Below are 144179 nucleotides of genomic sequence, written 5' to 3' on the forward strand. Positions count from 1 at the left end.
GTTGCCGGCGTAAGCCGAACCCTGTCGTAGTCGGGATGTTGATGTGCTATTTTAATAAATTTATATTTCACTCTGTGATTTTTGGGTGGCAGGGGCAAACAAAAATGTCAGATGGGATCAGTGATCATTTTACTTTACAATGGGATTTTATTTTAGTGAGATGGGTTTAAAGAAAACCTATTTTTTTAAAGAGTTATTTAGCTTTAGTATGACATTATCTTACATAATATCTGCTTTTCTTTTGTTTTCTTCTTTGTTCAACCTCTGGAATGTATCTTTTCAGATTCTAGCAATAATCGACAAGAATATTCCAATTTACCTGGAAGTCATCATACATAGGTCTTGGTGACACTTTCACGATGACCATCAAGATTAGGTGGTAAAAAGTCGAAATATGAATACAATATATACATTTTTAGTTGAGTATTACATCTCATTTTTTTATAGTTTTCAAGAAGTTTTCATCTATTGTACATACGAGTAGTTTTCGGCCTTCTGTTTGCCTAAAAATAATTTAACAATATTTTACAGGTGATACCTATGTTGCTTTCTCATATTTATTCGAAACGCTCTCAAAGTCCTAATCCTTCATTAGCTTACGTATCTGTGGTCCAAAGAATATTCCTTTTTTGAGTTTTTCTTCCCTGATCGTGGGAAACTTTCTCTTAACATATAAGGCCATTATGATTCAATGTTTGACAAAATATTTCATCAAACCAAGTTTTGTATCTAATGATAGAAGGTAGACAATTTTCAAATTCACAAGAGCTTGAAAAGTAAATTTTCGTACCCAGGTATAGGTGCTTCTCTTCAGCCACTTTTTTTTAATAAAGTGGTTTTCCTATTTCTACTACCCCACTCACATAAAAAACAACAGTACTTGGTAAAACTGAGTTGCATTTTGTAGGACTGTGATGCTGTCCTAGTAAATCCAATAAACAGTTTACATCATTGCAGTATACTATATTATATTGTAAGAACAGGTACTGAAATTCTTGCTGCCAAACATATTTTGATGCCTATTTCAAGGAGGTTTCAGCCTTTTAACCTTAAAGCGAGTAACTCTGATTACATTTTAAACAAATTAGATCAAAAAAAAAGATCATTAAGATCTGCTAGAGTAGTTTTGTGAGGTTCAGTGTTCTCACCTTGGAAATCTGGGTCCTCTTCTTTATTACTTTTCTAAATCATCATAGCCTCCTTTATCATCAACATTTTCTTCTGAATTCAATTTTTCTGGTGGAACTGGAACAGCTAAGTCTTTATTGTGTTGAATAGGTCTTATGGCTCAATAAAGACTAGAATATACAACAGATTTCTTAAATCTACTTATGATGCCTTTGATTTTTGTGATACAAACATAGTAGTCTGTTGAATGGTTTTAAGGCTCTTTCTATACCATAGGAACAGCAAAAGTCATTTGTCATGGCTTCCTGCTGAGCCAGCTACTTAGTAAAGTTATATAAGAACTACAATAGATATGAGAGGTCCAAGACTTGACCTGGTCTTGTCTATCCAAAATAGAGTTCATATAGGTTTTAAATCAAGCATCTTCACAAATTGGCCGATTTAGAATTCAAGAGTTTCAGTGTTAGTACTAGTAAAGGCAGTTACTTTTGTACGGATTTGAATACTAGATCATGGACATTAACTACATCATGGTGTTCTTTGGTGGTTGGGTTTCAATTAACCACACATCTCAGGAATGGTCGAACTGAGACTGTACAAGACTACACTTCATTTACACTCATATATATCATCCTCTGAAGTAATACGTGAACGGTAATTTCCAGAGGCTAAAAAGGAAAAAAGAAAGTATATCACGTATTCCTCGCTAGTCAACTCTACTTTTTAACTGGAGTGTTAAACATATCACAAAGTGAAGAAGAAAAACATTTTTCACAATTTTCAATTATCGGTCGATACCAATAATGTGGCTGGTGGTAGGGCAAATTTAGTAAATGTTTTAAGAAATCATAAAGTTGTTTTGAATAAGTTTTTGGTCTTTAAATTTATATACGCTAAAGAAAAAACACGGGCAAGCATTTTGACAGAATTTAAACAGAACACGGGAAAGAAAATGCCACTGACAAAAATAAATGAAATGCTTAACAATATGAAGCATGGGATTAAAAAGAAAACAAGGCGATAAAATTATTAAATTGGGAGAAGAATTTATTAAGCCTCCTAAAAGAGTATGAAAATCTCAATTTCAAACAACTTCCAGGGGCAGCAAATGCTGGAATCGAGGATGGGAAAGGTAAACATACTCCAGAATAATGTGAAACACCGGTACTTTCTGTAACTGATGCGAATAATCGTAATGCCAAGTCGAATTTGAAACTAAAAACATGTGACACTGATGAAAGAGCTCCCTTGTCAAATAGCGAATTACAGAGAATTGTTCTCAATGAACAAATGAAACGAGAAGAAGTGAAAATGAAAAGAAAAAAAAATTGCAAAGATTTAGTGAAGTTCAAAAAATTGTAAAAAGATAAGAACACGGCAAGGAAACTAACACCACTTCGTTTGCATCTTCCAATGAACAAATTAATGACCAATTCGACGTATTTTATTTCAATTTGTGGTATATTCCCAAACGTGTTTTGTAATAAGTTCGTTTTCTTTTATCCTATCCTATCCTAATGAAAAAAAATACAAATACAAAAAATATCATGCACGTTTAGTGGTATTCATTCGTATAAGGCATATACTAGACTTACATATGTATGTATGAATACGTAGGTATACATATGTAAGTGCGTGTATATATATACGAGGTGCGACAATAAAGTAATGAGACTGATGAAAAAAAATGTTGGTTACCGTTTTAGTCATGTTTAGTGTTGCCTCCTTCAAAGTAGTTCCCCTCTGATTGCACACACTTATTCCAGCGCTTCTGCCATTGATGGTAACATTTCTGGAACTCATCTTCTGTAATATCCTCCAAGACCCTCGTCACAGCTTTTTGGACATCTTGTGTTGTTTGAAAATGGTGTCCCTTGACCGCCACTTTGACTCTTGGAAATAGAAAAAAGTCGCACGGAGCGATATCTGGTGAATAAGGTGGCTATGGTAGTACTGAAATTTGTTTTGAGGTTAAAAATGTCTGTACTGACAGAGCAATCCAATTATCAGCAATGTTGGCACGGACACGAAGAACTCGTTTACGAAGTCTTTCTAAAATTTCTTTGTAGAAATATTGGTTAACTGTTTGTCCAGGAGGCACCCACCTTTATGAACAATTCCCTTGGAATCGAAGAAGCACACAAGCGTGCATTTCACTTTTGACTTTGACATGCGAGCTTTTTTTGGTCTGGGTGATCCCTTTGAGCACCATTCCGAACTTTGGCGTTTTTCTTCTCTGGATCGTATTGAAAAACCAACCTTCATCACCATTGATAACACGGCTCAACAAATCTGGATTGATTTCCGTTTGCTCTAACAGATCAGCTACCACAGTTTAACGTGTTTCTCGCTGTTGTGTGAGATTTTTGGGGACCATTTTTGCACAAATCTTTCTCGTACCAAGATCTTCAGTTAATATTAGACGAACCGTTTCTCGATTGATGTTGAGTTCTTCTGCAATCATTTTCACGGATAATCTTCGATCAGATCGTACGATTTCACGCACCCTGGTCAAGTTGACATCTGTCCGTGAGGTTGATGGTCGTCCACTGCGGTCTTCATCTTTAACATTCGTTCTGCCGTCACTAAAAATTTTATGCCACCGAAAAACTTGAGCTCTTGACATAACCTCCTCTCCAAAAGTCTTCTGAAGCTTACCATAAGTTGTCATCGCGTTTTCACCCGATTTAATGCAAAAAGAAATGGCATACCGTCGCGCAATATTTTGCGGTTTCATTTCTGTGACGAGAGACACAAACACGTGTTCACTTATTACAGCACAACTCATGACTGAGCAGTTGCATCAACGTGCCGCTTGGACTTATAGCTTATAGACCAAGGTCAAAGATGGTGTGCCTACGCAAGCTGCAGGGTTGCCACATCTTGCAAAGAAAAATCAGTCTCATTACTTTATTGTCGCACCTCGTAAGTATATATATATATATGTCGCAGGGAGATGATAAAAACGGAGATTTGATCAAATCCCTAAGGTAGATGATCAATTCACGGAAGATGTTAAAATTACAACTCTGTGAAAGAAAGTAAGTAATTTGATCAAATCCCTTAACTGTTTTAGTGAAAAGATGAAATAAACAAGTCGATTTTTAATCTTAACTTAAACTTTTAAACCGCTAAAACCTCTTGTTTTACCGAAACAGTTCCACGGACTAACTTAAGTCTGTGTGACATTGCAGGAAATTATCCTTATTTGGAGGTCAAGTATTTAAGAAGGGGTTCCTGTGAACAATCCAAAATGCAATGTAAAACAAAAAGATGTTCCTGTAAAAAAAGTAACGTACTTTGTAACTCAAGATGCCACAAATCAATAACGTGTTTTAATAAAAATGAATGAACATTATTATTTATTAATTACATTCACTAAAAATATCCTTTTTGTTTTTAAAAATATCAGCTTAAGTACCTATTTTTGTTTGTTAATTAGTCTCGAATAAATAATTTGTTTCAATGACTATTGTTGTATTACCTACTCTAGATTTAATAATGCATGATTTACTAAATAAATACTTTTAATATCTAAACAATATTATTTCATCTTTTCACTAAAACGGTTAAGGGGGGAAAAAAAAATGCACCTTCTCATGTGCATCACAAGTTACCTCCACATTAATACTCATATAACTCTTGCGATTGATATAACAATCACCAAACTGCAAGGGCTTGTTTTTTTTTATTTCGGCAATCTACGACACCTAGCACACACGGCATTTTAAACCTCGAATTCCATATAAATTTGCCTTCATTAACCTCCTGCGTATTTTGCGGGAAATAAATCCAACCATACGCTTTTGATGTTATTTTGTCCAAAACATAATCGATTACTATCGTCTGGTGAACACCAAAATTTTTTCCTACTCCAGTCTGAAAGCCTGGTTTTGCAAGATATTTTTTGCTTTGATGATATGATAATGCTCCTCCCTTTTACTCGTTTACTTCGTCCGGTAGGAAAATGCCACATATACGATTAACTGATACTTCTTCAAATCGAAGTAGCTGTTTGCAACGACTTGGACTGATATACCGTCTCTTTTTGTAATTTTTTCTACCATGAAAATTCATAAATACAGCCATAACTGATTATAAGGTTGGTCTGGAGACCTTAAAAATCAATAAGTAATTTCTTATAAGAATAAGTAATTTTTTCCTTTTATTCACACCCTTTTAAGAAATTACTTATGCAGGATCAATATTTGTGTGTAGTTATCAGCAGTTAATTATAAGGAAAAGAAATACCTGATACGATAAAAGTCTACCAATTTCTGATATTTTATTCTTACATTCATAAGCAATTTCTTTAAAAAAACAGAAAAGTAATTACTTTCAAGAAAATTAATTACTGATTTTTATTAACATCACCATATATTTTTTTCAAATTAATAGTAGGAGTGGTGGTATCATAGCGGACGAGGTAGCGCGAAATGACGTCAGAAAATAAATACATTTCGTTGCTGGAATTAGTAATAGTTAGTTAAAATATTCACTCGAGCGAAAATGTAAAGTAGTAGTTGAGATTCACTCATCATTCATATTCATATTAGTGGTTAGTATTCGGCCTATTCATCTTCCAAATCCGAGTCAGAGACTTATTAAAAGTAATAGTAAAATTCACTAATCATTCATAACATAATTTTATTCGCCTACATTAGCAGCAGTTTGCAAACAAGAACATCATTCGAATGATGCAGTTAGTAATTCGAGATATGTCGAAATATTTCGATAATCGAATTGTTACTACTTTTTCATTCGAGAGATCCCATATCTAGATTGTATCCAACTTTTAATTTGAATGATAACGAGCGGATGTAACTGCGGGTTACAGCGTCCTTAAATGGTAAGAATTTTTTTATGTATTTCTCAGTTGCATATCCTTTTAATGGTTTTTAATTTTATGAACATTATAATATTAGAAAAAAGAATTGTTAAGTTTTCTGCCAGGATTTAAAAATGATTGTACTCCTACCACATTTTTTGAGGTTACACTGGAATCGTTTATTACCTTATTCTTAAATATATGTATTTATTTATGAAAAATATTTATCCTGAAAAATTAATAAAATAAATATTGTATAGTGTATTGCAATATATCATTTTAAATACATTTTGGTGATGATTTATTATCAGGGCCCCTGGATTAATTTTGTTGCTATTCATAATAGTAATAGATCAGTATTTTGTAGTTTTATTTACTTATAAAGGTTCGAAAATTATTATTTCAGAACTTATCCCATTATTCGTCCGAAGAAACGCCGGTGTCTCTAGGGCTATGTTGCGTAGTTTTCTTCAGTACTGTGTTATTGTAATTGTTAACATCCGATATTATCTTAAAGGTGTAGTTTCGTGTTCGTTATACTTCATTTTAACTGTAAAATTTTCTAAATGCCCTAGGATTTACACTTTTCGAAATGGGACGTATTTGAGTGTATCTCGTGCTTTTCTATATTTTGAATCTGTGCTTTTGCGTCCGGATCGATAAAATTGTATCTATATTTCACGTAAAAAAAAGTAAACTCTTAGTTAAGGAAGTTGTACAACCGCCATCAGTTATTGTGCTTGCATGTATTATAAAAGTTCTGTGTTAAATGAAAGCAGCTTATAAATATTTATTATGTGTCCGTGTATTCCCGTCGAAAGTAAATCATCCTTTGGTGTTCCTCAGAAAGTCAAAACGAATTTAGAAGGTAGTAAATTGGGCAGTCAAGATTGTTTGGCGCCCGTAACTGTTATTTAGAAAATTAAAAATTTTAATGTTTCTTTGTGTTTATATTTATGAATGAGCAATCTTTCCTGAACAGATTAGTCACTTGTTCTTAAAAAATAACAATAGCCACGCCTACAAGTTGGCTTATGAAAAGGACATTATTATGCTCATACTGCTAATTTTTAATTAACTGCTGAGCGTAGAAAAGAAGTTTTCGATCAATTTATTTAATTACAATAAAAGATTTTCTTCTACAGAAACAGAATTTTTTATGTAATGAAATCAAAAAATTTAGAAAAAAACATTATGTATTTCTAAATCTTGTTTAATGTATTTATAATTAAATGCCCAAATAATTGTTAATCCTTTTTAAAATTTGAATTATCTTTTTCATTAGTAACTTTGTATATACCTTAGCATTATTTCCTTATTACCATAGCATTATTTCATGTGTATATTTTAAATAATTAATATGGACTTTTAACCATATCTGTTTAATTCTATATTGATTGTGTATTCTGAAATGCTGCTCTGATCAAGATATTATCACGATTTCCATTGATCCATCCAAGGAGAAGCAGGGGTAATTCTTTTTTTATACATTGAAGAGTAAATGTACAAATTTCTGACATGATCTATATAATATATTATTATATACCAATATGAATTATAGATTTTTTATTAATTCATTTGTTTAGTTTTGGTATATTTTTGAGTTATTATTGTATGAATAGGTACATTTCATATCCCCAACATATTTTTCTATTATTCTACGTACATGTTCTCTTACCAAAAAAAAAAAAAATACCAGCTTTAACATCAACTAAGCCAAAGTAAGAACTGCAACACTAATCACTGAAGGTGGGTACAAGTTGTACTGAAAACATTTTAAATCAAAGTTATTAAAAATACTGTATTAAATTTCCTTCACTTTGTTATTTCACAAATTTATAGTTTTTATATAATCCTATCCTGTAACTCATGGACAAATCATAGCAAATAACAGAAGTAATAGAGTATTCTGATAACGGGTAATCAGTTTTAAATTGAACTTAAAAGGCATTATTGCTTTTTCTTTAATGGAACATTTTACAGTTAGGTGAATTACATGGGTTTGTGATTAAAGCATTGCATGATTATGGATGTAGTTTTAAGGCTGCACAGTTGTTGTTTTAATGTCACTTTAATATCCCTTGGAATATTGTGGTGCTGACAACTCATGTCATTACAGTCAGAATGCAGATTTTTGAAGAAACTGGTTCAGTGTTATATGGGAAACCTTGTAAATAATGTAGTGCAATCAGTGATTGCGGTTAAACAGTTGTTTCCAGACATGACAATATTTCTTGGATCAGAAGATTTCTCTGGATCTAATAGGATTTGACTTTTTTGTTAGCTTTTTTAAGATTAAAATATTCTCAAATATTCTAAAATAGTTACTCTGAATACTACTGTATTACATTCTCAGGTATTCCATAGTAAATCACTCATACAAAATACTTAATTTAGCACCCGCCAAAAATATCAAAATTTAAAGATTTGAAAAAACCATCTTTTTTTACTTTTTTAACATCCATTTTTAAGTCTGTTGTATTGTTGCTTTCTTTTATTTTTTTGTAGATTATTGGATTTTTATTCTAATTTTAAATATGGATAGGCATATGAAAATACTGGTACCCATATGACAAAAATTTGTTTAAAAGAATTACAAGAGTCAAGAAATGTATATTTAAAGTGTGAAAAGAAGTAAAGGAAAATGGCTTATAGAAGCTATTACTGATCTAAGTTAATGCCCTCTATATATGAATGTGTATTCATTTTAAACTATAAACATGTATTATGTAAAATTTAATTCAAATAGATTTTTTAAAAATTTGTTTTAAAAATGTATCAATTACCCTTGAATCTAAATAAGAGATGAACACCTATCTCAGATTAAAAAAAAAAAAAAAATGGCATCTCTCATGCTAGGTGAATTTTTGTGTTAGGTCATTGCAGATAGCATAACAATCATCCCCTCCCAACCAGTTCCATACATTGTTAATAAAATGGTTATGGTGGATATAATACAAATGGAGGAATGTTGTTAGCTCTGCATTAAAAACATTTCATTAGTAAACTGCTAAAAGTGACAGAATCAGTTATATGGTGGGGGGTTCCTTTCACTATCTTTGAATCAAATAGAAAAATTTGTTATATTAAAGTCTTTGATTATAATGATTGTTATTCAAATTATTGTTTAAATTAAAGTTTATAGATTAATCAGTTGTTTATTTAATTAGTTTTTTTAGAAAAATCTAGTTAATAATTTCTTTCACCTTAGTGTTTAATAACAATTTTACAATAATAAACATTTAATTTAGTAGGTAATTTAATACCTATAGATTGTAGTACAGTAATTATTTTTTAATATGTTGTATTAGATATTAATTAAAATAAATTCCTTAAGAACATTTTTATAACAACTCATTATTTTTTTGTGTATATCAAGTCAAAGAAAAAACGTGTATTAGTTATAAAATTCATCTTTTCGTTGTCCTCATTTTATGATACAATTGCATATGAGCCTACTGAAGTGTAGAATATATTCAGCCCTATAAGTAACAACACTGTTCATATGACTGGATATATAAGGACCATTATTACTGTCAGTGAAAGCAACTGAAATTGCTTTATATGCATCACAGCCAAAAGAAAGTTGCTTTACTGTCTAAAGCAACAGATTAACATTCTCCCTTCTTTTACGAAGTGGTATGTTATATACACTGATTCAACTGCCATAGGAGATAGAAATTTAGCTTTTATTACATTATAAAAAAATAAATGTCTTTAGCTTTTTTTACATGTCTTTATAAAGTAAGTATAAAAAATAAATTATAAAATAAAAAATAGAGGTGATTAAAATCCATAAAATTATTTAAATACAAACAATATGAAATAATATTAAGATAAATAAATTAAATATAAGCAATTACTACAAAATAATTCATAATTACAAAGGCACTATTTAAAATTATTTTGAGGACATAAGTATGTATTCATTCATTGGATTGGAGAAAATAAAAACATGGCTTTTTTATTATTTTTTAATTAGTATTATTTAAAAATTCATTAACAGAGTGATAATTTTTACTTAAATGAAAGTCTTTTAGTTGTATTTTAAATAAATCAGTTGGAAGATTCAATTATTTATTAAAAAATTAGTATTGTAATGATAGAAATGCAAATCTTTAATATAATGTATTCTTTTATGTGTTCATGCATTTATATATATACAAGTTGAACTTTTCTACATTAATTAAACTTTATAATTAGTTAAAACTGAATAAAATTAGTGAATATATTTTGAACGTCATGAAGCTAACTTTGAAGGAAAATATGGATTGATGTGGAAAAATGGTTGGATATAATAATTGATGAATTAAATACTAATTCATCATAATTATAATCATAACCATCAAAACCATGAACATAACATGGTTTTGAAACCTTAATGGAAGTTTTATTAAACTTCACTTCCTTCTAAATATTTTAAAAACTGTAGTATATTTAAAAGATTGATGATCATTTGGGAAATGGAAAAGGGGAAAACATTGTATTTTTGGAAAAGTATCGTTAAAAATGTTTAATTTTAGGGAAAGGGAAAAGGAGTTGATGGTGAGCAAAACTTTTTCAAATTTTTTTAAAAATTATTATCAAGAATGTGATATATGAATCAAGATTTTTTTTATTCATGGATCCCAGTGTGACACAAAGTAGTCCTTGTCAAATTTTCACAAAAAACTATCAAAAAATTGAGAAAATTGAAAAAAAATTGCTTCCTCCTTCCTTGCATCCAAGAGAGTGCTGGGTTCCCTATGACTTTTACACCACTCTTTGTGTACATTTAAACTTTACATGATAAAAAAAATTAAAACCCTGATCATTTGGTTTTGTTACCTGATATGATTCGGAAGATTTAAATATTATTTTTTGTGCTAATACTAATAATCTAAAACTTCATTCAGGAACTTTTTGAAAACTAAGTAAAAGTGAAAAATGACATTTTCATTAAATTCACTTAAAATAGTAGTAGTTTGTGTAGAAGGGGAACTACCCCATACTCTTGTCCAGTTTTCCTAAAAAAATTAATAGGATGCCGTTTTTACATAAATTACCTTATCAAATTTCTTGATTACACTTCACCCATCTAATTTGTTTTAAGAAAGTAGAAGTCAACAAACATCTACAAACACAGAATTGTACCCAGTTTTTTCACTTATAGATTCAAGGCACTTGAAATATTGTGAAATGAAAGAAAACCAGGTACCAAAACTTTTTGTCTATTGCAGTACTTTGCCGTGTATTATGTAATAGAATAAACTTAAAAAAATAATTTTAAATTTATAAGTTAAAAATAGGAAAAAACCTTTTTTTCAATTATCTTTAAATTCTGAATTTTAAAACTTGGTTCCGAATTAAAAACCAATCAACTTAATTTGGAGCTTATCTTTGAAAAGTCAGTTTAAAGAAGAATCAAAAAATCATGTTATTGTTATTTTTATGGATATTTCTCTATGATTTGCTTTTTACTAGATACTTTTTTTTTAGTTTTATTTTAATTTTATATGTATTAGATCTACAAAAGTGCTCCATGTTTAAAAATAAATATTTTCAAGAAATTTTAAAGGTGATAAAAATAAGGGAATAATATCTGAATAAAAATAAGAAAAGGAATAAAGAAAACCAACAAAGATACTGCTACTGAATAACAGTTAAGGCTCTAGAATGTGAGAATTTTTTTTAACTATAAGTATGCTAACACTTTCCTTTTAATTTTCGGGTGAAAATATTTCTAATACCAGATTGACAGCAGGCTATATATGGTGTAGCCTGATGTAGTGCTAAGCAATGGTTATGACAAGAAAATGACAAATATGTTCAAATTGTCTTTATTGAGTGTAATTTTTTTTTTAAGTTACATATAAAAGAAATATTCAGTAGAATTACCAGACAAATTCTTTCTACAAAATAAGAGAAAAAATGTAAATATTGGTCCGTTTGGTTAAGGATTGAACATTTGAAAAAATTTGTGTACATAGATAAAAAACTTGTTTCTTTTTTAAAAGCTTTTCACTTTGCAAAAACTATCTTGCTTTCTGTTAACATGTTCATTTTGTAAATTATATTTATTTAGTTTGTTTCATGTAAATATTCTTTTGATTCAAATATTATTTCCTTGGATTAAGTGTGCTTGTAATTTTTTGCACTTAACATTTTTTTACACTTTTTTGTAGGTTATAAGCAAATAATTTTTTCTTTTTCAGATTGCGTATAGAAGCAAACAAACTTGTAACAAATAATTTAAAAGTTTATTTAATAATGAAATCTGGACATATAACTATTTCTGAAAGTCATAACTACAACAGTATTGATAAGCAACTAAATTCTTGCTGTTGTAAACGCAAAATTAAATTTCTAGTAGTTTTGCTTGTATGCTGTATTTTAGAATTATTTTTTTTATTATATTTACATTTTAGTTCAATGCAATTTGAAAAGAATAAAGATTCTGAAAATGAATTTTTGGCTGTAATTGGAGATCACTGTTCTATCAGTACTTCTAAAAGATTTGATTGCTTACCAAGGGGACTTATCACTGAAGATAATTGTATCAGCAAAGGATGTTGTTGGGAGAATAGGGAAGATAAAAATATTCCTGTATGTTTTTATCCTGCACAATATAATACTTACAAGTTTATTAATATATCAGAACACAATAAGGGAATAACTGCTTTTATGGAGTTAGTCCTGTCTTCACCTTATAATGATATAAAATTATTAAAATTTGATGTTCATTATATCAGTGATTCTCAACTTAGAATCAAGGTAAGTTAAAAATAGTTAAGTTGCTAATGTATTCAATTTTGATAATTTAGGTGATCCTTGTAGTTAATTTAGTGCTGTATATATTGTGACTAAATATAAATCATCCCAATTTGACCTTCATCAATTTTAATGTTTATCCTGCACACAAACCAAAGTTTCTAAAGTTGTAGAAACATTTACAAAATAATTACAGCATTCCTTTGAAAACACTTCATGTGTGTGTTTGTATAAATATACAAACATAGAGAAAACAACTTATTGATAGAATTAAGGATATTCATAACTTTACATATATCTCACTCAGTAAAAATAACACACATCATACTACATAACTGAAATCACAATCTGAATACAAGCAATAATGGACAAAAAATTATTTCACTTATTACTCTATAAAAGAATCAAGAAATAAGTCGCATATTCCTCACATCCATAAATTAAACCCCAGTTTACATTTCACTACCAAATATGTCAACTCTCCTTTTGACCTAATCATATAAAAAAATGATAACGAATGCACCTTTCAAATATATTAAAAACTTGTTCCAACTCACACATATTCATAAACACCTTTGTTGGTCAATAACTGTTTGAAAGAACTCCATATAATAATACATTTGGCATATATAAATGGATATCCATCAAGACCTATAGGTAATATGTTGTGTATAAAATACAGTACAAAATTAAAAACCCATGTAATAATGAAAATACATAAAACATACTTAAACCAAAAGGCATATAAAATTTCCAATATTTTCAGGAAAGATGGTTACTGTTGCGCTTCTATGTAAACTTAACAAAATGATTCAGAATACTAACAGAACGTAGCTGTAACCCAAAATTTTACAGATTAAACTGTAGTGGTTACACTACACACTGCATTGAACAATCTGAAGCACTTCCTCATATACAGGGTCATTCACGGGAACCGGATGTTTTTAAAATAATCATAAAAAATTGAATATTTACTTTAAAAAAGTTTTATTGGTACTGAAACACTTGTTAAATCAAAGCATTTGTTACTTACTCATGAACGAAAAATTATGTCCGGCAAGTGATGTCCATTTTGGGCAATACATTGTTGCAGCCTTTCACGGTAACTGGCCTCAGTTCTTTGCAGCATGTCTACATCAATCTGGGTGACGTGATGATGAATTGCGATCTTTAGGTCCTCCAATGTACGCGGTTTATTGCCGTACATACGCGATTTCAGAAACCCCCACAGAAAAAAAATCACAACTATTCAAGTCGGGGGACCGAGGGGGCCAAGGAATGTCGCCGAATCTGGAAACGATCCGTCCCGGAAACAAGTTACGGAGAACAGCCATCGTTGCCCTCGCTGTGTGCGCTGTAGCTCCATCCTGCTGGAATAACACATTTTGAAAATCGATTCCCCGGTTTCGTAACTCAAGGATGAAAAACGTATTCAACATCGCAACGTAACGATCAGCTGTTACAGTTACGGCAGCGTCATTTTCTTCAAAAAAATATGGTCCAATAACACCGACCTTTCCTATTGCACACCAGACAGTCACCTTTGGGCTATGAAGTGGTCTCTCGTGAAGCCGATGTGGGTTTCTTTCTGCCCAATACCGGCAATTCTGCTTGTTGACGAAGCCATTCAGATGAAAATGGGCTTCCACATTAACAATAACAAATTTTCATTTTCTTCAAAAATGGTATACATTTGTCGACAAAATTGTAATCGCTGCGTGAAATCTTGCTCGTTTAACTGCTGCACGACGGCTATCTTGTAAGGATGGAAATGCAGGTCTGTATGCAGAATTCGTCTTACCGTACTTGTGCTCATTTGAATCGCTGCTGAGTGTCTCTGAATAGAGCGGCTTGGGCTTCTGACAATGGCTCCCCTTACTCGTTCGATGTTGTCGGGTGTGCTAGCAGTTCGTCGGGGACCCGGTGGTTTTTTCTTCAATATTGAACCGCTTGTTCGAAGGTTGTTTACCAATCGCAATATTGTATTACGAGAAGGTACACTTGCATTACGATGGATATTAAACTGACGGCGGAAATTTCGCTGAACAGCAGTTACGGATTCGTCATTTCTCACAAAACTGTCATACGCGTACAGGCGTTGGTCTAGCGTCCACGGCTCCATCTCTACTAAAATGTAAATACTATGAACAAAGGAAACGACAGACACCAGCCACGTGCCCCTCCCACCACGAACGCCCTAGTACAACCCACTTCAAAAACATCCGGTTCCCGTGAATGACCCTTTATAAGGAATCATACACAACATAATAAAATTTTATAATATACCTCATAGGAATGACTTCATAAGAGATATTAACCACAATATTCAAGTTTAGCGTATAGTACATGCCTGGATTCAAATCCCAGTTTTGCTTTGTGTTTTTCTCATGCTATAAAATTAGTTTATTATCATAAAAAAAGTGTTGTGTAAATTTAGTTGAGTTTAAACCTATAGTTACTACGGAAAAATGAATAAATAAAAACCAAAAACTAAAATTTCAGCTTGAACAATATGAAATTTAATGATATAAAATATTTAACATAAGCAACATGTTAAACAGTCACACCTCTGATTGAATATTAATTGATTTTACGTAAGGGGTATTTATCATATGATAATCATCATTTATCATATTGCTTTTCACATTTATTGATTTGGTATGATTTTCACAAAAAATTCAAGTTATTTTTCATGGTATTTTTATGATTATTACTTTTAATAAACTTTGGATTGTCAACCTCCATAGCAGAATGTTTGAATTTCTGTGATTTTTTTCTTAAAAAAGGATTCTAGTTTTAAATTTTAATTTATCCTAAAATTAATCTTTTTTTCCACCTCTATGGGTTTGGCAGTAATACTCTCCAGTCTTCTTCTGCCATCTTGACCTACCTTAACATCTTTCAGTAGATTGGTTGCTAAAATGTTTTATATTCTGTCATCCTTTTGATACATTCTGTGATATTACACCTCAAAAAGTGCTCATACTCTCTCATAGCTGTATTTAATGTGGTTTCAATTAACCACACACCTCTGGATTGGTCAACATGAGACTGTACAAGACTACATTTACATTCGTACATATCATCCTTATCCATCCTCTGAAGTAATACCTTGTAATGGTTCCGTAGGCTAAACAGAAAAAGAAAGAAGCTATATATAATGTCAAATTATGTTACTATTGTAATAAATTTTGGCCAACCAAACCATATGTGGGGTAATTTATAACAGCATGTTGTCAGCCCAAAAGTGTTTGAACGCATACAATAGTTTGATTGCAGAAGCAAAATAAATTATTTTATGTTTCCTCTTCTATTTGATAAAGACTGACATTTTTGAAAATCTTCTAATTAATTAATTTTCTCCTGTCATTTCAGTAGATAAATACAGTGCATTCAGAAAGTTGCTGTGCACTGGAATTATGGAAGTGTAATGATGAAACTATTTTAATTATTACTTTATATTTTTATTTCATTATTTTATAGAAACGGATGTTACAGTAACTGAAATAGTTTATAAAAAGTGTTGAAAATGATCTCTTCCAACATTAAACTTATAACTTAGCACTCATTTCAGTTTGTTGTCAAATACATTAACCAGTTGATGTACTGAAATATCTTGTATGTATGCTGTTATTGTGGTATTTAGGTCATCAATCATGCCTGGTCTTTTGTGATACACTGCTTTATTCGCTGTACCTACGTGTAGAAAGTAATTTGGGGGAATCAGATCGGGCGATTGTGCAGGCCACAAACCTCTCAAAATGATTTGTGTCTCTAAAGAAATTATGTAAAAGAATTAATTAACCTGTTGTATGTGCTATGGAGCCATCTTGATGGAACCAACTCTGATAGATTTCCACTTATGTTAACTGACTAATGAACTTTGTTAAAATAGCATAAAAATGATCACTGTCAGCACTGACAAACAGTCACACAATACACAACTGTGGTTGTCGACTGCAGTTGTGTATTTTGTGAATTAATATACCCTACCAGGTGAAAACATGCTTCATCTGTAAAAAAAACAAAAAAACAAAACATAATGTCGAGGATATCTGTGGAATTTTGGTCAATAACATGTTTAAACCAGTCAGTGACAATAATTTAGTTTTTTGGCATGATTTGTAGGTCTCAGTTCTTGAACACACATTATTTCACAGGGAAAAAGTTTCAGTTCATTTCTTACAGCTTTATGTGTGATAGCAAATTTGATATCTTGCTGCTGTGCTAACTTGCGCATTGACTTTGATAGATTATCAGTCTTAGCATCCAAAATATCAAGCAGCTTGTGTTTGTTTATTTTAGGTGATTTTCCACTTCGATCAGTGTCTTCAACCGAGCCTGTTGCTTGAGATTTTTTGATAAGAATTCAAAGTGCATTGTAGTGAGGAATAGAAGTATTTGGAAACTTTTCAGAAAACTTGTGCATCACTAAACCAGTATACTTGTGACCTTCAAGAAAGATGTGTTCAATGAGAAAAATGCATTTCTGTACTGAAAGAACCGTTACGTTTTTCGTAACTATTAATCTCAATAAACAAAACGAAATAAAGCACGTTCAATCACAATTCAACAACTGACGTCTTGATTTATTGCTGAGCAACGCTCAACTAACCCATAGGGCAACTAACATAATCCTGAAAGAACAGAATGCACCAACATAGTTTGTTACATAGTTCATAGTGCAGTTACTTTCCAAACATACTGTACTTATGTAGTACTTTTGAAATATGTAAAGCTATTTTGTTTTAAATGATAATCAGTAATCATTATAATTTGACTGTATCCCTGTTAATGGTCTAAAAGCATAAACTGTAGCCGTGATTCTTTTTGCAGATGGAACTATCTTCACATTCTTTGATGCACTTTCATGAACTCTTAACCATTTGGTCTCTGGGATGTAATAGTGAATCCATGTGCTTTATCTACTGTTGTAAAATGTCAAAGAAATTCAGTGGAATCACGTTTAAATAAGTCTAAACATACTTCATTAGTGTTTAGTCACTCAAAATACTTTTAAGTATTTTTGGTTGACTGTTAACAAACACAGCAACTATCGAGTGGAAAGCTTTTTCATATTCAAAACATCACATAAAATGTAGTAAACATGGTTTACTGAGAAGTTTACAAATGTTAGGAAGCTCATGTACCTTCAGTCGTCAATCATTTAATATGGCATTGCAAATTTTAGTAACAATTTTGGCTTTCATAGCAGTTTTTTGGCATCATGAGCATTCATCATCTTGAATGGATGTATGACCACATTTAAATTCAGCCCACTTTTACCTGACAAAAATGAAGAAGAAATTCCTTTATAACGGGATCTTTTTCTATGTTTGTCAGGACAGACGTAGTACTTTAAATCAAAGTACTTTATAACAGCTCAAATTTTGTTTTATCCTTTTTCTCAGAAAACATCAAAACTTGTTTGGTTTATTCTTATAGCCACAAGCAAGCAAATAAACAGACTTGTCTGAAACTTTGTAGTATGCCTTCGAAGGATCACACTTGACAAATATCGTAGTCATTTGGTCATAATTGTGCCATCTTTGGGTCAGGCCGAGAACTTCCTAAATGACCCTCATAAACCATACAGTCAGGTATATTCTGGGAAATTCAGAAGTCTTCTGCAGTTCATCTATCTCAAAGATAAGCTAGGCCAATATTGGCTTAGGCTGTGAGCCATTTATGTTTTACATTCTGTAACTAAAGCGTTACAGAAAATTGTTCCCAGACAAGCTAGCTTTTTAAATTATTTAAACAATTTTAACTTGAATCTGGTCAGATTTTAAGGAGTCGTAATATCAATATATCATGATTAAAGATTACTGAGATATTTGTGTTGCTGTAGATTAACAAAAATTATCAGTGCTTTTATTCTGGTTCAAGATTTAATCAGTATTTTATATTAATTATAAAAAATATATCCTGTTATATAATTTTTTTATCAACCTGATTGTTTATAATGATCTTCCATTCATGAATGAAAAATGAATCAAACCGCAGAATTAAATATTCTTTGCAACTGAAGACCCAGTTCAGATGATTATCATTATTTGCACAGAGCATTAATAAAACAATGGTGATGAGCTTGATGAATTAGTGGGTTTTAAAATATTAATGTTGACAATTTCAAGAGGAGGAGAAAATGCAAAAACTCATTAAGCTTTTTGAATAGAACTGTATTACTAGGTATTTAATGTGAATAATTACGAGCTACTGAGCATTTTTCCACAGTTGATGATAGCTGGTTCATTCATAAATATATTGTGGTAATAATATTTATTTGGTAATAATGTAATTTAGCAAACACATTTTTAATTTAATTTTTTTGATATTTTAAACTTTTTCATATGAGCATCAGATTAGAATCTGATCCTCCAACTATATACTGTACACAGAAAAAATAAGATTATTGTTAGTAACATGTTTATATCCATCTACATAATTTTTTGTTTAACTGTGTCTTCATTCTGATTTTGGTTACAGATTTGTGATCCAGTAAATAAGAGGTATGAACCACCTTACCCTACTATTAATATAGGAGGTAATAACGCATCATCAAATTTCCAAGTTAAAATAAGTGAAAAGAATTTTGGTTTCCAAGTCATCAGAGCCAGCAACAATAGAGTCATGTAAGATTTAATTTATTTTATTATCATGATTGTGTTAAAAAGTTAATATAAATTTTATATTATTTTCTATGTAACTTATGTAAAAAATAAGAAGTATGAAGTTGTAGTAATGGCTGAATTTTTCAGGTGTGTAAATATAATTAAATTTTATGTGTGTGTGTGTGTGTGTATGTGTGTGTTATAACAAAAGAGGTATTAGCATGGCTGTTCTCAACAAAGAAGCTTCCTATGCAAAATATTCTGTAATATTTAATTACTGAAAAGATTGAGAAATGAAATAATTTCCTGTTATCTTCCTCAATGAACCAAACGTATTGTGCATATTGGTATGCTAAACCCACCAAAATCTAAATGAATTCAGCTTTATAAATGACATTGATACTCATTTTTAATCACTTCTAGGACTGTAGTTGTATGGTGAACGTTATTAAAGTCCAGGTAGAAAACTCTGACCTATGACCCTTTCAGCTAAGGTATTACCTTTCTATGCATAGAAAGATTAAAGATAGTGTAAATAAGTATCAATAAAATAATTAAATCTCTTCTGTGAAGGATTGTTGTATAGTATACATTGTCTCAGCTTAATAGGAGATTATTTGTTACTTGTTAAAAAATTATCTTCTGTATATTGCTTTTATTATTAAACAATTTGGTTGAAGTGACTTTAAATGATGTTTACCTGATCCTCATTTTCACCACCAGATCTTAACAGCTATGTCCTTATAAGATTGTAAATAAATCTGTACAGCTTAATTATAAAATAGTTATTTAATATGAGAAGCTCAGAAATTAACACGTAGAACTTTGGAAATTAAAATATGGATTAAAATAAAATTCAGTTAACAGTGGTGAGCTATATTCATAATCAACCACTTTTTGTAGGTATTTGACTGAAGTTAAATGACTTCTAGGAATAGTCTAAGTAGTGAATCAGATTAACGAAGTTCATGGCTGCTTAAAGAAAAAGTATAACAAATGATTGATTTATTAATTTGTAATGTTAGATTTAGAACATGCAATCAACTGCTTCTCTCATATGCATAGAGAGCATATATATATATATATATATATATACATCTGCTTCCAGGCTGGGATGTATTATTAACCAGAACCTAAGAATTGAATGGTGACCAGGCATTATTAAGAAGCCATTACTATTTAAATATAAATAGTTTGACAAAGCTTTAAACTGTCTACTTAGTGAGCATTAATCTGTGCCAGTTAAGAATACAGTTATAAAAATTATAATAATTAACTGTTGTTACAGTGTTAATAGTTTCAATTTAATAAATAATTCAACATAAATAAACTTAATGTAGGAAGAGTTTTTTGGTTTGTTAATCTTTTAATAGGTTTCAAAAGAACATCCTCAATTTTTCTTGATTGTGATGACTTTCTTTATGATGTTTTTCTTTCTTTGTGATGTTTTCTTCCCTTCTGAATATTGGTAAGCATCCCAAACCTTTTTTTTAATACTTTTTACCCCATCCCATACAATCTTTCATTAAAAACAATTTCTGTGTAATTTATATCTCACCCAAGATTTCCTATTTCTTATATCACAAATTCTGTTCTGTTCTTCTTAATGGTAACTCATTTTTTATTCTGTGTATTCATTTTATATTTTATATCTTCATGGTATTATATTCTATAAAAAGCATATGGCAAGCCAAATCCAATTCAATCCAAAAATTAGCATTATTCTGCTTTTATTAATAATCCTTTCAATGTCCAAAGCTGTTTGCCTTATACTCAATCTGTTTCTTATATATCTTATACATCTTCCACTGCAAGTAAACAGATTTTGTAAATGTTGAATGAACATCTATTCTGTACTGGATTGTATTCAAGTAATTAATACAGTAGGTATAGTTCAGTGCTACAAGAGTGTAAATGCATGATTCTGCTAACTCTTAAGCATTTCCATAATCTTCAACTTTATCATGAATCAGGTACTATACATCTTTAAGAGTCTGCATAAAAAAAAAAGAAATAGTTTCCGTATGTTGGTATAATAAACGTTTATGTGTATAGAATGTAACATGATTTTAAGCACCATATACTTGTCCCTCAAAGTCTTTACATCTATCAGCATTTGCTTTCTGTAAATTTTTAATTTGCTTTATGTTTATATATGCTTTTTACATTATGGTTTACTTTTAGTCATTGTGTTGTTAATTTGTATCATTAATTTTTTTCAGTAAGAAAAAACAAAAAAATTAGCAATTGTTAGAGGTAGAAAGTAATTTTTTAAATTGCATTATGTGTTTTTACTTCCTTATATGGAACAAAGAAGTATTGTAATCATGGAAAATTTTGGTTTTCAGATTTCAATAAAAATATCCATTTTGACCATCCCTAAATCCATTTTGACTCCCCTTTTGATTGCAGTCGACTGGACCAAAAATTTCCAAAAAGCCCAAAATCCAAAAAGTTGGATTTTGGACTTTTTCTTGACTGTAGTAGTAAGCCCTAATTGAGAGCTTTTCTATGATATATTATAAGTTGTACTTATTTTCATTGGTTCCAGAATTATAGCCAAATAAAATTTTAATTAATGAAATGTAAAGTCGGTTAATGACATTTTATTAATGAAATGTAAATGTAAATGTAAATGCTTTTTATTAATGAAATGTAAATGTAAAGTCGGTTCGAATCTGACTTCATATATATATTTTTTTAACTTTTGATTTATTTATTTAAATATATTGATTTATTAGTAATTAACTTCTGATTGTAAAAAAAAAATACAATAAATAATAATTCAATAATAAAAATACAAAAAAATATGAAAAAATCAGATGTTATTAGTGAAATCAACATGTACTTTTCATTTTAATTCAAACATTTGGTAATTGTGAACCTGAACATCCTCAACCTTAATCTTTTTCAAATTGAAGTATGTTGAAAAATATATGTAATTAATAAAAATACAAGTTTCAAAAGTCAGAAGAGTGAAGTTACCTTAGTATTCTTGGCAGTAGTGTTGTTGTCAGCTGTTTTGGGCAACTCCATCATATAGTCAGGATACAATGAAGCTGTCTACTGACCACCTAAATAGGTAAAATGTATATATATATATATAAAAATCACCTATACGTATAATTTATTGTATAAAATTTTATCAGACAAGGCTTGTGAGCAAAGCGAGCATAGGTTATGTTATATTGATATAGTGTGTGATATGTCATTATACGGAATCAACATAATGTAATCAGACATAACCTATGCAGGGACTAAACACCCAAGTACATCATTTATGGTCGAGTCTTGCTTCACTGTATCCTGACTATATGATGGAGTTGCCCAAAACAGCTGATAACAATGCTACTGCCATTGCAGATTCTGAGGAAGAATAATGATGTAATTTCATTCTTCTGATTTTTGTATTTTTATTAATTATGTAACATATTTTTCAACATACTTCAATTTGAAAAAGATTAAAGTTGAGGACGTTCAGGCTCACAATTACCAAAACTTTTTACAGAGGTTAATAATTTTATTAATAAATCAATATATTTAAATTTAAAAATAAAAAATTAAGAAAAATACATGTATTGAAGTCAGATTCGAACCGATGTGTCTATGGTTATGGATCCGACACGTTCTCACTGACACTATGTAACTGCTTGTGTGACATGAAACAAAACTAATATAAAATGTTGATATGGACACCACAAAAAAGTGATGCAATGTGGTGTCCACAACAATGCAATTGTGTAATTGTACACCTTATTAAAGAATTAAGGATCGTATTTCACTTTTAAATGAAGTGCAGCAAAAAAATTTGTATATGCAATTTAATAGGTGTACGGAAGTCATGTGGGGTCCACATTTTTTTAATGTGTTAGGTTAAAATTTATTATGTATGGTTAATGTTTTTATCTATATTACAGTTTCTATGAGCCAATTTACAAAATTGAATTCTGTTATTATATGTAGTGGCTGTATGTGTTGCTTAAATTTATGGGTGAATGTGCATCCACTCTGTCAAATTTATTTAGAAAATCACATTAGTCTAATTTTTATATTGCTGGGTTGATGTATTGTCATTGTATGTTTTTTTAGAATTCTGTTTGATCTTGTTATTTTGAATGTACATAGTAGTAAACCTTTTCTTTCTGAAAATGTTACCAAGTTTGAATAAGTGTATCTTAGAATTATGTGTCTTTTCTCACTAGGTGTGTTTCCAGTTTTATTTTGTAATCATGTTTTCTTCATGGGTGAGTTCACCCATTAACCAGTCCAACAGGATGACAGATTGTTTTTTATATAAAACATTTTGTGTAAATTTCAGGCTTATCATTGTCTTTGTCATCTTGCTGCTGCAATGTAGTCGGACATTAATTATGAGGCAACTATAAAATAACTATTTATGGCCTTATTTAAAAAAAAAAGAGTACATTTCTTTATTGCACATTGGTTTAGAAGTATCTTGCTGATTATTTTTTACTTCATTAATAATGGCAGCTATTCAGTGTGATGGCTCTGTTTTTTCAGGACATTTCCCTCTGTGCAGAGGGAAATGTTCTGAATTTTCTTTACAAACAGGAAAAACAGTGAAAATATTCCATTGATACCATTTATTTTGTAGATGTTAATGATGAATTAAAAATTCATACCTAATGGTAATTTATGAGTCATCATAAATCATCTACACAATTATACTGTTTAAGAAGCTCTTGAACAATATTTTTACACCCTGTTCTGTCACGATCTCTGTTAATTGTTGCATGACCCATATAATGTCAATTTTTCTGTAATTATTGTCTGAATAATATACTGGAACCTTTAAGAAAATCTATTATTTTCTGAAAAATGTGTTAGCCTGCATGCCAAAACAAATGAATTTCTGTCATAAAGAGACACATATGAATTTTATAAACCATTATTAAGTAATGATTCATGACAGGAATGGTTTTTTGAACTGTATATCTAAAACTTTAATTCTGTATAACTTTGAATGTCAGATTTTTACAGAAATTGTAATACTACTTTCTATTATTCCTACATGATAATTTACATTATCTGTAGTATAATAAATATATATGATTGATATATTCATTACATATAAGTGAAGTTTTCATGATATTATTATATTATTGTTTTCTTGTTATGTTTTTGACAGTTTTGATAGTAAGAATGTAGGAGGATTCATTTTTTCTGATAAATTTCTTCAGTTATCTGCAATTCTTCCTTCAAAATATATTTACGGCCTTGGCCATCAAAGGAATAAGTTTTTATTAAATATGGATTGGAATACAGTAACTTTATTCAACCATGATCTTCCACCCACTGATAAAAAATACATCAACACGGATAAGGTATCATAATAATAATAAACTTCTTTTTTTTTTTTAATATTTATTTAATTAATATATAAAGTTGGTGAACTTTTTTTATGTTTGGTATTTTAAATAATATTTTTAATGTAATACAGTTATTGCAAAGTTTTATTTTATTATGTTTTTTATTCAGTTGATAAAAAGTAAATGAAAAGTTATTATTTTCATTTATGTATTTTTTAATCTAATCAGTTAATTGCATTGTCAGTTTTATTCTTCTACACGAAATTTTATTTATTTATTTTTTAATCTAATTGGTTAATTTTTTAGAGCATTGTCAGTTTTATTCTTCTACATGAATATTGTTTAATTCTTAGCCATTATGAGGCAAGAAGCCAATTAATTATCTAGCATGTAATTTTGTAACAGGCATTAATTTCATTTTAAAGTATTATTATTATTATTTTTTTTTTTTGTAATTTATCACCTACTACCTTTCTATCTAGACTTAATCGCTTCAGTTTTTTTAACTGCTTACTGTTAAATTTTTCCAAAGGAAATACAATTGTTTTTTAAGTTTATTTGGAGATTAAAAACTTGGCAAACTACATGTTCATACTGTAAACTTGTTTAGTGAATAAATAAACAATTCAGGTCAAAAAAAGTCATACAATCAGGAAAAATCATTATGTCATTATGACCTAATCATTATGTCAAGTCAGTTGGATCACTATTATGACCCAATGAAGATTCCTTTTTCTCTTTGTCAACAAAAGCCTTGTCTGAACTTAGATATTGTGATTTATGCATTGCGACTAGAAAACAAATTAGAATGAAAATATATAATTTCTTTTTTACCTTTCCAAGTTCATTCTAATTTATGATTTTCAACTCTGTTTAAAGACTGTATTCAGATTGATCTCCACTATTATTAAAACATTCAGATCAGCTTTGTTTTTATGAAATATTAAATTGACTTCCAGTAGCAGGTTTATGACAGCGTATATGAAGTTTATTTTTCCAAATTTTTAAATTTAATCCAAAGATAATTACAAGTACTCCAAGATTCATTTAAAATTTTTTTGTGTGTTCTCGAGAGTCCAAAACATGACATTGCATTAGAGTACTACAGTGATTCGAATAAATGTTATATTTACATACAGGTTGATTCAGGAGGAAAGAGAAGTAATTTGAGAACTGATAATAGAGCTTCAACTAAGTAAAAAGTTCATACAAGCATACATCCAAAAACGCTTTATTATCAATTTATGGCTATAAAAAAATCTCTGGATTTCAGTTTCCCCGATGAAATGAGTTCTTACTAAAATTCTTAAGACATCATATTAGTGGTAAACTTTTATGTCTCTTATGCTTTCTTTCTCACTAGCCATAACTTGATAATAAAGCATTTTTGAAGATATGTTTATATTAACATTTTCACGCTGTAGAATCAGTTCTGAAATTATTTCCCATTCCTCGTGAATCATTCTGTATTTTAATGTAAATCTACTTTTCACATGTTTGGATATTGTATTTATAATATTTTTATAAAACATGATAGTCATGTAGAATATGATAGTAAAGTTATGTAAATGTTGTAAAATCTTTCTTTTTGTTCAGGAAATCATTTTATTACAAATTACTTATCCTATAGCCTATAAGAATCAGGAATGTAGTGATATCCTGCTAATTCTTTAAATGGCTTTAGCATTTTAAAATAGCTAGCACTTAAATGAATGTGTACTTTAGAATATGTTATTATTTCTGCGTATAGACAGAACTTAATTTTTTTAAATTTTATTTAGTACAGCTAAATAAAAGCTGTAAGATTCACAATCTTAGGTAAGATTGCTGGATTTTATAGTTTTTGAGATACGTTAGAAAAGTGTGGAAGAGATGTTAGTTGAAAAACTATCCATTATCTTTGTTATTATTGTTCAAAAACTCAACTGTAGTGTAATAATTTTGTGTTAAACAAGCCAAATGATTCCATATGAGAAGTAGTTATGTAATCTGTTGATAAATTCTAATTTTTATTATCTCATATGGTCTTTAATGGCTCTTGCACCTCCAATCAAATGTCCTTCAGTTGTCATCCTCATTGTATCAGCTTTTCACAGCTTATAACTTAATTTTAATGAAAAACTTTTGAATATAAACTAATTTTATTTATTAATTTTTTTTTATATTTGATTTTGATTATATAATTTGTTTTCAATTGTTGGATAGATATTTTACAGAGTATGTTGTTAACTTGATAGTATTTTCTATTTATACAAATATAAATGAAGGATTCAATATTTTATCTAAAAAATAATTGCATAAAGACAGTGTAGAATATTTTTAATAGGTTGTATACAGTCATCACAAGCACAGCTTAGATTATGCTTGCACTACATTCTAAAAGTGTTAACTACATGCTTAATTGTCACTAACACATAAAAATTTAAGTAAGCACTTCTGAGAAGAAACATAATAAACAAAGTGTATAAAACCATTTATTAGAATTTAACTTATATATCATGTAATTAGAACCTCACAAAAAATATATATCGTTATGTAATATATCTTATATATATCATGTAATTAGAACCTCACAAATCTTAGGAAATAAGATTGTTATTTCCTTGAAATTGAAATAACAATATTTTTCTCTTAAGTATGGTTTCTTGTTCTAAAATTAAGTTAGGGGTATTGTTCAGTTCATTTTATGAATTTTCTGCACCCTATTTTCATTTTATTTGAGCAAAAATAGGTTGGAAATTAATTTTCCCATTAAATTTCCTAATGTTTCTATCTGGTCTAGTGAAGGATGGTATTTTTTAATCATTTTAGTTAAAGTCATAATAAAGGAATCGTGTTTAAAGTTACTGAAATTAAAATCTTTCATTTTAACAAATTAAAGGTAGATCCTTAATTTATTTTATTTTTTTAAAAATTAGTGTTCATTTTATTTCAGCCTAACTTTTATTCAAGCCATCCATTTTATCTTATGATGGAAGATGACGGTCTTAGTCATGGTGTTTTGTTTCTTAACAGTAATGCAATGGGCAAGTATATTATTAATAGTCATATAACAAGTTTTATGAAGTAGATTTTCTATACATTTTGTGTTTAATTAAATTTACGTTTATTAATAATTTTCTAACTTTTTTTTTTGCACTGTATTATTTTTTGTAACTGCTACCATACTGTTAAATTTACTTCGGCAGTTTATTTCAGATTATTCCAATATATATTGTGTAGAAACAGGAGTAGAGAATAAAATTGATGTTTCTTTTATTTACTTATGATTAACTTTGGTTAATTTATAATTTTTAGAGCATCCCTTTTGTAAATTTAGATAGGTAAAAGTTATTAATGATAGTTTTCAGGTTTTATAGAAATAATTCTTCCACAAGATCTTTCTGGATTATATAACAACTTTTACAATGGAGATACCAATGACTTACGGCTTACAAACAACAGTAATGATGCCTATCTTATATTGGTTAGAAATCACATTTAGTTCATAGCTGAATATTCCATTTGATTGATATATTTGTTAGTTTACTGTATTGTTTTTTCAAATTTATTATTTCTGAAGTTTCATATTTTTTAAATGCTTTGTGTTCTTACTTGCACCAAGTAAGATCACAAAAATGCAATGAAAAGCCCTTGGCTTCTTCAACAAAATTTAAAAAATACCAATATTGTCAAATTTTTAGAAAAGAAAAATACTATGTTTTTTCAGAAATGCAGATAAAATACTTAGATCAAACTAACATACATTAACAAACTCATTGCCTAAAAGATATATAAATTAAATTGCAGTGATTGAACTAAAAACAGTAAAAAGACTGAATAAGTAAACAAGCAGTTGAGAATACAAAATATGAGGGTCAGCCAAACATAAACTGAGTTGTTTTAAACATTTATTTGTACAAAATAAAAACACAAAACACTTATTGTTTTTCTTTGTAGTTTCCCTAGAGACCTACAAACATTATTCCAACATGCGGGAAGCTTGTTATTTATAAAATGGTTGAGAAGTCACGAGCCAATATGTGCATAAATTTCTATTTCATTGTCGCTCTGGAATTGATATCTTCCTAGCACCTCCAACAGTAGCCCAAACAAAAAGAAATCGCAGGGGGAGAAATCTTGATTTACAGGGGATGATCAATGATTTCCTAATAAATTTCATCCAATTTATCCCTATTGTTAATGGCTCTGATAACCTGGTGTTGTGAAGGAGAAGCACATCTCTGATTGGTTGATGACACCTTTTGTTCATACAGGTGGCTTTCACATTGCCCAAGAGCAGGCAGCAGTATGCAGCATTCACTGTGTGATATTCATGGAGAAAATCAATGAGCAATATGACTTCATGGTCCCAAAAGACAATTGTCAGCTGACAAATGCAATTTTTGCCTTTACAGGGCAAGGCTCTCTGCTCCTACACCACTCTCTATTTGCCTATTTTGACTCAGAAGAGTAGTGATGAATTATTATCTCATTACTTGTGACTGTGTGATACAAAAAATTATTTCCCTTTCAATGAAATCAATTTCATTGTCAGGAAGAGCCTTCGGCAAACTTCCTGACAAGTCTGTTTCTGATTTCAGGTCAAACGTATTGGAACTACCTAGTACATTGTCTCTTCACTGTTTCTTCTCAAAAGCATTGTTCATCTTTTTTTACAAGCCCTTTACACAGCATTTCTTGGTTCATTATGTTTATTAAACAATTTTTTGCTACTCTTCTATTTTACATTCTCTACTACTCAAATTTCTGTATAGATATATATCCTTGTTCTTCTTTTACTGAAGTATATTTTACATGATCTCTTCTCATTCTACTATGCTTCTTAAAAGCATCAGTTGAAACTTCATCAGTTAATAGTCAGACTAACTAGGTACAAAGATAATTCAATATTTCTATTGAAATAGATAATATACTAATATGTTATTTATTGTATAGTTTTCCCCACAATATTATTGTTATAAATTGTGCATATATTTATTATCAACATAGTCTTTACCTTAATTTATCTCATCCAATTCATTAAAAGTATGTTTGTGAATTCATACTTCAGGTTATAGGTAATAGATTATTATTATTATTATTTCAGTCACATAATTAATTACAAACATATAATTAATTATCTGTGTATGTTGTTATAGATATTATATTGCAACCTTCTCCTGGGATTACTTTTCGAACTATTGGTGGTATAATAGATTTATATTTCTTTATTGGCCCATCCCCATCTGAAGTGATTCAGCAGTATACTGCATTAATTGGTCGTCCTTATTTGCCACCTTATTGGTCTCTTGGATTTCATCTTTCAAGGTTGTTATTACTATTAATATTTAATATGAGTTTATGTAGAGATAGCATACAATTTATTTATTAGGCAAAGTATAATTAACTTGCTTTTAACATTTATTATGTTATTTAACAAATAACTTTTTGATCATGTTAAGGTCATGATGTTTTTAATTAAACGTTCTCATTCTCAATAATATTTTTTTTAGGCTGGGATATGGATCTGTGAATGAAACTAAAGAAGTATTAATTAACAACAGATTGGTCGGCATTCCTGTGGTAAGTCTATGAAATGCCATCCATCTCAAGCTGGTGGAATCACTTTGAAATTTTGTAAATTAAACTGTTGTTGCATTAAGTGCAAATTTAATATAAAATAAAAAATTACAAAATTTTTAAAATTAAAAAAAGTTTCTAAATAAATTAAGTATTTTCTAACTTGATATGAAGTTGGTTGTACTATTTGAAATAATTGCAGTTAGAACATAATTTGAAATCTAACATGTGACAATAGGAGTATTACACGGGGTACTAATTTTTACATGAAATAAACATTTTTACACTCTGTGCCTCTACCACCTAGAGAAATATCATCAAAACTTCTATGAACATTCTGTAGAAACCATTTTAAAATCACTTATTGAATTCATTACCTAAAATCAATTTCCAAAATTGTTTTCTGTTTATGTTTCATAATTGATTTAACCCGTTTTCAGTAAAAATAATAATAGTCATTTATTTTTAAAAACCTATTGGTGTATTTAAAATAAAAATCTGTCTAGGATGTAGCCAGGGAAATGATGCAGCCCTTTGGTAGCTTTTTGATGTTACAGACTAAATGATGTTACAGAACTGTGCATGCGCCAAATTTGTACAACTGACAGCTGTGTAGCGTGAAGCCTTTTCTTTTGATTGTTGCCACTCCAGTTTCTGTAGACATATTAGTCTCGCCATGGCCTTTGTTTGGATAACATCTGTTTTTTTTGTTTTGCCGAAAAAATAAGTGTTTTATTAGAGCAAAGAAGTGTTGTGAAATTTTACATGAAACTTGGAAAAACCGCTATTGAAACTTATCTTTTATTAAAAAAATTATATGGCGATGATTGTTTATTATATGCGTGGATTTTTGAATGATTAAGCATTTCCAAGATGGCTGAAAAGACGTTCAAGATGATGTTCACTCGGGTTGCCCTTCCACGTCAAAAACAGATAAAAATATTGAAAAAATTGATAATCTGATCCAATCTGACCGTCTGTTAACTATTCGTGCGATTGCTGAAACTGTAGGAATTGACGAAGATTGTATAAGGCAAATTTTACATAACAATTTTAACATGCAAAAAGTGTGCGTGAAAGTTGTACCTAAAAAATTCTCACAATCGAACAAAAAGAAGCTCATGAAAATATTTGTTCTGACAATTTGAATGTTATTGAAAATGACCCAAACTTCTTAGAAAGAGTGGTAACTTGTGATGAATCTTGGTTTTTTATTTATGATCCACAAACTAAGCATCAATTATGAATTGGAAAGGCCCAAATTCACTGAGAGCTAAAAAAGCTCGAATGAGTAAATCAAAATTCAAAGCGATGATGATTGTTTTTTCAATACTAATACGATTGTGTACCTTCCCTGAGTTCCTTAAGCTAATACTATTAATCAACATTATTACCTTGAGGTCCTTGCTCAACTCCATGAAAAAATAAGAAAAAAAACAACTCAAATTGTGGAAGAACAAGTCATAAATTCTTCATCAGGACAACGCACTGGCTATCAACACATTTCTAACCGAGTATAACACCCCAGTGTTAGACTAGTCCACTTTATTCGCCTGACCTGGCACGATATGACTTTTTATCTGTTCCCTAAGGCCAAATCTGCATTAAAAGAAACAAGATTTCAGACCATTGAAGCTGTGAAAGAAAAAGCAGCATGTGTCATGAAAGATGACTTTCAGCACTGTTTCGAACAATGGAAAATTCGCATGGAGCATTGTAGGGATAGAGGAGAGTTGAAGGGGATAATTAAATATGTATAAATTTAAAATAAAATATTTTATAGGGTTAATCTTGCTGTTTAATAGCCACCTTGTATGAGGGCTATATTTTAAGTAAGATCTGTTTTTTAATACAAACAAAACTAGTAAAGATATTGTCAAAAATCTTTTTTTATTTCACTGTTTACACTATGCTACTTTGCTACATAGTTACTTTGTTTGTTTAAACATTTATCATAGCATTTTTACTATATTGTTTATGCCCATGTCAGAAATCAGCGGCCTGTGAAGACAGTCAGCCTTCAACTGTTTGTTGTCTTCACTTCTTCATTGGTGTCAGACCGCTGATCACCAAGAAACTCCTTCAGGTAGCAGAACAGCACAAGGTAATCGCTCAGCACAAGGTCTGGGCTGTTTGGTGGATGGCCCATTTGCTTGCATCTAAAAGATCTGATTAACTCTAGAGTTTGACAGCTGAATGAGGTCGTGTAGTGTCTTACAGCAATAAAACTCCAGTTAATAGGCCATGACACTTATTCTGTATAGCAAGCCAGAGCTTTGTCAAGATATCAAAAGTATGCAGCCGAGTTTATTGTTGACCCTTTGGGTATGAAATCTACTAACAGGACACCATGTCTATCTCAAAACACAGATACCATAATCTTGCATGATTACATAGTCTGTTTGGCTTTCACTTTGACTGGAAATGTGTGTCGTGTCGCTATTCCATTGACTGCCGTTTTGATGTGAGAAACCTATGTCTTGTCCCCTGTGCAATGTGGTCCTAAAGTTTATCGCCTTCCTCACTGTATCGGATCAAAAATGTTAAAAGCAGTAGCCATTCTGCTTTTTTGCTGTTCTTCAGAAAGCTGCCTGAGAACCCATAGTGAATACAATTTTTTGAACTCCAAGATTTCAGAAACAGTTGTTAGCACTGACCATGAAACTTGTGGGAATATCAGTGATAAATTGGAAATCTTGAATTGCCAGTCTTCACAAATTTTTGCATCAACTTTGCACACCAAATCTCTGTGATTACAGAAGGTTGACTCGATTGGAGATTGTCATGGACATTGTCCCACCCATCCTTGAGCATTCTTACCCATTTATGCACTTTATTGTTAATCATTGAATTAGGTCCATAAACCTCATTCATTGGCAATAAATATTTGCTGCTGACACATTCCTTGTGGTCAAAAATCGAATCATAGACCGTATTTCACAATCGGCAGGTCGCTCAGTTATTTGAAACATTTCAACTTCACAATATAAATCGTACGCAGTGACATTATGACTGCAAATGGTGTCTGCATTTGTACAAGGCATGTGCATTTTGACAGCTGCGCAAAATTTCCATAGCTATAGCCAATTGTATCTTAATTAAAAAATGGCCTTCGTATATAAATAGACTGTGAAATTCAATTTATCATCTTTTTTTTTAAACGATTGAGCTTAAATTATTTCTGGGTGGTAGCCTACCTTAGAATGAACTTGAGTTAGAATATATGTATACAAGATCTAACTCATAAAAGGGTTAAAGTATGTTATTTTATTCAATATATGCATTTATACTGAGGCTATTCTAAGTAATGAAACAAATGACATAGTCCAATTATGTTTAGGCAAATTCTTGTGCAGGTTAAATTAAGTAGTGCTTAAATAAAGTTTTGTAATGAAATGTGTATGGATTGATTTGCATTTAAAAAGTGGCAGTTTCTTAGAGAAATTGAATTTCAGTAATATTGATATATAAAATAAAACTTTTAATTTTCTCTAAGTGTGATATCTTTCTCTGCATTGTTTTTTATAATTCTGTAAATGTAATCTTTCTATCACCCTCAGTTTAATATAAATGAGGCGTTAAAGGTCTATTTTACAATTTGCTTTTTCAATAACAGTTTTCATAACATCGTATGCTTCTTTCATATTAATTCAATAACAGATTGGTACAGAAGGATTACTATTGTGAAGCAGAATCCGTTTTAAACTACAATTGGAGGAATCAATGAAAAGGCTCTACTTTTCACGTTTATGAACTTGCCCTAATTATAACATAGACTCATCAATATTTGTACAGTAAACTAGATAATTTTCTTCAGCAAAGTATTGAGAAAAATCTCTCTGTCTGCTTTGACAGCCTGAGATTTTTATATTCTTGTAAATTAATTTCTAACCTTGAATTTTTCGTGTCTAAAAGTTCTGCTTGACATTTTGATAAATTTAAATCTCTTACCAAGTTAATAGCTCTCACATTGTGGTATAAGATGTGGCTTACTGGATTTTCAATCATGATTGTCTTCTTCAATAACACTGACTGTTTCATCACTAGTTTCATGAAAAAAGTCTCCAGAAATCTTGACAACTGGAATGGATTCACTGTGAGGTGCAGATAGTTATGAAGGATAGAGTACAGAGTGTTTAGCCTAATTAAAAATTCCAGATACATCAGTTAAAGAGAAATAATAATAGAGTTAAATGATCTTATGGTTCACTTAAAACTATAGGGACACCAAATGGCAAGGCCTTTCGCTTGCTTTTTAGCTACCCTCTTTAAGTTGACCACGCAGACACTACATATTAGTTGAGGGAGAAGCCCATGTCTTGTCCTGATCACTGATTTTACAGTCAAAGTACAATTTATAGCCGTTTAATTGAACGTGTAATGTTTTTCTTAGGTGATTTTTATAGTGAACCACATACATAAAAAAAACTATCTGAATCATTTATACCTGTATGAGGCAATCTGAGACTTTACTATTCACTCAATGCAGTTATCACACAGACTGAAGAAATTGTACTATTAAAATCAGTAGGCTAAGAAAGCTAACAAACTTTATGTTGTTTTTTGTACAGACATAAATCTTTTTATGTATGCTTTAATGGGAGGTATAATGTTATATACATGTGGTGTTCATGTAATGACCTAAGTTTTGTCTCATGGTTAATAACTGATTAATAGAATTAACATATATACTGAGCACATAAATATAAAGTAATCATAATAAAATTAAAAAAAAAAACAACAATTTGTATAATCATGCATCATAATCAACAGTTTTCAAAATTTATGTTTTGGAATTTTTAAAAAATTTACAATGGAAACATTCTGGTGTCAGATTTGTTTTCAACATTAAAAAACAGATTGGTTTCTTGTATCACATATAAATAAATAGAAATTGTGTTTTTCAGTGTAATTTTTTTCCAACTAATTATTTTAAGTGGTCCCATCAAGTAGATGTAAGTTAACGGATTTAGTTTACTTAAATAATTGAAATAAAGTGTATTTTTTATATCATGTTTAGTTTATGGTTAATCTTACTTTAATTTACAAATTTTGAAAATGATTTTGGCATTTTAAAATTAGTAAAATGATTTAAATTTTGTAAAATGTATTACAATTTCATTAGGACAATATTAATTCTTTGTACAGAATTGAAAAATAACATAAAAACATCCTTACATGAATATTAAGATATTTTTTTTGTGTGAATAATAATGCTCTAAAATAAACTGCTAATTTAATATAGAGAATTATGAAAAGTATGAATGAATTTACAAGAATTTAATTTGCAGAATATATGTGATATTCATTCTTATGTCTCTCACCTCATTCCTATTTTAATATTGATTTTAAACAAGTAAACAAATTATATCTTATTTCTAAGAAATTTTGAAGACTTTAACTAATTAACAGTTAGGGAGTAAGAGGAAAATGTGTTTAAATAAAAAAAAAATCTATTTATTTGTTTATTACTGCTCAGTATCTCTGCACTATGAAAAGTAAAATGACAAACTTTAAATCCATTAAGTAAAGTGATGACCTTTAGCTCCTACATTACATAATTTGGACAAAAAGGTAAATTTTAGTCAATTGTGCTTTTGTTAATATCATTCCAACTTCTTTTTGTTACTGGAATAACAGAATTTTTTTAGAGTTGTATTTTATTTTTGAATGTCCTCACAAAGAACTGCTTTATCAAGTAGCAGTGTTTTAAGATTAATGTTGTAACGTAATGTGATCTTATGAATATTCTGGGATTCTCCAGATATCCCATGCAGCTTTTGGAATTTGGGGCCCCATAGGCAGCCATATCCCTTATTCATGATGTGTGAATGAATTACTCACTCAAGACATGTAGTCTTATACAGACTCAGGCTGACCATACTTGAGGTGGTATGTGATAATAATCTTTTTTTCTATTGTTTATCTCGATTGAACTACATGCTGTTAATGGCTTCTTTACTGATCTAAAGTTGTGAATTTTTTATTTAGTAGTCATTCTGCTGTACCATTAATATTTAATTTAATTGCTGATCTTGGTGGCAGAGTGGTAGCATCTCGGCCTTTCATCCAGTGGTCCTGGGTTCGAATCCCGGTCAGGCATGACATTTTTTCATATGCTACAAAATTCCATTTCCATATCCCACGCCCAAGCTTCAAGCTTATGTGGCGATATAAAGCCAAAAAAATTCATCATAATTCAATTAGTGGAATTACATTACACAAGCCTGCAAAATTTGGGTTATGGAATGTTTTTTACTTTTGATAATTGATTCCTATCTATTTTTTAACACTGAATTCAAAAATAACATTCATTTTTTCCATCTTGTCAGGATTTTTTTGCAAATTGCAAATTTCAAAATTTGTGAAAGTTGAAAAATTGCAAAAATATAATAATATAAAATAGACTTAATAAGTTTTTTTTTTTAATAATAAATAATATAATATATTCACTTTTTTGGCTTATACTATGCATTCTTTTAGCTAAATAGTTGAAGATGACAAGACTGTGGGAGAGCTTGGCCGACAGGTTGTAACAAGACTTAAATGATGTAACATGTTTATTGGCAGCTATCCACACCACTCGTGCACCGTGCAACTATTATCAATGTTGTTTCAACCATCGCCGTGAGCAAATTGAGTTTTTTCCGTTTTCCATGATCAGATGCGTTTTTGTTGATGTAAATTATATTTCCAGGTTATAAAGCAAACTTTCTGTTTTCAAAATGGCTTCAAAAGGCTGCAAAAATTCTGCAGATTCTTTTTGTTACGTTTTAGGTGAGTTAATGGTGGAAAGGCAAAAAAGAAATATAACAAGTTTTGTTCAACGTTTGACAAGTGTACCTCACTTATATCAGATTGATAATAGGAGATCAAGACAAAACTTGGGCACCCAACTATGTTTGCTACACATCTGTTGAAGGACTTAGACGTTAGTCAAAGAATGAACATGAAGATTTTAGATTTAGAGTTTCAGTGGTATGGTGAGAGCCATGAAGTCACACCAAGTTCCTCATGGTCCAGACAAACCAGCCAATTTCACCAGAAAATTTACCTGAAATAGTTGGTTTCACAAGTGATTTAAATGAAGATAACATTGATTAGTATGAATCAGAGATAGCTGTGCACCAGAGCTTTATTCACAGTTTGACCTAAATGATTTGGTTCGAGGCATAATGAGAAGAACTTGCTAGCAACTGGCACCTCATTTTCATGGTTCAGGTACAGAAAAAAGGATTTTCTTCCATATTTTTTGGAAGAAGGAGAATTAGTCTTTTGCACTGATGTATGTGGATTTTTGATTAGATTTAACATTCCATACAAAAGTATCGATCAGTGATTGTTGATATGTTCATCCAAAAGAAGCCTCAGAGTTGTCCTTCATCGCAGGCTTGTATTATTGACTAAAAAAAATTTTCTTGCATATTAACTTTACATTTCCAGCTATAATCTATTCCTGGAAGAAAACTGAATGACTGTCCTTTGAATTTAATCGTAAGCATCTGTTAAATACAACATGTTTTTGCATTCAGATTCTTAATGATAATGTGTTCAAGTGAGATTTCAGCACTAAGGATGTTTGTGTATTCAATGGCCTCTATACAATGGACCAACTATTGAATTGGCCTTGGTGAAATGCACACTACTCATTCGAAGATTTTATGTTTTTTACATTTAACTTTTAATATGTTATTTAAGAATGAATTATTATCTCAGTAAATAGACTCTTTCAGACATAATATTATTTTTATTATGAGAGCGAATCAAACTTAAACAGTAATTTTCCTATTCTGCACAGCAGGCTTAATGTTCAATTTGTTAGAGAGGGGGAACCAGCTTGGTTAGCTCTTCTGCTGTGTTTTGTCATCAGTACAGCCATGAACGAGCAAGTAGTTCTGTTGTCTATGCACAACGTATAATCATGAAGTTTTTAACTAATGAAGCCATTAAACCTGGGGAAATTTTAACTAAAGAGATGTTACACTATCCCAGAACCAAGTGTATACGTCGATAAGACAACTTAAGAGTGGATGAGAAAGTGTAGAAAATGAAACTCATGATCAACGCCCAAGGTCAAGTCTCACAGCTGACAACATCTGTGCTGTTTGAGAGCTTATCAAAGGTGATTGCCAGTTCACTGTTGAAGAAATTCTGTCAGAAGTGGGTATTAGCTATGGGAGTGCTCAATCCATTATCACTGATCATCTTGGCTTTAAAAAAATTAGTGCTCAATGGTTTCTGAGGTTGTTTACCAAAAACAGGTCAGATTGGAGATCTGTGAGAGAATTATGAATTGATTTCGGTAAGAAGGGGGTGAGTTTTTCAGGTGCATTGTCACATGTGAAGAGAAATGGGTCCGTATTACACTCTGGAGTTAAAAATGGTGAGTAAGGAGTGGCGAAGGAAAGAGGAGGGCTGCCCAGTGAAGGCCAAAACTAGTCAGCCGAAAAAAAAAATTGTCAGCCGAAAAAGTTCATGCAGTGATTTTTTTTTACTCAAGGGGAGTTTTACTCATTGATTTTATCCGCAATCAACAAACTGCGAATGCGGCTTACAATCAACAAAAGCCGCATATCAAAACAAAAGACAGGGTACGCCCATCAGAGGTGTCATCCTTCTCCATGACAACACCAGGCCGCACACTTTTATGATAAATTGCTACTTAGATTTGATAGAATTTTTGGAAACTTGCACAGTTTATCTTGTCAGAAAAAATCATTAATATCGAAGAATTAATTTTATAAGTATGATTAGTATTACGTAATGAACGAGCTGTTTAGAAGTTTTGTGAAAATTGTGTTTGTTTTTTATGTTTATTGTTTTTCATTGTTTAATATGCTACATATGTATAAATGTAACATAAAATAAAAATAAATAAAACATAAATAAATATAGCCAATGTAGAGAAAATAAATAAAATAATATAATGATAGGTGAAATGATAAAAAAATCTTTGTTGGTAATTATATTCAAGTCCAGCCAATCTAAAAGCTAGTCAGTTGCAAAGAGAAGTTACCTTTTAAATCTATTTATCAAGATTGGGCAATCAACCAGTAACAATGGAATGTTAGATAACTGCAGATTAAGATAATTGGAACTCTCCAGTAACAGAAATTAATTCTACTTATTTAAAACATAGTATAACTGAGTAATACATTTCATTAGATTGTATATTATTTCAAATTAAATTGGAATGAATTTTTTTTTTTTTTTTTTTTTTTTTTTTTTTTAGGATACACAATGGAATGATTTGGACTACATGGATAGAAGGAATGACTTCACTTATGACAAAAATACATTTGATGGAATTAAACAATTTGTAGAATACCTTCATCAAGTAAGCTGATTTTTTTTTTTTTTTTATAAACAGTATCATAATTTATCATTTAACACGTAAAAATATTTATGAGTTTGTCATGATGTCAAGAAGTTACAGGTATAATTTTTGACATTTGAATTTGATTTCAGTAATTTTTCAAAAAATTATGAATAAAATTAGGATAGACAACTTATTCTGTAAGGTGAGGGTATTTGTAAAATTATTAAAAAAAATCAAATTCCTTTGGAAAGAAGGATAAGAAATTTCATTATTCTAAGATAATTACTGTAATATTGTGAAAGATTCAGATTGTAGTATTAAAACACAATATAAAAATTGAATTATCATGTTATTTGCTACTGCTTCTATATTTATTATAATGATGAATTGTTTTTTTTAAAAAAATATGAAAATTCTCTCATATACCAGAGTTTGGTTCTCTCATGAGTATACATAGTTGAGAAGTATTATATTTATTCAGCTAAAACGTAATTGTGTTAATAGGAAACTTTTTATACAAATTTATTTTTATATTGTAATAATTTTCCATTTTTAAATTTCATCTTTGTTTTGATATGAACCCAATGATACAAAAATTTTTAATTAAAAAAAATGTATGTGTGTGTATATGTATGTGTATATATGTATATATATATTGTTTCAAACTTTGAAAGTGATTGTTCAAGCAAAAAAAAAAGTTAAGTTCTTGCAGAAGTACCATTTTACACACTTATCAAAAAAAAAATATAATGGACTTATATTTTCAAATTTAAAAGTAGTGGCCATATCAATTACTTAAGACGTTAATATTTTTCTAAACATTTGTTTTGTCAAATTACATTTTCTTAGCTGATATCTTAAACATAGTTTGTGAAAAATATAACACTAAACTTGTTTAAATAGGTTTCAAATGAATCATATTTTACCAGGCAACAAAAAAAAAAAAATTTGAGCCAGTTTTCATTTCCTGCAATATCAAGAAATACATATTTTTCTTAATGTAGATCACATTATAGTAGAAATAAACACAGATTACATGTAACAAACATATTAACGTTTGAAAATTCACATCGCCACAATTTTGAAATAAGTTCATAATATTTGTTTCATAAAGAATGACATTTTAAATTAGTTTATTAAAATACACTAGCCTGTTTTTAAGATATATTTCTTCTTAATTTCTAATGAACAATCACTTCCTGCATTGTTTGGAAACATCTATATAAAAAGACTATTATTTAATTTAAAATTAAACTTAATTAAAAACATGAAAGTAGGCACATCTGTAATACATATTTTTTAATTTTTTTTTTTTTAATTAACATATTTTGAGACCTCCAAAGTAAGAAAATTTTAAAAATAATTAAATGTAATATTTATATTGTTTTTGCATCTGTATTAAAAATAAATTGTAGAGTAATAAAGAGTTGAAAAAAAGTTTAATCACACTTTAATGCATAAGTAAAATTAGATTTTTTTATATTTCATTAGCCGATCAGGCTTGCTTCGCTTGCCAAACCGTCTAGGCAGGGGGCTCTGCCCCCTGGATTATTGATGCATTTGTATTCTTATGTTTGTGGGAATATCAAGTGTTTTACAGAAATATTAAGGAAAGAAATATTATTGTATAGAGAATATTTTTGAATATTTTGGTGCTTTTATATCTAAATTAGGCGTAAGGAATGATTAGTAGGTGTAGAATTTAATAGAAATATAATATTTAATGCTAGCCATATTGATAACAGAGGGTTGGCTTAAGGTACCCATGTTGTTCGTTTAGTCTTGTGTGTGGTTGTATTAGTTGACAGTCCAGCTGCTGCTATTGGTGCAGAGCAGATCATGTGATTGCTGCAGAATGGACTGCATGATGTGCCAGGTGGCTGCACATAAACAACTCTCTCACGTTAAATAAAGAATCCTTTTTTTTTACTTCTAAATATTAATTAATAATTCCTTTCTTTCATTAATAAAATTAAATAAATAAAATTAATTAATAATAATAAATAAAGATACAAATATAAAATATAAATGAAAATAATCAACACTTTGAAACTGAATTAAACAGTCTGTAAATTAATTGACAACAGACTGCTTCTAGAGGGAGAGAGTCGTGGAGGGAACCGTATGTAGCTGTCTGGTGTACCACCATTGGTCTGCTCTGTTCCAATAACAGCTAAAATATAAATATGAGCACATACAACAAAGAAACAAACAAACCCACGCACCATCATTTTTTATAGAGAGTGAAATGAAGTTTATTAAACCAAAAATGTGCTGTTTTGATCGAACACCTTTTACATTTTTAAGGTAAAATCATAATCATCCCATCACTATAGAATTTCTGTGTTTTCTGTGTTCAGAAAACACAGTAAAAAAATTGTGATAAGTAATTTTCACAGGTCTCTTTTGAAACCAACTTTATACCAAGTTAGTTTTGTAGAAACTGAAAAATGGCAGTCTGATGTGGTAAGTGCAGGTGACAATATACTATATGGTGATTGCATCAAAACTTCCCAGCCATTTTTCCCAGATTTTGGTCATTGGTTGATTAGAGCCAGGTGCATCATTGACATCAAAATTTCCAGATTGAAAATGCTTGAATCTGCTTTGTGCCACATGTATTGATACTGCTTCATGCCCATAAATACCACAAATTTTTTAGCAACCTGGGTCCCTTTTTTAAAACTTTTAAGCTCAGTATATTGTTTAGGCTTTCTTTTTTGCCCAAAAGTACAGATACTGCAGCAGATCTATTATCTCATTTTGTATATTTTTCCCTAGATAGTGAGCTTTAGTCTCTTCTTTTTTGAGTACGCTACGAATGTGCTCTTCCATAATGGAATTAAATTCAGATAGCAACCCAACTATTTTAAGAAATTACCATTATACTCAAACAAGTTGTCGCTTATACCTTGAAAAGCCAGACCACTTTTACCAAGCATTTTAGTAATTGTTATGATTCTTAGAAGCACCTCGTTCCAATGATATGTTTCGGCATTAATAATTCTTGAAGCGGTTGCATGTACAGTTTTGCAACACTGTAACCTTTGGTTAATTTCTAGCTGTGATTTTTGGAAATTTAATGCTCTTTTAAAGTTTCGCCGTGTTTCTTTTAAAAGTTGCTTCCAACTTTTAAAACCTTGCTTTGAAAGAGAACTAACTATATAGCCGAAAATTCTGTAACAAAAGCAGTAAACGCAGTTTTGTGAGAGTACACTAGCCAGTCTCGTAAAACTTGCTCTCCATTGCTTAACATTCATGTATAATAATTTACGCTAAAATGTCGACCATTGTCATTATGCAATGGTTTAGGTGGACCTTGTCTTAGCAAAAAACGTTTTTCAGCGTCTCCTAAAATTCTTGGCCACAATGCTGGATCTGTTCTCAAAGTTTGTAGAATGCTTTCTGTGGGTGTCACGTTGGTGTCAATTTTTTCAATGCTTTCATCTGGTGATGGTAGAGTCAGAGTGTTGTCAGTTCTAATTGATTTAGAAACTTCATCCATTTGTCTGTTATCATCATCCTCTGACGATTCCATGTTTTCTTTTATAACTGGATTTGAAGTTGGATTCTCAGAGTCGTCATTTGTTTTGGTACAACTCTAGATATAATTCTGTAATGCGCCAGCTTGTTTTTGCCCTTCAGCTTCCTTTTCCAGCCTTTTTTTTTTTTTGTACTGGTAACCAGACAGTTTTCTTTGTTTGTCAGATATTCTGGAAGAGGCACACACATAACTCAAATTAAATAGTGTAAACTATAAAATAATATAAAAAAAAGAAGATTTATCCTTGTTCTAAATAAACTAAAACTGTAATTAACATAATTTCAAAATTATATTCCGTCAATCGACATAAAAATATTTATGCGATACACAAAACATTTTTCGTATGTGAATGTAAAGAAAGTCTAGTGTTATTATGTATGTATTTTATAATAACAAATGTTTCAGCAAATTATAAATAGTCATTTAAAACAATTTTATAATTCTTGATTTTGAGATTTTATTCAGTTTAATTATTCAAATATATTTTTATAAAGCACGTTTTATCAAAGCAGTTAACTTAATAAATGTCTTATATTATTGATTCAAATGATTATCTTCATGAAACAGAAATATAAATAGAATATGTTCTAATTTTATATGATATTTTATTTAAAAATGCTTTCATTGTTTTGATTTACAATAAACTAGTATCAGACTAAACAACAACTTAATTATAAATGTACTTACCTTTAAAAATTAGGAAATCACACTGAAGTAAATTTTATTAACTTCCACATTTATTACTACTGATGTAATAGCAAGAATAATGCTATTGTGTAATGAAACTGCTCTTTTATAATTAGAGGTAATAAGCAAGTCTATGCATGTTAAAACACAAGTTAAGCAGTGCTCTGCTCTCATGCCAATGCTATTCTGTTCAGAGAAGTATGTGCATGTTCAAACAAACTCAAGCATTGTTCTTTACAAATTCTGCATTAATTTTTTGTTAATAGTATAAATATTTTTATCTTTTAGACATAAACAATATAAATATAACGAAAAAATCGTATGTGAAATTTTCTATTAATTGAGTACTTAACACATAAATACTTTTCTCACACTTACAGCCAAAATACCACCCCCAAATTTTTGCGCCTGGACAAATGTTTGGGTTGCCCGCCCCTAGAGCTGGTGCTACTACACATCATTTACATTCATACATATTATCCTCATTCATCCTCGGAAGTCTTATGATAGTTGTGAAGGCTAAAACTGAAAAAGAAGTTCAGCTATTCCTGAGATGTGTGGTTAATTGAAACCCAACTACCAAAGAACACCGATGTCCATGATCTAATATTCAAATCCATTTTATAAAAGTAACTGCCTTTACTAGGAGTTGAACCTCATAACTCTTAACTTCAAAATCAGCTGATTTGCAATGACGAATTTACCACTAGAACAGCCTGGTGGGTTGGTAATGCTGAGACTGTTCAAGACTACACTTCATTTACATTCATACATATCATCCTCATTCCTCCTCTGAAGTAATACCTGATAGTGGTTCTGGAGGCTAAATAGAAAAAGAAAATAAATATATAAAGTGTATGATTCACAAAGAATGTAACCAATATTCAGGACATGTTTTACCGGTGAAAACAAAGAAGAAAGTTTTTTATAAACATAGGTTTGGAAACAATTTTATTTTAAAGTTTATTATGTTATGTCTTTAATGCAGTTCAGAATTGTTATTACTTTTGTGTTTACATTCTGTGAATTTTATTCGTACATTTTACTCAGAATAAAACTTTTGTACAAGTTTTGTTTAGACTTTTATGAGTTTAGTACCCATTTAACAATGTTATTTTAACCAAACATAAAACAAGTGTTTTTCGACCCCAATCTTTTGTTTTTTCCCAGATTATAAGTCTTGGACCTAATTTTGCAATTTTTCTTGCTTAATTTTTACTGAAGGCGTGAAAATGAGGATGAAATCTTTCACCAGTTGACATTTGTGAACACTGTATTTCTGATCCTATGTTTGAACTTTCTTCTTTATTTTTCACCAGTAGAACACATCCTGAAAGTTTGTTACATTCTTTGTGAATCACTCTGTATAAATTATTAGAGGGCTTATGGAAACATGAAAGAATATACATAAATATGGTTGGAGTTGTGATAATTCTAACCATCACATTTCTATCAGTTCTCACTTTAGTAAATTGTTTTGGCACTATTACTACAGTGGTAATACCATTTAATATTGGTTGATTTATTTCAGGTTATCTTGGATTTATTGTATTGTATTATCATAATTATTAAAAAATTAAGATAATTTTTCATTTTCATTACATATTAATTCATTATGCTTATTTATTTCATATTCTAAGTATTTTAAATCACATTATGATTCATGTTTCAGGAAGAAATGCACTATGTGATTCTTGTAGATCCTGGAATAAGTGCTGGAGAGCCATCAGGCTCTTATCCACCATATGATGAGGGAATTACAAAAAAATTATTTATCATGGACAATACGGGTCAAAAGCCTTTCTTATGCAGGGTAATTGTTACTTTTAGATATTTTGTGGGAGTTAAAAAATATGGATAAAAAAATATTTCAGTAACCACTAAACAATACATAAACCTCTGTAACCAGATTCCTCCAGCCTACAAAGAACACATATAAACACCACATGGAACAGCAGATTCAATCTTTCTTTGTAAGTCATCTCATAAAAACAGTACATTAATACAAAACATATAACATGAAAATATTGTGCATTGCATAAAATTTGTTAATATGAACATAAGATAAATCAAATTAATTATTTAAGTAGCTACTGAGGAGTTTTCTAACAATCTAAGAGATTTTTTTTTACCTTTAACAAGGTAATTCCACTGACGAAGCTGCATAATTAGCTTCAAGAAAAATGATATCCGTGCAGTTTAAAAGGCATTAAATAATTTTTATATTAGTCATTGTAAATAAAAAAATAAAATATTTATCAGCTTAAGAGAAAAACTTAATCACAAAATAAAGCAAGTAAAAGGAATTGCTAAAAGGAATGGGGCATAAAGTTTTCCTAAAAAATTCAAAATTTTTTGAATAATGTGAAAAATCAAGATTTTTCACATTAGATGCATAAAGTGCTTATGCAGTTACTCCTGTTTATACTAAAATTGCCTGAGTAAAGTATAAACAATGGCTAAACATTTGCACACATTAAAAAGCAATCTTTATTTTCAGATTTTGAATTGAAAAGTTTTTATAAAAGTATAAAAATGAGAACCAAGGCAAAATAATTACTATGAAAACTCATAAGGAAATTTAGGTCAGGGTGTTGATGACTAATGAAAAAAAAATGCAGAACTGCCAAGTAAGTTAATGACAAGCTACAAAATAAGATAATGAATGTTGCGTGAAACCAGGTACAAGTTGCATGAAACTCGAGGTAGTAGTTAAGAATTACAAATTAATTCTTGAAGTAGTTATAAGCATATCATATAAGATTCTACAGGTGCTGTAATAGTCTGTTATCTATAAAAAAACTGGTCTGCATAAGTACACTGATAACATGATATATTCAACTTTGCATATCCCTGGTAGTCCATTTTCTTTCATGTCTTTTCTTCAAAACTAGTTTTGTATGTTAATATTTTCTGTAGTCTTTTGATATGTTTTTATTTAGCTGACTGCAAGTTCAAACTGTGTTTTATTATAACATATTCTGTTGTTTTGGTCTAGTTTTATTTTTTACTATGGCCAGCAGAAAGTGCTGGTCATAGAAAAGGCAAGATGACACTAAAGTTGTAGAGAAGGCTAAATCACTGTAGTGTTTTTTATGTTAAAGATAAAAGTATTAATTGTTTACCAAACAATTGTAGATTTTTTATCTGACTAGGTTTTTTTTATTGAAAAGTAATAAAATAAAAAAGTAGCTCCAAGGGAAGTTTCTTCATTATGATTAAAGTGTGAATAATGTTTTTCCTCTAATCACCTACAATAGGGTATGTTAGATCAATTACTTCTAATGTGTTCTAGCTTCTTTTCTTTTTTGCTAGTAAGTTTCCATTCTTTCAGACATGGATTTTTTTTGTTCTTCTCTTTTTGTGTTTTGACATTGCTTTCCCAGGAATTTTTGGTTTTCATCTTTTAATATTTTCCTTAGATTGTCTCTTTCTTTAATGGCTTTTTTTTTGTTACATTTAGTTCTGCTAGATCTTGAATCAGTTTTAACCATTTCTCTTTGTTTTTCTAGAAATGAAGAATTCAGTGATTTGTTTTGTGAATCTGTTGTATTCATTCTGGAGAGATGATTATAGAGGTTAATTCTTTCTCTCATTGTGTCTGAAAGTCATTCTGTTTTGTTGTATATATCTTTATTGGGAATTAATTTAAGTTTATCTTTTTGGAATTTTAAACCTAATATTTTTCTGATGATATTTTTCCTTCATTCTGGATTATCCATTATTCCTTTGCTAACGATTCCGCTGTGTACAAGGCTTCTGGTTTTATTATTGTTGTAATGTTTAATTTTAATGTTCCAAAAATCATTTTTTATTATATGTGTCTTCTTTAGTCAATTGGAATGCAAGTTTCATTTTCTATGTTTTGTTCTCACACATTTTGGTGTTTTGTAATTGTGCATTTGTTCATTGCATTCCAGCTGATCCATTCTCCTAGATATTTCAGTTGTTTTATTTTCTTAATATTGCAATAATTGATATCAAGATTTTTTAAGCATGCTTAATGTTAGTCATGATTTTAATTTTTTCAAAATGAGATTTTAAGTCCCATTTTAGCCACTTGTTTTGTACTTTCTTGATTTGTATCTCAGCCTCCCATTATTTTTTAGCTACAAGAGTCATATCATCTGTGATGTAACACAATTATATTTTTAATCCTTTTGTCCATATTTTAATTCTATAATTTTTAATTTTTGTTCCAATCCTCCTCTATGAATCATGAGACCTTGCCGTTGGTGAGGGGGCTTGAGTGCTCAGGGATACAGAGTAGCTGGACCGAAGGTGCAACCATATCGGAGAGGTATCTGTTGAGAGCCAGACTAAGGAATGATTCCTGAAAGAGGGCAGCAGCTCTTTCAGTAGTTGTTAGGGGTGTGAGTCAGGACGACTTAAACGGCCGTATCAACATCACTCAGTCCTCTGAGTACTGCGCAGCTGAAAGCAATGGAAAACTACAGCTGTTTTTTTTTCCAAGAAAATGTGGCTCTGCATTTTCAAAAGCAATAATGGAGGCGCCTTCCTTGGTAAAATATTCCGGAGGTAAAATAGTCCCCCGTTCGGATCTCCGGGTGGGGACTACTAAGGAAGGGGTCACCAGAAAAGTAAAAAATAACATTCTACGAGTCGGAGCGTGGAATGTTAGAAGCTTAAAAAAGGTTGGTAGGCTAGAGAATTTAAAAAGGGAAATGGATAGGGTAAACGTGGATATAGTAGGAATTAGTGAGGTTCGGTGGGAAGAGGAAGGCGACTTTTGGTCGGGTGACTTTAGAGTAATTAACTCAGCGTCAAATAATGGGCAGGCAGGAGTAGGTTTCGTGATGAACAAGAAAATAGGGAGGAGAGTGGAGTATTTCAAGACGCATAGCGATAGAGTCATTGTAATAAGGATAAATTCAAAACCTAAACCGACAACGATTGTTAATGTCTATATGCCTACAAGCGCCCATGATGATGATGAGGTAGAATGTGTATACGAAGAGATTGATGAAGCAATTAAACACGTAAAAGGAGATGAAAATTTAATAATAGTTGGAGATTGGAATGCAAGCATTGGAAAAGGCAAGGAAGGAAATATAGTGGGTGAATACGGGCTGGGCAAAAGGAATGAAAGAGGGGACCGACTTATAGAGTTTTGCACGAAGTATAATTTAGTAATTGCCAACACCCAATTTAAAAATCATAATAGAAGAATATACACTTGGAAAAAGCCAGGCGATACTGCAAGGTATCAGATAGATTATATCATGGTTAAGCAAAGATTTAGAAATCAACTCGTGGACTGCAAAACTTACCCTGGAGCAGACATTGATAGCGACCATAATTTGGTGATAATGAAATGTAGATTGGGGTTTAAAAACCTGAAGAAAAGGTGTCAGATGAATCGGTGGAATTTAGAGAAGCTTGAGGAAGAGTTTTGAGGAGGACATCGCTAGAGGTCTGAGTAAAAAAGATAAGATAGAAAATGTAGAAGAAGAATGGGAGAATGTTAAAAAGGAAATTCTTAAATCAGCAGAAGCGAACTTAGGCGGAATAAAGAGAACTGGTAGAAAACCTTGGGTTTCAGACGATATATTGCAGCTGATGGATGAACGTAGAAAATATAAGAATGCTAGTGATGAAGAAAGTAAAAGGAACTATCGGCAATTAAGAAATGCTATAAACAGGAAGTGCAAACTGGCGAAAGAAGAGTGGATTAAAGAAAAGTGTTCAGAAGTGGAAAGAGAAATGAACATTGGTAAAATAGACGGAGCATACAGGAAAGTTAAGGAAAATTTTGGGGTACATAAATTAAAATCTAATAATGTGTTAAACAAAGATGGTACACCTATATATAATACGAAAGGTAAAGTCGATAGATGGGTGGAATATATTGAAGAGTTATATGGAGGAAATGAACTAGAAAATGGTTTTATAGAGGAAGAAGAGGAAGTTGAGGAGGATGAAATGGGAGAAACAATACTGAGATCTGAATTTAAGAGAGCATTAAAAGATTTAAATGGCAGAAAGGCTCCTGGAATAGATGGAATACCTGTAGAATTACTGCGCAGTGCAGGAGAGGAGGCGATTGATAGATTATACAAACTGGTGTGTAATATTTATGAAAAAGGGGAATTTCCGTCAGACTTCAAAAAAAGTGTTATAGTAATGATACCAAAGAAATCAGGGGCAGATAAATGTGAAGAATACAGAACAATTAGTTTAACTAGTCATGCATCAAAAATCTTAACTAGAATTCTATACAGAAGAATTGAGAGGAGAGTGGAGGAAGTGTTAGGAGAAGACCAATTTGGTTTCAGGAAAAGTATAGGGACAAGGGAAGCAATTTTAGGCCTCAGATTAATAGTAGAAGGAAGATTAAAGAAAAACAAACCAACATACTTGGCGTTTATAGACCTAGAAAAGGCATTCGATAACGTAGACTGGAATAAAATGTTCAGCATTTTTAAAAAATTAGGGTTCAAATACAGAGATAGAAGAACAATTGCTAACATGTACAGGAACCAAACAGCAACAGTAGCAATTGAAGAACATAAGAAAGAAGCCATAATAAGAAAGGGAGTCCGACAAGGATGTTCTCTATCTCCGTTACTTTTTAATCTTTACATGGAACTAGCAGTTAATGATGTTAAAGAACAATTTAGATTCGGAGTAACAGTACAAGGTGAAAAGATAAAGATGCTACGATTTGCTGATGATATAGTAATTCTAGCCGAGAATAAAAAGGATTTAGAAGAGACAATGAACGGCATAGATGAAGTCCTACGCAAGAACTATCGCATGAAAATAAACAAGAACAAAACAAAAGTAATGAAATGTAGTAGAAATAACAAAGATGGACCACTGAATGTGAAAATAGGAGGAGAAAGGATTATGGAGGTAGAAGAATTTTGTTATTTGGGAAGTAGAATTACTAAAGATGGACGAAGCAGGAGCGATATAAAATGCCGAATAGCACAAGCTAAACGAGCCTTCAGTAAGAAATATAAGTTGTTTACATCAAAAATTAATTTAAATGTCAGGAAAAGATTTTTGAAAGTGTATGTTTGGAGTGTCGCTTTATATGGAAGTGAAACTTGGACAATCGGAGTATCTGAGAAGAAAAGGTTAGAAGCTTTTGAAATGTGGTGCTATAGGAGAATGTTAAAAATCAGATGGGTGGATAAAGTGACAAATGAGGAGGTATTGCGGCAAATAGATGAAGAAAGAAGCATTTGGAAAAATATAGTTAAAAGAAGAGACAGACTTATAGGCCACATACTAAGGCATCCTGGAATAGTCGCTTTAATTTTGGAAGGACAGGTAGAAGGGAAAAATTGTGTAGGCAGGCCACGTTTGGAATATGTAAAACAAATTGTAAGGGATGTAGGATGTAGAGGGTATACTGAAATGAAACGACTAGCACTAGATAGGGAATCTTGGAGAGCTGCATCAAACCAGTCAAATAACTGAAGACAAAAAAAAAAAAAAGTTCCAATACCTGACAACCTTCTAAAGTGCACAAGGAACATAAGCGCATATATATTATAAGTGCATAAAATTGTTTTTTTTTTTCTCTAATGTGTAGTTTTGTAATCTGTTCCAAGTAGTGAACAATAAGCAACCCCCCCCCCAGAGATGAGAATGATATGTATACATGTAAATGAGGTGCAGTCTTGAACAGACTCAGGCTGATCATTCCTCAGATGTGTGTTTAATTGAACCCTAACCACCAAAGTATACTTCACTATTTGGGGTTCAACTGTCTAGTATTCAAATCTGTGTAAAAGCAACTAACCTTTACTGTCATTTTATAGAATAAAAGTATTTTTTTTTAAATGTTATGAAGTGTTGTATTATAACTATTCAACTTTTCAATTTTAAAACTTTGTTTAAGGATATTAAGAAAAAATGTTAATTTTAAGGTTTTATTTTTTTGTAGGTCTGGAATAAAAGTAATAAAACTGTTTTTCCTGATTTTACAAATCCATTAACTGCAGAGTACTGGCAAAACCAGCTGGAGGAGCAGTTCCAAAATCAATTTAGATATGATGGAATATGGCTTGTAAGTTAATAGAATAATGATAATGATTACAAAAATAATTTTTTTTATGTTTTGGCAACTTGAGAACTACATGAAGCATCATTTTTCATTAATTTCTCTCTCTTCTAGGTTTTTTCTTTTCTGATCTTCCCATAGTTCATTATTTTGCTTTGTTTTTGCCTTCTCTATTCTGACCAGATATACGTTTCTTTTTCTCCTCTTGGAAACCCTTAAAATCTGTTACCAGTTCAGATCATGGCTGTGTTTTATTATTTCTTCAGTTATTTCCATGCCTTTTTGGTCTTTTTGAACCACTAAGTTCAATCAATTTCTGTTCTTTTTGCAATAAATGTGATTGAAGATTTGTTGTGTGAAGGTTAATATTATTATTATTATCTTTTACTTATTTAAATTATCTTATATTTATCTTGTTATTACAGTAAAAATGTCAGAATCTATACATTAATTCATAATTAAAAGCATTGAAGGTTGTAATGCTATGTTTATCTGCGTTATTTATATTTACTTCTGACTGATAGACCAGTTTTCATCACCAAGCCAGGACTGCTGTAAAACTAATTTTATAGTTTTTCTTCCACTCCTGATATGACATAGGCTGTTTAGTTAAAATTTCTTTGGTCATCTTGATGTACTGAGCTACAATAACAGTTGTTGGATGACTGAACTCATTTTCAAAGAAATTAGTCCATTAATCTGGACTGGGATGAGACAGCTTATCAAAATTACCTTTTTTGTGTGAAAGGGGTGCTCATGAAGCTGTTGCAAATTTTCTAATGCTTAGTATCAGAAATTTTGTTTATTTGCAAAACAATTTTAGTAAAAAGTTTGCTTCATCTGACGTCCATAAATTAGGAAAAACTCTGGTAATTTCAAAAGTTTATAAAATTAACTCACCAGAATTTTTATAATTTTTAAGTCGTGTGACTTCAGTGTGAGTGAAAATTCAGATATTTTGAGGTATTCTACATAAATTTGTACACCATTTATTAAGCAACCTTGAATGATTTTGGACTGATCATGCAGACTCTTTGAACCACTCTATCTGCTTCAACATTTACTGGTATGCAAACTGTTTCTGCCTTATCAGTAATTTTTTCCTTTTTGTTGAAGATATTTTTTAAAATTACTAACCCAGGTATTTATCCCATAATCAGATGTGACAGAATCTTGATAACAAACATTTAAGTACCAATGAAACTACCTACAAACAGCTTGACTGTCATCATTTTTAAAATATAATTTTTATAGTAAATATTATTTATTCATCACACCATTGTTCTATGTCAACTAATGGTAACAGTGTGACTCTGCTCTAGTATATGTACAGGCATACTTACACAAACTGCAGTCTTGCCAACATTTGCATATACATGTGCCCTTGTGTTGTGTTGTATAATCCATTATAATGTTTTTAACTTATATTTTATGCAGTAATTAATCAGTACTTCACAAATTTCTGTTTGAATGTAATAATATGTGATTGTACAAAGTGTACAGAATTTTAAATGTAATAGTTTAGTGACTTATAAAATTGAAGTATTTTTTCATTAATCATTGGGTCGCTTTTTTATTATTTACATAGAATTGGATTAGATTTTAGTTAATGAGAGTTTTGACGTGTAACCTAAAATATGAGTACTTGTGTGTTATTTGCATTATTTCAAACTCAGCACTACTATTCTGCACGTATCAGTAGCATTATATTAAAAGGTTATTTTAAGACCAGCTGAAAAACAGCTACTACTGAATATTGATTTTTTTTTGTATACATATCGCTTAACTCTTCATTTTAATTAAATCTGGTTTTGATTTTATGTTAATTTAGCATAAAAATTAATAATTTTCACTTTGGTTGTTTATTATTTTTAGATCTGAGAGGCATGAAATGTCAATATTGTAGTATAGTAAGTAATAAAAGATAAGTTCTATGGTTATTTACATCAAATTACTGTTTTTCTTTGATGCAGGATATGAATGAACCAACTAATTTTATTAATGGCAGTTTTGATGGTTGTCCAAACAATTCACTTGATAATCCACCATATTTACCTCGCGTAGATGGTGATCTGTTATCATTTCATACAATTTGTATGTCCGCTAAACACTATGCAGGGAATCATTATGATTTGCATAATGTGTATGGTCTTACTCAAACTATAGCTACTACCAAGTAAGAATATTTTGTTTTATTTTATTTTGTTGATTTATTAATTTAATATGACATTTAATGGTTGGATTGGTTGCTGAATGTCAACAGTTTGTCATCCACAGAGAGATTCTACCATTATTTCTTAAACCCTTGGTTAATATATTGGAAAAATATTATTAAATGTGTCTTCTCTTGGTGTTATATTGTCTTTATATATTTTAGGCTGTACCTGAAATTTGGTGTGGGTATAATGAAATACCAGAGTATAAGAAATGTATTTAATCATTTGGAACACCTGTTTATACCATGAGTATACATTTGAGTCCAAAGTATGGGAATCCTTAAATAATTCTTCAACATATTAATACTATTCTGTGTTATTGAAATGAAATTCTTCTGCTGTAAAACAACCTATTTTTCGGATAAGGCCGCCATTCCAAACCCATAGGGAGGGTCTCCTAGCAACTCTTAAATGAAAAGAGTACAATTATGACATAATTTTAAAAAGAGCATTGATAAACAAAAATCTTTATTTGCAAAACTTTAGGCAGCCATTTAATTTTTATCACAGCTACTTTTAAAAGTGGTTTACAGTACCTCTTAATAACTGCTCAACAGTGAAACTCATTTACTTTTGTTTTTTTAAAAAATAAATTGCTTAATTTCATCAGTATTTTTGTAATATCTTATAATTGGAATATTCATTAAATTTGTTTGTTAATATTTTATAATTTTTTATTAGTTTAATTCTGTAACTATTGTTTTTATTTATTTATCTATTAAATAAATAAATTATATTACATTTTATTTCAAAATTATAGCCAGCAAAATACAAAATAGTATTGCAATACTTATAACATACCATAATTCTATTGAGGATTTTATTATAAATATCACTGATTTTTATATGATAATAATGCATTCTTATTGTATGTTGATGAACATATTTTACTTCTATTGTCATGATTTTCATAAAAAATATAAATTTTTAAAAATCACAAATTTTATGAAAACTATTGAAAATAATTTATATTTTATTACTGTTTGTTTCATTAATTGTTATTTTCTAGAGCCCTGGAAAATATAACAAGAAAAAGAGCTTTTGTAATTACACGTGCTACATTCCCTGGAATTGGACATTATTCAGGAACTTGGACTGGAGATGTCAGTTCAACGTGGGATGATATGGAATACTCAGTAGCTGGTTTGTTTTAATTCGTGATTGGTTTTCTAAGATAAATATTTACTTTTTCCCTTAAAAGTTCTTTTTAATTCTACTGATTGACATTTCTAATTTATTGCAATGTACAGATTGTTTTAACTCACCTCAGTATAATAAGTTTCATGGTTTTCTGACATAGGTATACTGTAGGTCATCTTTGATATCACTTTTTTTGTTCTTTCTGTTTTTCATTTATATAACCATTATCTAGAAATCTGGCCATATGGCTGCAAAATGTTTGTAACTGCACTTAATATCACAATGAGGTAATGGGGAACCACCCCACCTAGTCTCATTTTCATAAAATTTTATTTGCATAGTTTCTCATGTACAGGAGTCACCATACCAAATTTCATGATTATATGTTTATCTGTTACAGAGATATTAAGAAAAATAAACATGTAAACACACACATACATACAAACAAGTAAGTACTGTATGATTACATATGGAGTGTCCACTTTAATTTCACTTTAAAATAATTTTGACTTAATTGTTCACATATTTTTCTTTCCAACTTTAGTATTCACATCCTTTTCCTTTGCCTTTAATCTCAAAATAATTTTGACTTCACTTCTGCTTAAAAATAACTTCTTCTACAAGTTTATTTACTAATTTCTTAATTTTGATATCTTCAACGATCTGATTGTAATCTACTTCTGTCGTTTTCAGATAAGTAAAAAATTAGCCTGACTTTTGAAATGAACTACCAACTACTAGTTTTCAACTATTATATGCACCCACACACAGTATCTTTACAGAAATCTAATAATACTAACAACACAAACAGAATATAAAGTAAGGGGAAGCTAGAAAAGGTAGTTGGAAAATTGATAGGGTGTTAAAGAAATGTTTTATTATAATAAAGAAAAAAAAAATTAATGAACAAAAACTAATCACAAATAATGTTCTAAGTACTACAGAAGCAACAATCAAAATTTTATTTTGAATGGATTTAAAAAGAGTAACCAATATGGCATAATTAATAAATGTTTTATGGAAAATATGGGGCATCTTGTTACCGATATAGCAGACATAAACTATATTGCTAACTTCCACAAGTAAAAAGTACGAGGTGCTACCCAAAAGTTCTGGAATTTTACCATAAAAATAAGATAGCTTACCATAACTTATAATTTCCACTGTCTCCTTCAAAGTAATCCCCTTGGGCATTGATGCAGTGATCCCAGCATTTTCCCCATAATTCCATGCATCCCTGGAAGTCTGCATGTGTAAATGTTCAAAGCATGTTCTGCGTTTCTTTCTGAATCTCCTCATTTGTGTTAAAGCGATGGTCTTTCAATTGAAATTTTATTTTTGGAAAGAGAAAAAAGTCGCACGGGGCACGGTCAGGCAAATAGGGTGGGTGGGGAATCACTACCATCTTTTTGGAAGCCAAGAAATTCTGAATAGCTAGCAATGTGTGCGCAGGCATGTTGTCATGGTGCAGAACTCAGCTGTTGTTACCCCATAGATCTGAACGTTTACGCCTAATGCTTTCATGTAACTGCTTCAAAACTTCACAATAGAACATCTCATTGACAGTTTGACCAAGAGGAACAAATTCCTTATGGATAATGCCTTTGATGTCGAAAAAACAATCATCATGGACTTCACGTTACTGCGAACTTGGCGTGCTTTTTTTGGCCGCGGTGAACTTGGCGACTTCCACTGCGAAGACTGCTGCTTAGTTTTAGGGTCATACCCATACACCCATGTCTCATCACCAGTTATGATGTTGGAGATGAAGTTAGGGTCATCTCTTGCTGAATTTTTCAATTTACTACAGACAGCTACGCGATTTTGTTTCTGGTTGCTGTTCAACAGTCTTGGTACGAATTTTGCAGAAATGCGTCTCATGTTCAAATTGTCCGACAAGATACGTTGCACAGACCCATATGACATTTGTACGATTGCACAAACATCATGGATTGTTTGTCTACGATCTGCAACAATAGCCTCTCTCATTTTCACGATGTTTTCCAGTGTTGCGCTTGTTGATGCTCTTCCTGAATGCTCATCATCATTGACTGTCGTTGTCCATCTTTGAATCGTTTGTAGCACAAAAAAGTTTTACTTTTACTCATAGCATTGTCACCAAATGCTTCCACAAGCATGCGATGGGTTTCTGCACCAGTTTTTTTTAAGCATGAAGCAAAATTCGGTGCAGGTTCTTTGCTGTTTGAAATCTGCCATTTGGAACTTCGCCGAAGCAGTAAAACACAGCGTTACACAACCGTACGTAAGTCAACAATGCAGCCTCTCACCATCACAGCTGTTGGAACACTGATTCACAAAGAGTACTGTTAGCCACATCTAGCAGCAGCAGGTCGTACCAGCAATGGTTCACGCGCGAAATTCAAATTCCCGAACTTTTGGGTAGCACCTTGTATTGTTTAAGCCATTAACAGAACCTTTTTGCTTTTTACTGTGTATTTCACAGTAAATGGCAATTATTTACCAAATTAGTTTTATAATATGACATTATTGTAAAATACTGTTAAGTAATTTTTGTGCTGCCTGTTGGGTAGTACTTAAAATTACAAAAAATATTTTAAAGATTTTTAAAAAAAGAAGATTGAATAATTTCATTTGGAATCATCTGTGATATTAAATTATGATTATTATTACTAAATTTGTTAAATGTATGCTATTAACAAATTGATGTCTGTATATCCTTCGCCATAATTGAACAGTTAATCTGGATATCCAGATCTTTGTTTGGTGATTTAAAATTAATTCATATAGATTCATTTTTAATCAGTTTAAAAATTTGGTAATTCCATTTTATTTCTGATCATTTTTACACAAGAAAGAATCTGTATGTTATAATTTATATTAATTCAATATTGATATTTTATTCTGTATCTTGTTTTTATTAACATCATGTAGTTTGAACACTATATTTCATATAATTATTATCTGTTTGTAATAAACCAAATTATACCATCTGTGTTTTTTTATTCAGTGATTTACTTTGTAATGCTTTTCTAGCCAAGGTGTTACCATGCTTCTGTTGATCCTTCCAGAAAAATCCTAGTGGAGCATTTCCTTTGCATTATCCATGAAATAATTCTACCATTTCTGGTATGACCAGCATTATATGCAGTTACATAATAAATGAATAAGATATTTTTTATATACCCGGGTACCTGAAGTATAAGCATATAGAGTGCTTAGTTCCAAAAAAAATATGTAATAAAAAAATGCTGAGAAACTAAAAAAAGATTTGTGAAAATATTGAAAATATTGAAGCACACCAATTCCAATATCTGGTTTTGAAACTGTCTTTGCAAAGTTTTTTTATACAGAAGGGCATTGTAAACACTATTACCATTTCATTCAGTCACTTTTACATAACATAACTGTAACTATACATTATTTAGTGGCATAATATTATCAAATCTATAGGATTCATCCTTTCAAGGAAGAAGTCCCATTATAGTGAATTCTAAAATAAAAAGCATATAATAAATTTTTTTATTATAGATGTCCTAAGCTTCAGTCTGTTTGGGATACCATTTGTTGGAGCAGATATTTGTGGATTCAATTATAACACAACTGTGCCTCTTTGTCAGCGATGGTCTCAACTCGGTGCTTTCTATCCATTTTCAAGAAATCATAATTCTGATGATACTGTGGTCAGTTATACATTTATTATAATAAATTATGAGAATAATTTATTTTATTATAACGTAAATGACATATTTAATTACATTAGAGTTTTACTAATTTGGATTAATGTAGACCATGGGACATCAGGTTATTAAATAGAAATTGGACTATGAAAAATAATAAAAGACAAATATGAATTGTATTGTAATAAGAAATATGTCATGATTAGATTTTTATGAGATCGTTTCTTCCGACGCAGCAACAAACTGCTCTTAAATCACTTAATTTCAATATCATGGGCTTTATTAGCAAGTATAATTACAATACAATACACTGAAAGATTCTAATTGTAACACTTGATAATAAGCAGATGTATTTTCATTAATAGCTCACAGAATTAGTTTGAAAGTCTATAATAGTCTAAAATGAAATGTAAAAATTAAACAATATATTATCAAATCAAAAACTAGAACTAAAAAAAAAAAATGCTTCAAGTAATTCTAGATAATATTCTGATGTACAATAAATACTGAACAAAATTAATTATGTGAATAGTACGTGTAAAATTACATTTACTAGCATGATACAGTTCAGAATTTAAAATTTTAGAAATTAATTTATAATAGAACAAAATAACTATGAATGTAACGTCAAATAATGTTAAATTTTTTTTGAAAGAGATTTTGTTTATTAATTAATTCACAATAAAATAAGGTGCTCCATATCTGATTATAGAGTTGCACCGAGAAAAAATACTTTTACTTACACAGGGTTTGTAATTTATATCCTAAACTCATGTTGGTAACCTGTAATGTAATTTTGTAAGAAATATATATATAAAATATATTATAATATAAAATAAATATATATAATATAAAAAATGAAATTATATATAATATAAAAATATTTTATAAAAAAAAATATATATATATACCTTTGAACTGTGATATTCACAATTATAATACTAGTTTAGCAGATCTGCACAAAGTTCAAACACATAATCTATTAGTTGCAAAGAAGACCCCCATTATACCTAAATAAGAAACTTTTCCACAAATTACTGGTCTATATTAGAGAAATGTCTGGGGAAAAATAATTTTTTTTAAATCTGGAGACTTACCTCCAGATCAGATTTATCAGATCTACCTGATAAATAAAGCAATTTATCACTTATGAAGATTGAAAAACTGTAAAACATGATGGAAGATGTTTGCTTATGCTTACTTATTAAATTCATTTTCTTAAAGTGAAAGTAATGTGAAATAAATATGGTCTGTATAAATAAATACTAATTATTTGTTATTTGTTAAATTCATTATCACTTATCTGTAAATGTTTTATATAAGTATGGAATGTTGTGTTACCAATATGTTGTGCCAGTGTAATACATAGACTGTATAATGTTTTGTGTATATATTTATTTATTTCATGAATGTAACTACAAAGTAAATAGTTTTAAGTACCTTAACCATGTTCGATGTTGAATAGTTTTGACTATGTAAACAATATTTAAGAATAATAAAGAAAATTATTATTATTATTAGGGTTAGACATAGTTAATTATTACTCTTCAAACTTTAGAAAGCTCAGTAGTGCTCAGGGATGAATTGCTTTACCACGGACTGGTTTTTAGTACCTATGATGCCCTGCCATGATACATTAATTCCTCCACTTGCAGCAGTACCAAAAAGTCTTCAGACTTCCCAGGTAGAACTACTGTATATCTTTGGGTTTGGGCTTTTTAAACTTTGACAAGTAATATATAATTTTTTATGTTTTAGTTAATTACAAAGCTTTTTTTTACATATTTAGGGCCATGAACATTGACATTATCTGGAAATTATCCCATAGGCCTTGACAGTTGATGTTTGGATATATCTTACTGTTAAAATTGAAATCTAAATTCTAACTGTAATTCAATTACACCTATAGCACTTCACAAATGAAATTGAAAATTATGTCATCTGTCGTGTAGTGTTTTAAATTTTTCAAAATGTTAATTTGTTTTTTAGTGTATTTATGTAAGATTATTCCTGATTATGTCTTCAACTCCTTTCAGAGGTTGATATAAAGGCAGAGCAGATGTATTTAAATTTACTATTTTAAATATTGTTAGCATTTAGTTTATAAATACTGTACATAATATATACGCGTATATATATATATTATATATTTTTGCTATATTCCAGAAAGATAATAAGGAAAGTAATGTATGAAATAGGTAAAAAAAACACATAAAATATGAACAGTTTTATTTATTTACATCTTTTGTTGGAAGTAAAAAGGAGTATACAAGGTCTGTTCAGATAACCAATTTTTTTTTTTTAATCTTTATTATTAATTTTATAGATTGTTGGTTCTTGTCCCCTTCAAGTGTACTCCCCTCCCCTATTCACAAACTTTACTCAGTGGTATTTCCACTTCACAAAGCAGTCCTGGATAGCTTCATTTGAAATGGTCTTTAAGGTCCGTGACAAATTTGCTTTAATGTCTTCAATAGTCTCAGAATGGCATCCTTTCATCACTGATTTTAATTTTGGAGATAAGAAAAAATCACAAGAAGTCAGTTCTGGCGAGTAGGGAGGCTGAGGGAGTACAGTTATCTGATTTTTGGCACAAAACTGCCGAACTGACAACGCTGACCGAGCAAGTGCATTGTCATGGTGAAGAAACCTTGAGTTGTCTCGCCACAAATCCGTTCTCTTTTTGTGGATTTTTTCACATAACTGTTGTAAAACACCTTGGTAGTACACACGGTTCATTGTTTAACCTTGAGGCAAGAATTCAAAATACATAATTACATGAAAATTGAAAAAAACAGAGAGCATCCCTTTGATATTGGATCAAGACTTATATGCTTTCTTGTAGCGTGAAGATCCTTTGCCAATCCATGGTGATGACTGAACTTTTGTCTTAATATTGTAGCCGTAAACCCAACTTTCATCTCCTGTTATGATCCATTTCATGATGTTTCATTATCATTGGCTTGTCCAAGAAGTTGCCTACAAATGTCCACTTGATGTACTTTCTGCTGTTCGGTCATTGAACAAGGAACAAATTGTGCTGCAACTCGATGCATGTTCAATTTTTCAGTCAAAAAAATTGAGGTTAGCATCTCAATTGGATCATGCAATATCCAATTGAGATGCTAACCTCTTTGCAAGTTCTGTGATAGTCAGTCGGCGATTTGCACACTCCAGGTCGTTGATTTTCTGATCATGGCTGTCATCAGTTGAAATCAAAGGCCTTCCTAGTCAAGGGTCATCTTCAATTAACTGAAAACCACTTTTAAATCATGAAAACCATTCGTAACACTTTGTATGATCCAGAGCACCATCTCCATAACCTTGTTCCAAAAGTTGAAACGTTTCTGTTAAAGTTTTCCTGAGTTTCACACAAAACTTTACATTGTATTGTTGCTTGTGAAAATCGCAAATTACAAAAATGATTACTAACACTTACATACACTGCGCAAGATATCTATAATCCAAGAACATATGGTTACAGAAGAGGTTATGTGGAAAATAATGCTGGAAACTGCACATCACTAATTACCTCCGTTGGCGCATAATTAAAAATTTTCAGTTATTTTTTGAATAAATCTTGTATACCAAGTTGATAAGACAGCTACGAATATTAGGAAATAAAATTGTTGAAAGTAGCTGTAAATTTAACATAAAATAAATTGTCTGTAATTTAATATTAATGATGTAACTTGCACACTATGATGATGGGACCACTTAAAAGTGTAGTTAGTATACAATTATCAAAATCTAATTTGCTTAAGAATAAGCTATTTTTTTTTTTTAACATGATGAAATGAATCATGTACTTTGTTTAGTCAATACAACTTTATTTTTTAAACAAATTAAGTGTTTGGTAACTGGACATCATGGTAACAGTATCACTTTGAATAACTGTAATTAGTGTAAATGTATTACGATCTGAATGACACCAAAAAAGCTGTACTTATTCATCAATAAACTGCTCTGGTTGTATATATATATATATATATATATATATATAATTTTATCTTATTTATATATTTTTTTTTGCTTTTTAACAAAGTTTGGGTCTCCTAACATAATGTTATGATAAATTTTTAGTATTGAAATAAATTGAGTGGGAATGTATGTTTCAAGATCTAATTCATATTAAGTTGTTTTTTACCCCATTAATAAATTATAACATTACTTAATTTTACTGCAGTTTTTTTTTCAGTGTAACTTCTAATAGCACAATATTAGAAAATAAAAAAACTACTAATTTTGTACAAGGTAGATTCTGATGAATGCATTATAAGTGAAGTGTTTTAAGCAACCCTTAACAAACCTTCAATTTAATAATAGGAAAATAAAGAACATGATTTATTTGTGGCTAAAAAGTGGCTTCTTTTACCTGAGTTAGAATTTGATAACTTTATTCCATTCTAGTTGTTTTATATGGTCTTTAAATGATTGAACTATGTTAATTTTTTCTTTTTATGTGTAAGTTTTATGTATGTTTTTATGTTAGTTCTTCTCCCCAACAGTTTAATTTATAAATTTTCAAAATTCTTCCGTTAACATAATATTTATAAAGAAGTATTGTTTTTTCTAGTAAATTTTAAATTCATAAAAGTTAATTCCATTCACTGGTACATGTATAGTTCTTTAAAAAGTTAAAAACTTAGTTGAGTATATTGTTAAATTATTTTTATATTTTCATCTAAATTTGAATTAAAATTTATTTTTTCTGTGTTCTAAGGTACAAGATCCATTTACCCTTGGTCCAGAAGTTTATTCTGTTGCCAAGAAAGCTCTGAATGTACGATATACTTTATTGCCCTATCTTTACACTCTTTTTTGGCAAGCAAATACAACAGGATCAACTGTAGCACGCCCTGTTTTCTTTGAGTGAGTATGTTGTTAGGGTATTTTATTAAGATGTTATTGTGATATACATGTAGCTGAAATATATCTTAGATGTACGTTAATGTAATTTAATATATATTATGGGCTGATTCATACATGATGTATCGCATAGTTATCCTGGGACTTTTGTAACCTACTGTACTCATAAAAATAATGGAAAAAATTCTTTTAGACATGTGTAATAAAATGCTTCATTTACGAGTTGTTGAATGAAATGAGTTAACCTGGTAAAATGAGGTTGGACTGAAATTTTGTATGGCGTTAAGAGGTGGAATTAATGATTTCTTATAGTTTGGTTTATGACCTGAAATATTGAATAAAATAGGTCCCAGAACATGGTTCTGGAAGAAATCCCTAAATTCTGAGAAATCTGGCATGAAAACCAATAAATTGGGGTTTTTATGTTTGATATGCAGTATTTCTGTTAAGTGGGTAATAAATACATAAATTTAAAAAAAAAAAACTTATAGAGAATTTAATTCTGAACAGAATGGTGTAAGATAAGTTGAATAAAACAGAAAAATTCAAATTTTGTTTAGAAACGGTACATTCCGACATTTGTCAAGCAAGTGGTTATTTAATGTAAACAAAAACCAAATTCTTTTTTGTTGATGTGAAAAATTTGTAAAAACAAAATTTATTATTAAAACTTGTTAAAAAATTAAAAAAAAATGGAAATTACACAGTAATTGTAAAATAAAAATTACTTGGATAATAATTTTTTATTAACAACAAAAATACAATAAATTATTTGAAAAATTGTTATTTCAAAGCTGGTAATTGAATAACCATAGCTGTTTAACAATGTGCAATATTGTATCAGTGTTTAAATAATTTTGTAAGGTACGTTAAGTATATCAGGTACTGTGAACTGTGCTGTCATTGAAGGTTTTCTTGAATTTTAGTTTAGACGTGATCGGTTTGCCATTGAAGTAATGCTGTACTTATTTACAACAGAGGAATATGCTGGTATGGTATTCATTTTGGGTGTGTGTCATTACACACACCCATACAGCATTGCCATTGTTATGCTACAGCTGTTGTAGTAGAATATGAAATATGTTTTCCAGATCCCAAAACAATTAGCATGACGTTTTGCAATATTTGGAAAACAGGTTCACTACCTAGTATTTGTACCAGCTACAAATGATCTGTCCAACATGACACTGTTATTTATGAAGTTATTGTCAATGCAGATCAGTGCAGACCAGGTATCAGTACACGTCTTTCCAAGCAGATTGGAATTTTGCATTCAATGGTTTGGATTACACTTAAATAAAACAAGTTTTATTCTTATCGTAAATGATGATGGGAAATGATGATTTCCCTTTCCCTTTTTTTTCTTCAACAGAACTAAAAAGATCAACAAAAGCAGTATAGAAGAGTGCCAAGAAGTATATTGAAAATGGCGGGCTCATTTTTGAACATATATTATAAACTGATATGTATGATGCACTTTGGTCATGTACTGTCTCTAAATAAAATTTGAATTTTTCTAGGTTTTCTTTGTTTTATTCACCTTATCTTACACCATTTTGTTCCAAAATAAATTCTCTACAAGTTTTATATGTTTGTTATCCATTTAATAAAGTTATTATTTGTCAGACATAAAAAATAGGATTTTTATCCCAATTTATTGGTTTTCACTCCCAGATTTCCCAAAAACTACTACAGATATGGTTCTGGGATTTATTTTAATTAGATTTTTCAGGTCAAAAACCATAAGAAATCACTAATTTTGCTCCTTAATTAATGTCATAAAAATTTCAGTATGACCTCATTTCACCAGGGTAGCTGAAATCTGAGCAAAATCTTTCACTAGTCATAACTCACAAATGTTGCATTTTAGGAGATATGTGTATATGAACTTTTTCCATTATTTTCATGAGTAGAATTGTTTATGAAAGTCCCAAGAGAACTTTGTGATACAATCTGTATACATAGACAGTTCTGTTATGTTTATTTTATCTTCAACATGAATAATAATATTCATTTTTATTTGCACAATGTTGTTGTAAAGTATAATCATTAAACTGAGAAAAAATGCTCATGTTTTTTTCATTTTTATGTAATAAAAATTAAATGGTACCACACATAAAAAATGATGCATAATTGTTTGTGAAAGATATTAATACTCTTATACTATCAAAATGTGAAAGATCTATAAATGCAAGATGTTATTCTTCAACTTAAAGTGTTACAATTATATACACCACTAAAAATTTCTTACTGTCCAAAACATTTTCTATTTTAACTTAAAATGATGACTAACTAACCTCCATTTTTATTTTTCAAATCTGCTTTAAGTAACATAGATCAAGTAATAGTTCAATCTATTTTACTTTTGGGTGAAATTATTAATTTTTTTTTTGTTTCTAAAGAAATTAGAACGTTGATGATGAATTTATAATTGATTAATTGATTAACCTGCTAAATTGATCATAACTTAACAAGGTATGAATGAGATAAAAGGAGAAATGCCAATCTAAATCATATCTGGATTCTAGAACTAAAATATGTATAACCAATATTTGTACCAAGTGTAATGTAGAATATTTATCATTAACAGGTTCTATCTTGTAGTAGAGATTTGCACATTCTAGATAAATGTGTAGGCAGATTTCACATAAAATTTGAGAAATGGTTGTGGTAAATGATTCATATTTCTTATTCTTTTGAATAGAATGACCTAGCAATCTAAATCCTAGGCAGTATGTGTAGAATTTGTTAGTGAAATGCTAATGAAATAATTTTTAGACATGATTCTTATTAATCTGTTTATACTGTAAAATAAAAATTACTCCATATGAAGGGTGCTAAGTTGATAAAACAAATAACGATCTGATAATGTTCATTTTGTTATTATAAAAAATACTATAATTAGATTATGAAAAAAAGCCCTGTATGTTAGAATTTTATGTTAAAGTTTGTTTGAAATTAAGTGGGAAGGATTTAAAATTAAGGTGCAAAAACCATTTAGAAAGTTCTATGAAGAAAATAGAAGAAATTTCAGAATTTTTTTATTTTTTTCAATGCAGTCATTTTGCAATTCAGTATATTAAGACTGAGAATTAGGTACTGAAAAGTTGGAAAGTACCAACTTTCCAACTTTTCAGTACCCTCTAAATAATGTTCATTCAGCTTTGCAAAATAAGTGGTTGTCTCAGCTTTGACTTCATCATTTGAAGACAATCTCTAACCTGCAAGACAGTTCTTCAGATATGGGAAGTCGAAGTAGTTTTTTTTAAATTTAATTTGACGCTTTCTTATGAAATTACATAGATCAAAGTAATAGTGTTATTTAAGTATATAAACTTATATTTAAATAAAAGACATTATAAAAAAAAAATATTATTTTTTAGCTTAATAATATATTTTAAATTAGTTAATCATTACTTGTAATGAAATCTTTTAATTGCTTTTCATACTTTATAGTATTGAACCTCATTCAATTTTAGCTTATTTTTAATAATGCTGATGTTTTACAGAAAATCTTAAGTTTAATAATAGAGTACAGAAAAATATAATTAGATAAAGTAATTTTGTAATCTGTTAATATGTAGATTACAGGTTAATTCTAATTAGAATATATTGTAATTAGCAATACAAAGCAGTTATAATAAATGTACTATTCCTGTTTTTTTTTTACCAAAAATCAAGTACGCTATTAAAAGTAAAAAATTCAACTGAACATTTGTGTACATGTTTACATATCATGACTTTTTTTTACTGTTCATAAGACAATATTTTTTCTTTTCTTTTTTTAATTGGAAATTTATTGACTTTTTTCTTTTGTTGATAGATTTCCTGAAGATAAGCAAACTTATTCTCAGTATCAACAGTTTCTCTGGGGCTCATCATTACTGATTGCACCAATACTGTTTGAAGCAAGTATTATTTATTTCTATGATTATTTCAACTAAGCGTATTTTTCTAATTATCTGATACAAATAAGAAGACCAATTAATATGTAGTTTTAGGACATTTATTTATTATTTATATATATTTTTTTATAATATTTTTTACATTACGATAAATTTTACTGCTATGATAAACTTTACTAACATATCTTTTGATAATAAAGAAATGCTTTAAAATTTAAATTAAAAGATTGTAACTAGTATAATATAATTAAGAACATTAAATTGATACTGGATATAATATTGAAAGAATGGATATTTTAGATAAGGATCAAATAAGAAATATAATTATTAATCATTATATTAAAAAAAATATAAGAAAACATAATCTAATATTAATAATGATTTAATATTATTAAAATCTTACAAAACTAATACACCAATTATATTAGGTATGGAAATAAATATAAAGAACTTAGGTAAAAAATTTTTTAAAAATAAGACTGAAATAAATATTTAAGGATTGTAAAAGATTTATCTAAATATAAACTGAGATATTTAATTAGGATTATAAAATATTGATTATTAAATTGGTTAATCAAAGTTATTATCACCCAAGATTATATATACCATCACTTCCCCCCCCCAAAATCACTGGATTTATAGTCGCCAGCAACATTTAGACACTTTTCCTACCATTCTGTGAGCTTTATGATTCCCACAGTATAGAAGTCTTCACCTTGCTGTTTGAACCACTCAGGTATCGCTTTTTTGACCACTTCATTGTTGTTGATCTTCTTTCTGCGTAAAAAGTCTTTGAGCGGACCGAACAAATGAAATCACATGCGGCGAGTTCTGGGCTGTAAGGAGAACGTGGCAACACCTCCCAACCCAACTTCTTGAGCACTTCTCCCGTTCTCTGAGCGATGTGGGGGCGCGCAATGTCATGTAAGAGAATCACACCTTTTGGGAGAGTGCCCTGATGTTTTCACCTTATTGCAGGTCTTGCTTTCTGTTGGAGCATGCGAGAATTGTACTGTTCACGGTACATTGTTCTTCTGAATAGACAGTAAAGATTGGGTTTTGCAAGTCCCCAAAGACCATTAACATCACTTTACCAGCTGACATGTGAGTTTTGCAAATTTTTTTTGGTGGGAAAATCTGGATATTTCCACTCAAAACTTTGCCTTTTGGATTCAGGCTCGAAATGGTGTATCCATGTTTCATCAAAGTTTATTATATGATCTAATGATCTAGAAATCATAATATATATATATATATGTTCTTTTAATCATAATATAAAAAAAATATTTAGAAAATGTAATCTAATAATAATCTATAATAATAAATAAATATGTATAATAATATTAATAATGATTTAATTTTATTAAAATCAGACAAGACTAATTCACCAATTATTATTTACAGAAATAAATATAAAAAACTTAAGAAAATAATTTAAAAAGATAATCTTCTGCTTAAAAAATAAAAATAAGATACTTTTCACTTCAATCTGTTCTTTGAGTTCAGAACAAATACAAATCTGGATGTCTTATGATCTTGAGTCAACTGTCTTGGAACCCATTTCATTTAAACCCACAGATCTAATATAATGAGATTTTTTTCTCTATTCTATTAATGTGCACTGACATCCCTCAGAACTAGGCATCAGAAAAGAAAGTATTATCCAAGGTATAAACTCTGACCTGAACAAAATAGTAAACCATTCATAGAAATGGAGATGTGTTGAATTGTTGGGAGGCTTCAATTTCTGCAATTATTTTGTGCAGTAGAAGTTAGTTATTATTTATATTTTGTTTTTTTTGTTTTTTTATAATATTTTTTACATTACGATAAATAAAGTTATTTTTTACATTAGATAAACTTTAATGTTTTAAGACCACATTGCACTTACTTACTAGACCTCTCTGTAAGGCACTTTTTTATGAACATAGGTTTTTGGTGATTTACTTTTATGTATAATTTTTAATGGTGTAACCTCAAAATTTATTGATAATACATTTAATGGTGCCCTTATTAAATAGCAGAGAGTCAGGAAACTTGACTGCAAGTCTTTCTTGAATGACCGTGTATGGTGACAAAGCAAAATAATGTTCATGAATGAAAATGCATTGTTCTGTGGTGTAACATTATGACTCATATGTGTGACATATGATGGCAAGCATAATTGTTGTCTCACTTGGCACTAATTGTAATGTATATGCTGCAACCAGTATATTCTTAACCCCTTTAAAATTAAAGTAGCAATTGGTAAAAATCAAGATTACATCACATTTGTTGAGCACTCGTATCTTGCATTCACTAATCTTTACTGTCATTTATTTAGTACTTAGTTGTGCCAATTTCTTTTTAGTTACTTTGTAAATAAGGGAAAAGAGTATTTTATGCAAGGTAATAATTTTTTTAATTTTTTTTTAGAATAAAACAACCGTGAATGTTTATTTACCGAAGGGTATTTGGTATAATTATTACACTAAGCAACCAATAATAACTAATGGATCATATGAAATATTATCGGCTCCAGATTTTCAGATTCCTCTACTACTTCGAGGTGGATCTATAATTCCAACACAAGATCCTGCGTCAACAACACTTGCTAGGTAAGTAGAACAGTGGTTTTAAATAACAGTTTTGATTTTAATTATGCTAAAAACATATGTCAGATAACATATTTAATGCAGTATAATTATATTTTGCATAAAAAAAATAATAAATAAAGAAAAGTAGAAATATTTGTTGGTCATAAATGTAGTCGTGTTTTCTGAATTATAGTTTTATTTTGTTCAGATATGGATGTAGTTCTGGAATTATGATAATCTAATTTATTAAATGTTGACACATTTATGAGTCACACAGGCCTTAACCATGTTAACCAGTGGTAGGTGTTGCAGCTCAATACATTTTTCAAGTTACATTCTATAATATAGTATTACATTTTATGTATTAATAGAATTTGCATATTTCTAGTTCATCTAACCCTATAACACAAATTTATATTAATTTTCATTTTTAAAATATTGTGATGGGGAAAAAACATTCTCACATCTGATGTAGATGAAGCATGATAAAATACAATCAAATAACAAATTCAATGAGTTTGCATTATGTTAATATAATTTCAAAATTTGAATACTGAATTGGTTTAAATATATGTCTTACAAATTACAACTTCAGAGAGAATGTTCAGTTCAATTATGTTAAATGCAACTGCAATAAATGAATATAATATTTTTTTCTGTAGTAAGTTAAAAGTTGTGCAACACCTACTAATATGTTGTTTTTTTTGTAGTCGCAGAAACAAGATGGATTTAATTGTTGCACCAGATCAGGAAAATAGTGCTTCTGGATCATTATATTGGGATGATGGTGAATCTTTAAGTAGGTAGAACATTTATTCTAAAGGAATTTTTAGCATGCATTTTACAATGAAAGTGTATGAATCTTGATTGTTTTTATGATAAAAATCAAAATAATTACTGAGACTAGTCAGGGCTAAAGGTGGATGATTTACATTTTTCTAATTGTCTCACTATCCAATTTGTTGTATGTGGCAGGCATTGTCATGCAAAAACAAACTCTTGTGGCATCCTACTTGTTTTTTTTTACAGCTCTTCTAAGAATTTTTAATGTTTTGCAATACTTATTGACATTCACACAAGTGAATGTTTTTCAGGACTTACATACTATAAATCCTACTTCATGTTCAGACTAGAACATTAGCTTTCACATTCATCACCTGATTCTTCATTTAGTAAAATTTCAATTATTTCACCCGTATTATATAAATTCTGTGATTTGTCCACGTAACAAGAAGAATTAAATTCTGGATATGAATGCAACAAATAGGCAATGTTACTAACAAAGTTTAACAAAACTTACAAAACCTAGTTTTAGAACGTTGTTAACATGATTTTATTCTCTTTATTTCCAGCTCTTAGTTGCTACCTATCATTAGAGAAAATAGTTCATTTTAGAGCCAATAGAGGGCAGGACAAATCAGTGAAAGAATTGTATTAGTCCCGTTAACATGATAGTACTCAAATGATAAATTCCTAAAATGAGTTTATGCGACTGTAGTCTGTGCAGACAATTTACTGCAGTCATATAAGCACGACACCAGTCCTGAAAAGGTTAAACAATCGCTAGATTCGACAAGCAAGACATCCTTTTTCTGAAAAAAGCAGTAGTCAATAAGCTTCTTTACTGAACATTCTTGTTTGAACTTCTTCGATCTAGAAGATGATGAATGTCACCATTGCAGTGACTGCTACTTTGTCTGATATTTGAATAAGAAATCCAACTTTCATCTCCAGTATCAGTGCAATCAGAAAATTCAGCTCTTCCATTTTCATAAAGCTGCAAAAGTTCACTTTCTGCAGCAATATGTTTTTCCGTGTGTGTATGATTAACATCTTTGGCACCCATCTGGCACACAATTTTATGTAGCCTAATTTTTCAGTCAAACGTACATAAATCGTGGGAATTATGTAAACTTAATGTACATAATAGATCATGAAAAATATGTAAATCAAATTCTGCAGGTCCATTTTGGGTTTGCCACCTTTATACAAAATGAAAACAGATGATTTTTTTCAATGAATTGTCAACTGTTAGCATCAATAGTTAAGTAATTTTATTATTATTGTTTGCATTTATCCATTTATTATGAGTGCTACAATTCATGACCCCCATCAAGTATGAATACAAGGAGTAATCTGATTTTTAATGTTAGAAAAAACAGTTCTGTAGCCAACATTCACAAGCAAATTTGTGCCATTTACAGGCCAAATATTATGAGTAAATACTAAAGTAAGAATGTTGCTATTTATTTCAAGAAGGGAGAATAAACATTCATGGTTGGACAGTGAGGCAATTAGAAACATTTTGTTGAAAAATCTTCAATCATCCACCCTGTAACCCTGATTAGCTCCTAGTGATTATGTTTTTTCTTCACCTTTAATAGTAGTTTGCATTACAGTGGTTTAACAATTATAATGTATAACGAACTGAAAAATGATTTATGTAAACTAAACTTAGGTTTTAAGTCATTGGCAGCAGAATTTCTTGAAGATGGAATGAAGAGGCTAGTGAAACACTATGTGTTGAAGATAGTTATATCTAAAAGAAGTAAATAAATGTAATTTTTATGCATAATTATAAGTTTGTATATATATTTTTTTTTTTTTATTCAAGAAGGACCTTACTTTATAAACATGCCTCATAATTATGACAGATGTAAGGCAACTTAAAAATTTAAAATAACAGTTCTATGCTACCTAATAGATCATCAAAGACAGTAACAAATTGCTGTATTCCTACAATCTGCTTGTATGTACCCATTATTAACAAGAAACACTGCCGACTATTGTTTTTATGGTTTTTCATTAAAATGAATTTTTCTACATCTCTGATGTTTTTGGTATGTAAAGAAAAGATTTTTCTGTTTAAGAAACAAAACAGTTTGTTTATTTAAACATATCTGCTATGACCTTACTAATGAAATGAGATAAAATTTTACTCTATTACATGTAATAAATGTGAAATAAAAATTGCAAATTACTTTCTTAATTTGGTAACAATTGAGTATAGGCCTCAAATTTTTGATTATTTAGAACTACATTGAAATTTCTTAGTTTAAAAAAAAAAAATTGTTTGTTGGCTTTATCAGAAATGTATTTTTTTAAATCATTTCAAATGTTGTGTTTGTTAGCTATTGTGTTAACCTTTAATGATAATTGCAAAGGTAGTAGTATTATCATTAAATAAGTATTTACTACCCATTATTCATTGTATATCTCATTATATGTGCTTCCCTTTTCACTGGTAACAGAAGCAAGAAAACTGTATTTCCTGGATTATCTTTATTATTAAATAATTGGGCGAAAACGTATTAAATTTTGGTCCTACTCTAGGATCTTAGTACTCTTAGGTTTAATGTGTTGAACCTTTTGTAATTAAAAAACTATTCATTAATATTGAGCATTTTATATATTTAACTTTTATTCTGTAAATTCATTGTAAAAATCAATAGAATTTCTAATTTTTATATTTTTATTGCTGTCAAGATTTCACATGTATTAATATTTCTTTTGTACATAAGTACAAGAGCTGGTTTTTTCAACCTCCGATGTGCTATAAAAAAGACACATTCATATAACAAAATGATTTTGTTACTAAAAGTTGAATAGTATCTAACTTATTTTTCAACATAATTGCCAAAACGATTGAGGCGATTCAGAGTAATGTTTGTGTTAAATATGGCAGCTTTGATATTGGAGGGACAGGTAGATAGAAAAAATTGGGCAATGTTTGGAATATTTAAAACAAATTATTAGGAATGTAGGCTGTAGGGGATATACCAAAAATGAAACGACTGGCACTAGATAATCTTTGAGAGCTAAAGTTTTAACTAGATTTGTCTGTTGTTTTAAAGCTACTAAGGTGTTTCTTGATGGAAAACAGCAGCATTTTCCTGAATTGAAAGATGAAAACTGGTTGTTAAAGTTGATGTTTCTGACTGACATAAATACACATTTAAATGAGCTGAATTTGAAATTACGAGAACAGGGTCGTACAGTATTTGATCTTTTCTGCTATTGGAAAGCATTTTTAATGAAACTTAACATTTTTTCACACGACAACATCAAAACAATTCAAGTACTTCCCAAATGTGAAGAATTATTCAAATCAATTTGAAGTAAACATAGATGAACTTCAGGAGTACATCAAAATACCGAAAGCAGAATTTGATAAATGAAGTCAAGATTTCCACATTCATAGACCCTTATTTTCATACCTCATTAAGCCTGATTTTCTTGATTTGACAACTACCCTATTGCAACTTTTTAGTTGGATGGATATTGATGAATTTGAAATGCAACAGGTTGAATTTAGGTCTTCAGAATTATGGATATCAAAATTAGTTTAACTAAGGAAGTCTCTGGAAGATGAAAATTTAGAAGAGTCTGCCACTATTCTCAACTGTTGGACATGTCTTCTGAGATCTTCCATCTCTTTGAAGAAAATTGCTTTTGCTGTTCTTTCAGATTTTGGTTCAACTTATTCCTGTGAGCAAATTTTCTCCCACATGAAAGAAGTGTAAAGTCCACAATAAAGTTTCCTAACACCTGAACATTTAGAAAATTGTGTAAAACTCAAACTAACAAAGTATGTTGCCAATATTGAGCAACCGGCTAAGACCATGCAAGGGCAAGGCTCCCATTTATAATAAAACTTAAAAAACTTTAAAAAAAAGTTTATTTCTTTCAATGCGGTTTAAATATTATTGTATTATATTACTCTATAAAATATATTGTAGAACAGGTTTATTGACCTTGACTTTTATAAAAATACAAATGTTGTTGGCACATCGAATGATTTTAAACCCTTAATCGGCATACTGTTAGCAAAAGGTTGTCGACCTGTATTCTATACCATTCTCATATACTAACATCACTCATAAAATTTTCATCATACCCAAGGTTCATTATACAATGGATTTCAGCAGTGCTACTCCTTCTGCTTGCAGAAAACATATCACACTTTGCAACTCACAATTGGCGGGAGCATCGATCGTAGCGACCATGTTCAATTGCCCATAGCTCTGCTCAGACTGATGCAATGGAGCCGGCGGCAATGGCAGAGGTTGTGATAGGGGGACGGTGCAATTGCACGATGTGCAGACCTGGCTCCTGCCTATTTCTTGTTTACTTAGATGCACGATCAGAGGTTGGAAAAAAAACAGCCCGTGTATGAGTGTGTAATTTAAGTCTTTTAGAATACATTTTCTGCAGTTAAAGTAACTACAGTCTACTTTAATTAAGGTGAAAGTTTAAAAAACATTTACCAATGTCTGACCTAGATTTCTCCCAGAGCTAGGATTTTTGTTGAATCTACCTGATTTAAAAAAAAAAAAAAAAAAACTAGCTTTCACATTGGTAAAAATCTTGATAAATTTTACCTTAAAATGAAAATAAAATCAAATAATAACTTAAACTTTTAATGATAATACTCTATTTTTCTTATTTAATTTTCAACCTTATGAGATAAATTAGTCGTTTATGAGTAACTAATTAATTTATATTTTGATAACATTACCATCTAAAATTGGTTACCTCAAAAATTATAACTGTCATAATACAAATTTTTTCCAGTTAAATAAGTCAAAACATTTAAGTCAGTCAAAAAGATGTAAATCATGGTATGATTAATTTTTTTGTAGTTGTATTTAAACGTTTGTCATATGTTTACAGATACATTTGAAAAAAAACTGTATAATCATGTTGAATTCAAGTTATCTAATAAAAAACTAGAAAGTAAAATTTTACACTGGGGTTATGATAAACAGCCAGTTCTAGGCTCAGTTACAGTTGTTGGAATCTCTGAAATTGTTAAGTCTGTAAAAGTTAATGAAAAAATATTGGATAGATTTAATTATGATGTCAATACAAAGGTAATTATTTTTAATTTTATAATTTATAACTACTTAACTTTATGATAAAATTAAATTAAAAGTTATGTAATAAATTAATTATTGGCATGAAGATAATATCTGAACTATTCTATAATAATGTAATTAACATTTGAACTGTCAACAACGGCATTCCAGCAACATGCACTAACTCATATGTAATATCAATCATCTTAGTGATGACACCCTATCATACTTTACTTTTACTCCCCATATCCCCTAAATCCGGTTTCTGTTTAACAAACTCCTTGGTATATCTGACCAACATAGTGCAGTATTGTAGCTCAATATATATATGTGCATATTTAAATTTGTCCTTGTGTTGAATCACCTTAACTGATTGTGTCATATAATGGGTGGGGGGAGTAGATACTGTACTACTGTACTGTCTTCATTACATTGAATAAAAATGTCTCTTAATTTAGCCAGTACAGAAGTGTGTGTTTGTTACCGCATAAGCATATTGAGGGTGTCATTGTTGCCGTGAATTTTGTGAGCAGGCTATTGAATCTGTTATTGTTTATTGTGTGTACGTTCACTAATGGCTACTCAAAAACAAAAACACTTAGTGTGTTCACTGCAACAGAATCTTTAAGTGCTTGAATGACTTGATAAAAGTGAGTCTGTGCAAAAACTTTCTTTAGAATTGGCAGTTAGAATTATCACATTTAAAGATTGCAGAAAAACAGAAAGGGCCTGATAACGCCCAGGTGTTTTTCGCCCACAAACAACAAAAAAAAAAAAAAAAAGAAAGGGCCTTGAAGCACATATACTGACCATTAAAGGAAAAGAAGTGTTAAAATACCAAAAAATGCTGAGAAAGCCTAAATTGGAGCTCTTAAAGAGTTGAACGTGACTTCAACTTAAAGGAACCCTTTATCTGAACCCATTACTAAAGAAAAAGCAAGGGTTCTGTATAAGAAACTGGTAGGGAAAGATGAAAAATTCACAGCAAGTGAGGGAAGGTTTCACAGATGGAAGAAGCACCATGGAATTGTGCTACAAGTTGCCATTGTTGGAGAAAAATTGTCAGTCAATAATGCCGCTGCAAATGAATTTGTGGTCAAATTTTAAAAAAACTAGTTGAAAATAACAATTCAAAACCCGACCAACTGTACAGTATTGGATGAGACAGGGTTAAATTATAAAATGCTCTCAAAAAGAACTCTTGCATCAACATTTTAAAATGTTACTTCTGCTAAGTTGGCAAAGAAAAATATTACAAATGCTTTATGCAGCAACACTGGTGGAAGTCATAAACTGCCATTTGTTATTGGGAAGTCCAAAAAGCCTGCAGCATTTAAGAATCTAAACTTATCTTCACTGTCTGTTTATTATCATAACCAGGATTCTGCCTGGATGGATTGCAATCTTTTTAAGAACTGGTTTTAGAATGAATTTGTACTGTAAGTTGAAAAGAATTTATATCAAAAATTCTTCCACTAAAAACGTTTTCTTGTGGATAATGCACCAAGTTACCCAAATGAAAATTAATTACAAAAAAAAGAAATTAAACCAATATTTATATCAGCTAATGTTACACCTCTTATCCAACCTATGTATTGCATGGCATGCATGATCACATGGCTGGAAAAAAGATACAATCAAAAATAAAAATTTTTTTTCAATGGAAGAAATAAACTTTAAAGACGGGTACATAGTTGTAGAAGCCTAGAAGGAAATGACTGAAACAACTTTAAAAAAATCATGGGGGAATTGAGGGCCAAGTATAAAGCAAAAAAACATATTTCCACAGAAATTGAAGTCTGTGTTGATGACATAAAGGCACTGGTACAAGATTTACAAGCTATACAGCCTGATATTTAACACAATGACATAATAGAATGGGTTGCTTGCTGAACGTGATGTTGATGAGGCTAATGAAGAATTGAACAACGATAAAAAAATTGCAACAGTTGCACAACATGATCTGAACAATGAGGAAGATGATTATGAAGACGACCCAAGGTTACCAAGATTTCTCACATAGACACCAAGCAAGTGTTTGATATTGTTCTACGTTATTTAGAACAGCACTCGAATTCAATGCTTATGGATATTTTATGGGCAAAGAAGTGGAGAGAATAGTGGATAAGTCAAGGATTTAAAACAAAAAAATTAAGGACTTTCCATTCAATAAATTATTTTATGTAGTTACTTTTTTATAATTCTAATTGGCTGTAACTGAGATAAAAAGCTTAGTATATAATGTTTTTTCAAGCTATTATACAGTTATACAGCACTGTATAGTATGTTCTGCACCTGCGTATATTATGAACCTTTTATTTAAAAAATAATAATTTGTTTTATTTTTTTGCATCAGTTTGGTGTTTTGAATTTATGTTGTTTATCTCTTCATCAATAATTAATCAAATGTTTCATTCATTAAAATCACATAAGTAGAATTAAATATTTTTCCCTTTATTTACAGTCATTTAAAATGGCATAATACATTGTATTTTTAATTTTTTTTTGTATTTTATAATGATTTTTTACTCCCTATAATATGCAACATTTTTTTCATTCTAGCAATTGCTTAGTACCTTAGGTGACATAAACAGGGTTCTACTTATGTCTGTTTTTAATAAAAAATGTCTTTTTTGGGTTTAAAGTTAAATGTCCTTTTTGGGTTTAGCATAAAATTGCTCTGTTCACTTGATTAGCCAATTTTTTCATGAAATCTACCAGTCAATTCTATATTAATGATTACAAACAAAAATGATATTGCCCAATCCCATATCTCTTCTAGAATTCGAGGAGAAAAAACTTTTAAATTATACCACTTTTATAAAACAACATATTTTTATAACACTTTTAATATTATTGAAAAGTAGTAAATGCAATCTGATTACTGTATGTATCTGTACCTACCTGATTACTGTGTTAAGTTAGGATTTCTTTTATCATTTTCAGTCTTAAGTTGTTATAGTACAAATGAGGTAGAGGTGAACTCACAGTAAAATAATGCATTATCATATTAAACAATATATTTTTTATACTATCTTCATGTAATTGTAAAATTAAAGTGTTCAAGCATGTTTAAGCAATTAATACCAATTAGTTTAATAAAAAAACAAAAAAAAAAACACAAAACCAAAGAAAATCCATCTTTGGCCAGTCCTATGTCATTCATGTGCACTGTGTGTGGCAAAACTTCTTCAGTCATCAACCAGATTTTAAAGCATGGTGACCTGGTACTTAGTTCATTGAAAATAATTTAACATCTATTATCATTACTGATGAATGAAATGCATCGTAGTTCTGTAAAGATCTGTTGAAAGGTTATTTACAAATATCTGGAAAGTTAATTAAACTGGAGCTAGCTTGTAATGGCTTCTGATTTAACTGATTCTGGGTTAAATTTCTAAAAGGATGCTAATGTTTCTTTGCCATTTCATATCCATCATCCTAATAAAAAATATATTTTTTTCTTATGGTATAATTTTTTCCAATTTGTAAGTTGGTGTCCACATGTAGAGCGAATAAGTAAATAAAAACCTGATGTGGACACCACATGACTTCTTTGTATGCCTATTAAATTTATACACATTTTTAAAAGTACATAAAATTTTATTTCACTAACAACTTCTGATTTTTTTTTCATTTTTTTTTAATTGTTATTATTGAATATTTTTTATTGTAAAAAAGATTTACAATCACTGGTTAATAATTATTAAATCAATATATTTAAATTAAAAAAAAAGTTAAATAAATAAATAAAAAAACAACAAAAGGAGTTGAAGTCTAATTCGAACTGGCATATCAGTTCGAATTTTCTTCAAGATCCAAATATTTCATTAATTAAAATTGCACAACTAGATGTTACAACAGTGCTAAATCCAAAATTTCAACATCCTACGGCTGATGGTTTTTGAGTTATGCAAGATACATATGTATGTACAGTCATGCCAAAACTAGTCAAAATGGATTGAGGGATGGTCAGAATGGATATTTCCATTGAAATATGAAAACTAAAATGTTTGGCGATCACAATACTTCCTTTATTTTGTACAAGGAAGTAAAAAAAGTTAAAAAAAAAGAAAAAAATGAGATGAAATCTGAAATTTTTCATGATCACAATACTTCCTTTACTTCGTACAAGGAAATAAAAATATGAACATGTTGGTTTGTGTATCTATGAGCTGAATTCATAAAAATGAATTTTTTACTTAAGAAATTTAATTAAAAACTGCAATGCTACTTTGTTTTATTGTTTGATTAAATTTTATTGCAAGCAATATTATAATGGCTTTTTTATTTTCAGGTTTTACAGCTTCAAAACCTAGACCTTTCATTTCATAATTTGTTTGATATTAGTTGGACAGTATAATTTTACTGAACATTTACTAAAAATACCTGAAGGGCTGGAGGAATTGAAACATTGTGAATGAAATTTATAATTTTTACATTTTTGTCATCAATTTTTTGAAGAAAAATAGTTTTATCTTATAAATTGTGTTTATTATCATTATTATTGTGCTGTGTGTGTTTTTTTTTATCTAATCATACCAGTTAAATAGAATATTTGTTATTTTATTGTTTTTATTAATATTAGCAAGGAAAATTGATTTATTTTGTAACTGACTTTGTAATACATAAACCTGTAACCATTTTTTTATATTGAAATTTATTCCATCTAAAACCATTTTAGGGTAACACAACATAACTCAAACACTGAATCTTGAAACTTCTAATCTTTGTATAAAAATTTTTTATGAAAAAATAAATAACCAAACTTTTAAGAAGTTACAATCTGCAGAAACAAAAATTAATGCGTAAAATATAAATATGTATTACGTAAAAATAAGTTGTATTAAAACCCTTTGAAGGTTGCCTTTCTTTACAGAGCATTCTAAAATTTCACACTTTTAACACATTAACTGTGAATCTGCTGTTAGTGTCACATGGGAGGATGTCATCCTTTGGAGGATGCTCAAGTGATGCCTGTGGCCCATCCCACCATTCATTTTTATGTGTCTCAGTCTTCAGTCAGTTCTTGTGGTGTGCATTTTGTATGTTGTGAGTGTTACACATAGATGTATTGTTGTGTATAAACCTGTTGTTCCTGGATCACAGCGCTTGTGCTTATGTAACACCAGCACCCCAGAAATTGTCGTGAGAGTTATGCATTATTATTTCTTTTTCTGTTATTTCTTTGAAAATTTTAGTTCTTTTAATAGTTTATGTAGTGTAATTTTAATATTAGTTTATTACTATTATAGCGGCTCAACTTCAAGAGCAAGGCAAGACTACTTATTGTGTGAAAGTGAAAACAAGTTTGACTGTCTGAAAAGTGCAGTTCCAAGCCTGAGTTTGATGATGATAATATTGCTTGTAATCCAACATGGTCCACCAAAATTTCTGGCTTGAAACACATTGCATATACCAGTAATAGTAGATTGACTGTGCCAGTACCCAGTAATTGCCCTATTGATTTTTATAATATACTTGTAGATATTGTTTATTTGGAAATGATTATAAACAAAATGAATCGCAACACAGAAAAGATATTTTTACAGGAAAATACACGAGAAAATTCCCGCATTAGTCGGAAATCACTATCAGTTGAACCAAAAACCTTCTTAGCTCTTGTGTTGCATATGGGAACAATCAATCTACCCCGTTTGCATGATTATTGGAAGACACACTGGTTGTTTGGCTTATCTGGTTTCAGAGCCTGTATGAGTCGTGACCACTTTTTATTAATTCTTAGGTGTTTGTATTTTTCTTCTGGCTCAAAAACAGCTGAAAAAAATAGCTGCACCTACAAATTACAGGCTGTAGAAGACAGTTTTAATTCAAAAATGATTTTTATATATCAGCTGCCAAACAACTTTATTTATATGAAGAGATGGTGCTTTGATGTGGGCAGTTACTATTTAGGTAATACATTAAAGGAAAGAGATGCGTAAATATGGTTTAAAAATATATACCTTGAGTGAGCCAGACGGAATGATTTTATGTTTTCATTGTTATGGAGACAAAACTGACATAACAGCAGGGAAAGGTTATGTTTTAGAAGTGGTAATGTACTTAATGCGGAATACACTAAATGTAGGCTATTCATTAAAACTTGTAGCTATTTTATTACTAGAAGTAATCAAATGTGCTCACTGGTGGATATTGTATCGGCAAAATTGGGTAAAGGAAAGACTGTAGCTCGGTGCAATGATGGGGGTTATAATTGGAGCCTGGAAAGGTAAAAGGAAGTAACTCATATATATCAACAGAATTTGAAAATGAGATGTTGAGATGATTGATAAAAGAGGTCGAATACAGAAAACACCTCTGCCAGTGATGCAGTACAGTACTCATATGAAAGCGGTTGAGAGAGGAAACCAGCTGATGTCTTATTATCACTGCGAGAGAAAAACCATCTGATTCCTGTCTCATCCACCTGGAAAAATGTTAACCGGCCAAAAATCCAAAGCTGGCCCAGAAACATGCAATATATATCATGATGAACAGAATGACCATGGCAGATTGAAGCAGAAAAGATGTAGAGTCTGCCACTCAAATAACAAAGAGAGATAATTGACATATTACTTTGTCCAGGTTGTTTTGACAAATATCAGAAACTGTAAAAATATGAAACTGAGTGGCAGGAGGGGTTGTATAAATAGGGAGTTTTCTAGTTTTTATTTAATTTTATGTAAGTTTTATTAGTTAAAAGAAAGTTATTAAGTAGTAACATCAGAGAATACAAATGAAAACACAACATAAATAAAATATTTCTAATTTTGTAAGGGGAAATAATTTTAAATTATATTTCATTATCTAATATGTATCAATAAAATTGGTCAAAAAAAATATATTAGTTATGACCAAGCACTCGGTGTCATGGGATGCTGGCAGCACATGGAAAATTTCAATTTCCATACATAAGAGAAACTACAAGAAGCAAAATTGAACATCATATACAGGCAGTAAATACCAAAAGGTAGGGAAATTATATTAAAAATGTTTAGGTTCTAGAGTAGGTATATGGTTAGTAGATGAACAGTAAACGTGTTACTCGTTGTCATTAGTAGTTTGTAGAACATGCCAAATTATTTCATTTCTGAAAGCACATTTTTTTATATCCTGACTTATCAAATTTAATAAAACCATTTTTATCCAATAAAAAAAAATTGTATTTTAAGTTATTTATCAATATTCATTAAAGATTAGCATTATTGTTTGTTACCTAATATTATATTTATTGTAACCTTTTAACATAAGTTAACAAGTTTAGAACTGCGGGTCATACAGTCTTGACAAGAATGCTGATGTTTATATGAGAGAGAAAGAGTGTATATGTATTCAAAGGTTAAATTAGTATTTAAATGTAAATTGCCCCTACAAAAACAAACTTAATTACCCACTTTTGAAATTAATTGTTTCATCCCAATTATTGTATCTTAAGAGAAATTAAATCTTATGGCAAAAAATCTGATTACATAATAAAGGAATTAATGAACAATTTGTATTAAAAAAAAATCTACACACATTAATTTTATTTATTATTAAATACCTGTTGCTTAGCAACAAAAATAAATGTGATTTTAAGTCTGTTTTTATTGAAAAGATTACATTATTCATATAAAATAACTGTTGATTTTTAACAAAACTTAACTTCTAAAAATCAACTAATTTTTATATTTATTAAATTATTGAAGCATGTACAAAGCTCAAAGTTCTGATTCTTATACAACAGCAGATGACTGCAGATATGATTTAACTCTTAGAAGAAACTTAACCCGAATAAAATCTCCAGTAATTTGTTTAGTGCGTCGGCAAATTAAGCAATTACGACATACAGAAGACAATTTTGATGAATGTTTAGAAATAATTAAACAGTATAAGTATATTATTCACTTTTGTTTACTTTTTGGGGTTAGAATGTTGAATGGATGACAGTTTTACAAGATACTTATATGTTAGGATATTTTTTAAAATTATTTATAAGTGGACGTAACCATGCTTAAAGTATGATGTAAATTAATGACAATTTTGTTTACTTTTGGCTGTTTTGCAGCTTGTTCTTCAGTAATTTTAATATTGCTAATGACTGTTAATGTGAAACACAATTGCCTAAACTAACTTATTCATCTTATAATCAACGATTCAAAAAGACATATGCCATAAAATTATGAATAATTTTTGTTTTAATTATGCATGATAAGGCTTACATCATGTACAAGATAGTCATAGGGTAAATCTAAGATACTCTAACAATTAGTCAGTTGCTATTAAAGTATTAACTTTATTATTACAGACTTCTTATATCCATATACCAAATATATAATATTTAGATTATATAATGAAATGTGCATCTTGAATAATTATACTAATGCAATTATAAATACGTTTTGTTGTGTGCAGTTGCATAAAAAACAATTTATTTCTCAATAATTCAGTGTATTGTATATATATATATATATTTATTGCGTATTTGTTATAGTTGATTTCATTTTAGTTGTACTGCATACATTTTGCTATGTATTATTTTTTTAAATTTGTATCTTTAAAATTAATCAGTTAACCTAATATAAATTTTCTCCAATAAATTTAAAATTATAAAGACACAAAGTTATTTGAAAGAATATTAAATGTACTTCCAATTCAAAACTTCAAAATTTACAAATGTTTATAACATTTACAACTATATATGAAATTTTTAACAACTCTTTCAAATTACATGTAAATTGGTTTTTCACAACCATAAGATATTTTTAGAATTAATTATACATCACCTTCTTCAATAAAGTTACCAGTGGCTTTGTTGCTGTGGTATCCATTTTTACTGAATTCACGTATGTTGGCAGTATTATGTTAATTTAGCATTTCTGTTGTGCGAGTAGGTTAGATATGTTTTGACTAGTGTGATAGTAATAGTGGATTTATTAAAAAATTTAGTACTTTTATCAAATACTGGTGTTACTGGATTATTTTTTTAAATACCCAATTTATTTCTTTTTAACAATATAAGAAAACGATTTGATTACATGCTAAGATAAAGAGTAAGTTTAATTATCACAGTGATGTAAATTCAACTCTGTATCTGTAATGAATGTATTGCAGCCAGTTACCTAGAGTTGGTTCTGTGCATTTATCATAAAAGCAGTTAATTTTATTACTGACATTTAACATAAATTGTTAAGATTACTATTATCTTTTTTACTACGATCAATATAGTTTCTACGTTTAGTACTGCTTAGCTTTCTTAGTTTCATTCTATTATCTCTTTTGGTTTCAGAACCACTTTATTATCAAAACTTATTGTACTGAAGTGAGTACAGGTAAGTAAACATTTAACATAAATATTTGAAATTTACCGAATAATGATCATGATGCCATTGAGTTCCTGCAAATTTGTGGCATTCTACCAGGAACCAGACATGTCGTAATGAAAACGCTATGCGGCTTTATGAAAATAATGGTATAGTATGACATTGCAACAAATGTCCTTACCAGTCGAAAGTTTATGTGTGTGTTGGTACGTAGCTGAAAAATTTGAACCTCAGTTTTGTGACTGTCATACATTTTCTGTACAGTTGGGTGTTGTATCAAGTGTTGCTTGGTGTACCGTGAATTATTGGGTATGGGTCCAAAACTACATTACATTGACTCAATGAAATTATTCCATTAGAGTCCTCTATACTGCCCACTAGAGTCCAGCTACTGCCCACTGTCCACTAGAGTCCAGCTACTGCCCACTGCTCATTAGAGTTCAACTACATGTCCACTATACTGAACAGCACAGACAAGGAAATATTGGGGGAAACAGTATGGTCGTCAAAATCTATGAAATGCTGTTCTCGGGGTGCAAAAACTTGCCACATCTACCCACAACAGCAGCAAATGTTTCATTGTTAAATTTGTACATATCAATTCAATTTAACACCTATCAATTCAAACCCTGCTGATTGATAACAAGACAATGTTAATGAGGATAGCATATTTTTTTCCGATTCCTGGTATGTGTACATATAGCAAACCTATACAATGGAAATGGAATCGTTCTGCCAGTACTATGAATCTGTATCTTTCTCATACATATGTAGTTGTTAGCTGTATTATGTTAGCATGTTTCTGCCTTATGAGGTGGTTAAATATTTTTTGGGTTAGTGTGATAGCAATAGTTGGTTTATTAAAAAAATCTATTTTAAGGATGCTCGTTATTTATTTTGGATTTAGTAAGATTAAGTTGTGTGATTTGCTCTGTTGAGATTGTGTATTGAAATGTAAAGTGGAATATAATTTATTGATGGAAGTGTGAAATAAATATTATTACAGAATTTGTAGATATATATATATATATATATATATATATATATGTGTGTATATGCCAGATGGATATCATATACTATTTTGACTGAAACAGGAAAATACTAAGATAGTTGCAGTATTTATTTATAAATGTTTTGTTATATTGTTGTTTGTATTAAAGATTGTTGTTTTTAATGGTTTTATGGTAAATTGATGGTTTCTGATACTGGTTTGCATATGTAGAGATTCTTATTTAAGAAGAAGCATAGTTCTAGAGAGCTGTGTAGAAATATGTACAGTAGCTGCCACATAATGGTGAGCTTGGGTAATCGGTCTGCACATCACTGCCATACTATTTGTTCTCTGAAGTATTGGCACACCATGATTAGTCATCTTTTACTAGCATAAATATGATGCAACTGTTGTTGAATAGTAATCGCTGACACTCAAAGTTCGCTGTTACTTGGTGGCAACTGTACATCCTAACTTATCAATTGGTTTTTGTTATGTATGTAGAATCTACTTTCAAATGGTGAATATGATGTAATTTTTTGTTAATATTGTCTATTGTAAATATGAGGCGTGAAGTAATTGATGGGTAATGGCTTTGTATTCTGCTTCCAATGTAGTTGATGCAGAAACAAGGAAATCTCATAGGGCTATTGTTAATTTAACTGTAAACTCTGTACAAAAACTAGGTATGTAAATGTTGGCAAGTAAGTTCTACACATTCCATACCTACACACAACCATCTCTACCCTAACATACCAGTATAAAACATCATATACAAGAATCACTAAAATACAACACACTCTCTGAACACTTAATTACCTTAACAGAAAACTACTTAGCATACATCAAAAAATATTTTTTAACCAAACCAAAATAGATCATTCATTTATAGTTTGCTGGTAACTCTGTTAGTACACAATGAAAAAAAAGCAGGTAAGATATATTGAAATCGCTATGTCAATGCATGAATGACATATTCTTTGTAAATGCTTATTACTGTAATTGTTGCACCTAATTACAATACACTCGGCACTACATTCAGAATACACATGTGGTTTTCAGTTAGGCATGAAACATTGCTTAACTAACCTACACACACCTGTCGCTCAACAAGAAAGAACAATAAACTAAAGCATATGACCCAATTACATATAGCATATACTCATTCCATTCATTTCACATGTTAAAAAAAAATTGCAAATAGTGTAACATTAAATACATCAATCAATAGTCATACAAAAATGTCCAATATTTTAGAGAAGAATGTGTTGCTTTAAAAAATAGAAACAAGATTGCCATATCAAAAAAAAAGAAAGAAATTTATTCACCAATTTTTATGAAAACAATATATATTATATTTGTCAACATACCAAGAGATGTTTTATATTTTTTAAAGGAAAGATTTTTTTAACAGTTCTGTAAGTAATTATATTAAGAATTGCACAACTATCTCTAAATGTGGTCTGGAAAAATAACATGCATGTAATTAGAAATTGAATCATTGACAAGTTATATTATTTTTAAAGCATCACTTTTATTAAGCTGTTAAATGGCGTCACTTTTTTCTAGTAACATAAAATAGATGGATGAAAAAATGTATAATTAATGACCATGTGAAATATGTAAAAAGGATATTTTATTAACTATTTTGGTTGGTGGCTGTGATACTCCAAATAAATAATTATACCTATTTTAGACTATTTGATAACCAAATTTTAGAAATAATGAATGACAGTACTGACAGTTTATCTGCTTACAGTGACTGTAATAGTCTAATATAAGAAAAGCAAGTCATGCATGTATTTTGGGTAATTACACTGCTGCACACCAAAATGAAATGTTTTTATATTTATCATAAAGCCTGCAGTTTATAATAATAATCTAAATTTATATTCTAAATGACCTAATTCTATATTAGTTATATAGGGAACTCAACAAAACAAAATTATTTCTATATGGAAGGGAGTTGGCAGTGCTACCATCTCCTGCTAAGTACATTTACTAGACACTTACTGCTCAGTTGGCAAGGTAGCATTCATGAGAAACCATTACAGCAGACAGTGATTGTTTTCCTAAGCCCCCTCCCAACGCTTTCTTTTGTGATGGCAAATTTTAAGGAGCAATGTGCCAACAACAAATACTGTTTCCTGAAGAAAAAAACAGTGGCAAAAATGGTTTCAATGCTTCAGAGAGCTTATGGGAAGGAAACTTTAAGCCAGGCAATAATTTACTAATGGTTTGCCTGGTTCAGAACTGCCCAAATGTCACTTGAAGATGAACCTGTTTGGATCGCCTGTCGACATCCAAAACAGGTGAAAATATTCAAAAAGTACATGATGGCATCATGAACAAACGATGAATTGGAAGATATAACCAAAATTTCCTGGAGTTAATGCCAAATGAAGATTTGAACATGTCAAAGTTTGTTCCACAATTTCTTTCAGACTACCTGAGGGAGAACCATTTAAGAGTACCAGGAACTGAAAGAACAGGTCAAATTTTTTGTACATTCATAACAGCAGATGAATCTTGAAGTTAGGGGTTATGTCCCTGAAACAAAACAGCTTCATCACCCAGCCCAAAAAATACACAGCAAGTGAAATCAAATATGAAGTCCATGATAGTTTGCTTTTCTGACATCAAAGAAGTTGTTCACATTGAATTCTTGGTGCATTGTGGAACTACAGTTTGCAAATGATGAAGCGACTGTGTGAGGCAATCATAAAAAACAACCTGAATTGTGGTGATCAGGAGACTGGCTAGTTCATTATGAAAACCAAATCAACCAGTTTTTGACAAAAAACGGCATGACAGTGTTTTCTCTTCTGCTTACTTGCCCAACCTAGCCTCCTGTAACTTATTCCCAAGAATGAAGAAAAATCTAAAGGGAAAGCGTTAAGAAGCTCTGGATTCAGATGGAATATATGAAGTTATAATTTAACACAATTTAAACAGTGTGTAATGACATCTTGCAATTTTTTTAATAAAAATTTGTAATGTAAAAAATAACCAAATTTTAAAGCAGTTACAATCTGTGGAAGCAATAATTGAAGAGTAAATAAGTAGAGTACTACAAAATGCCACACTTTTAAAGTACTGTCATATATAGTATGTAGAACATGCCACCATTTGTGAAAGCAGATTTTTTGGATATGCTGATTTATTGGACTTAAAAAAATAGTTTTATTAAAAAAAAATTTTTTAACATAGTTTTTTTTTTTAACATTCGGTAAAGATTAGTACTTTACAAGGTAATTGCTTAGGTCACATTGTCTCAACTTTAGTACTTGTTTGTACTGAGGGTATTTAAAGGATAAATTAGTATTAAAATCTAAATTGTTCCTAGAAAAACAAAATTATATTTTACAATTATGAGATTGTTTCATTCTGATTTTTATAACAAGAGAAATTAAATCTTATGGCAAAAAATCTTAATTACATAATAAACATAGAGTATACAGTATTATAACAAAAAAAATCTATATATAGTAACTTTATTTATTATTAATAAATACCTGTTGCTTAGCAACAAAATCAAATGTGATTTTAACACTGTTTTTATTGAAAAGAAGATTGGTAATCATATAAAATTTTTTGATTTTTGCAAAAAAAAACTTAATTTTTTGTATTTTATGAATTAACAAAGCATGAGCAAAGCTCTATCTTTTGATACTTTTACAACAGCAGATGATTGCAGTTATAATTTAACTCTTAAAAGAAACTTTAAAAAAATAAAGTCTCCAGTAATTTCATTAGTGTGTCAGCAAATTAAGCAATTACAAAATACAGAAGACAGTTTTGATGAGAGTTTAGAAATAATTAAACAGTATAAGTATATTCAATTTTCTTTTTAAGGTTAGACAGTTGAATTAATGACATTTTTACAAATACTTATTCATTAGGATATCTAAAAAATAAGTTTTTTTATGTGAATGTAATCACGCTTAAAACTTTATGTAAAGTGTTGGCAATCCTGTTGACTTCTGAAGCTGTTCTTCAGTGATTTTAGTATTTTTAATGACACCTTTAGGTTCTATTTACACACATCAGTGCTGTCAGTGAAAAAAAATCATTGCTTTTATTTCAAACTGATCTGTTCAGACAAGTTTGATACAATGATGTCTTTTACCATCAGTGCTGCTGCAGTGTCCATTCCGTGATTATTAAATACATCGGCAACAATATTTTTGTTAATTTAAACTAATGAACTGATATGATTCTGTTGTTGGAAGTTATTTTGTTGTTTTGAAACAAAAAGAATGGATGAAAACCAATAGTTGGTACAGAATTTTCCTGAACTGTATAATTTGTTCCATAAAAAAAATATATGGACACCTGTTAAAACTAATATTTGGAATGACATAGGAAAAGAACTGAAACTAGATGGTAAATATTTTTTTTGTTATATATATTTTTTATGTATATTACAAATTAATGTATAGGAAGAATGCACTGTCGTAAATATAAGTAAAAGATAACTATTTCTTACATTTTTTCATTTTGCCATGGCACACAAAGTATTCTGTAGATAATTCTGTTAGTCTAAATGCATCATTAATTGCATTTCCTACCCACATGGGTAGATTTTGAAGTGCTGTTTCTTGCGGAATATCATTCAAGTTTGTATTTGAATTTTGATATGTATATATATTTGTATAATATTTTTTTTAATAAAATTATGTAGAATGCAATCTACATTTTCCAGATTGGCCTGGATTCATCTCTTAAATATTCTAAACTTTTGGGTGATAATACAGAGTTTTCAACAGTCCTTCGAGCTTTACTTAAATGATAGTTAAAGAATCTTTTAGAATGTTTCAGTTCTTTTCTTGGATATGGGCACATAATTTTTTAGAGGAAATGCCTCATCACCTACAATCACATAAGGAGCCTCAGTATTTGTACCTAGCAATGGTGCATGATGTGATATAGTGTTGTTTTGAAGTGCTTTCCCCAGATTACATTTTGCAAAAATGTCACCATCACTATTCTTGCCATATTCACCATCAACGGCTATGAAATTGTAATGTGCATCAAGTGCCAATAAAAGAACAGAAAATGTTTTCTTATAATTAAAAAATTGCAAACTACTGTTTGGGGAGCTTGAACTGTAAAGTACTTCCCATTTAGTGCACCCATAACAGTTGGAGAAATTCCAAATTGTGTTAAAATTCCACATTTCTTCTGAAAGTTGTGACAGCTTTTCACTTATAAGACTTTCAGTTTTGATTTTGCAAGGTTGCATTACAATTTTATACACCATGTCGTAACTAAGTATTGTTTTTAAAGAATCACCAGTAGCTAGGTACATAAAACAAACAAAATTTTATTTGTTATTTTAATAGATTGTAAAGTTCATAAATTGAAGAATAATTTATTTTCAGGGTCATCAAGTAAGGCCAAATGAAATAATAGTAGAGGCAATTACAGAAAATCTATTAAAAGAAATATAACAAAAAGTGGACAATCCTAAAAAAAAATTAAACTTTATAAACATGCAAATCAGTTGGAATTTCTATGAAAATATTTCGATGAAAGATGCAAAAGGAAATATGTAATTCCAAGAAGACGAGACTGAGGAACAGGAAGGTAATGAACACAACACAGTACATGATGAAGACCCTCCAACTCTTACCATACAAACTGAAGATGAGTCAATCATCCGCTCATAGAAGTCTAGAAAAGCACCCACCAGGTTGGCCTAGTGCTGAATGCATCCTCCTAAATCAGCTGATGTGGAAGTTGAGAGTTCCAGCATTCAAGTCCCAGTAAAGGGAGTTACTTTTACACGGATTTAAATACTAGATGGTGGATATCAGTGTTCTTTGAGGGTTGGGTTTCAATTAACCACACATCTCAGGAATGGTTGAACTGTACAAGACTACACTTCAGTTACACTCATACATATCATCCTCTGAAGTATTATCTGAACGGTAATTACCAGAGGCTAAACAGGAAAATCAGCAAACACCAAAAATTCCTAAAAAAAAAAGAATGGCCCCTTCAATAAAGTGCATCTTTGTTAATGGAATACTTCATTTTAAAAAATTCAGAACAACCTGCCGCATCAACATTGACAATAACCCATCCTGTTCATACATTTTTAGCAGGTATAGGTGCTACTTTAAATCCATATTATTTGAATTTCGCAAAAACAGAAATATTTAATACAATTAAAAAATATGAAATGAAAATGATTACGGCACATAATCTGGGGATTATTCATTACACAAGGAACATCAAACTGGTTGTTTGGGACATCTCGTGTAAACCAGTATACAAATTTGACATCTCCCTGTGATATGACTCAACAAACAAGGCATTATTTAAATACATCGTCTCCAAGAATATAAACTCCAATACCATCACCTAATCCAATTGTAGATCAACAGCATCCCATAGTACCAAACACACTCCAAATGTTTTTTAAAATTATGAAAACTTTTAATATATACACGCACACATACACACACATATATATATATATATATATATATATATATATATATATATATGTACGTTTAAAGTAGTTCATGTTTTTTAAATAAAAACTGTTTCATTAAAAATTGTGTTTTCACTTAACTTAAAATGCTGATCGTTCCTCAGTGTGATAACAAAATATTAATTTTGTTTCCATCATCTACTAATTCCTATATAAAGTAAAAAATGTTCTTTCACTTTCTCGTTCCAACCATGAGTTGTGTGCCCATTTTCACCTTTCTTTTATATGATTTTCTTCCTCTTCCTCATCTAGGGATATGGCAATAACTGCCAATTCATCAGAAAAAGAAATCATCTTGCTGCTATTACACTGAAAGCAATGTAGTACATCCTACGGGTAGATATCTGATGTGTATGAATTTTCATCACTGATTGACCACAGATAACACTGACATGGCACAGATGTGTGTAAATTGACTTTTATGTAAAACAAGTGACTAACCTAACTTATTCATTTTACACACTAATGATGGTTCAGAAAGACGTGCAGTAAAATTATAAATAATTATTTTTAATTGTGTATGATACTACGATGTACATAGGTCAAGCTTAGTATATATCCAAAATATTTTAATAATTAATCTGTTACGCTTAAAAATTAACAAATCTATTATTATTCTATCTATTATTAATCTAAAAATTCACATTTACTCTATCCAGATATTGAATATACAGTATGTAGTTTTATAATGAAATGTGTATCTTGAATAATTGCATTGTCTTTTATTTGTTATGGAATCTGGTCAATAATTCAGTGTATTGTGTATGTTTCTGTACAGTTGAATATTTTAAAAATTAATCAGTAACCCAATATAAATTTCCTTTATAACATTTAAAATTCAAAATTGTTGTATTATTCTTTGCAATTATAAAAAACGCATAGCCTCCCAAACTACTCAAAAAGTGTATAACTTTAGTACATGCGCTAAAAAGAATACAATGATTTGCATACATTTTAATAGTTTAGTCCTTTTACGTGAGTATCCAAAAAAAAGTGTAATATTTTTAGGGTGTATGTTTCACCATAGCACTTCAACGGCCGAGGCGTTTTAAATGTTTGACACCCGCGTTGGAATCCTTACGTTACGGAGAGTATCATAGGCTATATACGAGGGTCAGTCAATTATTATCCGCAATTTAGTTATAAATTTTATTGCAATACAAATAGGAAACTTACATGAACATCATTTTTCAACACAGTCCCCTTACATTTCAACGCACTTGGTCCATTGTTGCACAAGCTTCCTGATGTGCATTCCTGGCTACGAGCCAGGAATGCATCGCTTCTTTCACTTTTTCGTCCGAGGTAAATCGACGGCCCCTTAATGCCTCTTTGAATGGACCAAACAAGTAGTAGTCAGAAGGGGCAAGATCAGGACTATACGGAGGATGGGCCAGTACTTCAAAGTTGAGTTTCTGGAGCGTTTCAGCAGTATGTGGACGGGCATTGTCGTGCAGAAACACAACACCTTTCGACAGCAGTCCTCGGCGTTTGATACGAATTGCAGGCTTCAGCTTGGCAGTAAGCATCTCACTGTAACGCGCACTTGTTTATTGTCGTGTCAGTTTTCTCATTATGTTCCAGTACTGGGCCTTGTGAGTTCCAAAAAACTGTAAGCATCAGTTTTCCTGCGGATGGTCGGGTCTTGAACTTTTTTTGCAGAACGAATTTGGATGTTTCCATTTCATACTCTTCCGTTTACTCTCGGTTCGTAATGATGGATCCATGTTTCGTCACCAGTGATGATTCTGTCTAAGATGTCCCGTTCGTTACCATAGCGATCCAAATGTTTCTGGTAGATGTCCAAGCGCGTTTGCTTATGCAACTACTTTATGTAACCAAAGTCTGTTGTGGATGATTTCGGATGACTAATTTGCAGACGATGTGCCACGTCATCGATAGTTACTCGTCTGTCCAAGAAAACCATGTCACATGCACGCTCATGTTTTCCTCATTTGTGGCGTCCGGCACCTTCGTCGTGCGTAACACTTGTGCGATCATTTTTGAATTTTTCAATCCATTCGTAGATACTTCGATACGGCAACACACTGTTCCCGTACTGTACTGAAAGTCTTCGATGAATTCGGCCGCTGATACACCTTCCGACCACAAAAAACGGATCGCTGAACGTTGCTCTTCTTTGGTGCAAACAGAAAGCGGAGCAGCCTTGTTTAACAGCAGGACAGCGGTAATGGAACTAACCTAGCGGCATCAAACCTGCACAGACATAAGAACAATTAAACACGCATGCTCATCTACGCAACACGACAGTACTACCAACATAAACAAAAATAATTGACTGCGTGTGAAGCTAGAGTGGTAAGATGATGCGAGCACTTCGAGCGAGGCTAAACCAATTATCACCAACAATTGGTAACAAACGGAATGCCTCTGGGGCGCTGTTTTGTAAAGTACAATGGGGGTGCTCTAATATTTCTGCAAACAATCGTCCGGTTTTAAAAATTCAAATGGGGTATTTGTTAGTAGGTTGAACTTTTGCATGCATCATGTATTCTTTCGATCAAACAGATCACGGTTATTTGGAAATGTTGTTATATCTTCAAAACCAATCTTCCGGTTTTCAAAATTGAAATGGTATTTGCTAGTATAATACAAAATCACTATTGAACCTAACCAAAACAAAATTTGTCAACTTTTTTCGGCAGTCGTGTTTTTAATTTTTAATGTTTATCTCTTGTGTAGATATTTTTGGCGCACTCCACACACAATGCTCCATCCAAATTTGCTTGTTATATTTTGTACACTGGAACTGAGTCATTCTTCTTTTTTTAGCTATGCAAATTGCAAAAATCTTTCTTGTTCCTGCTTGTCGAATAATTTCTGGCTGAGAAGTTGGACTAACAACATCCTTCAATATTGCGTTTCAGATTTCTGGATAGGTTTGTCAGCTTTTGTCTTTCCTGAATATGTGGTGCTGTAAGTCCTACACAGATTTCCTTTGCATATGCCCTTCTTGTCATTGGTTTTATCTTCTCTGAGGCTTGATGAACATAAATAACGTAAGAGTTTATTAGAAAGCTGTTCAACATACTTAAACTACACAAAGGAACCCATCCAGGTTTTTTGAGAACATGATATCAAAGAAGACATTTCATCTGATGTATCTAATGCCTTAGATACATCAGATGAAATGTCTTGCCTTTAGTAGAATTTAAAAATTCAATAATATCAGGCTTTCCACTTGCATTAATTGTTGTTGACCACAATTCTTCTTGTGTTGTTCTGTTCAGTTCTTCTTGGTCTGTTCTTGTTGTTGTTGTTCAATTCTTCTTGTGTTGTTGACAAAAGAATGACCTCTTTTGTTTTGCCTGATATACAACCAATACTTTGGACTATCAAAACAAAATTTTGAGCTATTGGGTTTTTATTTTTTGAGGATCGCTTCAGGTATCTCTGGTTTATCTCTCCTCATTGTTCCCACAATTGTTAATTTGTAACTTTCAAGCATCATTGCCAGAGGAACTGATAATACTATTTTTATGTACAGGTTGTGAGAGATGTCTGACAAAGTATATAGCAGAAAGGATGGTGTGTCCATGGTTTTTCCAAGATACTGGATTGCATTTACAAGATATTTTTTCCAACATCACACATTATAAATATTTTTAACCCATACTTCATGGGGTTTTTAGGCATATACATTCTAAATGAACAGTGACCTGTAAATACCAACAGCTGCTCATTTACTGTAAGATATGATCCTGGAGAATAATATCTTTGATGTAGTTCATCGTTTGACATAGTATGAGCTACTGAAAAATCTCTCTGATTGGAGCAAATTTTTTGGTAATATGTTGTTCTTCCCTTGTAGTTTTGTCATCAAATCTCAGACAATTTATTAAAAAATCAAATCTTTTGCTCATTACAGATATGTAATGTGAGTCACTAAACGTCAGATCAAAGAGCTCTTCAGAACTCAAGTGGTTGTCCTTTTGTGTAGCAGACATAACTATTAATCCAATAAGTGATTTCAATTGAGTTAAGCTAGTTTCTTTTACAATAGCAATTGGATTTCTTTAATTAGACTGTTGTAAAAGAATTTCTTGGTTCGTAGATTGTTCGTATCTGTTGTAAAATATTATCATTTAAAAGTAAGATAAATGCTATTATCATTGGTCTTGTTACTCTTGTTGCTTCATTTTTGGGCTTCTGGCTAAAGTGAACCACATTTTGAGCTGGTGTATGTGTTTTTGAAGGCCCTGGAGGTTTGGCTGACAACTTATGATGCTCTTTATTTCTCAAATTAATTCTTGGGGGCTTTACAATGTTTGGATGTAGGCGTGTTCAGTTTCAGTTTACTGGATGTCACTTTCACTGTTACTCTCGTGATAATTTGAGCGTACTATATTTGTTGGCCTATCTTGAAAATTGGTTTTTTCTTCATTGGAGGAATTGTAGTCAGTATTGTCAGCTTCAGTCTTATCTGTATTATGTTCAGAACTTCATCCTCTTCCTCTCCTTCACCAACCATTTCATCACAATCATTCACTTGCTCTTTATTGTCATCCCTTTCTAGTAGAGGTAGCGCGTCATTTATTTCCAAACTAGCATTTAGTGTATCACCCATGGTAACTTATATAACTTTAATATTTACAACACTAAAAATCATTACACAACTAATAATATATATTAAAAAAAAATACTATTGAAATATTTATAAACTGAGGAAAAATGATATTAATGTTAATGTGTAGTCTGACTGACAACGAAGGGCTCACTGGACTCAACTGTGCCTAGTAAGAAACATGGAATGCTGACCGATATTATTGTTGACTACAAAGAGCAAGGTACTGAAGGTGGGGTTGCGGTCATTACTCTCCTTCCATTTTTAGATCAGTTTTGGAGGGGCTGTCATTTGAGAGACTATGCTTTACCATTCTTCGGTTAATGAATTTCTTTCAAATTACATGTAAATTGATTGTCCTAAGATCTTCTTCAAACTAATTATAATAGCACCTTCCTCAATGGAGTTACCAATAGATTTTCCTTTAACAGCACACGCCCTTGGATAAATAGATAAAAAAATCTCTTAAAACTCAAAAAAATAAAACTCCCATAGTACCAGCATGAAGTCAAAAGTATGATTGATTTATTTCTGATAATTCATTTAAAATATAGTTTTTGACAAATTTTATACGCTTAATAAATTTCAAACCATTCAAGTGTATTGAAATTTAGATTTTTACGTGGCATGATATTATATTATGGTATGTTACAATAAAAAAAAATGCAAGGAAAGTATATCAACATCACTATGTAAGTGTTTGAATGATACATTGCTTCATAAAATGTATGTCATATATTCCATACACTCAACAAATTACCAGTTTTTTTCATTAGAGAACATATGAACAAAATAAATCACTTAACTTCATCATGTTCTAAAATGTATAACCAGTAAAATGTGTAACAACACACTAACCACTCCATACACAATATACATGTTTTATACACATGAAACATTGCCTAACTCACCTACATACACCTCTGTCACCGTCTGAATAAAAATAAAATAAAGCACATAACACATTTACCACCACACTCATTGTCCTCATTTATCATATTAATTTCACATAATGACATAAATAATAATTTAAAAAAAACTTACTGACATTTAATACATAAAACAATAGACATACAAAAATTTCCAACATTTTCTGAAAATAAACAATTTCTTTAAAAAACAAGATTTAAATACATCTAATAAAAAAAATGTTAGATATGTTATTTTGTAGCATACTAATAAGGTTTACTAATCTTTAAAAAATATGTGCATTTCTATTACTGACTGCTGCAATGAAGGAGCTGTACAATTAGCTTTAAGAAAAATACTGTGGAAAAACAAATTTCATGTAATTTGAAATTGAATCATTGTCAAGCTGTATGTATTATCATTAAAGTATTGAAACATATTTTGACATGGTGTTTAATGACATCACTTTTTCTACTAATATGAAATATAAACTGAATGACAAGAAAAACTTATCATGGATTCTGGAGACTTAAATTTTGATATGTAAAGTTGATTTTTATAGTTTTGTTTGGTGGCTGTGTGATACTCTTCAAAGAATAAATATATATTTTCTTTTGACTACTCAACAACCTCTTTTTAGAAATATTATGAAATATCATCTGCTTACAGACTGTATACACTGCAGGCATATATATATATATATACAGAGGGGCCAAAAATGTACTCACTGTTTGCTAGTCCATATCTCATGACAAATTTGACCTGACATGAATTTTTGGCACAGAGAGGGTTATGGTATGTATTTGAAATGACCACCAACAGCTTCTATACAATGCCCATGGTGCTGAACTGCACACCAGAATATTAGTGTATCTGGCATAATGGCAACAAAAGACTCCACAATTTTTTTACATAGCTTGTTGATTGTTGCTGGTTTTTGTTGATACATGTCATTCTTGATGGCCCCCCAATGGTAGAAGTACAGAGGTGTCAAATCAGGAGACTGAGGTGGGTACTCAACAGCACCTCTTTGACCCACCCACTATCCAGGTAGAGTTTTATTGAGATATAACCTGACATCTTGATGGTAGTGAGGTGGGGCTCAATCTTGTTGCACGTAAAAAAGTTAATACAGGTTTTGGGTGGCAGGCAAAATCCTTGTCTGAAGCATATCAAAATACACTTCACCAGTTAGGTACCCTTGAAGAAGAAGGGACCAATCAGCCGTGCACTGATAGACAACACCACACAGCAACCCCCAATAGATTCACTGCCCTGTCCACATGAGTATGAGGATTTTCAGGAGCCCAGTAAACACAATTGTGGCGATTCACAGTACCATTAAATTTGAATTTGCCTTGTCAGTCCAGACAAACTTCTCTACAAATTCCTCATTCTCACCAACAATGTGCTGAAACTATTCACAGTACTCCATCCTTTGATCTGGGTCATCCTCATTCATCATGTGTTGCACTCTTGAAATCTACACTTTCCAGTCTTCAGAATAAATCTTACACTTGACCGGCTCACCCCACTTTTACGCAATACCTGGTTCACTGATTTTTGCGTTGATTAAGTGAAATGTTGCAACACCACAGCACTGGATGCCAAACAGTTTGTTGGCTTCAAATTTATCACAAATGTAGGCAATTGTTCAACATGTTGGTGGCAGTGTTTCTCTACCACTGCCGTTGTACCTCGTGAATGTTCTCATACTTCCAGTACCACTTTGTACAGCCTTGTGTTAACAAACAATAAGAAAACCTCAGCCATTGTTACTACTCGACTGTTTTGTGCTGCACTGGTTTGTTCCACCAACAACCACCTGTGCATGTGCTGCATAAATTGCCAGCTTCACCTATTACAACAAATTTAATACCTTACACTAAGGCCGAGATGCTACCATTCGTGCCATGGAGGCCGGCAATTAAATAATATTTAAACAAAAAGACTTACACTCGCTAATTTAATGTGTATTGTAAGTCTTTTTGTTTAAATATTATTTAATTGCCGGCCTCCATGGCACGAATGGTAGCATCTCGGCCTTTCATACGGAGGTCCTGGGTTTGAATCCTGGTCAGGCATGGCATTTTCACATGCTACAAAAATTGTCATTCATCTCATCCCCTGAAGCAATACCTAATGGTGGTCCTGGAGGTAAAAAAAAGAAAGATATTATTTAATAACAAACTGTAAATTTTTTTTGGACCTACCTGTTTTTTTTTTGGGATAGTGGGTATTGACTTTGGTTATTAGCCCTTGTTCCAAGCTAGAAACTTTCCCACCCTGATCAAAAATAGTGATAATGTCAAACATTATCCAGAAAGATATTTTAGTCATAGAACAATAAAACTGCAAAAGAAAGAACACAAGATGGCAAGGCGGTATAGGATCCTTGCCACTTAAAAACATAGAATCTATCACAAAAGGATATTTTCAAAACTATTAAAATTGGTGCAAACATATTAAAAACATATCTTTAAAATAATTTCATCAGCAGCTTGGAAGATACATAGAAAAGCATTAATAAACAGTCACAGACATTAAATGCACTATCACCTTTCCTTAGGCCAACCATTTTTATTTCTTTTCTCCATCCTCCTGATGGCCTCCAACTCTGAAGACAGGGTGTCCTCATATTAGGTCCAGACTTCTTCTGCAACCTTGCCACATCTTCCCTCATCTTATGATTTGTCAGAATAGTTATTTGGGTTTTATAGGTGTTTTTGCAATATTTACTGGTGGTTGTATCTTGAGGTCTTAAATTTTCCTTTAGAGGGGGAAATTTCAAACTGTTGTCTATGATTTTCTCAATCATAGTTGCTAGGGTTGAGAGCAGATGATCTCCATTAATCAGTGGAACAGAAGTGGGAACAGTTCTACAACAGTTCTAAAGTGACAGTTTTTCTACTATTCTTTCTTATGAAAAATTTAGATGATCACAACAAATAACAAAACTTTTCAATGAATTAAGGCTACTATGTGAATGGACAAGCACAAGGAACTCGCCAATCTTCTTAAACATTAGAATTTACTTTATTTGACCAACATTTACAATTTCAACACACAGACTGTTAAATCTCTTGTGTGTTACCTTGACAGGGCCACCAGCACAGCTTATCTTCTACAGAGAATGGACCAACTTTCTATAAGTTAACCATTTTCTCTTGTAATCACAAGATATCTGGTTTTAGGTACACTATTACCAAAATAAAACCTGCTAACTTCTTATATTGTCTGTATCCTTAACTCCATTTTCGCTTTGCTTCTAGCAAATTGGGTAATGCTAAAAGACTGTGTTTACGTGAACCCTCTGCCATGGTTGATTATTTAAAAACTTGCAAGAAGATTTCATCTCTTCTGTAGCAAGACCAGCTGGGAGGTCTGTCCTAGAGCTCTGATGGAACTGGCATATGTTCATGCAGAGTGCAATGACTCCAAGCCCCTACTAACCAAAGCTTTCAGAGCTCCCATGTATCTTGCTTGCTGTCAACAACAGAAGGATCTCTGTTACACCATCACCTCAACCCGGGCTCTACCATATCACCAGCTCTAAAGTTAGAGTAAATCCAAAATTGTTTAATATACATGATCTGCAGGTGAGTTAGGTGAGTTAAGTTAGGTGAGTTGGTAGTTATCTACCAGTCCTGTAGTGACCTGAAGATAGAAATCAAGTCGGGATCATATTGTCAAGAATGACCACATGTTTGAAAAAATATGAAAAATCCTGTTAACCAGCTTTATGTGGATAATGGTTCTTTGATGGTTGGGTTTCAATTAACCTCACATCTCAGGAATGGTCAAATTGATACAGTACAAGACTATTTACACTCATACATATCATCCTCTGAAGTAATACCAGAATGGTAATTCCTGGATGCTAAACAGAAAAAAGAAAGCTTGTGATACTGACGTACAACCGTTCTGGTTGTGGAATGTTCTGGATATGGGAATTATCTACTTCAAGGCATCAGTATTGTAACTACAAAGTAGGGTGTATTAGAAATAAGCTTTGGATTCAAATAGAATAAAATTTTTAATTAAATATATATATTTATATATATTAGGTTGGGAAAAGGTTTCTGCTGATTATACTGATAAGATTTAGAATTTCATAATCTGTTGGAAAAAATTGTGTGCTTTTCAAAGCTTATCTATCATTAGTTTATTTAAAAGTAATTTCATCTTGAAAATGGATGAAAATAAAGAAGAAATTTAATACTTTTTAAAATTTTATTACAAAAAAGCGAATAGGTGACAAGTTACTGAACAAATTTATGATGTTTATGGACATGATGCAGTATCAGCACATGTGACACAAAGCTGGTTCAAGGACTTTCAATCTGGAAATCATGAAAAAGTGAACAAGACCAGCACATAACAGTTGTGATAAATAAACATCAGTAATAAACATCAATCACAAAACAGTTTTAAATCATTTGAAGAAGGCTGGATACAAAAAACATTTGATGTTTGTCAACTTAAAATAAATCTAACAGTGAAAAATTTAATAAACTGAAATTCCATCTGTCAATCATTGCTAAAATGGAATGAAATTGAACTATATTTTGAAATGGTTCATTAAATGCAGCGAAAAATAGATCACGTAAGACAATAGTAATGTACAGGAAAAGTCTTGGTCAAAGCAAATTAAAGCTTTGAAGATGGTAGCAAAGCCAGAATTGACGCCAAGAAAAGTGAAGTTTTGTGTGTGGTGAGATTGGAAAGAAATTGTTCACTATGAGCAGCTGCCAACCAATCAGAAGATTGAGACTAATCTCTACTGTCAACAACTGAAAAGGAAAAATCATGGAAAGCAATTGAAGCAACCAGTATTCATCAATAGAAAAGATGGCATCTTCCATCACAACAATGCCAGACCCCACACAACTTTGGTTACATGTTGAAAACTGAAACAGCTGGGCTGGGAAATTTTAATGAATTCGCTGTGTAGTCCTGACCTTACCCTGTCAGAACATCATTTGTTTTGCTTTCTAGAGAACTATCTTATTATAGTACAGTTGGTTTCAAAAGATAAATGTGAAAATCACTTATCACAGTTGTATGTCAAGAAAACAAAGAAGTTCTACTTCTTGGAATAATGATTCTACCTAAAAAATGGCTATAGTTAGGTGATCAAAACTACACATATTTGGTTTAAAAAACTTCATTTGTAATATTAAAAAAAACCTATTTTACTTTTGCACTGAAATGTGAAGAAACTTTTTCATATATATATATATATATATATATATATATATATATGTGTGTGTGTGTGTGTGTGTGTGTGTATACAATTAGATGGTACATAATTAACTTATTCTTTGCTTATATTACAAATCTAAACATGAAATATTAATGGAAAAAATTGTTTTCAGAAAAGAAGAAGAAAAGTTATTATGTGAAGTTGTGAAAAAGGTGATCATTTTTCTTGCTCTTTTGTTTGTTATTTGGTCAACATTGATTACAGGAGCACTTATTGGAATAAATTTAAATTGTAGAAATGGTTTTATCAGGGAATGTAATAGCTTGCCGTATTACTTAGAAGCTTTTGTAGCATGTGGTGTTGAAGAATATTACTGGTAGATTTTAATAACTAATTTTTAATTAACAAAATCTGTACAAATTAATAAATTGCTAATCCTTTTAGATATTGTAATTAATATCATTCTAATACTTAAAAATAGATTATTTCTTGAGATGTATTTTTGTGTAGTAACACATGTCAATATGAATATGAAATCAACAAAATACTTACAACATTGTGTATAAAAAATTTGTTTTAAGTTATATCTTTTTGTTAAAAATTTATGTTTTTATTGTGTTTTGTTTATCACAGATGGTGATGAAAGTTATTTGAAACAAAAACGTTTTGAAAAACAAACTAAACCAAATCTAATATATACATCATTTTTAGTTTGCAGGTGTATGTTTACAGTTCAAGAGTGACTATAGAATTAACTAATTTCAGTTTGTCATTTCAAAAATAAATAAATATATATATAAATCTCTGTACATATGTTTTAAATAAGTATATATATGTTAGTATAATAATTATATTACACAAATAATAAACTAACCAAAGTAAAAAAATTGAAGTTATTCTTAACCTAATATGCTTTAATTATATTGAAGAGCAGAGTTGCATTCCCAACATAAGTTTTTCAAAAAAAAATTTTGACAGTTTTTTGAAAGAGATGTGAAAATGTGTAATGTGAGGGTCATTTAAATATAAACCAGAATTTTTCCATGTGGACTGAGGAAGAGCAGTGAATGTGATGGGGCATTGCGGGTAGTTAGTTGAATATCTCTTGAGCAGGCAATTAGCCAGCTATCCCACAGGTCTGAGCAGAAGGTACCATCATTCGTTGCAAAACAAATTATAATCAGATTTGTTGCCAACTGTGTCAAATCGTCTGAAATTTTCACCCTACTCCAGGAAAAATTTTGATATGCTTAAACGCTGTCAAAAACTCAAATTTTTTATTGGGGTAAAAAATTTAGAAGTAGTCGTGATGCAGTGAAGAATGAGAGTTGTTTATTGGCTTCAAAGCAGTATCAGTAATGACAATGCTCTAACCATTCGTGACCTTGTGGAAAGTAACTGCCACATAACTGATGTTGAAATTGCATCAGAAGTGGGCATTCGTATTAAAGAGTGTTCATACAGACACTCTTGGATACAGTAAAAGTGTTGGCAAAGTGGCTTCCATGTCTTCTCACTGAAGCACAGAGAAATATCTGGAAAGACATCTCTCAGCAGCTTTTGAATTGCTTTGAGCAAGAAGGAGAGGCATTTTTGGGCCATATTATGACCTGTAATGAAATTTGGGTTCACCAGTACACTGCAGGAAGCAAGAGAACAAGTAACAGAAAAGTGGAAGGGGAATACCAATAAATGCCAAGAAACACTTGTCAGCTGGAAAAGTTCTGGTAACTGTGTTTTGGGACACAAAAGGTTGCTGTTGATTGATTTGCTACACGAACGAAGGAACAATAAGTGTAACATAATGCTACCATTGTTTGTTGATGTCAGGGCTGATTATTGCAACAAACAACTCTAGCAACCGATTCACAACGTCCTCCTTCTACATGACAACACACGGCCGCGTACAGCAGCTCAGACTTACGATAAACCAACTAAAATTAATTAAAATCTCTTGTAAATCCACTGTAAAGTCCAGACTTGTCACCGTGTGATTTCCACATGTTTGGTTTCCTGAAAGAACATCTAGGAGGGAAAAGATTCGAAGACTGTGTTAGTCGAGCATTATGTGCAAATTGGGCTAAGTTGGGACAGCCATCTTTTTTTTTGATGAGTGGATCAGGAAGCAACCTATCTGGTGGAAGAAACTGTATTTCTGTTGAAGGAAACTATGTACAAAAATTGAAATTTTGGATTTAGGACTGTTGCAAGATCTAGTTATGCCCTTTTGATTGCAATTGACTGTAATAAGTGTCCAAAAAAGCCCAAAATGCAAATTTTTTTCGATTCTGGGCATTTTCTTAACTGCAATAAGCCATCATTGACAGTTTTTCAACGATATATCATAAGTGATACTTATTTTCATTGGCTCCACAATTACAGCCAAATAAAATTTTTATTAATGAAAATATATTGGGATCTTAAGTGAAGGCACATTGATTCAAATCACACTTCATCTCCTTTTTTTCAATTTAAATATATTGATTTATTAACCTCTCATTGTAAAAAAAAAAATGTTAACGATGAATAATAAATTCAATAACAAAAAAAATAAAAAATATCATTAGTTTTTAATAAAATAAAATTTTATGTACTTTTAATTTTACAAAAATGTGTAAATGTAATTTAATAGGTGTACAAGGAAATCATGTGTTGTCCACATTAGATTTTTTTTAAAAATTTTATCTAATATCAATAAAGCTACGCAAACAAATTCTGATTTATATTTGAATAACCCTCATACAATTCAGAATTGTAGGATGAAAATAAAAGACTTTTCTATAACGGCCATGATTCAAATTCCAATCAGCATGTTAAACTATCAAGATTAAATTTTATATCACCAAAGATTCTTTTATGAATTTAGAACAGAAGAGTAAAATTTGGAACAAATAATTTACAGAAAAAAAGTATGGATACAGGAAGATGAGAGTAACAAGGAGGATGCAATTGGGCTAATAAGAATCTCTTGAAAGAGCTGTAATAGAAAAAGGTTTGTATATAATATTAAGATATAACAAATTTAAATCTGCAATGCAAAAAGTATCTTTTCTTATTTATGCAATCTATACTAATTATGCATGTGCTCTAATGGTTTTATAGAATAAATTTCAAGAATCTGATACTACATTAAGGTTTATAGTTTGGTATTTTTTAATTTAACACCAACTTAAAGAACTGAACATGAACGTTTTTTTAATAAAGTACTTTTTAAAGGTGAGGATTTTACAAATTTATATTATAATAATTTAATTAGACTGTGTCCATTATTAGATTTAAGAGAAGATAAGTAATTGAAAACCACATAATTCTCTTGGTTTATACTTTATCAGACATATACTTGACAACTTTTATTGTCAATGAATTTTCTTCACGCTTATCGTAAAATTTGAAAAGAAGCAAAATTATCAATCAGATTAAAATTACAAAAGCAAAATTTTATTGATTTGGGAAAAATTAATTACAAGTTATAATGATCTGATTTAAATATTATTATTAAATCATGAATAGAGAATTTAATCATTTAATTTGTAATCTTGTAAAACAGTTTAATCTTGTAAATAAGTAATATTTACAGTAATCTTGTAAATAAGTAGTCAAGTTATATAAACAATATATATATATTATTTAGTGTTTTAAAGTTTGTTAAAGGAATCTGTGTAAACAGATGAAAAAATAAATTTTTACTACATTTTGATATTATTATGAGGGATACTCTGTACAATTACCAGAGACAAATGTCAACAGCTGAAAAACTAATACAATAAACTGAACCTGACATTCAAGTTGGTACCACTGATATAGAAAATATCATCTGTTAAGTTATTCAATAAGAATCTCCATTATTACAACTTCTGTTTATTTAAAAATATCAGCTCTGCTTGAAGTGTGTACCATAGAAAAACTACAAGCTGAGATAAGATAATTAAATGCTCACGTTGAAACCTGCTCACAAATATAATCCCATATGTAACGTAACAAAAATGTAATAACCATGCAAGTTTTTATAAGTCTATCAAATACTTTAAATTAGCCAGAAGAAGTGTCATTGATTTTCTTTGTAACAGATGACCAGTGGAAGTTCTGGTCAAATCAAATCAGTGGTTTTGCAAAATCAAATTAATGACTATATTCACAAAGGCTACAAACAAATTTTGGAAATTGCTAAAATTTATAGTACTAGTACAAGCAGTAACAATTTCACTTATCTGACAAGCTGAAAACACAAAATGTTAATAATTTCAACTCAAAGTCACAAAGACATCCAAACCTATGCATGTATAGAACTTTAAATGACAGTTTTTAGCAGAAAATAATTTTTCTTTTTTTAGATCACTTAACAATAACTTGTAATGAAACTTAGAATCATTATTTTCAGCTGGAATCTGAACATCAGAAATTAGCCTATGCAGAAAAAATTATACTGAATGTTTAGGTATAATAAAGCCTCAATTTATTGGGATTATTTTGAAGATGAATACACAAAATATAGTATATTGTGACATGTTATAAAATAAAGTGAAACCTCCAATAAGAGGAATCATTCTCTTCAGAAAAGTGAAATTCTTCGGCATGATAAATCTTCATACCGTTCAAAAGACATGAGAAGCATTTTAAAATTGGGTCAGTGTTGCCACAGCCACCTTATGTCCTGATCTTGCACAATTAGATTTTTTGCTGTTCAGTCCTCTGTTTTATGCAGTTCATTCACTGAGATGAACAATTATTTACTACTGGAATAAAAAAGTTCACACAAACATGGAACCACTTCCTAAATCTAGCTGGGGTTATGTTGAAAAGTACTATAAATTTCATTCTCATTGAATAAATTTTTCTACAGTATTTTTTTCAATTATTGAATATCCTTGTATTAAAAGAGTAAGGATTTTTTCTGTAATGATTTTAATACTATATATTGAATAGAAATCAGGCCACAATATTTTTTTATAATTAAATATTACTATATTAAAAATAGTAAGTAGTAAAACAATAGACTCACTTAAAGTTCTGCTATACTAAATAGGAAGTAGAAAACAAAGATACCAGCAGTAATAATATTAACTCTTCATTGAATTTTGCTATATTGGGTAAATGGTGGCTGGCTATATTGATAAATATTTTAATGGTTTTTAAAAACTACTTTGTGGTCGTAATTGAAACCAAAATGAGCTGTGCTGAACAACTTAGGAGAATGGTTCTTTGTTTAATGTTTAGCTTATGGATGGTTTCTTTTGTCATTTTCCATGTTGTTTATTTTAGTGATATAAAGGCTTACAGATCCTTTCAATTATTTTATTACTTCATATTTCCTAAATAGATATTTTTCTTAAAGTTATTTGCTAAGACTATGTTACGGCAGGTGAGCATCTTAAAGCTGATTCGAGCTGGCTTGAACTGCAGTTATTTGATTGTCAGTTTTAACACTGCTATTGTCACTGTTACTATTTTAAGTATATGTTACTACTATCATAAACTGTTGTCAGTTATAAACTGTTCATACTCTAGTGCTACTTTTGTTCTTACCAGTTGTAAAATACCTTATTCGATAGAGTGAAAGCTTATGTGTTCTGGTTCCTTTTTAAAATATTCGCAAAGAGTAGCATGCACAATTGGTTAAAAAGTGGTGCATGAGGTCAGTTTCAGATGCAAAATGAACAAGCAATCAATTATCCACTAGGACTCCGGAGGCAAAACTGATATTCAAAGAATAATAACAAAGTGGTGTAAATACACATCTTACCATAAAATTCTTCATTATTTAAATTTGACAAAGCAACATATCACACATGAAACACTTTACTAAAATGTGTTATGTAGCTTTTACAGAATTAATTGTTACCAGAGGGAGATGGCCTTCACAATCCCAGATTTGTCTAGTTGTGATTTCTTCCTTTGGGGCTATTTGAAGAATAGAATTTATGAACAAAATTCCCAAATTATTGATGAACTAAAGACAAACATTCAACAAACAACAACGGCATTGACAACAATATTTTGAATCAGGTAACATATTACTCAAGCACAAAATGAATTGCTGTGCATGGTGCTAAACTTTGGACATATTTTGTAAAAATATGGTAAATATGTAAACTTTTGCTTATGTAACTTTAAAATAAAAATTTAAATCAATTAAAACATTAATATTTAAACTAGACGTACAAAAAATATTTATTCATATAATGGTCAGAAAAGTCTTGGTCAGAAAGTAAACTTCTCTGATGGATATATTGTCATTTCTAATCATCCATTCCTTACTTTTCTGGCATCCTGAGTATACAGTTGCAGAACTTTGATCAGAGATCCAGTTTTTCTTTGGTGTTATCTGGTGCAGGCTGTTCTTATACTGATTTCGGGACTATTTCTTGCTGTCTACTGACTGCACAATAAGCCTAATGAGTGAAGTGACTACTTGTTAAAGCATTAGTTAATCCCTTAATACTAAGCCATAACAAAATTATACCTGAAGTTTAAAAATAAATACATGACAGTTTATGAGTATACATGTATATATACATACATACTTGGATTTGAATAACGCTATTATTTTAAATTAAAACTATTAAAAAAAATAAAACAAAATGAGTTAAAATCCAAATTTATTATAATAATGGCATACAAATTGATTGGTAATACAACATAACTTTTTTGGTGATTAATATGATTAATACAGTGTTTATAAATGTTTACTCAATATTTGTAGAACTGCATGGAGACTTTTCATCAAAATTTGATTCAACTTTTTTCTCGTATTTTTGTTTATCAGAATTATGTCGTTTTGATTTCTTTCTTTTTTTCTTATGTTTTTTATTGTGCTTGTGCTTTGATTTATGATGTTTACTACTTTGTTCTTTCTTATACTCATCATCATCATCAAAATTGTCTTTGTTATATTTTCTACATTTACCAGAGCATTCAGAACTTTCACAACTTCTTTGGTAATAATAATCTCTTTCTTTTCTAAGCTCCTCATCATGAAATGTATCTCTGGTGCTGCTGTACTGATATCTACTTGAGTGCTCAGAACTATCTCTTTTTCTCTTTTCATGATACTTATAACTGGAATGAGACTTTTGACTGCTGTGTGAATAATCTGTTTCTCTATACTTTTCACACCTAAAATGTTTCTCTTCATTTTCATCATTACGATATCTTTGTGAATAGTCATATGATTCAGATGTTATCCTAGTGCTCCTTTCAGTTTTCCTACTTACAGTGTACGGTTCTTTTCTGTAACTATCACTACTCCAACTATATCTACTTCTATCTCTAATATCATCATAACTATCATCACGTCTTTTTGATTGTCTACTACTATTTCCTCTCAATTTATCATCTCTTTCTTCTTCAAGAATCTTTAAATAACATTTATGAGGATTTCCTTTATAATAATAATTCCAGTCATCCCAATTTCGAACAATTTCTTTTACTGTGCATTTTCTGTTACTATCAGCCTCATCTTTTTCAGTTTTTTCAAGTTCTCCAGTAGAAAATGAATCCTCTGTTTTTAAAAGAGTTTTAATACAATTACTATCCTGCTGATTTAACCACTCTTCATAACCTTCCATTTGACTTTGAATAACTTCTCGTAATATCTGTAAGAAGGAAACGGATAAAAATATTGAGTAAAACAAGTAGCAAAAGCAAAAAAGCATACACATATTGGCATAATATAAGATAACCAATACATTGTATAATTATTTAGCTTCTACTATATATATATATATATTTATATATAGAGAGAGAGAGACTTTATCACCTTTAGATAACAATCTAAATGTATACTAATGCCTCACTGTCAAAAGGATCTGAATTCAAATTAGAAATATATACATATTAAAAACAAAATTACTAAGTAGGTTATTTCTGAGTAAGTTAAGGAATACTGGTAAATATGAACATTTTACATTAACCTAGCACACATAAACTGTTTGTAATGTGAAATTTTCACACACAGTTACACCTATTGATGTTAGTTTACTCATTTTATATCTTTTAGAGAGAAGATGGATATTATCATCTATAATTTATTATTTTTAAATAATAATTATTATTCATTGTACAAGACACAAATAATGTAACTAAACAGGACAGAGTAACAGGTGTGTTATGAAACTTTTAAAAATTATATTAATAAAAAAAAATATACTGTATATAGTAATGCACTTAAATATAACATTAATTTTACACAATTTAAGGTAACAACAACACAGAAAGAAAAACTGTTTTAACTCTCATGGTGTTGGAACGAGTAATCGATTGCTCTAGCTATGCTGTCAAATATGGATTATTATGCAATTTTACCCATTCTATTTTACTTACCAACTCTTTATTTCACTGTACGTCATAAAAATTTGAAAAGATATTTTGATAAAAAATTATTCACACTATAATTTTAAAATGAAATGTTAATTTTTCAAAGATGAGCAACTAGTTTAAAAATTACTATAATTTTGATATTTAAATTAATATTTATAAATAATTTAATATAATAATAATTTATAATAAATATTTGACAAATAAACTATCGTACATATAATGTAATCTTATTCAGAAGTGAGCAGGTAGCTTTCAAGTTTCATGTGGTGTATGCATCTTTTTTCATAAATATTTAACAGAATGTGATATAGCCATGACATTTATTACCATTTCTGAATTTTAATCAATCAACTTGAAATAACTAATCAAACCAAAATTAAAAAATCCCCCATATATTTTAAAACTTACATTAAAAGCTTTTCAGTCGCTCTTAGGAACATTATCAAAGATAAGAGGTGCTCTTTTCAGTCCAGTGTCAACTGTATTACTGATATTTTTTTTTACATCAGGTGGACTTGTATTTATATAGTAATCAATAAACATATTCAGTTTAAATTATGTCTCATCAATTTTGCATATCAAAATTGTATTTTCAGTACTTACTTAATCAATAATACTGACTTGCTTTTGTTTTTTTTTTTTTTTAAAGAAAAACATGGTGTATGTTAGTTCAAAGGCATATAAGCAAAAATATATTTAATATCTAACAAAAGGAGGAGCTTGAAGAGAGAAGGAAGTCAACTTGGCCTGTTACAACAAATTTTAACAAAAATTCTTTAAATTATTAAACATACTCATTTTAAAGCGGCTCAAAATTCATTAATCTGTTGGAAACTTGTATTTCCACATTTGAAACATCATTACAGTTTATTAATGCCATTGTTATCCTCAGTTATGCAGACAACGCCTGATATAAGTTCAAACTTGTAGAATAAAATTTCATGACACAAATGAAATTGAATGTTGTAATTCAATAAAATTCAATTAAAATAATTTTTAAAACAGTGATCGATATTTTATATAATTGGTCTAAACCTTTAAAATTACAACTCTGTCTCATATAATCTGTATAACTTTTATCATCCTCCATGCTCGGATCTCTGTATCAGAACTATTTTTAGATACAAGTTTTTTTTAATTACAATTTATTAACAGCATATATAAAATTACTGAAATTTCTTAACATATTTAAATCATAAATATGTTGGGAAATAATCTGTCTTACTACAAAAAAACTCTCTCACTTCACATACAAAAACAAAAAAATAAATTTTTCAATTAGGTTACCTGAAGTACATCAATCAACAATGTACATATACCATTTCACAGCTTTACGCTTCAATAGTAATTAACATAATAAAATAAAAATTCACAAATTTTTTTTTGTTGTTAAGAAGACTTGACTAATGTTAACTCTCATCACTGGTCAGCAAACATGGCATGAATTTTGCAAGTTACATCTTGTATTAAAATTGTAAGGCATAATCCTAACTGAATCCACTTCATTAGCACTCATGCTGATGAAGTCATAATACACTTCCTCAGCAATCTCTCATGACAGTTAAGCAGCAATCTTCATGAACCATACCATAAGCAAAAATTGCATCAATGTTATTATTGTTTATTGAAGTGAAAGGTTGTCCAGATCTGGGATCTTCATCATTCAATGTTTCACTCATACAGTTTACTCCAAATGCTTGCTAAAGCGTTTCAATGTCTCTCTGAAAGTTTATTTGAGTTTGTAACAAAATTTAACCCATAAATGTTATTTTTAAGATCATTAATTTTCATTCTGTTAAAAATCTGACGAACATGTGTTAGTTCAAACACTAACAAGTGTGACATGCCAAATAGCATTCCGTCTGTAAAACTCGCCACTTATAGGAACAGCATATAAACTGGTTGGCATGCTATTACAAAAGTTCAACCTTTAACAAACCTCATAAATAATTTTGCTACTGTTATAAAAACAATAAGCTCTATATTTAAAAAAAAAGTTTGATAACAGTTTACAGCTTTTTACATGTCTTTATTTTGTTGTAGGACAATAATTGACTTGTTTTAAATATATTAAATAAAATATTAAACAGAAAAACAAATTACTCATATAGTCTCTGCATTCATAATTTATAAAAACTAAAAATTAAAATCTGTATTACCTCAGTCTGTGTTTTCCTGTTTGTATGAACCTTTTTTGATTTATAACGAATCCTACGCCTTTTTGCATCTCTTTCAGCAGCTAACAATTCCTCTAAAGTTTTTGGTTTTGTTTCCTCATTTGTTTTATTAAAACTGTAAAATATTCAATTCATACATAAACGTGAAAAATGTATTAAAAAATATATAAAAAAGAGTTATGCTAAAAAGTTATTGAAATAAGTTCAAAAACAGAAAAATTAAAAAAAACACTTAAAAATTAATTAAAAACTTTAAACTGAATCACAATTTTGATTAAGAAATAATAATCAAATGTAGATTACTACGGATTAGAAAGACATATGTGCAAAGAAAATTTACTAGGAATGTTCACGTCAATCTGAGACTTTTGCTAAACTACAGTGTAAATGTATATATAAAGTACAAGTGTCAGCTATTACTGTGTGGTATGCTGGGATGAAGCAGCCCTTAAATAACAAAAAAAGCCAGTCGTAAAGAATGTGGCATCCAATGTAATGAACGAATATGTGGAACAGCATGTTATAATGAAATCTCCATGAAGGTGAAAAACCTGGTGAGATTAATTGCAACTCCTTGCACAGTAGGTGATGAGACTCTTAGTCGCAGTAAAACATTTGAGTGATGCAAATGTTTTAAAGAAGGCTATTCATCAGTGACTGATGATCCTGGTTGAGGCAGATTGGAGCCACAAAGTTATGGCCTCAGTTTTTTGGGATAAAAACGGCATCATTCACATCAATTTTTTACCCTGTGGAGTCAGTCAGTATAACAGTGAGTACTACTGCAAATTTCTTCAAGAAGGCACAATGCTTGGTATGATGACTAGGCATTCTGTTGCTGCAGGACATGCACAACCGCATACAACCCACCATGACATGCTGACATGTCATGGAACTATGGCTGGGAGTTATTGCCATAGTTCCCGTACAGTCCAGGCCTCGTTCCCAGTGATTTTCACCAGTTTGGAACCTTCAAAGTGTACCTAGATTGCCAGCATCTCAACAGCAGCGATGGTGTGAAGCAGTCAGTCCTATCTTGGTTTTGATGTAATGACAAATCTTTCCACACTGCAGGTAACCAGGCGCTAGTGAAATGCTGACATATATGTATAAATGTAGCAGGGAATTACATCGAGAAATAAAAGTATTTTTTACTATCATAAGTGTGTTCTACATTTATCAAAAATTAACAGTCCTGGGTTGACCTGAATGCCTCTCATATTAGAAAATGCAAATTTTTGTCTATAACAACTTTAACACTAGCAGTTTTGTGACTAATAGATCTTATTCATTTTAAAAAGAAGTATAACTATTTTTGAAATGGACACACTATAGTAGAGTAACCATTGCACAGCTAGGCTGTCAACAAGCCAAAATTCAAGTTTCACTAACAATATGTACAGTTTGATAATGGAAAATCATCAGCTGACCCTTTGAAAAATTGCAAGTAGTGGGATTAGCACATGTTCTGTATACATAATCTTAATGGACTATCTGGGCATGCATAAAGTACCTGCAAAATTTGTCGAAAGCTGCTTTCACTGTAACAGAAAGCTAAAAAAAGATGCTTTAACACTGTGCAGGACATGCAGGAATATTCAATGGTAATCATAATTTTCTTAAGATCATGATAACCAGTGATGAATATTGGGTGTATGGATATGATGCAAAAACTCAGTCATCAAAATAGGAGTCACAATCCCTAAGACAAAGCAGACAAGATAAAAAAGCACAGTAAAAGTGATGCTGTTTTTTTCCATGCTATTTGGGTGGCATGAATACATACCAGAAGGCTAAACTATCATAAAAAATAATATCTATAGGTTTCGTATTTTCTTTCTGATGAAGTTTAGCTCAAGGCCAGCCCTAGAAGAATCTCATACGCTGCAGCTGGATGACGATTATGCATTGGCCCAATCCAGGATTTCTTGGTCAAGCACAGAATCCCTCAGGTTCATCAAGCTCCCTCATTCACCAGACATGGCTCTTTGTGATTTCTGGTGTTCCCAAATTGAAGATGCCATTGAAAGAATCCCAGTTTGAAAACCACAAGAAACATCACAACCATAATGACAAACACTTCAGCAAACCTGGTAGTCCTCAAAAGAGAAATATAACAAATGTTTCCAGCAATGAAAGGCACTCTCAGTTAAGTGTGTAGTCATGAAGGGAGTTCTTTAATTGAAATCTATGAAATAAGCTTTATTATTCTCATGACCTACGGTCAGATACTTTCTGAGCAGAATGTTTCAAGACATTTCAGCCATACTTTATAAGGACATTTCCCACATCAAAATAAATAAGTTGACGTAAACATAGGTCTCGAAACACTTGTGCTTCAAGTTGCAGCTAGTGAAAGTTTCACCCAAATTTCTACACTTAAAGTCAAATAACCGTATACTAAAACTCTACAGATAAAAGTTATTGAGAAAAATTGTTTTTATGTGCAATGCGCAATATAAAATTGAAAAAAAACTAGTCACAGTATTCTAAATCTCCAATAGACTCTAAAAAAAACTGTAAAACTCAAAGAATTGGGAGTCAAAAAGTAAATTTATTAATGACTGGTGTAAATTTACTACGCTGAATTGTCAATAATCAAATTAAAACTTGTAAGACAAGATTTGTAGAGAATTTAATTCTGAGAAAACTGATGGAAAAAAGTTAATAAAAACTAAATCAAATTTAAAAAATTCATTTATGTTAAAAATGAAACACTGAAAATGTTGATATCCTGCATTTACAAATGAGAAATTTGTAAAGCAAGCAGGTAGGTCTGCTTCTTATACCCCACTAGGAGAGTGAACACCTACTGATTATTTTTTTAAATCTGATCCTTTACCCTAATACTGTAATATTAGTCATGAATTTGCTAATTAAATAAATTTTATTTAGATAGAGCTATTTATGAAAATAAATTACACTATATGAATATTGTACAAAATCATGGAGTGTGTGGTATTAGGTCTATTCCTAATTTCTTACAATCCTCAGAGTTGTTTCTTTCTATAAAGCAAAATATTTTCAAACATGGCAGGTACTGATGTTATATATATATATATATATATATATATATAAAATACTTACGATAAATTTGAACCGCTCTGAATAGCTTCTCCGTGGCATGTAGTGTTCTTTACTACATAATCATACATCATACACCGTTCTCCAACAGTAAAATCAGAAAATAAACGATCTGAAGTTTGTGGAATTGGCTTCCTTTCTAAACATTTTCCTAGTTAAAAATAAAAACAACTGTTATACACCAGAAAATTGTTCTATATACCATTCTATTAATTGTTTTCTCAGTGCAAGCAGGTAAGAAATCCGCAGCACAAAATCAAGCTAGGAAAAAAGTGAATTTGGTTTTCATATTAATCTCATAATTTGATATATATATATATATATATATATAAATATAAATATATCAGAAGCGATAGAACAATATCTTGCAGCAGATATATGGAATGGTATTAGGTTATATCCATTTAAATAACCACAAATGTTACTGAAAACAAAAAAAAATTATTAATATAATAAATTGTTTCCATTAATACAAAATAATAAAAAGTATTTTCATAATTTTTAATAATTCTTAAGCCAAGACATTAATAAGCAACTGAGTTCACTTATTATAAACCTTTACAGCATTTAGTTTTCATTAACTACAACAAAAATATATTCATTACAAATATAATATATATATATATATATATATATATACATACATATACATATATATATATATATATATATACATATGAAAAGAATAAGTTAACTGACCTCAAAAGATCATTTGTTAAGGATTCATATTAAGGTTATTCAATGCTGTTAAAACCAAAATATACGAGGGTTATTTTTTTTTCAAGGTCCGATTGGTCGCGAAATAAAAACCTGCGAAAAAATCGGATGTACCTTTGCGCATATGTGTTGCGCAGCATCTCTAGTGTGGCCTTCAATCATGCCACGTCACTTTGTTTAGTTCTGAATACGCAACTAGCATGTAAACATGTCTACAACAATAGTATCTCCCGCCAAGTGTGAAGTGCGTGCGGTAATTTGATTTCTTCAGGCTGGGGGGTGTAATGCAGCTGAAATTCATCGACGAATAAGTAATGTGTACAGTGAAACTTCAATGAGTGACAGCAAAGTGTGACAATGGTGCAGGAACTTTGAAGCAGGACGTACAAATGTTCATGATGCAGGCGGTCAGGGAAGGAAGCGAGTGTCAACCGATGATCTCGTTGAGTGAGTGGATGAGGCAATTCGAGAAAATCATCGGTTCGTAACCGCACTTGGCTCCATCCGATTTTCACCTCTTTGCTCACATGAAACGCTGGCTAGGAGAACAACATTTTGGCACAGACATCGAGCTGCAGACCACAGTAGAAACATGGCTGAAAACACAGGTGGCGGCTCCATTCTATGATGAGGGTATTGGAAAGTTGGTAGCATGCTACAACAAATGTCTAAATCGGAGTGGCGACTATGTAGTGAAATAGCGTAACTATGTAAGTATTTGTTACAAATAAAAAATTTTCACTGTGGTTTTAATTTCGTGACCGATCGGACCTTGAAAAAAAAAATAACCCTCGTACTATTATACTGTGCCTAGGTTTCCAAAATAAAAAAAATTTCAACTAGAAACTACAATATCTATTTCTACAATATAAATAACTAGATGTATTTCATTTTTATTTTACAAAATAGATAAAAGTTTTACCAATTATTCCATCATATATAAAATATTACACGTGACAAAAGCAGAAACTTATTTTTTAATATGTTTGTTTTTTTCATACAAGTTGTAAAATTGCACATAGTCAAAGAATATGGAGCTACTGGAAACTTTAATGACAGAAAGGAAATGTAAAACTCCATTTAACAACACAGTGCAAAAATAAATTAAACAAACATTAGAAATTATAAAAGAAAAAAAAATTGGCTGCAATTTTAAGTCTGATTATCTGAAAACATTCTGAAGGAATTTTAAATAATTACAGACAGAAACTCTTATGTTTTTATTTAAAGAAAATCAATTTTATAATATTTTGAAAAACAATTAATAATTGTATTAATAGATCAGCAAAAACATCAATGCAAGTAATTTTACTGACTCCAAGGATCTAAAACATTTATATCAACTTTTTAACTGAAACTTATTTTTATTTTTTTCTTTACTTATTATCTTTTTTTAAAACTTTTTATCTTACTTATTTTTAATTTTAATTTTACATATAAAAATAAATTTTAGATATAATTTTATCTAAGCATAGAAAGATTATATTAAACCTAAATAATATACTGCAGGTCTAATTGAACAGTTTATAATTCTGTTTAATACTTCCAAAAACTCATTAATGGGAAATGTATAAACCCTTTAGGAATTGTTTACATATTTTGAAGTGGCTTTAATTTCTGGAATAGCAACCTTTATAACAGCATAACTTTGATAGAGGTTACATAGATAGAAGTTATGATAGAAGTACTAATTGATTAATATGTTGCTCTCATCCTGAATAATTCTGCACAGAATGAACATAGCGTGCTTCCTGGAGAGAACCTTGATGAGTTATCCTCTAGTTGGAGTGGTTTGTATTGACTGTGGCTCCTCTAAATGTAGATCATCCTTTAGGAATCCTGTGCTTAACCCTCTACCTTTGATTCTCTCTTCCCAAATTTTTGGTTTTGTAGGTATAAGTTGACAGTTACTAGTTTCATGCTAGGGTTGCTAGGACCTTTAGAGCCAATGAATTATTCTCAGAGGATATACAGGCACCATAAAAGTAGTGCCTTTTCCTGTTTGGTGGCTTTATAATAAGCCTTTATGTATAAAGTTCTAATCAGATAATGCCAGATTCTTATACCCTCCAAAAATACTAAACACACAGTAAAATAAACTAACATATTGGTCATCGTAAAATAAAGCTTATTTGTTAATATGATTAATTCACCAAATAAGCTTGAAAGCGTGAATAAGGTATGGGATAATTGTGACATATTACAGATGCCTAGCTGGGATTTCAGCAGCAAATCTCTACGTAAAAGGAACATACCACTAGAGATCAGTCTAATAAATTTAAAAAAATATTGTGCATGAACATCAAAGCCAAAGGATATTTAATTAGTGAAGTGTTTTTTTTTGTTTTTCAACACTTCTTGTATAAATAATTTTTAAATAATTACAACCTTGTACCATGATTCTAAATAAAAATTTTTGTCCAATAATCTAATTATTTATTTTACAAACAGACTTCTCTGTAATAGAATCCACACCTGTAAAATTCTGTGTTGCCTTCCATTATAATGCAATTAATCTTTCTGTATATTATACTACCTGTAAACTAACACAAGTAACCAACTGTAAGGAAAATAATAGCTAAAACAAAATACTAAACTCAAGAATTAATAAATTGTTTTCTTAATTTTTAAAATAAAAATATTAGTCAAAGAACAGAAAGTTCCAGATCTGCAGCAGTTGGTTGTACAGTCCGGTCTTACTTATTCGACCAACCTTAACATACTGTTACATGAATAAATGTTTGAAAAAAAATACAAATTTATTTTAATAAATCTTTAACTTTTAAAATTGTTTGTAGAAATAAAAGGTTAGTAATTAAGCTTCTCCACTTGCATACACGCATACACACATATACCCAACAGTTACTCATTCTTAAATATAAGTGAAATTTTTTTTAATTTTTTTCAGAAGTGAAGATGTATTTTACTTCTTTTGCACTATTATTTATCTTACATTAATCTGTAAAAAAGAAACAGAAAGTAGCGATATATATATATATATATATATATATATATAATTTTTTTTAAATTTAAAGATCATGCTTTTTACTATTTTATTGATTTTCTTTAACTCAAAATGGTTTATTTCATGTTTGTCCTCAAATCTTACATCTTTAATTCTATGAATGACGTATTCTAAAAACAAGAAGACTATTATTAACATAATCTTTGCATTTCAGCAACTTTAGAATGCTTGATTTGAAATGCTAATATCAACTCTAATACTATATATGACTCTTACAGTCTTTTTCATGGGTTCCTTGCAACATTTTCAAAGTTTCTTTAACATTTTGCTAAATTTAAAATAAGATTCTAATTATACATACTGCTTTTCAACAATCTTCATTATATCAGAAAACTGTAGCAGGAATGAATCTTATTTACATTTATAGTCTAGAAATGACACAAAGTGAAATGTCAAACACAACACTGCTTCTAAAGAATCCCTCTATGCAGCAAACTAACATAATTTTGATTAAAATGCAAGATCTTTTAAGATAAGTATTTGTGTCAGATTATTATAAAAATAGCCATATATATAAATGAGGTTAATGAAGATATTATTAAATCTAAATGCAATAGCAGTTACCTACTCTGAAAGGATTTATAAAATTTTTTATTGCCTAGAGTAGTAATTAAACTATTCTAGGCAATAAAATTAAAAAGTAATAAAAATGCCATCAGTTTCTGATATATTACAATACTGAGAAGGAAAAAGACTAATGTAGATGAAATAACATTTGTTTGCTACCATATAAACTTAGAGAAGCGTCCTTCTTTATGCTTACTTCCCCTTTTAAACACATCAAGAGTGTCTTCACGCAAATCAAATTTTTTATATTACATTATGGTATATCTAAATGTCATTATGGTAAAAAAATGTCATACAAGACAACTTGACTGTCCTAAAATCCATGAATATAATAAAAAATTATACTCTGAATTAAAATCAAAAGATACACCTAACACGCAAGACATAACAGATCATTCATACAAACAAAACCTAAAAAATAAAAATTATAATAATCTTTTAAACCTCATTAAGAAAAAAAATTATCAATAGAATATGTTCTGAATAAACAAAATGCTACAAAAAGGATATGGCAGTAAAAGGATATTATTTTTCGAGTTCAGCTTGAGTATTTCTGCTGAAAAAGATTCATGTAATAAATAATAAATACAACATAATAATAATTAAAAACTAAAATAATTAACAGAAGTTAGGGTAGAACAAAATAATAAAAGTAATACCACAGTAACAGTTTATGCCCCAAAACAAAATAATTATTAAGAAAAAATATCACATTCAAATTATCTTACAGAGATCACAACACATTATCACTTTTAATACTTAAGGTTAAGAGAAATTAATGTTTCATTGCGATCATGAATGGGGTGACTTAATGTGATTATATTTTTATTTAACTGTTGATATTACCTTAATAAAATAATGTAACAATTAATCATTAATATTATATTATTTATCACTTATGAGATAATGATGTATGATATTTCTGACAGCCTACATTGCATAAATATTTTATTCAAAATGCAGTAAATAGCAGAGCTCTGACACTGTAATTATAACAATATTCATTAAATCAGAAAATTATTTAACCCTATTACTGGCTTCCAGTCTGCCAACTAAGTATGATATAAAGATCATTTTAATCAGAGAGCAAATCAAAAGCTATATTACATATGATGCATAAAAATATGACTCGGTAAATTTTCAACACGGACAGAAACTCCTGCACACTGGTTAATATGTTGACTACTTACAAAATTAAATCTCTGAGTTTATAAGACAGAGAAAAAGGCTCCACCTTTAATATTTCAACAGATCCAGCTGCAATAAAAGACGACAAGATTAAACAGAAGTGATTTGTCATTTATTATGATAGATGGAGAATGTATTATACTATAAAACCTGAAACAGCTGGGTTATTATATTTTAAAATCAACCATAGACATACTTTGTGGATTCAAAGAATAGTGAATATATGCAGAATTAAATTCTTTTTTAAGGAAGTGCAAAATTGGAGAAAAAATAAAAATAACAGAGATAATAATAAGTCAGGAACCATTTGGATTTGTATTTAGCAAAGCAGCTGTGCAATACATTTTATAGAGATCCTTGTGCTATTAAGGATTGGCAGTTAAAACACAAATAAGTAATGTAAGTAAATAACAGAAAAAATTCACCTACACTTATAACTTACAGAAGCAGTCAAGTTATGCACTTAAAGAAATAAGAAGTGACCCCCAAACTATTAATGCATAACTTCCTCCCAACATAACAGGTTATAATTCCCTTTTTTTACTTCTCATGCTTAACTTTGAATTGTTTTGAAAACTATAATAAAATACATTTCTCACATCTAATACGACAACCTCCTTGTAGGCTTAGAAAAATATTACTAAGTGTGCCTGTGTCTTAATACGAGTTAAATCTGTTTGTCCTCAGGATGTCGTATAGACAACAATGAACAACTTAAGTCTTCTAGTGAATTGGTTTTGAATTATTTTATTCTATTTTACATATTTATATATATTTACACTAGCTGTAATACATTTGATTAATCTACAATAATATCTTTCATTAAAATAACATGATAAAAAACAACAAAAAACATAAGAAAATAGTATTTTTTTTCAATATAGTACAATACAAACAACTGTTCCAGTGAAAGAAATTTGATAACAAACTCTTGGTAAAGTTGTGTTTTTTTTAATATATACATAAAATGTTAAATACAAGGTTGCTTAAGAAACATCATTATAAAGGGCAATGAAAAACAAAAATTTTGACATAAAAAAAGATCAAGCTATGACAGTACAAACTAAAATGACAACCATTTAATATCTTTCAAAGTTGGTTTCAAAAGTGGTCGACACTATCTCTTAGGTGACTGCCTCAATAGTGAAACAATAAAGTTTAGCAAATGCTTCTACATCAAAACAATATTTTTTTTTTGTATGGGACCAAAACACCAAGGGCAAATAAAGAATTTTAAACGAAAGGGTAGAGTTGTGGCATATCATTTTAAAGACATTGAAAACAAAAATTTTGATGCAAAAACTTCAAGTTATGATAATAACCAAAATGGTAAGTATTTAACATTTTTTATTGCTAATTTCAAAAGTGGACAACAGTATACCTCAAGTAGAGGTGCACTGTGATCAAGTGTTACCAATACTGAAAGTGGCATTGAGTATTTTTAATACAAAATATTAGTTCAATTTACTGCTGTAATGTTTCACATATTAATATATATTGAAGTAAAAAAAGCTGAATTAAAACTAATTACCTGATACACTACTGATATCTGTTTTCCTCAGAACTTTCTCTTGCATATCCTCATCTGAAAATAATTACATAATTTCAATGCATGTTATTATTATAACTTGTACTAAATCTTGTTTTCTTTCAATAAACAGAATAGAATACATAAAAATTAGTCAACTTAATACAAAGAAAGAGCTAAATGGTTGTTAAGTAAATCTGTTAAGCAGAAAATGTTTTTTTTCTTCAGTCATTTGACTGGTCTGATGCAGCTCTCCAAGATTCCTTAACTAGTGCCAGTCGTTAATTTTGGTATACCCCCTACATCCTACATCCCTAACAATTTGTTTTACATATTCCAAACGTTGTCTGCCTGCACAATTTTTCCCTTCTATCTGTCCTTCCAATATTAAAACGACTATTCCAGGATGTCTTAATATGTGGCCTACAAGTCTGTCCCTACTTTTATCTATATTTTTCCAAATGCTTCTTTCTTCATAAATTTGCCGCAACACCTCTTCATGTGTCACTTTATCCACCCATCTGATTTTTAACTTTATCCTATAGCACCATATTTCAAAGGCTTCTAATATTATCTTCTCAGGTACTCCGATCGTCCAAGTTTCACTTCCATATAAAGTTACGTTCCAAACATATACTTTCAGAAATGTTTTCCTGAAGTTTAAATTAATTTTTGATGTAAGCAAAAATATTTCTGACTGAAAGCTCATTTCACTTGTGCTATTCGGAATTTTATATCGCTCCTGCTTCGTCCATCTTTAGTAATTCTACATCCCAAATAACAAAATTCTTCTACCTCCATAATGTTATTTCTCTTCCTATTTTTATATTCAGTGATCCATCTACATTATTTCTACTTTTATTTTGTTGGTTGTAAGGCTGGTTGTTTGTTGTAACGAGTTGCTTATTTGGATATGCTGCATTCATGGCTGTTTCCTCAACTGCAAGATGGACCAGAGAATTCATTGGCAAGAAGATGGTGTGCTTCCTCACCGGTATAACTCTGTACTGGATTGGATTGATTGATTGATGTTTTTCTCAATCGCAGTCAGCATAGATCTAATGACAAAACTTGTTTACAGTACCCTCCAAGGTCACCTGATCTGACTCCACGTGATTTTTTTCTTGTGAGGTTTTATAAAGTATCTTGTTTATACACCTCTGTTACCTACTGAACTACTGAATTTGAGACATAGGATTGAAGCAGCTGTTGTTTCTATTCCTTCAGACATGCCGGTTAAAGAATGAGATAAACATTTCTAATGGTTGGATGTGTGCCACATGACAAAAGGTGTTCTTGAACACTTGTAAAGAAATACTATAAGTCAAAGTTATGATATATTGAATAGATTAAAACCCCCTGATATTCTTTTTTATAAACTGCAATGATAAATTTATTATACTGACTTAATTATTTTTATTTTTGTGTAAGAAGTTTCTTTACTCTAGTACCTAACTTCCAAGAACAAGTGTAAGTATCATATTTAAAATTGACACATAACATGGGAGTTGATATTTTATTCATCTAAGTTAAACAATCTTTTTTCAATAAGAAAGATGGGTTTGCTTTTCGGTTTTTGTTTATTTCTATTTTTAAAAGTAGAAATTTATATCTACAGAAATCATAAGAAACTATCTTAGATAAGTTTTGAATCATATATTAATACTAAAATTTATATTTTAGAATTAAATCTATCTAAGGAAAAAATAAAACAAAAATAATAATGAACTGAATAAAACATCAATAAGACACTTGCTAAATTTATCGCATAAAATCCCATTGTATCAAAAAACATTAGTTCTGACATTTATTCTCATTATGCCAGACAACCTTATAAATCAAGCTTTCAACAAATATGTATTTTACATAAATTATGACATCAATACCATGTTGGTTAACATTGCCAGGTATCTATTCAATATTCTTGAATGGGTTTGTATTGGTTCAAAAGAAGATAAGAAAGATAATAATATATAAGATAATACAAGAAAATAAATAGAGCCAATGGCAGCAGCTGTGACAGAAAGAATATCAATGTTATATTTTTTCAAATAAAGTTCATGTATCAAATGGCAAGCAGGAGATTGCATTGAATGATAAGGATTTCCAAACCACATGATTAAGGGTTTCAGCCTCCTGACTGGCACACACATGACACCCTTCTGAGTCTATAAACATGCTTAAATGCTTAACAGTTTTTTTTATAAATTTTTAAGCAGCTAATTGGAGCTATGAAACAAGGTACACATTATCAAAGTTCTTTTTAAGCTCTAGGTAAGTAGAAGAAAAAAGTAAATTAGAACAAGATATGGATTTGACCAAAATTCAGCATTATTAAGCAGTATTAAGTGATAAAATAATGAACTCTCATACAGCCTCTTATGTATATAAATTATTTGGTAGATATTGTTATGCATGTGGCGAGTTCACTGTAAAATCTTATAAGAAAAACATTACACCTTTCATTGAAAAAAGCTTATAAATTGTACTTCTGACAGTAAAATTGGTGATCAGGGTAAGTCGTGAGCTCCTCATATAAAATGTAGTAACTATGCGGTCAACTTAAGAGGATGGCTAAAAGGCACAGAAAAGACCCTATGGTATGGTGTGAACCAAAACATCATCTTGACTGATTGTTATTTTTGTTTAACTAATGAATCTGGAATTTCTAAGAAGTCTAAACATACTGTATTCTATCTTTCATTGATACCTATACACAGACCTGTATCCCACAAAGAGTCCATTCCTTTTCCCAAGATTCCTGAAAACTTGTTTTGTGAAAAAGGAATGAAGAAGCTGACATTATGGAAGAAGATAATCATGATTCTGATTTTGGATTACAATCCAATGAGCTAGATCTTATAACAAAGATGAGCCAAATGACTTGGAAAGAAATTTAAATCTGTCAAAAAATCAAGCTGAACTTTTAAGCTCATAAATGTAAAGTTGTAATTTACTTAAAAAAACTATTCAAAAATCTCTAACTATATCTCAATAAAGATTCTTCTGAATACTTTTCTGAAAAAAATTACTTAGTTTATTGTACAAATATTGATAAGCTTATGTTACAATCAGGGTGAGCTCATGAGCCTGAAGAGTGGTGCCTTTTCAGATTCTTCCAAGTATAGCTTAAAGGTATTTACATACTATTTTGTACCAATCTGTGACAGAATTAATATGAAAGAAACATATGATACTATGAAAATTATTATTGAAAAAGTAAATTATAAAAAGCAGAGTTGGAACATATGTGAAGATTTCAAGGTGATAGCTCTTTTAGGCATGCAGTTAGGATATAAAAATACTGTTACTTTATTTGTGAATGGGATAGCAGAGCTAGAGATCAACATTGTGTAGTAAAAGAGTAAAGGAAATGTAAGAACTTAATTCCTGCGAAAAAAAAGTTCAACTCTGCTGACTGATGTAGACAGCGTTACTCTCTTAGACAATTCTGTTTAGACAGTGTTTAAAGATGCTTGTGAAAATTGTCTAGGTATTCATAAATCACAAAATTACCAGGATGTTGCAGAAAAACTGACAAATTCATCCAGAGCTAAATGTCCACTTCCTGAATTCACATATGGATTTCTTCCCGCCAAACCTTGGGAAAGTAAATGATGACATGGTGAATGTTTCCACAAAAATATTTCATAATTGTAAAAACTGTTACTAAGGCAAATGGAGTGTTATTATGATAGCTGATTACTATTAGACTTTATTCAAGATGTTACTTGAGGGTACCTACAAAAGGAGAGCATCTGCTAAGAAGTTTTAATGCAAGTATGAGACAGCCCATAACATTAGTTCTATTAAATTTTATAGACCTTTAATATGCCACTTCTATTAAACTAAGGGCGACAGAAATATTATATTAAAAGATCTGTGATCTACAGAAAAAAGACACAATGCATAGAAAGGTATCACACTTAAGAGAAACATTAAAAAGTTTTATTTTGTATACCAGTATAATTACAGAACTGGGTTCAAGGCTGGGAAGCAACCAGTTATACACTTCAAATAATTGCTACTGCTCCTCTGATCATGAAAACCATTATACTCTGGTCAAATACTGGAAAGCATGCAATATTTCGATCATTGAAGTCCACTTCTAACATAGACTGCAATTCTTCGTCTGTTCTTAATATTTGCCACACTGATTTTTCCGGAGCTTCGGCATTTTTTTCTCAGGCCATAGTCAGCAGAATAGTCAACAGTGTTTATCAGTCTCTTCTTTCAGAAACTAATGCACTCTATTTATTATTTTCTCTTCTCGTGACTATTCAGATCTTTACTTTCAAGCTTTAATTTAATAGCAAGATTTTGCATCGGAAAGAAATATTGGAAATCTTAAATGAAGACATTTCATCTTTATACAAATTTAAAAAAACCTGAATTCTCTCAATAGATATAAAAATAAAAAAAACTACAAATCACTTAGAGAGCCACTAAAACTGAAATTAATTTATCTAATTTAGTAATCACTTCAGTTAACAGGTGATCTTAACTGGACTATAAACATATGAAAACTAAAACAGAAGTTGAAAATTTAAAATAATTCAGATTACACATTTGTTATTACTCTTCAATCTAATTATGAAAAGTATCTAATTAACCACTGTATAACATTACAAACATGGAACATAATAACTGTTAAAGGTATAATAAATTATTCTATATAACACATAAAATACTATAAAGGTCAGTAATGTGTCCGATAAGAATAATTATTTATTACCAATTACGATGACATTTGGTCCTGGTTCAGCAGCAGGTGGCAAAAAAACATCATTATCATTGTAACCATTTTTCTGAAGTGAACACTTGGAAATATGTTTATCAATATTTTTTTCAAGAATTCTATGACTGCTGTAAAATGGACATGTTAATAATCGATCATTCTGAAAAGAAAAAAGCAAAACAATACATCAAATAAAATAATACACAAACAAAATTATAGAAATACATCTGAATGTAAAAACAATCCATTTTTAAATCACAATTTCCAAGAACTTAACTTATATGCAGTATCTTACATTTAGTTGTAGAGTTATTGTGGAAAAATTAATTAAGAATTATAGTTTACTAAAAAAAAAAAAATCTGATGTGGATACAGTATGACTTCCTTGTATGCTTATTAAATTATATATACACATTTTTTTAAAATAAAAAGTACATAAAATTTTATTTCATTAATAATTTCTGATATTTTATCATATTTTTTTTTTGTATTGAATTATTATTCATTGTAAAAATTGTTTTTCAATGAGAGATTAATACTTGTAATTATTAATAAATCAATATATTTAAATTTAAAAAAAGTAAAAAAAAAAAAGATGAAGTCTGATTTGAACCGATGTGCCTCCCCTTATAAGATCCAAATATTTCATTAATTAAAATTTCATTTGGCTATAACTCTGGAACCAATGAAAATAAGTACCACTTATGATATATTGTTGAAAAGCTCTTAATGAAGGCTCTTAAATGATCATCGCATAATATCTCATAAAATCTCACTGCAATTAAGAAGTCGAAAATCCAATTTCTTTTTTGGATTTTGGACACTTTTGATTCTGTCAATTGCAATAAAAAGGGGAAGTGCACAACTAGATGTTACAACAGCCCTAAATCCAAAATTTCAACATCCTATGGATAATTGTTTTTGAGTTATGTGAGATACATACGTACGTGGGTCAATCCATTTGAACTCATGATTGATGGTCCCAAATTTAACATTGATTATAAGAACTTAGTAGATATCTTGTTTGTGTCAAGGATAACTACAGCTGTATGATGAATGTGTGCACTAAATGTCCAGGTAAGCGGGCAGTGTTTGACATGCTCAACGTTTCTGAAGAGTACGATGTGTTGCCAGATGCAATAGTGTACAAACAGTGGGTAATAGCTGATAGGGAATATATGATTACTGTTCTTCAGACCAAAGATGAGTTTTTTGAATAATTAGTGGAAAAATTGAAAATGCTGAAACTCTCCATTTCATGTCAAAATCTCAAGGTTGGTTTTTCAAGAAGAAAAATGTTTGGTGTTGGCAGACTTTGCAGAAAACTTTGCATTTCTTATTGAAGATAAGATACAAAGCTTCCATTGTGTCAACAGCCAAGCCACAGTTCATCCTTTTGTGTTCTATTTCAAGGAAAAAGATGTATTACAACACAAAAGTGTCTGTATTTTAAGTGATCACTTGAAGCACGATACAGCAACATTTTATTGCTTTTAAAACTTTTTAACAAACTACATCAAGGAAGTACATCAGAACATTAAAAAACTCATTAATTTACTGATGGTGCTTCAATTGGGTATAAAAATAAAAAGAATTTTGCTAATTTGTGCAGTCACAAAAAAGACTTTGACCTTGAAGGCAAATGGCACCTCTTTCGATCATCCCATGGGAAAAACACCTGTGATGGTGTGGGAGGTACAACAAAACAAGAGGTGAGGTGGCAAGCCTGCAAAGGCCATTAAAGTCAGATACTAAATGTTGATGAAATGTATTCATTTTGTAATAACAAGCTAAAAAACATCAAGTATTTTTTGATTAAATCAGATGAAATAGCTAAGATTTCAGAAACTCTAAAAGTGTGTATGATGATCAGTGGTGGATAGGAGAAGTGGTAGATATTAGCCTTGAAAATGACGTGCAAGTTCATTTTTCCACCCAGCTGGACCACGTGTATCATTTAAAAAGTCTCAACAAGACAAAGTGTAGCTACTGATATGAAAAGTCCTGAGAAAGTTGACACCATTTGAACTACAGTGACAGGCATTCTCACACAATTTCAAGAGAATTATCAGAAGAGATATCACAGCTGTTGATTAATCGCACTAAATAATAAACTTTCATTACTAAAAGAACAGGCTATTTCATTGAAGAATAATTAAAATTTTGCTACAATTTATTTTTTTCCTTAATAGTGTTTACAAAAATAAACCAGTATAAAAATAAAAATGAATTCTTGAAAAAAGAGGCTACTCATTGAAATCTCAATTTGGGTAAGTTTTACAAGCATTTTTGAATCAAAATTGTATTAGGTTACTGGTACTGGTTAAGTTATCATTAAATTACGACCTACCTTTTGAGAGGTTGTAACTCTTTTATTAGTTACAAAACATTGTAAGTTCTGCACATTTGAGATTTTTATCACTAGCCCCCTATCAGAGTTATTTGAAGTCAAAATTTGAATTTTTTTTTTAATTAGTTTTCAAAAATTCATAATAATTTAGTAGCAAGTATATCATCATTAATATTATTTATGGAAAAACTACTAACATATACCTACATATATAATTCAAACTGTGTATGCCATCCCTGCCTCTGAAAAAATTATCAAAAGTGAAATTTCACAGTTTTTCATGTTGAACTTTATTGGTAATTTTCTCACAGAAAGAAGAGAGATAGGTAAATAAATCACTGGACCAATCTTTTACCTTGTGAAAAAATGAATAAATAAATTTTTTTCATCCTCCAAGACCAATAGTTTTTTAGTTATGATTTTTTTCTATAAACTCTTTACAATCACAATAATAGGTGTGCATACCGTAACAAAAATGGCCGCCACAGGTAAACTGCTTAAATAAAAAATTTAAAAAAAATAGTTTTATGGTCCTGAAACATGTAGGAAACAAGTGGGTAAGTTCCAATTTTTTTTCAATTGGTCAAGCAACCAGCTTATGTTTTTTTGGGACACTTCAAATAGATTGACCCACATACATACATACATACATACATCATGCTGAAACTAGTCAAAATGGATTCAGGGATAGTCAAAATGGATACTTCTGTTGAAATTTGAAAACCTAAATTTTTTACGATCACAATACTTCCTTTATTTCATACAAGGAAGTAAAAAAAGGTAAATAATGTTCCCTTTATATAGAATTTTAAAAGTATTTAATAGTATATACAGAAATTAAACAATTTTCATTCAGTCTAATCATTCTGCATAAACATACGGTGATAATCCAAACAAACAACATAGTTGGTTTGTACACATACCATAAATACTCATAATATTACATAGTTTCAGATAAACCAGTTAATGAATCGTACACATATGTATTTAATTAAGGCTGAATGTTTAAAATTTGATCAATACATAAAACTATATCGTGATGATATAGCAGATACCAGATGCATATTGTGTATGTTACTATTTGTACCTAAGCTTGCTTAAGTAGTGTATGATTAAAAAAATAAGGTAAAATTATAAAAGATTATAATAAAGAAAGCCAATCAATGATGCAGAAAAGGAAATATTAATATCTTATAATTAAAAATTAACTTTATCTTCATATATAATTATTTTATAATTAACTCAGCTTCAAATAATGGGCAGGCAGGAGTTGGTTTCGTAATGAACAAGAAGATAGGGAAGAGAGTAGAGTATTTCAAAATGCATAGCGATAGAATCATTGTAATAAGGATAATATTGAAACCTAAACTGACAACGATTGTTAACGTCTATATGCCTACAAGCGCCCATGATGATGATGAGGTGGAGTGTGTATACAAAGAAATTGATGAAGCAATTAAACACGTAAAGGAGCTGAAAATTTAATAATAGTTGGAGATTGGAATGCAAGCATTGGAAAAGGAAATATAGTGGGTGAATACGGGCTGGGCAAAAGGAATGAAAGAGGGGACCGACTTATAGAGTTTTGCACGAAGTATAATTTAGTAATTGCCAAGGTATCAGATAGATTATATCATGCTTAAGCAAAGATTTAGAAATCAACTCGTTGACTGTAAAACTTATCCTGGAGCAGACATTGATAGCAACCATAATTTGGTGATAATGAACATATAATGGAGTTTAAAAACCTGAAGAAAAGGTGTCAGATGAATCGGTGGAATTTAGAGAAGCTTGAGGAAGAGGAGGTAAAGAAGATTTTGGAGGAGGACATCGCAAGATATCTAAGTAAAAAAGATAAGGTAGAAAATGTAGAAGGAGAATGGGAGAATGTTAAAAAGGAAATTCTTAAATCAGCAGAAGCGAACTTAGGCGGAACAAAGAGAACTGGAAGAAAACCTTGGGTTTCAGATGATATATTGCAGCTGATGGATGAACGTAGAAAATATAAGAATGCTAGTGATGAAGAAAGTAAAAGGAACTATTGACAATTAAGAAATACTATAAACAGGAAGTGCAAACTAGCGAAGGAAGAGTGGATTAAAGAAAAGTGTTCAGAAGTGGAAAGAGAAATGAACATTGGTAAAATAGACGGAGCATACAGGAAAGTTAAGGAAAATTTTGGGGTACATAAATTAAAATCTAATAATGTGTTAAACAAAGATGGTACACAAATATATAATACGAAAGGTAAAGTCGATAGATGGGTGGAATATATTGAAGAGTTATACGGAGGAAATGAATTAGAAAAAGGTGTTATAGAGGAAGAAGAGGAAGTTGAGGAGGATGAAATGGGAGAAACAATACTGAGATCTGAATTTAAGAGAGCATTAAAAATTTGAATGGCAGAGAGGCTCCTGGAATAGACGGAATACCTGTGGAATTACTGCGCAGTGCAGGTGAGGAAGCGATTGATAAATTATACAAACTGGTGTGTAATATTTATAAAAAAGGGGAATTTCCGTCACACTTCAAAAAAAGTGTTATAGTCATGATACCAAAGAAAGCAGGGGCAGATAAATGTGAAGAATAGAGAACAATTAGTTTAACTAGTCATGCATCAAAAATCTTAACTAGAATTCTGTACAGAAGAATTGAGAGGAGAGTGGAAGAAGTGTTAGGAGATCAATTTGGTTTCAGGAAAAGTATAGGGACAAGGGAAGCAATTTTAGACCTCATATTAATAGTAGAAGGAAGAATAAAGAAAAACAAACCTACATACTTGGCATTTATAGACCTAGAAAAGGTATTCGATAACGTAGACTGGAATAAAATGTTCAGCATTTTAAAAAAATTAGGCTTCAAATACAGAGATAGAAGATCAATTGCTAATATTTACAGGAACCAAACAACAACAGCAATAACTGAAGAACATAAGAAAGAAGCCGTAATAAGAAAGGGAGTCCAACAAGGATGTTCCCTATCCCCGTTACTTTTTAATCTTTACATGGAACTAGCAGTCAATGATGTTAAAGAACAATTTAGATTCGGAGTAACAGTACAAGGTGAAAAGATAAAGGTGCTATGATTTGCTGATGATATAGTAATTATAGGTGAGAGTAAAAAGGATTTAGAAGAAACTATGAATGGCATGGACGAAGTCCTGCGTTAGAATTATTGCATGAAAATAAACAAGAACAAAACAAAAGTAATGAAATGTAGCAGAAATAACAAAGATGGACCACTGAATGTGAAAATAGGAGAAGAAAAGATTATGGAGGTAGAAGAATGTTGTTATTTCGGAAGTAGAATTACTAAAGATAGACAAAGCAGGAGCGATATAAATGCTGAATAGCACAGGCGAAACGAGCCTTCAGTCAGAAATATAATTTGTTTACATCAAAAATGAATTTAAATGTCAGAAAAAGATTTTTGAAAGTATATGTCTGGAGTGACGCTTTATATGGAAGTGAAACTTGGACAATCGGAGTATCTGAGAAGAAAAGATTAGAAGCTTTTGAAATGCGGTGCTATAGGAGAATGTTAAAAATCAGATGGGTGGATAAAGTGACAAATGAAGAGGTGTTGCGGCAAACAGATGAAGAAAGAAGCATTTGGAAAAATATTGCTAAACTAAGAGACAGACTTATAGGCCACATATTAAGGCATTCTGGAATAGTCGCTTTAATATCGTAGAGAAAGGGAGAAGGAAAAAATTGTGTAGGCAGGTCACGTTTGGAATATGTAAAACAAATTGTTAGGGATGTAGGATGTTGGGGGTATACCGAAATGAAACGACTAGCACTAGGTAGGGAATCTTGGAGAGCTGCATCAAACCAGTCAAATGACTGAAGACAAAAAAAAAATAATTAAAAATATTTAGATAATATACATAAAATTAATTATTTCTTAATTTTAATACGACAATTTTATCATATTGTGAAAACAATAATTATACCAATTCTGAAGAAAATTGGTACCAGAAAATGTACATTTATTAGAAATGTACATTTCTAAATGCTGGAACAGCATTTCTGATGTTGTTCTGAAATGATTTCTGAAATGTTCCAGCATTTAAATGTAACACAGAAAAATACATTTAATGGCCCATGCTGCTAAAATATTATTAAACAGTACTGTAGTGGAGGTTGGTAAGAATAATGGAGGAAGAAACTGTTCACAGAACTGAACAGTTTGGCTTCAGAGATGCCACTGGACCACTAAGGTGGTTGGAAAAAAATATTTATTGTTAAAAAAATATTTAATGTTAAGTCAAATAGTCAATTAATAAGGGGATAGAGTCAAATGGTGAAAAAATTATGAAGCTCTTTAAAGAGAAAAATTAGAATGGACAGATTACTTAAACAACCGTATGCAAGACAAACACAAGCAATGAAAGTAAATAATAACAGACTAACTGGGTGGGTCAGGTCAAGGTGTTAGGCAAGGATGCTGCCTTTCACCAACAACGTACAATATTTATATTGAAAATATGATAAGGAATGCATCAGAAGAAAGAGAAGAAAAATAAGGGTACTTACGTATTAACGCCACCGCAGCTACAACTTTATTTAAAAACAAAGTAGTCAATCGGATTTTGGTGGAAAATGGGCCGATATAGAGTTTAACAAAGATTCAAACCAGTCTATTAATTTTAATAATGGTTATTTATATTTATTTATTTTATAAATTTAATTTAACCAAACTTAACCTACGCTCGCTAGCCTTGACTAATTAACAGGAGTGTTTTGATTATTTAAATAATAAATAACTGCAATAATTACTGAATTTATTAAATAAATACTCAAAAAATTACGGTGTTAATTAGTCAAGGTTAGCGAGCGAAGCGAGCGTAGGTTAAGTTATATTTATAAAATACATAAATATAAATAACCATTTATAAAATTAATAAAGAGATTGTTCATTTTCCACCGAAATCCAATTGAATACTTTGTTTTTAAATAAAGCTGTAGCTGCAGTGCCGTTAATATGTATTACCAAAATAAGATTAAACAACTTATTTTTCATACAGGAGGTCAAGAAATAAGATGCATAAGGTTTGCTTGATGATATGGTAATTCTAACTAACAGCACAAACATGGTTCAAATATAGTTAATAGCTCTGGAAGAAGGAAAGAAAAAGAACTGAATAATAAAAAGCTAGCAATCATTTTTAGTTCATTGACTTTAAGCTCTAGTTGCATCTTTATGATAAAATAATTCTTTTTTATAGAAAAATAATAACAAAAATTAATTTTTTTTCACATTTTTATGTAAAAATATTTATTTATTATTTTATGATGCATAATTAAATACAAAATAAAACTGATTATTTTTATACTAGTAAAGAACTTGTGTAAGTTGAACGGTGGAACTATTAATTTGTATTCTTGTTCTTTTCCAAAATAGACAAAAATTGATTTTTTGGAATTGAGAGCATCGAAATAAAATTTTTTTCCCTATATTACATACAAAAATTAATTTTTTTGTTTAAACATTTTTAACAAAATGCCTTCTTTAATGCACAAACTTAATAAAACAGACCAATTTTTTGGATTTTTTTTAATCAATCTATCCAGTGTCAAAAGTATCGAAACCCCTTAACAACTTTAAAACTGTTCCAGGTAGAATACTGTAACTTTCATGTTTAAGGTATTGGTCAACTACTTTACCTTTTGACAAGAAATAGATTTTCATTCCCTTCTTGGACAACGTCAGAAGGGTTGTAACTCAAATATTTTAAATGTTAACACACCCTTTGTGTGATAGATCATTTTAAAGCTCTATTTAAAATAAAATAAATAAAAAGTTGATACGATGTCAGTACCCAGAATGGTGGCGGAATAAATAAGAAAGCAATGAACAGGATTAAAAAAGAGCACTTATGCAAAGTACACAAAAGGAAAGGATACTGGGTAGGATGTTGGTTAGATGTGGAATCTACTATACTGGAAGGATCAGTAAAACAAGAAATAGAGTGAGGAAGAAGAAGGATGAAAGTTAATAGATGGGGGCAATGTTTGAAAACTACAAGGGGATGAAGGATCATTCATCTAATTCTCTAAAGCAATACCTAATGGTGGTCCAGGAGGTTAAACAAATAAAAAAGGGGGATGAAACAGAAGATGTGGAGAGAAATGGATGTAGACAGCAGAGGTATAGAGAACCAGCTGCCTGGCAGAACACCAAATGATTACGTGAAATAACTTAACTGCTGAAGCCATAAATATTATTAACTTGCCATATTTACATCATTACTCACAAAGAGTAAAACTAAAAATAGCACACTAAATAAGCAAAACAAGAATTGGTAAAATGAATCATGACCATTAACTCTACACAATAGTTGCAAGACCTCAAACTTCTATTACTAACATCTGAAAATACTAGCAAATAACTGAATATACTTATATCAACAAACTGAAGAATTCTTTATTAGGTATACATAAAGCACTTGCTTATTTGATTGGAAATGAAAGAAATAAACAGCATTTCAACTAATGAACAAATCAGGTCTAACCATATGAAATGAATCACATGGTTTGAAATGTACATAATTACAGCTGTCACTTTTATTATGAATATCACATGTGACAAACTGCAGTGGGGGGTTAATTGAAAATGTCGCATGCTAGTCAAGTAAATTAAGTGTTTTTCAAACTCCAAAGTAAAAACTGTGTTAAAAGAACAATAAAAAAAATTATAAGAATAAAATATTAAAATCTATTCAATGAAAAAAGTCTACATTACCCAAAAAACAAATTTTAAAGAATATTTTATACAGGTAATTCAATTATTATATTCTGACATAAACTATTTTCAAGTAATTATTATCCACTGCCCAGTTATTGGTTTTTCAGACCAGTGAAAAATAAATTATTATTGCTTATCAGACTACATTTGAAAAACAAAATAGAAACAGATGAGATCTAAATGACACCAATAGGTAATGTAGCAAAAATAATTGTATGTTACAATTATTGCTGTTTATAATGAATTAATTTTAGTTTAAAAATATGATAAATGTAATTACTTTTTTTACAATGTGAACACTTTCAGTCAATAAAAATGAGTTAAAAGATATTTACTTTTATCTCTTTCCAATTTTAAAAACAATAAATACATTTTTATATCACAAATTCTATCTTGCACAACATTTTGTTGTCTTTGAATCAAACATGAAGTTTCCTTGTATGCTTCAAAATATACATTAAAAATGTTCTGCATCAATAAATGAATGTAATCAGTAACACTTATAATTGTTATATGTGGTATTAGAATACTGAATTTATTTTCAAGATAACTCTTAATTGGCTAAGCTGAACCGATGGAAACATCATCAATATAAGCCAATCTTGACACAATAAGACTATACAATTAAACTTACACTCAATTCAAACGAAAAAGATTTGAATTTTCAAAGTTTAAAATGAAAACAAATAACTGGGTGAAAACGTGAAGACAAAAACGTACCTCGTTAACATTAATTTCTTGTTTCTGCCATCCCAGTATGTCCAAAACATCATTTAACGCAGATTTAGAATTACGAATAAATTGGGAAATATCACTAATGTACTCAACTCGATTTTTCAACATTTTAACGCATCCATACGTCATAAAAGTATCTAAATACAAAATAAATTATTTATAATGTTTGTTTTTCAACCCCAAACAAGACATGTAACCTCAAACTTTTCAAGAATGCAATAAAACTGATCGAAATTTGGCAGTTCTTTTCGATGAGATTGTGCAAGCACTTCTTGACAGCACACTTGTGTATTATGATTTCTAACTCTGCTTCACATAATTTTACGTCGTACAGAGAAGTTCGTGGGAAACCAAAATCAGCATCTCAAAAACCGATCGATACAAGAGTGTACAAAATACCAACTAAAGCAGTTCTATTTTGATTCGTTTGATGAGGGAGAATGATTCGGCTCACATGAGGCTGAGGGAAATTATTAGAGTATTTATAGTGAATGTATTTTCTCACGCTACAAAACATTTTTATCACATTTCGTAGAGGGGTTTATTGGACAAAAGATTAAACCAAATCTACAGTGATGTAGGAACCTGCCAAATTACACCAGTGTTAAAAGCCAAGAATAATTAACAAAATTTGATTCATGCCATTAATTGTGAATTTCTTATATAAATTATATGGGAGAACATCATATTGTTAACGGTTTTAACTAAGATTGCAAAATAATTTTGTATGCACTATCAATCACCCACAGTTTTGTAAAGGGAACTAACTATCTGTTTACATAATGTTATTCCAGATTAAGTGAAAACCTAATTCTTTCCTGTAATCATTAGTCAAGTCATACTAAATGTAAGAAAAAATATTAAACATTAATTGAAAAAATAACTGTACTTGTTTATTATTGATGATTTTAAATTAAAAAAATAAATAAATAAAAATATATAACTTTAATTACAGAGAAAAATCTCATAATTTAGATCAAATAAAAGGAAATGAGAAAGCTTATACTACTCTACTGATAATAGAGCAATATATCAAGGTTTTTAGCAAGTGTTATTACCGTACTCCTTTTTAGTTGCTAAGCAAATGATCCCATCTCTTGTGTCTTTTTTTTCATTAAGTGTATTGCTAAGACCCACCAAGTTGGTCTAGTGGTGAATGCGTCTTCCTAAATCAGCTGATTTGGAAGTTGAGAGTTCCAGCATTCAAGTCCTAGTAAAGTCAGTTGTTTTTACACGGATTTGAATACTAGATTGTGGATACCAGTGTTCTTTGGTGGTTGGGTTTTAATTAACCACACATCTCAGGAATGGTCGAACTGAGACTGTACAAGACTATACTTCATTTACACTCATACATATCATCCTCTGAAGTATTATCTGAACGGTAGTTACCGGAGGCTAAACAGGAAAAAAAAAGAAAAGTGTACTGCTAAAATGCAATGAAAAAAGTCAACCTCTGATAGAGTAATAATGTTTCTGCTTCAGTCAGAGATGGTATTTCTTTCTACACAAAACTTTTATCCTCATTCCCACCCAGAATCTGTAAGCTTGTGTGGTGAATTAGCCACTTAAAATGATTATAATAATAATAATAATCTCCAGGGGTGGTTGGTTGTAACTATATGAGAACTAGCAATCCCAGAGTCCCATGTAAGCAGTGTATCCTGATTGGATGCATTTCCATCTACATCACAAACTGTAGGTATACAATGCTGTTTAACATATGTGAACCATCAACTACAATGTTTCTGTATCTGCAAATGAAAGTTTCGATCACAACCACTCTTCATCTTGATCAACTCTTCATTGTGTTTGCCGACAACACTGCGACCTGTGTCCTTTGGAGATGAGATCCTGGTGCTCAAGGTGTTCTCAACCGGCTCAGCCTGAAAAACCACTAGTGGGTAGGCCAGCACAGTACTTTGGCCATATAGACAAGTAGCCTCTAACTAGCCAGAATCAGTTAATCACCTTTAAACTGCTACTGGCTGGTGAGTGGGCAAGTCTAAAGTGAGTTGGATGTGGTTTACCCTCATTGTTTCCTGCCTGCTATAGTACTGTTAAAGCTCTGATTTCTTAGTAAGGCATCCCATGTAAGGCTTCAAGGAGGGTGAGGAGCAGTGGTAATGAATATTAAAGCACGCATCCATGATATTGCTACAAATGTTTCTACCAGTTTAGGGAATAACCGTAAACATCCCCATTTTAAAGAACTCAGTTAGCGAGAAAAAAAGATGAAAGAGCAGTGAAATATCCAACTTAGAAATTACGTCAGCAAGAAGCCTAAGCCTAAATCAGGACTTTCTCCTAAATATTTGATTTTCAAGGCGAAAGAGGGAGATTTTACAAAAGTAAGTCCATCTGCTATTATAAGAGCTGTAACTGAATGTGCTGGTGGACCTATTAAGGAAATCAGAAAGATGTATGGTAGCTTGTTCATCAAAATCATCCAATCTACCTCGCTATTGAAATTAAAAATGTTAAAGCAGCTTCGAATAGCATCTTTAAACTTTTAAAGGTGTTGTTGTACGCAGAGATTTACTTAACTGCTCTGAGGAAAAAGTACTTGATGAATTATAATCACAAAGATTCATGGCATGCAGAAAATATCTTCAGTGTCTTATGTATTAACATTTATCAGGCTGACTATCCCAGATACAGGCTGGGTTGGTATACACTGTGTGGAAGTTTGTTCCTTAATGTTAGCATTTCTTTGGTTGCCAGTACTTTGGACATACCACCACAAATTGTAAGTAACCACAAATATATGCATGTAGGGACTGAAGCAGCCATAAGGGATGTAACGTTGTTTGCATCTATACAAGAAGTTGAAAAGCCACAAAATCCTGTAGTTGATTCAGTGAAGCTATTGAATGACCTCAAAACGATGCTTGTTACTATGACTGAACAGACATGAATAAAAGAATTAAAAGAGAACACCAGTCAAAACCAGATAAATAACTATTGAAATAACTTCAGTCACTGTTGATTAAACTAAATATGATAGCCAGACTTAAGATGAAAAAATGATGATAAATTCTAATCTAACACCAATGTTTTGGAAACTAAAGAAACAGGTTGTAATACAGATTGAGATGCCATCACAGGGAGGAATGGATTTTGAGCCAAAGATGTCACCTAAACCATAGAAGGTGATGAAAATGTTGTCAAGGGATTTGAAACTGATCTCGGAAAAAACAGTGAATGATACTTCTCTCAAGGAGATTCCTATTCTACCCATCCCTACTAAGATGAAAGAGTGACAATCGCCACTGTCTAAACCAGTAACCTACCCAATCGTACAAATCCGATATGGAAGGGGGCGATACGTCTTCAAAGATGTTGATTCTTGAACCTGGTGGGCTCTGGCTAAAAAGTAGAAAGCCTGGATGAAGAGGAAACCTAGAATGTAGCCTTATTTTTCGTCAATATCATCAGCCTCTCAGATGGAATAATTGAATTCTTGACCAAAACAAGCTGGTTTTGCAGTGAAATATCAATGAATATTTGTAATGTTTGATATAGAAGAGTGAAAGTGTGTTGTCATTGGTTTAAATATTATCATATTTCCTATTCTGATTACATTGTTACTGAAATAATCTTTGAAGGAGGTGAATGTTGTGCGTAATTTCCAATATAGAAGAGTGAATGTGTGTTGTCATTGGTTTAAATTTTATCAGCTTTCCTATTCTGATTGCATTGTTACTGAAATAGTCTTTGATGGAGGTGAATATTGTGCATAATGTCTGATGTAGACGTGGCCTTACCACCAAAAGCGGTAAATTATATAGACCTATTTATGTCTGCAAGAAACACATCATTGCCAATGTGAAAATTTTATACTAAGAAAGTATAATATTTATCTGTGAGATCAACTACCATATTAACTTTGACAAGAGCTACCAAGGAAGTGGTTACAATATATAAGGAAACTGCAAGTACCTGTAACCAGAATGAAGTGTCTATTATAGTTTATTTGCAACATATCCTTGCTGAACTTTGGGAAGTGGATGATGACATAATATGTCTTAATTGACCAGTTTCTTTCATCCACACTATTAATGGTTGACTTTAATTCTTATATCCTTATTTGGATGTTGGATCAAGTAGATCCTCAGTGAAAAGAGTTGGAAAAGTTTCTTTCATATTCGAAAAGCCATATTAAACAATAACTCAGGAACTTATTTTAATGCCAGAGGTGGATTGACGTCCTGAGTAGGTCTAACATCTCTAAGCACGTTGATTGCATCGAAATACTCCTTCAAAGTTTTTGAATTCCTTCACAAAGTGATCTTTTTCTTGTGTAAATTTCAACTGATGTGCCCATGAGAATATATCCCATCCCTAAAATATGGTTGTGTTCTACAGTAAATTGGATAAGCTTTATTGTTGACAGAGAACTCTCTGAAAATAACTGGAGTCACTGTAAAAAATGTTGATGCAATAACCGATATCATGTTTGATTTATCATCATCAAGAGGTATTCCAAGAACATCTGGGAAACCCAGAAACAACCTGTTCCATGGTGGAAAAATTAAATTAGTGAAACAAGAAAGGAAAAAACATACAATACTTTCAAAAAATGGTCCAACATTAGAAAATCTAATTGATTGCATTTAAAATACCCAGGGTAAATGCAAAAGTAATTAAACTCAAAAAAAGAGATCCTAGCAGCAACGCATGTCATCCATTAACAGAAATACAACTGCAGTGGAAGTTTGCAAGAAAGTAAAGGCCATCTCTGGGTATACAAACTTTTCTCCTATACTTGCCTTTAAACTGAAGATGATCTAGTAGATTTATCAGACAAAAATTGCTGAATAAAATGGGTAATTATGATAAAAAATTAAAAAATAGTGCATGAGAGTCACTTAAATTTTGGAATAGAAATGAATCTTTCACACAATGTGCATTTTAAAATAAAACAACCTGAGAAAGTGTTGGAGAAATCTGGCATACTCAGCCAGTCCAAACTAAATATACTACATCATGATCCAACAGTTAAACACCACTGCAAACTTAATTACTGGAATTGTACAATCAGATCTGGTGAGGAGGAATGTACTTGCTACAGTGGAAGAAATAATATATTGTTCTATTCTCAAAAAAGTATTAAAAATCTGACAGATCTCAATTCTTATCTTACTATTTCTTTGATTATAAATAATTGACTCATTAGATTTTTAAAAAAAGAGCGTTTTTATATCCTCACATGAAAAAGGATTTTGACTATACCATTTGTTTATCGATTAGATCAATTTTTTAAAATATAGTTTATAATAATTTTATCACAAAGAAACACTGTATTGCATATGACTTGGTGTGATATGCAGAATGATACTTCAACTACATGAATGGGCATTCATGGCAGTTTACCAGTATTGCTTGGTGACTTGATGAACTAATGTACTTTTTAATTACAGGCTTATAATGAGTATTTATTTTCAGTGAGAGGTAATGTGTAAAACGTGAAGTTATATAATTAG

General features: G+C 30.3%; 2 protein-coding genes across 2 annotated transcripts; one reads left to right on the forward strand and one right to left on the reverse strand.

The window, feature by feature from the left end:
* The first annotated feature begins 11836 nt into the window (after nt 1–11836).
* Nucleotides 11837–80697, forward strand: LOC142319656 (lysosomal alpha-glucosidase-like). The gene is made up of 19 exons (XM_075357200.1): nt 11837–11868; nt 12151–12709; nt 19196–19341; nt 24470–24665; nt 27586–27676; nt 29792–29960; nt 30146–30215; nt 39445–39549; nt 45435–45575; nt 51681–51803; nt 53771–53973; nt 55023–55156; nt 58664–58815; nt 63536–63684; nt 67505–67589; nt 70002–70183; nt 70873–70961; nt 75836–76035; nt 80318–80697. Exons 2-19 carry the CDS (start codon nt 12206–12208, stop codon nt 80381–80383), a joined length of 2805 nt encoding a protein of 934 aa, XP_075213315.1. The 5' UTR covers nt 11837–11868; nt 12151–12205; the 3' UTR covers nt 80384–80697.
* Nucleotides 80698–110097: 29400 nt separating this feature from the next.
* On the reverse strand, nt 110098–139087 carry LOC142319657 (uncharacterized). Its single transcript, XM_075357201.1, has 6 exons — nt 138679–139087; nt 128856–129018; nt 124124–124177; nt 117099–117246; nt 113994–114126; nt 110098–111110 (listed from the first exon to the last, which is right to left on the reverse strand). Exons 1-6 carry the CDS (start codon nt 138820–138822, stop codon nt 110202–110204), a joined length of 1551 nt encoding a protein of 516 aa, XP_075213316.1. The 5' UTR covers nt 138823–139087; the 3' UTR covers nt 110098–110201.
* Between the last annotated feature and the right edge of the window lie 5092 nt (nt 139088–144179).

This window comes from Lycorma delicatula, chromosome 2 (genome assembly GCF_047948215.1).
Source record: "Lycorma delicatula isolate Av1 chromosome 2, ASM4794821v1, whole genome shotgun sequence".
NCBI lineage: Eukaryota > Metazoa > Arthropoda > Insecta > Hemiptera > Fulgoridae > Lycorma > Lycorma delicatula.

Coding starts and splice junctions, on each gene's coding strand:
- LOC142319656 (XM_075357200.1), top strand. CDS start 12,206: ATGAAATCTGGACATATAACTATTTCTGAAAGTCATAACTACAACAGT. Junction 51,804..53,770: donor GATATGATGGAATATGGCTT/GTAAGTTAATAG, acceptor TCTTTGATGCAG/GATATGAATGAACCAACTAA. Junction 63,685..67,504: donor GCACGCCCTGTTTTCTTTGA/GTGAGTATGTTG, acceptor TTTTGTTGATAG/ATTTCCTGAAGATAAGCAAA.
- LOC142319657 (XM_075357201.1), bottom strand. CDS start 138,822: ATGACGTATGGATGCGTTAAAATGTTGAAAAATCGAGTTGAGTACATT. Junction 117,247..124,123: donor AGATATCAGTAGTGTATCAG/GTAATTAGTTTT, acceptor ATTTTTAACTAG/GAAAATGTTTAGAAAGGAAG. Junction 111,111..113,993: donor ACAGGAAAACACAGACTGAG/GTAATACAGATT, acceptor TCCTTCTTACAG/ATATTACGAGAAGTTATTCA.